This window comes from Microchirus variegatus (genome assembly GCF_963457635.1).
Source record: "Microchirus variegatus genome assembly, chromosome: 7".
NCBI classification, from domain to species: domain Eukaryota; kingdom Metazoa; phylum Chordata; class Actinopteri; order Pleuronectiformes; family Soleidae; genus Microchirus; species Microchirus variegatus.
The window spans coordinates 7852044-7957081 of NC_139808.1; the positions used below are offsets into that span (position 1 = coordinate 7852044).

The 105038-nt window shown below is 39.4% G+C and overlaps 12 protein-coding genes across 12 annotated transcripts; 4 read left to right on the forward strand and 8 right to left on the reverse strand.

Annotated features, from left to right (window-relative positions):
- Window positions 1-500: 500 nt before the first annotated feature.
- lmod1b (leiomodin 1b (smooth muscle)) lies at window positions 501-4085 on the reverse strand (the record flags this gene model as incomplete). The annotated part of the gene is made up of 3 exons (XM_083892421.1): window positions 501-763; window positions 846-2522; window positions 3810-4085. 3 exons carry the CDS (start codon window positions 4083-4085, stop codon window positions 737-739), a joined length of 1980 nt encoding a protein of 659 aa, XP_083748547.1. The 3' UTR covers window positions 501-736.
- Window positions 4086-5745: 1660 nt separating this feature from the next.
- On the reverse strand, window positions 5746-14742 carry shisa4 (shisa family member 4). Its single transcript, XM_083892838.1, has 5 exons — window positions 14518-14742; window positions 12989-13166; window positions 10961-11097; window positions 9202-9408; window positions 5746-8587 (listed from the first exon to the last, which is right to left on the reverse strand). The coding sequence occupies exons 1-5, from the start codon at window positions 14600-14602 to the stop codon at window positions 8547-8549; spliced, it is 648 nt and encodes a 215-aa protein (XP_083748964.1). The 5' UTR covers window positions 14603-14742; the 3' UTR covers window positions 5746-8546.
- A 2177-nt stretch (window positions 14743-16919) lies between these two features.
- LOC310930036 (transcription factor HES-5-like) lies at window positions 16920-17604 on the reverse strand (the record flags this gene model as incomplete). The annotated part of the gene is made up of 2 exons (XM_083892926.1): window positions 17442-17604; window positions 16920-17324 (listed from the first exon to the last, which is right to left on the reverse strand). The coding sequence occupies exons 1-2, from the start codon at window positions 17562-17564 to the stop codon at window positions 16920-16922; spliced, it is 528 nt and encodes a 175-aa protein (XP_083749052.1). The 5' UTR covers window positions 17565-17604.
- A 4019-nt stretch (window positions 17605-21623) lies between these two features.
- LOC310929145 (transcription factor HES-5-like) lies at window positions 21624-22291 on the forward strand (the record flags this gene model as incomplete). The annotated part of the gene is made up of 2 exons (XM_083891861.1): window positions 21624-21746; window positions 21866-22291. 2 exons carry the CDS (start codon window positions 21624-21626, stop codon window positions 22289-22291), a joined length of 549 nt encoding a protein of 182 aa, XP_083747987.1.
- A 7193-nt stretch (window positions 22292-29484) lies between these two features.
- On the reverse strand, window positions 29485-30060 carry LOC310930066 (uncharacterized protein; the record flags this gene model as incomplete). The annotated part of the gene is made up of 2 exons (XM_083892961.1): window positions 29485-29820; window positions 29938-30060. 2 exons carry the CDS (start codon window positions 30058-30060, stop codon window positions 29485-29487), a joined length of 459 nt encoding a protein of 152 aa, XP_083749087.1.
- A 4151-nt stretch (window positions 30061-34211) lies between these two features.
- Window positions 34212-39517, reverse strand: LOC310929858 (transcription factor HES-7.1-A-like; the record flags this gene model as incomplete). Its single annotated transcript, XM_083892718.1, has 3 exons — window positions 34212-34478; window positions 39083-39277; window positions 39395-39517. 3 exons carry the CDS (start codon window positions 39515-39517, stop codon window positions 34212-34214), a joined length of 585 nt encoding a protein of 194 aa, XP_083748844.1.
- Window positions 39518-42690: 3173 nt separating this feature from the next.
- LOC310929967 (transcription factor HES-5-like) lies at window positions 42691-43344 on the forward strand (the record flags this gene model as incomplete). The annotated part of the gene is made up of 2 exons (XM_083892845.1): window positions 42691-42813; window positions 42931-43344. 2 exons carry the CDS (start codon window positions 42691-42693, stop codon window positions 43342-43344), a joined length of 537 nt encoding a protein of 178 aa, XP_083748971.1.
- A 4202-nt stretch (window positions 43345-47546) lies between these two features.
- LOC310929453 (transcription factor HES-5-like) lies at window positions 47547-54313 on the forward strand (the record flags this gene model as incomplete). Its single annotated transcript, XM_083892218.1, has 3 exons — window positions 47547-47669; window positions 47787-47987; window positions 54065-54313. 3 exons carry the CDS (start codon window positions 47547-47549, stop codon window positions 54311-54313), a joined length of 573 nt encoding a protein of 190 aa, XP_083748344.1.
- Window positions 54314-60429: 6116 nt separating this feature from the next.
- On the reverse strand, window positions 60430-61005 carry LOC310929195 (uncharacterized protein; the record flags this gene model as incomplete). Its single annotated transcript, XM_083891916.1, has 2 exons — window positions 60430-60765; window positions 60883-61005. The coding sequence occupies 2 exons, from the start codon at window positions 61003-61005 to the stop codon at window positions 60430-60432; spliced, it is 459 nt and encodes a 152-aa protein (XP_083748042.1).
- Window positions 61006-65211: 4206 nt separating this feature from the next.
- Window positions 65212-65787, reverse strand: LOC310929873 (uncharacterized protein; the record flags this gene model as incomplete). The annotated part of the gene is made up of 2 exons (XM_083892733.1): window positions 65212-65547; window positions 65665-65787. The coding sequence occupies 2 exons, from the start codon at window positions 65785-65787 to the stop codon at window positions 65212-65214; spliced, it is 459 nt and encodes a 152-aa protein (XP_083748859.1).
- An 18057-nt stretch (window positions 65788-83844) lies between these two features.
- Window positions 83845-91564, forward strand: atrip (ATR interacting protein; the record flags this gene model as incomplete). The annotated part of the gene is made up of 17 exons (XM_083892622.1): window positions 83845-84178; window positions 84306-84379; window positions 84700-84870; window positions 84955-85067; window positions 85183-85349; window positions 85441-85524; window positions 85719-85824; window positions 86182-86346; window positions 86885-87107; window positions 87302-87346; window positions 88128-88318; window positions 89540-89676; window positions 90207-90298; window positions 90384-90470; window positions 90554-90623; window positions 90712-90933; window positions 91455-91564. 17 exons carry the CDS (start codon window positions 83845-83847, stop codon window positions 91526-91528), a joined length of 2355 nt encoding a protein of 784 aa, XP_083748748.1. The 3' UTR covers window positions 91529-91564.
- Window positions 91565-94155: 2591 nt separating this feature from the next.
- trib3 (tribbles pseudokinase 3) lies at window positions 94156-99800 on the reverse strand. Its single transcript, XM_083892956.1, has 4 exons — window positions 99246-99800; window positions 96681-96947; window positions 96292-96584; window positions 94156-95737 (listed from the first exon to the last, which is right to left on the reverse strand). The coding sequence occupies exons 2-4, from the start codon at window positions 96945-96947 to the stop codon at window positions 95248-95250; spliced, it is 1050 nt and encodes a 349-aa protein (XP_083749082.1). The 5' UTR covers window positions 99246-99800; the 3' UTR covers window positions 94156-95247.
- Window positions 99801-105038: the final 5238 nt, after the last annotated feature.

Consider the following 105038-nt stretch of genomic DNA (forward strand, 5'->3'; position numbering starts at 1 on the left):
CCTGATGAAACTGCATTATGTAATTATTATTCCCGTCTTTTTTAACTCTTTCGTCATGCAACAGGACTCCACCGGGGCTGCTCTCCGATCTGATAAAACCCTGCCTGAGATATCTTGAGATTGGCAATGAGACACACAATTCAAAGACTACCTTGACCTTACCCAGGCTTTCTTAGGTCAGGCCGCCATGTTTGTCAATTCCCTGATATTTTCACCGTCTCAGAATTCGGCAGTTGAACAGATAAACCCTAAATAAATACATGTCAAATGAATGTTGACTAAATAATTGATAAATGTTTGTATATTATAAAAACGTATAGAGTTACTTGAATCTCTTATTAATAGGCTCACCACACACTCCCACCACACTCACATTCAGATGCACACGCGAGCCAACACGTCACATGATTAACTCATATTAATCATATTAACTATAGTGCAAATAACACAGCAAAGCATCCGTATCGACTACAGAGAAACGACCGCAGACTCATGGCGCTCTCTCTCGTCGGGCAAACAGAGAGGCCCCCCGCATCACTCATTCTCCACAGACGTCCTTTTGGTCCAGTGTGTGAGGGGAGAACTCATAGTGAGGCCTTTTTCATCCAACCAATCAAACATCTTGTGTCACTTTCTCCGTCCATTCCCGTTTCACTGTAGCTCGGGGTCACGTGGAGGTCGTCTTCGTCAGTTCTCCCTCTCGTCGCTTTCCACTTGTTAAATCCAGCAGGAAACATTACTGCAGCCACTTTGGCACCGGCACCTGTGGGAAAAATCAAATAGGAAGTATTCAGCGGTAGAAAATAGATGGATGGATGGATGTGCTGTGGCTCACATTTACGTACCTTCTTGAGTTGTTTAGCGTCACTTCCTCTGATCGAGGCAAGCAATTGGTCCCGTGAGTTTTTACTACGACCTGGACTGAGAGTGTTCTTCAGGGCGTCGCCATCCATCATCGGAGGAGGAGGAGGTGGAGGACCACCGCCAGGAGGAGGCGGAGGTGGCGGTGGAGCCGGACCTCCTGTTCTTCTCCTGGGTGTCAGCTTTGGTGAAGGCACGGGAGAGGGTATTGGAGATGGTTTGGGGGAAGCTTTTGGCGAATTTCTCAGGGATCCTCCACCTCCGATCTTGGGCACATCCAGTGATCCCTTCTTCTCTCCGTTAGCCTGGGCCTGCTTCTGCTCCTGTAGGCGCTTCTGTCTCTGCCGGTCCATGTTGCGACTGAGTATGTTTGTCGTGGTCATTCTTGGCCCTGCGAGCTCAAAGTGATAGCCCAGTTTGAGTAAGGTGGTGTTGTCTTTCAGGATTTTGGTCATCTCCATCTCCGTCTTGCCGCCGCAGACGTGCCGCTGGTTTTGAAACCGAAGCTCAGTCAGTGTGGAGTTGCGTTGCAGAGCCTGGATGAGGGACAGGATGCCCTTGCCAGTGAGATGATTGGAGTCGATGTTGATGCTGGTGATCGTCTTGTTGCTGCGTATTGTGCCGGCGACCGCGTAAGCCACGTGATCGTCCGCGCGACAGTTGGCCAAAGAAAATGTTTTGACGTGGCTGTTGTTGTGCAAAGCTTCGGCAAACTCCATTAAGGTTTTGGTCTTGATGACCTCGGAGTTGTTGACATTGAGCTCAGTGAGGGAGGGGTCGTCGCTTCGTACCTGCTCCATTAGCTCGTCGAACATGCTCGACTCCTCGTCCTCTGCCTCGTCCTCCTTCGCCTTGCTCTTTGGCGTGTTTTTGGTAACACAGTTGCCCACTTTCTCAGTTTCTGCTGCTTTTTTAACATCCTCTCGTTCCTTTTTCTCCTCCGCTTTCCTCTCCGTGTTAACCTTCTCCTTCTCTTTCACATGGTTGCTGTGGTTCACCAACTCCTCTCTATCTGTTCTTTTTTCTGCCTTGCCGTGTTTGACCTCACCCTTCTCAGACAGCTGCCGCTCAGGTTTGACATCAGTTTTATCTTCTTCTTTCTTCTCCTCTGCTTTTGGCTTCTTCTCCTCAGATTTGCTCTCCTGGCTTTCTTGTGCCTTGTTCTGCTTCTCCAGCATTTTGGAGACACGTCCCGACGTCCTGACGCTCTCTGATTTCCTTTCCTTCTCCTTGGCCGCGTCCTTCTCACTTTTTTCCCGTAGCCTCGAGATAATGTCTTTAGTTTTACTTTCATCTCTTCTCCTGCCGTCTTCTCTCCTGTCCTTCTCTCTGCCGTCCTCCTTCTTCTCCTGTAACTTGGAGATCATGTCCTTAGTTTTGCTACCTGTGCTCTCCCTGTTGTTTTCACATTTGTCTTTGTCGTGGATCTCTTTCACGTCGTTGTCTTTGCCCTCCTGCTTCCGGTACCTGCTTGAAAACCGGCGTTGCTCGTCCTTTGGATTTTCAGGACCTTTACCGTTTCTTTCGTCCGCCTTAGCATCTCTTTCACTCAAGACACTAGCTTGTCTTCTTAATCCTACATCGACGTCATCGTTCCCCTCCTGGCTCAGGCCCATCTTTCTCAGGTATTCTTGCTTCCGGCTCTCCTTCTTCGCCTCGCCCTGCAGAAGGGACCACAGTGTAAATAATTTGGATTAGTCGAAATGCATTAGGGCAGGGGTGTCAAAATCATTTTCACTGAGGGCCACGTCAGCATAATGTTTACCCTCAAAGGGCCAGATGTGGTCATACAGAATAAATGTAACCAAAGATAAGGTAACTACTCCGTAACATTGCTAAAAAACTTCCTGTATTTATTACTTATTCAAGTTCGCATATACAATGATACACTGCGATCTAGTGGTGGGACGCACGCCTTAAAGCAGCATGGACCTATTTTAACACAGATTTTGAAGACCAATTAATCACTCGTGGGCCACATAAAATGACGTGGCGGGGCCACATCTGGCCCCCGGGCCTTGAGTTTGACACACGTGCATTAGGGGATGTAGTAGCCTGAACCACAATAAATCGCATCAAATACAAAGCTGGTGTGTTTCAAGCCCTATAATGTATTCAATGTACCTTTCTAGATATACAGTATATACTGCATGATTTAAGTTTGAATTATGCAAATACCCGTGTGCAATCACTGGATTCCTGTGCTGTTAAACAGCGTTTCAACCATCTGCTCGGTGTGTATACACACACGCTCTCACCGACGCACAGTACGTATGGCATGTGTGTGTTTATATTTCGGCGAAAAAAGGACCCAATGTTTTTATTGAGCAGGGACGCATTTGCAGCGAGTAGCTTGCTAAGTGTTTGATTTGTGAGTCTCCATCTGTTTTGCTTGTGATGAGGCCGCGGCCGTGGCAGATGCATCCTTAAAAGGCAGTGAGCGTGGGAGCAATCAACCACGGAATTCCATTAGGCTGGGATTAAGGAGTTCTGCGGGGGCCGCCTCTCCTTTAGACTGGCAGAAATTGTTAGAAATATGGCTTTGTGGCCATATCGGCCAATGGGGAAATATATATATATAGGTTAAACAATTGTTTACAACATGTAATACACATGGGCTCTTGTACCTCAGAGGCTGAGTCAATAAACAATATTTTTCCTGGCACAGACAGAGGCCAACTCTGGGGACCACTGTTTATGTGCTGCGAGAGCATGAGGTCCAGTTGGCAGTTTGAAAAATAGCACATGAAAGCTATCATTAGAATATCTGGGGACACTCTATGTCCAACATATTATTGTTTGATTGTGAAAAACAAAACCTCTAAATGTTTCTCCTCCAAAACGTGGAAAAGGACTAATGTTACTTCAAACCACTCATGCACAACTGTTTTATTTAAAACCTAAAATAAGCTGCTATTACAGCACATAAGCATAATAACGTTCATTACCTCAAACGACTGTTCCCTCTGACTGAGCCGTCCTTTTGCGTCGCTCTCCCGTCTGCTGTCCAGTTTAGCATCCGAGACATTGCTGCCCCTTGGCCGAGTCTCCCCTTGGACGGTGACCTTCCCATCGTCTGGTTTGATGTCAGGCACCTTCATCATGTCCTGCTGCAGCTCCTCCACCTCCTCAGGGGAGAGGGTGGACAGCAAGGTGTCCAAGTCTGGGTCCTCGCTAACCTGGCGGCCTGTACGGGTCAGGCCTCTGACCTTTGCCCTGGACATGGTTGCGTTAAAAAAAAAATCTGCGGTTAATGGCTCTGTAAAAGTTGAGAAAAACAGAACTTGGTTTCTTTAGAGGTGCTGGTGTACAGTAAATCCAAATTATTCAAATTAAAATGTTCTCTCTTTGGGCGAGAAGTCTTCCCGTAAAGGCCAACGCTGATGTCCCACCGTCCCGTCACGTCCTCCTCATCAAAAAGCCACCAGAGGCGTCAGTCCTGGTGGAAGGAGGCTGGGCTCGCAGTGCTGCAGCGAGAGAGGGGAACCAGTGACGAACTGCAACAGGCTCACATAATCAAAACGGACTGAAAGGCTGGGACATTCTTTGAAATCCTGTGAAAGTGCATGTCCATATTTAGTTCAGGGTACACACTCCTTTAAAGGTAATGGGAAGGGCTGAAGTTTACAAAGATGCCAGAGTAGAGAAACTCTCTCATACCATCCGTGTTTAGAACGGGCTAAAAGTTCCTGCGTTATTTGAGTAATTTTATTATTGTTTTGGTTCTGAAACCCTGACAAGTTAAAGAAAAATGGGTTTTGCAGGAACAACGGGGAACAAAGTTACATAGAGTCACAGTTGAATATGTAGAGAGAAGAAAACTGATTTTTTTAAATCAAAAGTCAATGAAATTCAGTGACAGAGCTGCACAGTAAAGAGTCAACATTGATTACCACCAAAAAAGTATCTAAAATTACAGTAAAAAAAACTGATAAAGGGATAAACAGGAAGCTTTTTGGCTTGCTTAAAATAATAGTTGAATGAACAATAGTTAATGAGATCAGAATAACATTTTAACTTGAGTGGTAGCCAATTTGTTTCTGCAAATAGAAAAGATTTTTTGAACATTTTGCATTAAAGCAAGTTAACTAAACATATGTATACAAAAGTAGAATGTCATGACTTTTGCTCAGATTCTTGACCAGTACACAGACACTCCTTATGGTCTGGTCAATAAAAGAGCACACCAAAATGTGGACTTTTGTCACTTGTCAATATGCCACAGATGTCACAAATCATGAGGGAGCCTGCCACTGGCATGCTGAGTGCTGGGCTGAGCGTTACAGCTGTGGCAACACAACTGAATGTGCATCATTCCACGATCGACAACCTGGTGATGTCCATGCGTCGCCGGTGTAGCGCTCTGCGTGAGGCTTATGGTGGACACACGTTATTGAAGTTGGATCATCGACCCCCATTGTGTTCTTCCTGCCATTACTCCAGGACTTTTGTTTTGAAATCGATTCCTAATGCTCGCAAATTAAAGCCACTTTATTGATAAAAGTTGGACTGTTATTTTTGGATAGTTACTCTGTTTTGTCACATGACAATAACTACAAGTGTTTCTTTGTGCGTTAATATTTTTGTTGAGTGTATGATTAAAACAAAAACAAGGGGAAAATATTCCTTATTTTAAACACAACAGACAGAGGAATAACATTGTGTATGCATCAGGACAAATATGCAACTCAAATAAATAAATAATAATAAATGAACATCTCTTCTGGAAAAGATGTTGCTTGTTGGTTACATAAATACATTTAACATTCACAGGAGGGAAATATGGACATCTAGTGGTCAAACATACATTTACTCATCTTCCTAAATGATGTTTATTCATCGTCTATAAAGAAAGGACACGACACACACTGTTGTATTTTACATTCCAAAGTTAGATTTTATGTTAATAGGAATAAAAACTTTTCACTCCATCACTTTATATTACAATGTCATAGCATCCATATGATGACAGAAAACAAAGAAAGCATTAACAAAGTTATTTTACCAACTGATGTCAGTCTCACTTAATACACTATTTAGAGTTGGTTCGGGGATACAAATTGACAGCGAATGTTAGAATGTCAAACTAAATCCAGTGTTCTCTTTGTGCTTTAAAAAAGGCTAAAACAGAGCTGTACATATGGACAGTACCACGTGTGAAGGAATTATTTACGCCATACTACAACTACGCTGTTGCCCGATTCATCACATGGTTCAGAGGTGAGACAGAGACGCAGAATTAGTCTCGACGGAATCTCAAGGATCAGTAGAACTTGATATTTAACATGTGCCTCATTTGACTTGGCTGAGAGACATGAGACCAAAAATAAAATAAAAGAAAACAAAAAAATAATCCAGGCATCACATACAGTATTAGTAGTCAAACACATGGAAACACATGCTGGAGACGTCGTCTCTTACAGTTCATATAACTTACAAAGGGAACAGGCCTGGTTTTATCTGTACAGAATTAGAAATTCACAGCTGGATTAATTACAGTTCACACAGCAGTTTAACCAAATCTGTTGTTATAAAGAATGGTTTGTTATTTTGGGAAATGCACAAATCTGTTTTTCGCCCGCCTGCAAAACAAAATACTATACAATTTAACTTTTAATTCGGTATCAAATGAGACTGAAGCGCCATCATTCACAATAAAAGAGATAATTATAATTTATGTGGTGAATGCACTCAAAATGGGTTATTTCTTATATTAAGATTTTACAAACATGAGGCTATTGCTCACAAATAAATGCACTCAACTTTGTTATAAAATTAAATACGTATTAATTGTTTGTGTAGTAGACTTTAATCGTGGAGTTAAATAAAAGATCTGTGCACATCTTCCATCAGTACCTATGAGAATGTTATTATTAGTATTCTCATTTAACTCTCGGCATGAAAACAAATGCATACATTTCCCAGAAATGTCAAACCGTTACAGTGGAGGTGTTGAACAAAATCAATTTTTACAACAGTAGTGTGTGTGTGTTTTCTTTTGGCTTTTTAGCTTAGTCCAGAAAGTGAGAACTGATTCACAGTCAAAGTTTTCCCTCAATGAAAATAAATAGCAAATGGAAAGATGCCAAAAACAGCATATCTTATGTTACAATAACAATACAATGTTTGAACACAACTTGTTTCATTATTAATAAAATATTCAGCAGAAGAAACAAATTTACAACATATGTATTTTAATGGTTAATGACTAAATTTTTAAAAAATTATTGTAAGGCCGGACATCTTTTTTTTTGATCAAGTAGCGCGACCTGCTGCTTCCCCTGATCTGATATGTTACGAGAAAAAACAAAAACCAATATGTACCATAAATTATTCAGGAGTGGATCATAGATCACACTGAAATACATACATTGAACTGAGTAGCATGCTGATGTTAGGAAGTCACATTAGAACAGGGCAGCTCATGTAGTTCCATGAAGTAATGTGTCGTCATAGGACTATAGGATTCTAACACAGAATTGGGGCGTACCATTAAATCGGAATCATAAACGCAAACATGTCCCCTTTTTATTAGCCTGGACACTGTATTACAAAAGAAATGTCAAATATCTGCAGAATCGGTGAGCGAGACAACCTGAAATGTCATCTTAAAGGTCCCATATTATGAAAAATCTACTTTTTAATAATTTAAATCCTTATATTTGGGACTCTTGAGGCCCTACCAAAGTGCGAAATAAGATGACTCACTCATGTTTCTGTGGTCCTCCTCAGTCTAAGTACAGGAGATAAAACACGCGTTGTTGACTTCCGCACTCACTGGGACATCACAAAGCCATAAATTCCTGGAATTGTTGTCTCGCGGAACTCCGATTTGTCCGTAAAACACGCGAGAGTGCTGGCGAAGGCAACTGTATCCGAAAACCCGAAATCCGGGATAAGTCCTATTCTTGGCTCCACAGTGCAGCACAGAGTCCTACACAAACTTCCAGCCTCAGAGGATTTATCTGTCCAGTGGATACATGTTATATATGACGGCAATGTGCCTGTTTTCCCAATGCTAACAATGCTGTGGTGCTTCATTCTTATGGTATTTGGACCAAAGCATGTTCATTTGGACACCAGGGAACTAGTTTAACTTGGAGAAATAGGATATAATATGGGACCTTTAAGCAGATGTTAATCAATTCACATCGAGTACGAATGAAGACGTTTTTCTCCCGTTAATTAATACAAACGGAGTGCACTGTCATTGTTGCAAACCCCTCTTTTTTTGTTGTTTATGTAACACCCTGTTATTGAGGTGAGGTGTCGCTGAGTAGAGTTGGCAGAACAGAGCAAGTCAGATACCTCCTATATTTGGGGGATGGCGTGAAGCCCTCTGTGTGAGAGATCCACTCAGGTGTCAGGTTGCAGTACAAAACGGGGAATGGAGTTCAAAACTGTATTTGATTTACGCCACAAAAGTAGCACATCAGTGAAAACAAACAAGGAAATAAAACAAAAAAGAAAACTCTTAAAGTGCCTCAATCTTTTTTTTCTTCTCCGTCACAGGCAAACCACTGCGAGTCAAGCTGTAGTGTTTGTGTAAATGTGTTTGTGTGTTGGGTGTTTTTGCGTGCAAGAGAGCGAGAGAGAGAGAGAGTGTGCGCGTGTGTGTGTGTGTGTGTGTGTGTGTGTGTGTGTGTGTGTGTGTGTGTGTGTGTGTGTGTGTGTGGACAAGCCCATCAATGACCAGGATACTGTGGTGGAGAGTAAGGTGGAGGAGCTGAAACACAAGTAGACAAAAAAACACAAACAACAGACAGAGTCAGAGTTTCATAGGACAAACTGCAAATCCTAGTTTTTTTTTTTTAAAGTTAAGAGCTACATTTTTGCACAGTTTTTCCCATCTTTAAAAGGGACACATTTTTTTTAATGTACTGGTGTCAATAGTCTAGAGCTCATCAGAATATTGGTTTAGAAATTACGGTATATAATTTGACCGGATGAAAATTCAAAGGTTGTCCAAAGTGCACTTTGGAATTAACATGAGAAATTACATAACCATTTACATTTATATAGCAACTCGCAAAAGGCAACTAAAATATGATTTGACAATTATAATTTAACTTGAACTCCTTTTGAATGAAAAATATCTGCTCTTCAAAAATGCAACAATGAAGTAAAATGTACAAGTTTTTCATTAACATTATATTGCTGCTCACTACATTGATAATATTGATCAGGAATGATCAACTGCCACACCAAAAGTATCTTGCTTAATTTGATTTATTTGCAAAGGACTATTTTTGAAGTCCTGTTTTAAAAAGGTGTGGACATTTTTAACAGCCTCTTCTGCAAGAAGTTCTCTTTCTTTGAAAACAGTTAGAGTAATCTTACCCTGGCTGTATGCCGGATCCATTGGATGAGGTGGATATGGTCCAGGATGCATCACTGGATACTGTGGGGGCATGCCAGGATACTGGGAGTGCATGGGATAACCTGGGTGTGGATAATCCGGGTGTGGATAATCCGAGGGTCCTAGTGGTTTTCCGTAAGCGTCGTACATAGGCTCCGATGGGTAGCTGGCCATGGGGATCTGCTGGGCTGTGGGGTCCAAAAACATACAAACCGTGGTGAAGGAACAGTTTTATACTTGGTTTAGAGATACAAAAGCTGCTTGAACTATAATTAAGTATAATTTATAATTTTCTCAAACAATGGCAGCCTATCACACTTTGCTACTACCTACTGGTAGCCTGAGAAATTGGTGAGCAATGAGAAACTATTTACATTACATTTAAAAACTTTAAAAAGCTTTGCATTTCTGTCTTTCAATAATCCAGATAGTAAGGCATGTTTTGTATGCAAGTGTGGTTGTATGAGGTATTTCACACCATACTGCATGGGCTGCCCTTTCTGTGAAGTCAGTGTTGGTGTACTTGTTATGCAACCACTCCTTTGAAATGCCTGGAAAGCAAATGCAGCATTTCCCCTCTGAATGTAAACATGTAAAACAGTGTTTTTCTGCCTCAGTTCCTTGTTGTGGATTCTGAAGTCTGTAGACAAATAGCTGGTCGTTGTGTGTTATTTTCTTTTGTAGATATATACACAGTATATAAAAACACTATTATAGCATTTCTGTTTTACATAATTATTGAGTTCCCTTGTTCTAGTTGTTATGTATAATTAACTGGGCCTGGAATGAGCTTCCCCTGTTTTAACCCATTTAGGCCGGGAAAGCATTGCCGCATTTCTACCATTAAAGCCGGGGGCCGTTGTTGCGTAATTCTACCATTGATGCCGGGAAAGCGAATACGTCAATTTTCATCTTGTTTTGAAATTTCTTAGCGCAAATATGGAGGACTTTGACAGCGAAGAGATTTCTGAAGGCAGTGATTTTGAGGAGTCTTGGCTTTGATGACATTATTGCTGATGACTTTGAACACGCTGAACCAATCGAGCGGGATTGATGGTTAAGATATATGCTTGAAGTCGACGAGGTCGACGATAACGAAGGTTTTGAACGTGACTGGAAGACAGAGAATTACCACCGTAATTGATGGAGTGTTTTCAACCGCATACCAGGGGTGAAAGTCAATTTACCTGCAGATGCCACACCGCTGTAAGCACTCTCACCGTCACATGTGAAGCAGACTGTTACAGTCATTACATGCTGTGCTTATTCTTCCCAGTCCATCAGGGTAAAATCAAGGCACTGACACAAGTTCTTATTACTTTATTTTCTTATTACTCTTCTTATTACTCTTCAGGCCCTTTCTTATTATTTTCATATTACTCTATTTCTTACAGGAAAACCACAGGTGTAAGCTCTCAAATACTTTTTGAATGTTGTTCCTATCTGCTACAGAGGCTGAGAAATCAATCATTTAGTAGGCATTTATTGACACAATTGCTGAATTTGAACCTCAACCTTTTAGAGATCCTTTCTGAAATCACCCATAGGTTTTACAGGCATTTTTTCCAGGCGTTTCAGTCCTAAATGGGTTAAAGACCAGCAACGGACATGACTTCACCACATACTTAAGTCATGTCACCATTGCAATAGTCACCATTATCACATATTTTCCAAAAAGTGCCCTTAGATGACATGACTTTGGCACGAAGAGTAGAGAACAGGGTAGAGAACAGGTCTTACCATCATAAGGTGTTCTTCCCCTCTGCTGCCGTCTCTGGTAGAGGTAGCAGCACGAGCACATGAAGCAGCAGACCATGGTGGCAATGATTGCCACAAACAGAAGGACAGAGGAGGCAATGCCTGCTAAAGTGGTCGGGCTGAGAGGAGAAGAAGAAGACTCCAATTACAAAATATTCCCCTTTATTAATCTGATCGACTAACCCCAATGATGGTTTCCATAATGATACGGTGGCCAATGGGCATGTAGCATGACGGCTTACCGGTGCAAAAACAAGGAACAACAACATTGAATGCGACACAATGGACAACAATGGAGGACATCCAGCAGCTCTTTTCTTTCCTGCTCAGTTTGTGGCTGTTTGTCTCAACAAGACGTAAAAACTTTGTATGAGAATAGACTGCGGGCGTTTGGCTCTATTTTGGGTGGGATATTATTTACACTGATTGCAAAGGGAGTTACGTTTTTGTGTCGCCCAATCAGCTGACTGTCATGGAGAAGGGTACCAGTGAATGGAACATTTGGGGCCGGTTATTTTGGTACTATCCCTAATGGAAAGTCAAAATCTAACCATTCCACTAGGAAACACAGTGGAAATTTTCCTTCACTTCACATTCTCAGCCTGTTGGGATCTCCCTAAATGTACCATATCTTTATGGCCTTGGTTGTTATGGTAACCACTATTTGGCGCTGGTCCACCTTGACCCGATGAAGGTCTTCACAGCTATCCTTGAAACAGATAACAAGCTGTTGCTTTCAGCTTGTACTTCTACGTCAGCCGCGGAAAACACTGCCCAACGTGACCTTGGAACCTGAAGGAGGAAAGATTCCTTTACCCCATCCATTTCATTTTAGCCTCCACTCGCCCGCTAATGTGATCTCCCACAGGGATCAATAACGAGCAGATCGTCTGTTTGGTTCTGGAGAGTGATGGATGGTTTACAATGCAGAACTCCAGCACCACTTAACACACGGATAGCTGATGCACCAGAACAACTAATGGGAAAACATTGCACTCTGGGGACTTTTGTCAAATGCTACAAATAGGGGATAAGGAACAGACAACTGGTTTCTTTTATAATTAGAATCTATGTGTGATACAGTATATGTCCTATATTCTCTTGGTGATTTCTTTCTCTCTGAGTGCATGTGTCTGGCATTCCATCAGTCAACCTACACATCTGTATCACATCTTATGCTCTGCAGTATTTAAACTTTGGCTAATCCTTCTGTTCTGACCACATCATTCAGTCATCATTCTGAGTTTAGAGCTCATCTCTGTGATCCGTGTGTCTCTGTAAGACTCTGTGCTTGCCTGTACCTCAGGATCATTGATCATCTGCCCACTCCAGTTACCCGACACGTCCCCCACTTTTGTCCTTGTTGCCAGCTCCCAACTTGAATCACTGTCTCTGCCGCAAGCTCAGCAGCCTGCCCAAGCTTGTGTTTAAGAATTAATTAAATTAATTTAAAAATGGCTGTTTTGCCCACATGAAGCTGCGCCAAGTAACCAATAATGGATAAGTGAGGAAAAAAAGTAAATTTATAATTCATAATTTACAAAAGCATTCAGGCCGTTTGTGTCGTTTCATCTGTTTGCGGAGTGGGAATTACGGTATTTTTCGAACTATATGTAAATAGTACGAATAGTAAATAGCAGTAAGTTTCATAATTGATCTAGTAGATCACTGCAGGCAAATAATGTAAGCGAGGGGGTAGGTTTGGTTACAAGACTGGTTCCCCTTTAAATCATCTTTGAAATGTGTCTCCAACTTGTAGTCTACCTAACTGTGAAAGTACACAGATAATGTATTCAACTACAAAACTGTGTGTATTAATCATTATTTTTTCTACAGGCAAGATGTAACATACTGATATATGTCTGAATATGGCCAGTGGCCAAAATAAATATAAAAGCAAAGTATCTTTGTAGAAGTAGAATTATGAACAGTACAAGTACAGACTGTTGGGTGTCAAGTAAATGTATCTAATAGTCAGTGAGAGTGAAACACAGCAGCTGCTGCTCTCACCTGAACTGGAAGAGCATGCAGCGCTTCTGCTCCCTCTCTGTGATCATCTTGAAAGCGTCCAGGCAGCAGTAACGCCGGTGACAGTTCCCACAGCAGAATGTGATGAGAGGGCAGTCGAAGCCGTTGTGCCAGGTGCCATTTTTGTCCACGTACCACAGACAGTCCTCATTCCCACTTACTGCAGAGAGAGGGGAAGGAAGGCAAATGCAGTACGTCATGATTCCGGTTCATCACTGAAACTTTCACCCCTAATGCACAACATGTAATGTTCTTAACTATAGTAACATGCTGTTGTTGTCAAACTCTTGTTCACTTACAACGATTTGTTCTGCTGTCAAGTAAAAAAATTGATATTTATTTCAAACAGTTACTGACTCATCTTCTTTCACATTCCAGGCCAAACACTGCCAGTTCAGTGCATCGCTGAGCGCGAAAGCTGATCGGAAATTCATGTTTATTTTTTTGTCAACAATGTCTGTTTATTATATACATTTTTTAATTTAGGACTTTTTATCAAACAAAACTAAAAGAAAAGAGGATGAATAATACTCAAAACTATCAACTCTGTGGTCCGTAGATTTGGAGACTTACACAAGAATATAAACTTTCTGTAATTGAATTTCAAAGTGTTTGATTATGTATTCCACCATGTATAATTACGGGGGACATAAAATTATAGCCTCATAACTCATCATAAAAACAGCTGCGTGACTGTAGGCTGCTATAAGATACACAAACAACATGTTCTAAAGCATGACATATACACTAATAAATATCTAGGAACATACATCGGACGAGCTTATGCTTCAAAAATGTGAAGTTCATGCTCTGGCTGCTATATTGATTATTATATGGCGATGAATAGCAAATAGATTACATACTCATACATGTGTATGATCTCATAATTTATAACACACTCACTGAAAATCAATTATCAAAATCCATTACTGAATCCATAATCACACAAATTGTCATTATTATAGATAGATATAGATTATTATTATTAAGAGTTGGGACTGTTTCAACGCAACAATGAATGGTAGTTTACGTGAATGGTAAGTAAAATTCAACTAAAAGCCCCAAAACACAAAAGATACTAACTGTGTCATCATTTGAAGATAGAATTTAAAATCTGATTAAGTACAGAGAGCAAATATTTGGCATTTGTGGTTGAAAACATAATGTTCTGGGTGTGTTAGTACGGCAGAAAGTCCAATAACCTTAATTTAGCTGAACAAACAGAGAGAAAACAGAGAGACTGGACCAGACAGTTGATGCTAGCTGAGGTCAGACACTGATCAGGTTCAGATCACCAGGCCTAAAATAAACATGGAGGTAAACAAGCACAACTGTATTAGTTGATGTTGGAATAGCAAGGGCGGTACAAGGAGCGACAGGGTCCGTCTGTTTACGGGGTGACAGAGACAAAGGACGCACAAAGCAGGAGAAAACCCGCTGGCGGGGGATTTAACAGTAAACCGTTAAGTGTGAGCTAACGGCGCGGCCTGGATAAAGACCCATAACCTTACCGGGAGAGGAGCAGAGCACGAAGGCGAGCAGCGACAAAGTCACCGCGGCGAGGGACGCGTTTGCCGCTGGCAAGACCATCCCCATTGTGAGTGTATGTGTTTCCAAGCGACGGCGAATGACTTGAGAATTGGCTCAATGACTCTCAGCCTGACGGTCGCTCTCCGACATTATCTCCTTAACGCTCTCGGGCGGAGTGAGTGTTGACGACGGTGCCGCTGCTGTCCGAGTCCTACGAGATGTCAGAGCGCTTCGCTGCTGTGACGCCGTTCACCCGGGACCAGCACGGTGTTGCCTTCACGGACCGCGTGAAATGTCGGAGAAGAAGACGCGAGCTGTGCATTACACTTGTTTTAATACAGCATTATATTTTAAATGTGGAGTGTCCCTTGTAGTCGTTCTGGTTATGGGAACAAAGTGAACACACAAACAACTATCCTTGTTATGGCATAACTATTCATCATGACTAACCCCAACCGTAAACCAGGGGTCTGCATTTGCTGGCTTCACGTGACTCTTCAGGCCCTCTGCAGCGGCTCCCCGTAGCTTCGTTAGAGATAAAGGCGATTTTTCAAAGTGTTTAAATGTTTCGTCAACTCAAAATATGAGTCACATACCGTGTCCACGTCAAATGCGATATTTTAAAACCTCTCCAGACTTAACAGACCTGTGTTAATGAAGTCACGTGTACATGACGAAGTACACGTTCGAGTTCACATACTTATGCTAGCAGGTTTCCTCAAGCACGAGCTACATACAATAACAAACACTTTAATTTATTTGTTTAAAAGTGGGTCACTTTTTTATTTTATCAATGTTCCACAAATAATGGAAAGACACAAATAGGTCAGTGTAGTTCTGTTTTATTTCAAAATAGGCCTACACGTGCCAACAGTGTTTTCCTTTGTCAACAGCTAAGCTAGTACTTAACTTTAAAGGTGCATTATGTAGTAAATCTAAAGCAACTGGCCATAGAATGTCACAGAGACTCAGAAATAATGTTCATATAACAAACTGAACTCACCAACAACCAACAGTACAGACAAAACATTTGCATTAAAAAAATTTTTTTTTGCAGACTGCAAATCATGTTTATGTTTTGAAATCATGTTTTGGCATGTGGCGCCACCTACCGCAATCTACCAATCATTGCAGTCAGTAGAGTCTCAGCTGCCGAGCAACTACGGGTTACCAGTTGCGTCAAAAAACAAAACCTAAAAGATTACAAAATACCGAATACCGAGATTTCAAAAATTCAAAATACCCAGGGTATTTGGATGTAGTAACAGTTTTTGGCCACATTCTTACATATGGCACCTATATTTATATATACAACTTTATACATGATGTTACTTTAATTTTATGGGTCAATTAGGTTTAAGGTTACACTGCTCAAATGAATGGAAGTCAATGCAGAGACATGGTATTCACTGACTAGCAGCGAACATAAGAGGAGAAAATAGTATTATACAAGATTAATTTGCTGCTATGAAGAAATAGTAGTAATGTATGTTTGCAAATATGTGAGGACCATGTTAGACAGTGTAAATGATTACAACCTTAACTATAAAAAGGACACAAACGAGAGAGATGTAGAAGTTAGAAGTAAGAGAGACTGTAATGGGGGTACATGCATTTCAAATTGAAGTAAAGCAAATTAAAATAACCACTAGAGGGCAGTGCACTGTCATAATAGAGACATGAGATACCCTCCTCTGACAGATGACATGTTAAATATTATTACTATTTTTCAAAGTGCTGGTTTGTTTCAGTGGGAATAAATAAATGCCACAACATAAAGAATGTGATTGATAGATGTACGTTTTATTGCAAGAGAATACATGCATTAAATCATGCCTGTAACTCCAGAGAAGCACCATTGGTGATGATACATCACATTTTCTTTCGTTTCGAAGAAACACATGGGATCATTTAGTCCAAACAAAGTGGACTAACTCATATACCAAAAGACACAAACTTTCATACTCGCATGTCTGCTGCTTACAAATTTCAAACAATTTGATAATAGCAGTGAAGACCCAACATGGGTCAATTTTCTTTTACGCAGTAAAAAAAAAAAACACTAGTACATCAGAAATTATGTTTACTGCTAAACATCTGAGAGAAGCTTCAACTTGTCAGAACCTGCACTGTTCCGATCTGAACACAGGAGAACACAGGACTGCAAGACCGATATAACAATACAGGTCAATGTGGCCAATTTTGTCAACATATTGATAAATCAATAAACATAATATTATTCTTAGAATACATCACTGTATTTCAGTCCAAGGGAACTTTAAGAAAACACTTCAAACACATTTCAGAATTATATTTCTGATCATTACTTTTGACCACTGTGGTCATCTCAGTTTGTCTGGAACAATCTCCAATATGTAGGTGTCTACCACGGCCTCCAGGGGGCGCTGTTGACTGGACTCTTGTCTGTGGAGCTCAGAGGAGAGAAGTCAGCCTCTGTCAGGTTCTTATCAGAGGAAGACTGCAGCTTGTTGAAGTTCTCCATCATCAGTCTTCTCTTGGACTGTGTCATCACCTCCTCACGGGACAGGAAGTGCGCCACCTCCTGGGCGCACCTGGAGTAGCCCCGATTGACAGCAGCCGAGTCCACGGCTCGGTTCCGCTGCTGCAGCCGCCTCAGGACGCAAACTGTCATCTCCAGGATGTCTGCTTTCTCCAGCTTGGAGTCTGGCTGCTGTTTGAGGAACTCTGGACCCAGGAGAGACTTGAGCTGCTCAATGCTGCTGTTGATTCTCTCTCTGCGTAACTTCTCCACCTGAGGCTTTCTGAGCTGCAGAGAAAAGAGCAAAGTCATTAATGGACGGATTCTGGAGTAAAGTGTGAGCATGAACAAAGACAATCTGTCATGACAGAAGATGAAAATGTTCTTCAATGTTCTTCAATTTACCTTGTGAGTGAGAGTCAGATGTTCCTGAGAGTTGGTCAGAGCTGCAGTGATTGTAGGTGCCATGTCTGGATCTCTGTGCTGTAGAGGTCTCTGTAGAGAGAATCTGATCTCTGCTGGCTTCATCCCTCCTATTTATAGTCCCACATCTCCATATGAATGTGTGGGTCTTGGTCTGACTGCACTTTCTCACACTCTGGGCCAATCAGAGAGCTGGAGGAGACAATAGCACATGTGGAGCAGTAACATAAATTGCTGTTAAAGCCTCAGGGACAATAGTTAAATCTCAAGGGAACAGGTGGACGACTGGGGAGGGGGGGGGGGAGCGGTTGATGGAGGGAGATTCAGAACTCTGTGTGAATCTGGGAATTTGGTGACCCTGTAAAGAGAGAGAAGATCTGCTGCCTGATGCTGATCAATGACTTTGACCGAGCACACGCTGATCATCCCATCACACGTGTGTGACAGCAAGCCCTTCAAACCTCATCATCCTTTATTTATACATTTTTGAGTACAGGAATTTAACCTTCCTGAATATTAATTTGTTGATCCCAAGTGTTCCTTTATCTTATATTTTCTTTGGTAGCACAAATTACTTTTGCATTGAGACTTGCTTTGATTATGACAGGGCATATTTGAGAGCAAGTCCTAAAGTTGCCCTGCAATATATACACGTTGCATATAAAAAAAACAGAAAAGGCACAAACTGGGCTGCTGAAACATTTTCCCCAGATTTGAGAAATAATTTTGAATAAAACCAAATCACACTAACACAAACGTCTGCTTAAACGCTGACATTTTACCAGCCATTTTACCTTTATAAATTGGTAAATTGGTAATAGCAAACGCAGCATCTTGTCCTGCCAAAAGTTTGTGTTACATGAGCTTAACTCAGGGTTTCCCAAACTGAGTCCTGTGACCCGGGATCAGCGCTTTAGCAGATTATTGAAGGCTTTATAAATGACTGTCGGTTCTGTGCTGTGAATAATCCGACGGCAGTAATCATGTGACAGAAAAGACAGACGGGATTTCACGTTTTAAAGGGTTTGACACTCACTAAAAAGGCCTTTCCACAATATTTAGACCAGGGGTGTTAAACTCATTTTCACTGAGGGCCACATCAGCATAACGGTTACCCTCAAAGGGCCAGATGTAACTGTCATACAGAATAAATGCAACTAAATGTAACCAAATATAATGTAAAATGAAAGTAACTACTCCGTAACATATTGCTAAATAACTTTCTGTATTTATTACTTATTCAATTTCACTCGTAGCATGATGCATACACAATGATACACTGCGATCTAGTGGCGGTGCCGTCACTTTGCGGGTAACACAATCACCATGCATTGTGGGAAATGTAGTTTATGGTCAATGCACGCCTTAAAGCAGCATAGACTTATTTTAACACAGATTTTTAAGACTAATTGATCACTCGCGGTGCCACATAAAATGATGTGGCGGGCCACATCTGGCCCCCGGGCCTTGAGTTTGACACATGTGATTTAGACAGTTTTCTAATGACCGATTAGTGAAATGTGTTTGAACTAGAGCTGCAACTAACGATTATTTTCATAATCGATTAATTATTTTCTCGATTAACCAATGAATCGTTTGGTCCATAAAATGTTAAAAAACGTTATGTCAAACCTGGAAATGATGCTGTTCTCAAATGTCTTGTTTGGTCCACAAACCAAAATGATTCAGTTTTTAATGATTTCTTTGTCATATGCAGCAAAAAAAAGAAAGAAAATATTGGCATTTAATAAGCTAAAACAATCAGAAATCTTGTTTTAATAATGAAAAAAGCTTCAAACCGATTATCATTGATCGTTAATTGATTAATAGTGACCATGTTTAACAGTGTTGATTCCATTCTTTTGCCAACATTTACATCTTGATGATGTGTAAGGCTTCCAGATTCTTATGCCATTAAAATAAAGGAATATGTGTGCCAAAACACTCGGTCAAACAAAAAGTCTGTGTTACTCATGTTGTTCGGGCCACGCCGCCCTGACAGTTGGCAACCACCAAAGGAATAAACAAGAAAGACTCGGGAGTGAAATGATGACCCGTTAAATGGACGGGGGGGGGGGGAATTAAAGCTGGCAAAAGTTAGTGAAGTTGGCACCAGGGAGAGCCAGACAGAGACAGAAAGTAGAAGTAACAGGGAAAAGTGTGCCAACTCCCTTTGGAGAGTATAATCAGGTGCTGGTGGGGCTGAGGATGCTAATCACACTCAACTGTGACTCCTCTCGCTCAGCTTTCCCACACTCTGCTCCGCTCAACAATAGACATGTGCCTTGTTAAATGCTAATTCCTGCCTCCACACGCTGCTCCCAGCAGCAGCAGCTCTCCCCCGAGGCGACAGTCTGTTGGTGGACACTCTCAATTAGGAGAAGAGAGCCATCAGATAAACACAAATATTTTGACTGGCCGTGTAAAACAACAGCCAGTTAACGCAGTGTTTGTGGATGCAAATTCCCGTAATTATATATTCAAACGACGAAGAATTTATTCAAAGCGGCCACAAACTGTGTCGCAATCATGTTTTTTTTAGGGTTTGTTGAAGGAAAAGTTTAAAAATGTAACATATCATCATGTATTAATGCAGACAGAAATATTCATTGTTAGTTATATGGATAGGGTTAAGGGTTTATGTGTTTGTGTTTATAACTCACTATAACAAAAGTAAAATAAAATGCTTAATTGAAAGCCTTAACTTATATTTTAAAATGTATATGTGGTATATTGATATTAAATGTTTTCTCACTTGCACATTTATGAATTATGCAAATCAGGTTTATTATGAACAGACGTCTCAACCGTTTGGTAGAGGCCTGTATCTGTAATACTGTAGGGTCTAATTAAATTGTTTTATATATATATATATTGATTGTCATTATTGTTGTCATAAGTTAAAAAATAAAAAATAAAAATGCAAAGAAATAATGTTACTTTGTTTTTTCTTGGTGCATACCTTAAAGGGTTAATCAAATAGACTTGTATTTTACGACAAACTACGTACAACAGTAACATTTCTTAACGTAAGATCACGCCACATATCTGTTTTTTAAAATGTATTTCATTTTGTGAAAATGTCTATAAATAGATATCTAAATAGATATAAATAAACTGGCAGCTCAAGTGAATAAATATGTAAACATTAAAGCTCCAGGAGTAAAGAATTCCTGCTCCTCCCGCTCACAGACGTCTTTGTCCGGTCAGCCTTTATTGTCCCTGGAGGCCTCTGTGAGTGAGTTTTCTCTCGGTTTCCCACACTCTGCCCATTCACCGCTTTCAAGAACAAAAGAAGTGTGTCTGGTTGCACATCACATTAATTATGGAGTCAGTTTACGAGTTTTAGTCTCGCTGCCTCTCAATGGAAATTCCTGTCATCGGGACTCGTCATCTCCAGGCCTTAAAAAAAAAAAAAAAAAAAAAAATGCATATAAGGAATGCAGTCATGCTAAGGATTAATGAACATTCAAAAGCTCCCGTTCTTTATATTATTCATGTCGCTCTGCATTCCAGACAGTTTATTTTTGATGGGGTCGGATAAAAAAGGGGAGCCCATTTCTGAATGTGTGTGAAGCTGGTTATAGAAGAGTGAGATAATACTAATGTGTGGTTAGTAGAAGGCCCATGCTGTTATAGATGAGATGAAATGGGGTTTAATGTCACTTTATATCAGCAACATTATTGAAGTAAAAACCAACCAAGCCGTGTGGATAATCCTCATTTCTGACTATAAACTTTACACCATCCATGTGAAGGTTTTATATTTCGAGAGCAGACGAAATGCTGTAGACCAGTGCTCAGATTTCAGGAAAAAAAAGGTGAATTTTAATGTTTTCATTATCTCTCCCACGCTTGTGTAATGGGATGATCAGCGTGTGCTCAGTCAGAGTCATTGATCTGCTCTCTCCTCGCAGGGTCACCACTTTCCCAGATTCACACAGAGAGCTCGCTGCGTCTCCCCCCACCCTCACCCCCCCCGCCCTTTAGTCCTCCACCTGTTCCCCTGAGATCTAACCATTATCCCTGAGGCAATAACACCATTCACTGTCTAGCATCTCTCATTGTCTCCTCCAGCTCTCTGATTGGCCCAGAGTGTGAGAAAGTGCAGTCAGACCAAGACCCACACATTCATATGGAGATGTGGGACTATAAATAGGAGGGATGAAGCCAGCAGAGATCAGATTCTCTCTACAGAGACCTCTACAGCACAGAGATCCAGACATGGCACCTACAATCACTGCAGCTCTGACCAACTCTCAGGAACATCTGACTCTCACTCACAAGGTAAATTGAAGAACATTGAAGAACATTTTCATCTTCTGTCATGACAGATTGTCTTTGTTCATGCTCACACTTTACTCCAGAATCAGTCCATTAATGACTTTGCTCTCTTTTCTCTGCAGCTCAGAAAGCCTCAGGTGGAGAAGTTACGCAGAGAGAGAATCAACAGCAGCATTGAGCAGCTCAAGTCTCTCCTGGGTCCAGAGTTCCTCAAACAGCAGCCAGACTCCAAGCTGGAGAAAGCAGACATCCTGGAGATGACAGTTTGCGTCATGAGGCGGCTGCAGCAGCAGAACCGAGCCGTGGACGCGGCTGCTGTCAATCGGGGATACTCCAGGTGCGCCCAGGAGGTGGCGCACTTCCTGTCCCGTGAGGAGGCGGTGACACAGTCCAAGAGAAGACTGATGATGGAGAACTTCAACAAGCTGCAGTCTTCCTCTGATAAGAACCTGACAGAGGCTGACTTCTCTCCTCTGAGCTCCGCGGTCCAGACCAGCATCACCAAAGACAAGAGTCCAGTCAACAGCGCCCCCTGGAGGCCGTGGTAAATGAAGGACTATTAGGACTTGCATGAAAATGAAGTTCCAGAGCAAATATGTTGAACATTGTACAATCTTCTTCATTGCATTTGCTTCTGCAGTTTTGTTGTTTTATTAGCTTTTGTTAAAGCTGAATTCTGAGTTCCTGTGATATTTGCAGGTTAACAGGTTTACTACTCTTTTGCAGTAGAAGACGAGTCACACGTTTGTGATTCAGGTGTGACTCTGTGAAGTACACATCATTAATTCTATATGATTCTCACTGAGAATGCCACTGTATTGTTAGTAACACTGACAGTGACGTATACGTACACCTGTTCATGTTGAACATGTCTAATGTCGTCTGTGATATTCACACGTTCCATTGATTGCGATGTAAATCCTTCATATGTGTATATGAATGTATGAATTGTCTGCATTTTAGCAGATGAAGTTTGTGAAGACAAAAGTGCTGCTTTTATCGCTCTGTGAGTGACAGCACACATACCTTCAATGAAGGGCTTGTCCTGTGGAAAAATGAATGTATCTCTTGAAGCCAAGTGATGTGCATTAAAACAATCACAAAAAACAAAAACAAAGAAAGCTTTTCTCCTCTCTTTTTTTTATATTTATCTTTATATCCTTACATTAACCTTTCTCAATTGTATTTACAAATATATGAGTGGAATGTCTCTTCTCATCAGAGTTGCACAGGGACAACACAACGTGTCCATAAACTGAACAGTTGACACAAATGTATGATGGATAATAAGCCAGAGAGCATTTGTGGCTGGGGTCACATCTAACAGTGGTGTGCGTAGACATTTCAAGGGTCAGGGGATCAAGTGAATAAAGGGACTCCCCTCATAATTATTTACTTAAAAAAAAAAAAACACTACAGTGGCAAATCTAAACTTACTTATTTCAGAAACCATTCACTCATGCAGTTGTATAACAGACCTACTCCACACGTTTGTACAGAACAACAACTCCAATTCAATTTCACAACAGTCCTGTATAAAGTACCTTAAAGGGATACTTGAGTAAAAGTATATTACCAGAAAATGACTTTGGTGCAAGTCACTTGTTATAATATTAATAACCCTAACCCTGCCCCTTAAGTACAAGTAAATGACATTTATGATATAAAACGTGCTTTAGTTTTAGAAGTAGCATCAGTGGTAGGGCATGTAGTCTTTCAACTGGAAGGTTGTGGGTTCAATTCCTGGCTCCGCTAGTCTGTATGTGTCCTTAACATTATGTTATCTCCAATAACGTATGACACTTAACTTGTTAAATAGTGTTAATAACATAAATCCAGACCATTGGCAACTCTTCTTCTTCTTCTTCTGATTTTATTTGGTAGTAACGAGTTACAGAGATCGTTAGAGGAAATGTCGTGGGGTAAAACCTACATAGAAATACAAATAACAAAGTAAAAGTACAGTTTGGTGAATTTTATACTTAATTACAGTAACAAAGTATTGGCACTTTGTTACATTACAACACTGACACTGGTCCAGGGTGTCCAGCTGGGATTGGCACCAGCACCCTGTGTGAATCTCATGTGGAGGATGAAGCGGTAGAAGATGAATGAATGAATGAATGAATGAATAATATGGGTCAGAAAAATCGAACATTTAAAATAAAATTTAAAAAACTGAGTAAAAAATATTGTCAAAATGGGCCCATATGCACATTCATATATAATAGATAGATCTAGACATCTGCTGATCTTCTTTTTCTTCTCTGCTTTGTTTCTTTAACTGCCAGTTCCCTTTTTTCCTGGGTTAACAGTGGGCGTGTCGTGGAGCACACTGCTGTGCTGCTGTGCAACACTTCCACTTAAAAACTTCACTGACAAACCTCTTATATTCTTGTATAAAGTATATCATCTTCACGTTGTCATTCCCTCACACACATTTAAAAGAGTCACATATGATTTTTGCATCTTTTGCATTCTTTTATTCTTTAAAAACTGCAAAGAACAACCACACAGAATTAAAATCCACTTTGGATGAATAGAAATAAAACATTGTGAATTCAACAAAATATGCATACATGGCATACACGAAATAATAACAAATCCCTTTTCAGAAGAAAGGCGGGGGGTGTTTCGACCTTGAAACAAGGCAATAACCAAACTCTTATCACACAACGTCCACTTCCTTTTCACAGGAAGAACAGGCGAACGTTGCTGTTTGGCTTTAAGTGTTATCGTAAACTTAACATTTAACACTTTTCAATGCGAGATAAAAAAATAAACGTCTGTAAATATTTAAACATCTTCTGTGTAAGTGGGGGGGGAAAAAAAGCTCACAATCCCACAAAAATAGCAGCACAACACTTTCCGAAGAGTGTCCTGAATCCACACCACAAAGGTGGAATTTAAAATGTCAAATGGTGCATTTCTCTGCAAAAACCCTTGGCATTTGAACACGCCCGAGTTTTCTTCTCTAGTCCATTTTACAGCTCCTGGTTGTTAAAAGCAGAGAGGAGCCAAGTCTTCCTCCATGTCAGGGAACAGACGGAGAATGTCTCTGGAGTATTTGGAGTAGCCGCTGTGTGACAGCAGCGCTTTCTTCAGCGTGAGGAAGGACTTTGTCTTCTCCAGGAGCTCTGACAGGGGGAGTCCACTCTGCAGGTGTTCACCTATCAGGGCCTTTAGTTTCTCCACTCCAGTGCAGCATTTCCTCTCCAGCGTGTTCAGCTTACACCTGTGACCAACAAATGAGGAGATTTTATTAATACATATATATAGAATATGTCAATAGAAACAATGGAATGAGACTGTTTGAGACGGTGTGATGAGATGGAGCTTTGGTCTTACCTGAAGAGCTGTTCCTTCACGCTGTCCTGAAGAGCGAGGTCTGCATACAGAGCCATGTCAGAGTCGGGTGCTGGGTGACTTGTTCTTGAGTCGCTTGCAAAGGGTCGAGTGAAGCGAGTGAAGGTCTGAGCTGACTTGTCCCCCCTCTCTGCCGCTCTGCATTTATGCTGCTCAGAGTCCGCCGTCTCGGGGGCTGCTGCAGCCAATCAGGGGCCTCCGCCGGGCGGGACAATAGCATGAATTGAGGGGCTGTCACACAGAACAGGTGGGACGCTTTGTGTTGAAACGTCCCACGTCGGCGGGGTCAGTGGGAAAAACATTTTTTTTTCTTTCCCCGAGGTGGACATGGGAAAGAAAAAAAAAAGTGATGTTTCGACCTGGATGACTTCACAACACCAGTATCAGACAAAAATGTGACACAATAAAGTCTCAAATGTATCTTTTTTTTATACAGCTTTATCATCATCTTTATATAGAAATTCAAAAATATAGATACTTTTATGGTATATAAAAAAAACAAATCCTTAATATATTATTCAAAATTATGTTTTAAAATGAAATTTCCTCGTGTCCTTTTTTCTCAGCAGTGAGTTACAGCCAAAGCAGATGGTTTATCTGTGGAGTGGCCTTCTGTCCTTCCCCTGCCTGAGAACGGCTCCCAGCCTTTATGCGAGCAGACACACTTCTTTTGTTTGCGCGGCTGAGCACGGCTGCATACAGAAGTGTGGGAAGCCGCGTGTCACAGTGGCTCCCAGCACCACGAGCGAGGGGAGGGCGTGTGACCAGGGCACACTCAGCCCGCCCTGTGGGGAAGGGGGAGGTGGGGAGGTGGGGGAGGTGGGGGGGTGATGATGGGAGAGGAGAGGTGGGAAACCTGAGCCTCCCTCCACACAGACAGCAGATACAGACACTGAGGCAGATGGAGAGGAGATAAGCAGGGAAGTAATCCCACATGAATCTGGTTGCACATCAGGTTCCAGTTGTCTCGCCCCTGTGTGGCTCGTGGATAATAATTATGAACAAAAAAAGTCCAAGAAAATGCAGGATTCACATCATCACGCTCATATGCATCAGAGAGATTAAGTAACGGTTAAAAGAGCAAAAACATCATGAATAATAATCTTTTTTTTTTTTTTATGAAAACATCCTCACGTGTTATTCTGTTGTATGTCCTGTCTTTATTTGCTTTACTCTCAATTCTCTTTATTATACAACTTTTGTCATTAGTTTAAATTAATAAAGATTTATTTTTTTTTATCATAGGAAAAAAAAAACAACAACAACAAAAAACAACAACAATCACATACAATGACCCACAACAGTAAACCTCTTACTTACAATAAAGCAACAGAATGAATAATCATCTCCTATAAAACCTAATACTGCAATATTCTTCTACTTTAACTTTTGGACATTTAATTTTCATTGGAGATTTTATTAACTTGTTTGTCTAGAGCTTTTTGTAATGCATTTATGTCTTATATTGTAGTTTTTCTCCCATGTGTGTTTTTATTATTTTACATGTGTGCCTGGTCTGGTCTTGTTTCTGTGCATACCATTTCTTAATTGTTGATTACCTTCATGTGTGTTAAATCAGTTACACCTGCTTCTTGTTTTCTCTGTTCACTTTATATTCTGCACTCTCCTGTCACTGCAGGCCACATTGTCTGGTTTGTTTCTTGTGCTCGATCCTCAGTCATTTAAGATTTGAGGTTTTTAGAGGGTTAGCTGTTCCTTGGTTGACACATATTTCTGTCTGTAGATTGTTTTGTGTGACTTTAACCTGTTTCTTTAAAGTTGAGTCTCTGGTGATTTTCTCCTTCACTTGGGTCCATTGTTGTAATGTTACATTTGGCTTCTATTGCACTTCTCTGTGAGTATGTGTTCGAATGCAGGACTTTTAATTGTAACATGACATTTCTTCATTCATACAATTTAAAAAAATCATGTTTTATAGGTCATTAAAATAATAAGGCTGTGTCTGTATATTTGTTTTTTGTAGAATTAGGTTTCTTTTATTTATGACTGTTACGCCAGTGCAGATTTTTGTGTGTAAATGTAGTGTTTTATAGCACCAGATAATACAAATCTGACTCCAGGTGCAGACATAACTTGTCATTTTATTGTATAGATTATTTGTGATAAAGTGTGAATTATGGCTGAGCAACTGATTGTTTATAAATCAAGATTGATAGATTTTGACCTATTTGTCCTGTGTTCTATGCACATTTAATGTCAAAAACAATTATTTTACTATATTTAGGTTCTCAACCTATTACGCTTACCAGCCATTTTATTAGGTACACCTGTACAACTGCTTGTTAACACAAATGTTTTACCTGCCAATCACACAGCCACTATTACATGTATTCATGCATGTAGACATGGTAAAGGTGAACCTGCTGAAGGTCATAGCATTAGAATGATAGTTGTTTGATTACTGTTCTTTCTATTATTTCATACCAGTCTGGTTCATTCTCCTTTGGCATCAACAAGGCATTTGTTTTGCCCAGAGAACTATCACTCATTGGATAGTTGGACTTTTTCAGGCCATTTCCTGTAAAAACTAGCAATACAGTAGTTGTGTGTGAAAACCCAAGTAGTTCAAAAGTTTCTGAAATGTTCACAACATCCCACGTGGCACCAACCACCATGTCACAGTTAAATCACCTTATTCTGATGCTTCATATGAACTTCACTTGCCTTCATGCATTGAGTTGCTACCATGTGATTGACTATAGATGGTTGCATTAACACACACTTGGACAATTATAGCTAATAAAGTGGCTGGTGTGTGTAAATGAGGTCAGCCTGAATGAAGAGTGGAGCTCAGAGGAGAAAAGTCAAGGCTCTGACAGGTGGTTCTTTTCACTGCCATTGGATAATAAATGAAACTTTCACCCAACATTTTTTTTTTTTTATCTTTTGAACAATTACCAAGTTACGGAGCCCCCGAAGTGACATGAGAAAAAAAAAAAAAAATGACACATTTTTTTTTTTTGAAATCTCGAGTTTCAAAGTCTTCCCAAAAGTTTCCCAAAAAAAAAATTCAATTATTTTTTTTTTTTTTCAGATTTTTTTGGGAAACTCGAGATCTCGACTTTGAAACTCGAGATTTCAATTTTTTCGTAATTTTTTTTTTTCTCATGTCACTTCGGGGGCTCTGTACTAAGTGGCATAAGTGAAGAAAATAAAATGAAAATCAGAGAAAAAAAAAAAAATGATGACATTTTTTTGGGGGGAAATCTCGAGTTTCAAAGTCTTCCCAAAAGTTTCCCAAAAACAAAATTCAATTATTTTTTTTTTTTTCAGATTTTTTTGGGAAACTCGAGATCTCGACTTTGAAACTCGAGATTTCCATTTTTTCGTAATTTTTTTTTTTCTCATGTCACTTCGGGGGCTCCGTACTAAGTGGCATAAGTGAAGAAAATAAAATGAAAATCAGAGAAAAAAAAAAAAATGATGACATTTTTTTGGGGGGGAAATCTCGAGTTTCAAAGTCTTCCCAAAAGTTTCACAAAAAAATGAAAAAAAAAAAATTAAATTATTTATTTTTTTTTTCAGATTTTTTTGGGAAACTCGAGATCTTGACTTTGAAACTCGAGATTTCTATTTTTTTTTTTTTTTTTTCTCATGTCACTTCGGGGGCTCCGTAATAAGTGGCATAAGTGAAGAAAATAAAATGAAATTAACCAAGTAAATTAACAAGATCGGTGCATAGAAAATGAGAGCAAAGTTTGTTTATTATCAAATCGATGATGATGCATCACACAAACAATTTGCAAGTTTCCGCAAAAGAGACTCTGTACTCACTGAGAGCAAAGGGACAACAGTCTCCACAGGAGACAATGATCAGAGAAACACACACTTCTCACTAACTTTGAAAGAAAACATGGTCTTCAAACCAATATGAAGCCAAAACATGAAAACAAAACTGACCTTAGAACAGATCGGACTGTTTTTTCTTATCACACTGTGATAGTGTTTACACAGAATGGTCACAATAAATCAGTGACAAAGTCACAAACGACAACAACACTTGAAAAACAAGCATTCACAAGTTGATCTCACAACAGATCGGGTTTGACAAATTTAAAATCATTGTTCTCAATGACAAAATGTCCCAAAAAGGACAATTACAGAATAATTGATCAACATGATCAACATTATTCAACAGGTAACACATGTCACAAAAAAAATTGTGATATAAAGTAAAGACATTTTTAGTGAAAATACATTTTGATCTTAAAACAGATACAGTCCGAAAAAAGGACATTTGAATAGTTCTGTAACATTTCCCCAGACATAAACTTCTGTTCATACAGAAGAACAAAACTGAATTGACTTTCAGGAATCTTGAACCACTGTGGTCGTCTCAGCAGTCTTTAGGTGTCTACCACGGCCTCCAGGGGGCGCTGTTGACTGGACTCTTGTCTTTGGTGATGCTGGTGTGGTCCGTGGAGCTCAGAGGAGAGAAGTCAGCCTCTGTCAGGTTCTTATCAGAGGAAGACTGCAGCTTGTTGAAGTTCTTCATCATCAGTCTTCTCTGCTGTTGATTCTGCTGCTGCAGCTGTGTCAGGACACAAACTGTCATCTCCAGGATGTCTGCTTTCTCCAGCTTGGAGTCTGGCTGCTGTTTGAGGAACTCTGGACCCAGGAGAGACTTGAGCTGCTCAATGCTGCTGTTGATTCTCTCTCTGCGTAACTTCTCCACCTGAGGCTTTCTGAGCTGCAGAGAAAAGAGCAAAGTCATTAATGGACTGATTCTGGAGTAAAGTGTGAGCATGAACAAAGACAATCTGTCATGACAGAAGATGAAAATGTTCTTCAATGTTCTTCAATTTACCTTGTGAGTGAGAGTCAGATGTTCCTGAGAGTTGGTCAGAGCTGCAGTGATTGTAGGTGCCATGTCTGGATCTCTGTGCTGTAGAGGTCTCTGTAGAGAGAATCTGATCTCTGCTGGCTTCATCCCTCCTATTTATAGTCCCACATCTCCATATGAATGTGTGGGTCTTGGTCTGACTGCACTTTCTCACACTCTGGGCCAATCAGAGAGCTGGAGGAGACAATGAGCGATGCTAGGCACTGAATGGTGTTAATGCCTAAGGGGATAATGGTTAGATCTCAGGAGAGCAGGTGGACCACTAAATGGTGGAGGGCGGGGGGGGTTCGGGCACACGAGCGCTGTGTGAATCTGGGAAAGTGTGTGACTCTATAGAGAGAGAAGATCTGCAGCCTGATGCTGATCAATGACTTTGATCGAGCACTCGCTGATCATCACATATCCAAATGAAAACCATACAAAGTTGTTTTTAAATCTTTCATTTTTACTGAGCCACATCCTGAAATGAGAAAAAAAAAATTCTGTTAGTTTCATATTTAATTTGATAGATAGATAGATAGATAGATAGATAGATAGATAGATAGATAGATAGATAGATAGATAGATAGATAGATAGATAGATAGATAGATAGATAGATAGATAGATAGATAGATAGATAGATAGATAGATAGATAGATAGATAGAATAGTGTAAAAATTAATAATATATTATAATAATAAAATAATAGACAGTGTGATGCTCATTCACTCCAGGTGAAATAAAGTCAGGACAGTTTTGCTGCTGCTGTCCAGATGTAGCAGAGTCTTTTGACACGTGCCTTGTTGTCTGTGTGTGAGGAACAAGCTGAGTTTCAGTTTCCCACACTCACTCCCCGAGCTGTGGTCAGTCAACAACAAAGAGACGGACGTGTGTGTGTGTGTGACAGATGCTGCTGGCTGTGTGTCGTCATAGAAACACAGCCTGGACCGTCTGGAGGGAAAGGATCCCATTGGCTGCCACTGACACTTTGTACAATTTGACATCACACTGAGAAAATCCTGTCATCAAAGTTTCAGACAGAGTGACTCAATGTCTCACATCAGCGTCAAACACACTTCCAGTGATCATCACTGTCTCATTGCACTGTGTTGTGTGTGTGTGAAGGAGGGTTTCCTGGAGGAGGCACCTGTTTCATAAAGTGTGCCAAATCCCTCTGGAGGATTATTCCGCTGCTGCTGGACATGACGTCACTCACACTCAGTGTCAACCTCCACTACTTTCCCACTCTCTGTCCATCAATAGAATCTTTTAAGTGGACTTTTTGAGGACACTGTGCACAGACAGTGTGTGGACAGTGGAAAACCAAGATGTATTATAATAATAATGTGTTAAGACATATTTAATTTATTTAACCTGTATGCAGGGTGTCCCTTGAGATTTTGTGACAATATTAAGTCCAGCTTTGGAAAAACAACTACACTTTTTGCAGGTTAATGATTAAATCTAGTGTTGTTAGTTTGCTCATGTTGTAATCAAAGAGACAGGAAGTGGACACTAAATAAAAGCCTTGACTCAAGCTAAAGTTTACACCTGTGATGATGGAGCTGTCAGCGCTGCACTGAGAACACATTAGAGATGAGAGAGGGGAATCACATGAAGAAGTTTGAGTGGAATTTAAAGTTGAACTTAGATTGAAGCAGCAATGATGATTAAATCCTAACAGCTGATGTTGGTCAGGTCCAACCTGTGAGCTCAGCTCCTTCATCTCTCAAACACTGGTTCTGTTCTCACTGTTCTGACGTCTCTACATTCATCCCTGATTTTTGACTGGAAAAAAACAAACGTAAATATGAATAAACTGCACATTTATACAAAAAAGTTTCTTCATTTCAGAGCCAGTGTCTCAGGTCAAAGGTCAGGATCTATTGTCCCACAGGACTCTGTGAGTGAGTTTCCTCTGGTTTCCCACACTCTGTCCTTTCACTGCACAACAATAGAAGTGTGTCCTGTTATAGGTCACATTAGACACAGTGTGTGACCTCTTTAAAGGTCACATTAAAAAATAATAATTATATATATATATATATATATATATATTTGCACATAAAGAAATAGAACTTTTTTAAATACTAGAATGGTCTAAGTGTGAGGTTCACTCAATCCTCTGGCTCTGTGAGAGTTGGTGGGAGAATCAATTCACTGCAGTCAGGTGTGTGTGTGTGTGTGTGTGTGTGTGTGTGTGTGTGTGTGTGTGTGTGTGTGTGTGTGTGTGTGTGTGTGTGTGTGTGTGTGTGGCACTGATTGGCGTTGATTCAGCCCAGGTGTGTGGAGTGTTCATATACCCTGAGTCTCCCGTGCTCTGTGCTGACTCACTGTCTCACCTTCAGAGGCAGTGAGAGCTTCTCCCTGTGGCTTCTTAAGTTGTCAGTGTGTGTTTAAACGCCATCTTAGAACTTTGTGTGTGTTTGATGCCAATTGCCAGTTTCCCAGTCTATAACTTGTGTTGCTGGAGAGTTTGTTGTGACTTCAGCCTTTTGGGTAATCAAAGGTCTCCCAGGCAGTCTTTGCCTTTTGTTTTGTGTTTTCTGGGTCTCCTGGACAATTGTGGTTTCGAGTCAGCTGCTTGGCAGCTGTGGTTTAGTTAATAATTTTAGTGCTTTATTTCATTAAGGAAGCCTGTAGTGAGTCTATACAGTTGTGTTGTTTTTTTCCCCCTTTCCAATTTATCGATATTGTAGTTTTGTGGTTATCCCTCTGGTATAACTTTAAGACACCCCTGGGTCCCATAGTTTCTTATCTTCATCTTCATATAGAGGAGGAATGTAAACAAAGAGCAAGAAAACAATATTTCCATCAGACAGTGTTTGTTTATTCAATAAACAACAAGTGTAAACAGTTCAACTCCAGGTGATGATGCATCACAACAACAACTTGTAGATTTCTACAAGACACACTGTACTCTGAGAGAGTCAAGGAACAACAGTCTTTATAAAAGACAGGTCAAAGTATCTGAGGACACAGTTCTCACTGTACTTTCACTGTTTTTGAACACATGGATTAAAGGTTTGCTCTTAATAAATAAAAACAAAAGCACTTTACATAAGACAACATTATTCTCAGTGATCAGAAACTTCAGCTGATCCTGAAAATAATAAAGTCATATTGTCACAATAAAACTGTGACATTAGAGTGAAACTTTCACAATAAAAGTTCAAACATATTGATCTGCAACAGATCAGGTTTCAATAATCACATCAAATGATCTGCAGTAAACAATGACAACATGTCCCCAAAAAAGGACAATAAGTCAACAATTGATCAACATGATCAAAACTATTCAAGAGGTAACAAACATCACAGGAAACATGAAGATATGAAGCAACACTTTTAGAAAAAGTGATCTTGATCTTACAACAGATCAGTTTGATGTCCATAAAAAGGACATTTAAATGTTTCTCATGTCAATAATCAATATGATCCATGTCCAAAAAAGGACAAATAATGAACAACTGATTAACATGGACACAATTATTCAAACATCACAACATAAATTGTGATTTGAAGCAAAACTATGAGGGAAAAATATTTATGATCTTAAAACAGATCAGTTTAATGTCCATAAAAAGGACATTTAAATGTTTCCCATGTCAAAGATATATGAAGTTTTTCTATACTTTTAGAAAAAGTGAACTTGATCCTACAACAGATCAATGTTATGTCCATAAAAAGGACAATAAGTCAACAATTGATCAACATGATCAAAACTATTCAAGAGGTAACAAACATCACAGTTAACACAGTTAACATATGAAGCGAAACTTTTAGAGAAAGTGATCTTGATCAGTTTTATGTCCATTAAAAGGACATTTAAATGTTTCTCATGGAAATTATCAATACGATCCATGTCCAAAAAAGGACAAATTATTAACAACTGAATAACATGGATAACAGATCAGTTTAATGTCCATAAAAAGGACATTTAAATATTTCCCATGTCAAAGATCAAAATGATCAAAGATAACAAATGTTATCATAACATTATATAATACCAGTACATGAAGTAGACTGAGGTATAATCATAAGAATTGCTGCTGCAATCAGATTGGATTCATGCAACATGCATGACAAGATGTTCTCTTTCTGAACTTGAAAGATATTGTTTGTGTCATTTCCTCAGGAAATGTCAAACACACAGATACAGACTTCTGTTCATACAGAAGAACAAGTCCTTCAATTTCACTGAATTCACTTCCAGTCGTCTTTGACCACTGTGCTCGTCTCAGCAGTCTGTAGGTGTCTACCACGGCCTCCAGGGGGCGCTGTTGACTGGACTCTTGTCTTTGGTGATGCTGGTGTGGTCCGTGGAGCTCAGAGGAGAGAAGTCAGCCTCTGTCAGGTTCTTATCAGAGGAAGACTGCAGCTTGTTGAAGTTCTTCATCATCAGTCTTTTCTTGGACTGTGTCATCACCTCCTCACTGGACAGGAAGTGCGCCACCTCCTGGGCGCACCTGGAGTAGCCCCGATTGACAGCAGCTGAGTCCACAGCTCGGTTCCGCTGCTGCAGCTGTGTCAGGACACAAACTGTCATCTCCAGGATGTCTGCTTTCTCCAGCTTGGAGTCTGGCTGCTGTTTGAGGAACTCTGGACCCAGGAGAGACTTGAGCTGCTCAATGCTGCTGTTGATTCTCTCTCTGCGTAACTTCTCCACCTGAGGCTTTCTGAGCTGCAGAGAAAAGAGCAAAGTCATTAATGGACTGATTCTGGAGTAAAGTGTGAGCATGAACAAAGACAATCTGTCATGACAGAAGATGAAAATGTTCTTCAATGTTCTTCAATTTACCTTGTGAGTGAGAGTCAGATGTTCCTGAGAGTTGGTCAGAGCTGCAGTGATTGTAGGTGCCATGTCTGGATCTCTGTGCTGTAGAGGTCTCTGTAGAGAGAATCTGATCTCTGCTGGCTTCATCCCTCCTATTTATAGTCCCACATCTCCATATGAATGTGTGGGTCTTGGTCTGACTGCACTTTCTCACACTCTGGGCCAATCAGAGAGCTGGAGGAGACAATAGGACATGTGGAGCAGTAACATACTGAATTGCTGTCAAAGCCTCAGGGACAATAGTTAGATCTCAGGGGAACAGGTGGACGACTGGGGGCTGATGGAGAGAGACTCACAGAATCTGGGAAAGTGGTGACCCTGTAGAGAGAGAAGATCTGATGCTGATCACTGACTTTGACCGAGCACACGCTGATCATCACGTCACACACGTGGGACAATTACACTTAATGGTTAAAATAATCAGAGACTTTTGTGGATCTTTCTGTTGAGTCACAGTCTTACATTTACTGACTGCAGCACATCACGTTTTTATTCGATGTTAGTTAATTTTTTGATGTTTTTACATATGTTTTTATTATTTTATTATAGTAAATAAACATTCTACATAAGAACAATGACAATGATGCTGTCCAGACGTGGCTCAGTCTTCAGTTGATCATTATAAACAAATAATCAATGTATTTACATCTACATTCCACATAAGAACAGTGACCATGCTAGTGTCCAGATGTGACTTGTGTCCTGTGGTCAGTGTGAGTAGAAAGTTGCTCTCAGGTTCCCACACTGACTCCCTGTTCTGTGGTCAATGAAGCACAAAGAGACTCTGAATGGAGCTTTTGTGTTTGATCCTGGACGTGTGTTGTAGTAAAAACAGAGCCTGACGTCACCAACCATCTGGAGGGAAAGAGCCTCATTGGCTGTTTCTGACTGTCTGTAAACATTTAAATGTATATGATGACAGTTTATACGGCAGATTATTGAGTCATCTTTCACTTATGATCACATTATTTTGACTTGTCAATCATAACTGTGTCCTTGTGTCAGACACATAACTTCACATCATACATGAGGGTGAGAGGGTGAAGCAGCTGTTTCCTGAAGTGTGCCAAATCCCTGTGGAGAAAAGTCGACTGCTGCTGGAGTCAAGGATGATAACTGATCTGACCTCTTCTTCTTCTTCTTCTCTCCAGAGCTTTCCCACACTCTGTGCTTTAAACCAAATAATACTGATGAATGACTTTGATCAGACACATGTTCATCAAACCATCACACACCTAAACATACACATTTTTTTAAAATTATTTTGATCTACTGAGCCAAATCTAAAATATATCACCAAAATTCACCTCTATTTAAAATGAAACATTAAAAACATCATAATAAAGTTTCAGATGTGACAGTGTGATGCTCATTCACTCCAGGTGAAATAAAGTCAGGACAGTTTTGCTGCTGCTGTCCAGATGTAGCAGAGTCTTTTGACACGTGCCTTGTTGTCTGTGTGTGAGGAACAAGCTGAGCTCAGTTTCCCACACTCACTCCCCGAGCTGTGGTCAGTCAACAACAAAGAGACGGACGTGTGTGTGTGTGACAGATGCTGTTGGCTGTGTGTCGTCATAGAAACACAGCCTGGACCGTCTGGAGGGAAAGGATCCCATTGGCTGCCACTGACACTTTGTACAATTTGACATCACACTGAGAAAATCCTGTCATCAAGTTTCAGACAGAGTGACTCGGTGTCTCACATCAGCGTCAAACACACTTCCAGTGATCATCACTGTCTCATTGCTGACCATCAGCTGGACTGAAGTCTCTGCTCCATACGTCTGTCTGTAGGGGGTTTCCTGGAGGAGGCACCTGTTTCATAAAGTGTGCCAAATCCCTCTGGAGGATTATTCTGCTGTGAGTTTTTGCTCTGATGATTAAATCCTAACAGCTGATGTTGGTCAGGTCCAACCTGTGAGTTCAGCTCCTTCATCTCTCATCCTTCTATCTGTACATTCATCCCTGATTTTTGACTGAAAAAAAAACAAACGTAAATATGAATAAACTGCACATTTATACAAAAAAGTTTCTTCATTTCAGAGCCAGTGTCTCAGGTCAAAGGTCAGGATCTATTGTCCCACAGGACTCTGTGAGTGAGTTTTCTCTGGTTTCCCACACTCTGTCCTTTCACTGCACAACAATAGAAGTGTGTCCTATTATAGGTCACATTAGACACAGTGTGTGACCTCTTTAAAGGTCACATTAAAAAAACAACTTTACATTAAGACAAGAGGATGTTGCAGTGAGACATTTGTTGGTTAAATGTACAGTTTCTCCTTCAGGTTGATGATGTCACTTCCTGCAGATAAAGAGAGAGACTGAACTTCACCAAACATATTTAAACATAAACTAATAAGACTTTTGAACTACTAGAATGGTCTTAGATATGATTTTGATAATTAATACAGTATTTATGTATTATTTTGATTATCAATATATAAAAAAATAAGATAATGTAATGTTCTCTTAGGAAATGAGCATATGTAAATTTAAATTTTGATCAAATTGGTTGAATTTGAAATATGTAATTTGATTGACAGACAATTAATGAATAATGTATGATTTTCTCTGTAGAAGAAAATACACATATTTTTCCTTAAATCATTCAACTATTTAGAAAAATTGACATCTAGAAAACTTATATAACTCAGATGTTTTTGTATATAGATGCAGATAAATAACTTACATTATTCCAAATTGTTGGAATAAAATCTCTTCATATTTATAAAAGTCAAAGTCCCATAGTTACTTAGATTTATTTCTAAATACTGAGTTTTTCTTTAAAAGACATTTAAAGCAGATGTTTATAGTTTCTTATCTTCATCTTCATATAGAGGAGGAATGTAAACAAAGAGCAAGAAAACAATATTTTCATCAGACAGTTTTGTTTATTCAATAAACAACAAGTGTAAACAGTTCAACTCCAGGTGATGATGCATCACAACAACAACTTGTAGATTTCTACAAGACACACTGTACTCTGAGAGAGTCAAGGAACAACAGTCTTTATAAAAGACAAACAGGTCAAAGTATCTGAGGACACAGTTCTCACTGTACTTTCACTGTTTTTGAACACATGGATTAAAGGTTTGCTCTTAATAAATAAAAACAAAAGCACTTTACATAAGACAACATTATTCTCAGTGATCAGAAACTTCAGCTGATCCTGAAAATAATAAAATCATATTGTCACAATAAAACTGTGACATTAGAGTGAAACTTTCACAATAAAAGTTCAAACATATTGATCTGCAACAGATCAGGTTTCAATAATCACATCAAATGATCTGCAGTAAACAATGACAACATGTCCCCACTATCAATATGATCCATGTCCAAAAAAGGACAAATAATGAACAACTGATTAACATGGACACAATTATTCAAACATCACAACATAAATTGTGATTTGAAGCAAAACTATGAGGGAAAAATATTTATAATCTTACAACAGATCAGTTTTATGTCCATAAAAAGGACATTTAAATGTTTCCCATGTCAAAGATATATGAAGTTTTTCTATACTTTTAGAAAAAGTGATCTTGATCCTACAACAGATCAATGTTATGTCCATAAAAAGGAGAATAGGTCAACAATTGATCAACATGATCAAAACTATTCAAGATGTAACAAACATCACAGTTAACACAGTTAACATATGAAGCGAAACTTTTAGAGAAAGTGATCTTGATCAGTTTAATGTCCATTAAAAGGACATTTAAATGTTTCTCATGGAAATTATCAATACGATCCATGTCCAAAAAAGGACAAATTATTAACAACTGAATAACATGGATAACAGATCAGTTTAATGTCCATAAAAAGGACATTTAAATATTTCCCATGTCAAAGATCAAAATGATCAAAGATAACAAATGTTATCATAACATTATATAATACCAGTACATGAAGTAGACTGAGGTATAATCATAAGAATTGCTGCTGCAATCAGATTGGATTCATGCAACATGCATGACAAGATGTTCTCTTTCTGAACTTGAAAGATATTGTTTGTGTCATTTCCTCAGGAAATGTCAAACACACAGATACAGACTTCTGTTCATACAGAAGAACAAGTCCTTCAATTTCACTGAATTCACTTCCAGTCGTCTTTGACCACTGTGCTCGTCTCAGCAGTCTGTAGGTGTCTACCACGGCCTCCAGGGGGCGCTGTTGACTGGACTCTTGTCTTTGGTGATGCTGGTGTGGTCCGTGGAGCTCAGAGGAGAGAAGTCAGCCTCTGTCAGGTTCTTATCAGAGGAAGACTGCAGCTTGTTGAAGTTCTTCATCATCAGTCTTCTCTGCTGTTGATTCTGCTGCTGCAGCTGTGTCAGGACACAAACTGTCATCTCCAGGATGTCTGCTTTCTCCAGCTTGGAGTCTGGCTGCTGTTTGAGGAACTCTGGACCCAGGAGAGACTTGAGCTGCTCAATGCTGCTGTTGATTCTCTCTCTGCGTAACTTCTCCACCTGAGGCTTTCTGAGCTGCAGAGAAAAGAGCAAAGTCATTAATGGACTGATTCTGGAGTAAAGTGTGAGCATGAACAAAGACAATCTGTCATGACAGAAGATGAAAATGTTCTTCAATGTTCTTCAATTTACCTTGTGAGTGAGAGTCAGATGTTCCTGAGAGTTGGTCAGAGCTGCAGTGATTGTAGGTGCCATGTCTGGATCTCTGTGCTGTAGAGGTCTCTGTAGAGAGAATCTGATCTCTGCTGGCTTCATCCCTCCTATTTATAGTCCCACATCTCCATATGAATGTGTGGGTCTTGGTCTGACTGCACTTTCTCACACTCTGGGCCAATCAGAGAGCTGGAGGAGACAATAGGACATGTGGAGCAGTAACATACTGAATTGCTGTCAAAGCCTCAGGGACAATAGTTAGATCTCAGGGGAACAGGTGGACGACTGGGGGCTGATGGAGAGAGACTCACAGAATCTGGGAAAGTGGTGACTCTGTAGAGAGAGAAGATCTGATGCTGATCACTGACTTTGACCGAGCACACGCTGATCATCACGTCACACACGTGTGACAATTACACTTAATGGTTAAAATAATCAGAGATTTTTCTGGATCTTTCTGTTGAGTCACAGTCTTACATTTACTGACTGCAGCACATCACGTTTTTATTCAAATGTAGTTGATGTTAAGTTCATTTTTGTTGTTGTTTTTATTATTTTATTATAGTATTAAGGCACTAGTGTCCAGATGTGACTTGTGTCCTGTGGTCAGTGTGAGTAGAAAGTTGCTCTCAGGTTCCCACACTGACTCCCTGTTCTGTGGTCAATGAAGCACAAAGAGACTCTGAATGGAGCTTTTGTGTTTGATCCTGGACGTGTGTTGTAGTAAAAACAGAGCCTGACGTCACCAACCATCTGGAGGGAAAGAGCCTCATTGGCTGTTTCTGACTGTCTGTAAACATTTAAATGTATATGATGACAGTTTATACGGCAGATTATTGAGTCATCTTTCACTTATGATCACATTATTTTGACTTGTCAATCATAACTGTGTCCTTGTGTCAGACACATAACTTCACATCATACATGAGGGTGAGAGGGTGAAGCAGCTGTTTCCTGAAGTGTGCCAAATCCCTGTGGAGAAAAGTCGACTGCTGCTGGAGTCAAGGATGATAACTGATCTGACCTCTTCTTCTTCTTCTCTCCAGAGCTTTCCCACACTTTTTAAAAACTAAATGATGGCTTTGCCTGAATCAAAGGGGAACTTTTGAGGTTTCACTTTTAACAAGTTGCACTTTGTTCATTAAAACATAGTCTTATAAGATTTTTCTAATTTAATTCCTTCAATTAAATAGATCAAACAATTAAATTATATTTATTGTACAATTTTAAATGCTCGCACTGTTGCCTTGAAGCAAAACGACCTGGGATCATAACCAGATCTGTTGTGTGTTCTCTCCTTATGTGAGTAGGTTTTCTCTGTACTTTAGTTTCCTCATACAAAAACATACAGATGTTAATTGGATAGTAGAAATATGCTAAATAAATACAATATATATACAGGTTTCCAATCAGCTCAGAATGAAAAATGTACATTTTATAATCACAAAAAAAACATTTTTAATTTGATATGTCATGAAATTCCTATTTTGGGAGTTGATCCCTTTGAAAGTGTGTGTGTGTGGGGCAGAGGTCTGACAGAGATTATGTGTGGGATTAAAGGACACACGTCTATTGTTGTGCCATGGGACGAAGTGAAAGGACAGAGTGTGGGAAAGCAGAGGAAACTCACTCACAGAGTCCTGTGGGACAAAAGATCCAGACCTTTGTCCTCAGGACACATTCAGAGAGACACACTTTCAAAACCTCTTGAGCATCTCAATTAGAAAACAAACTATTTATATTCTGTTAAAGCACACTTCACTACTTCAATGGATTTTTCCCGCCATTTTCTGAAGAACTGCAAAATTATTGAATTTAAGTGACATAACATTTCACCAGTGAGAACAAATCACAAAAAAAAATAATTCCAAATGATACAAATATTAAACATAGATAATAATATATTAAAAGTTATTTAAAATGTACAAAACATACAAAAATACAAGTGGACATTCCATAAATTCACATATGATTTTATTAGTTCTGATTAGGACCATGATTTAGCTCTTTGTCTTTGACTTTGACTACTTTTGGATTTGGGCAAAAGCAGCATTTGGTTTAAAATGTACAGCACATACAGTAACAAAGAACAACAAGGCTGATCAGTGTTGGAGTGAAGCTACATGACTTTACCTCACAGAAACCTCACAACAAGTCCACATCATTTCGTTTTTAAAAAGTGTGGGAAAGCTCTGGAGAGAAGAAGAAGAAGAAGAAGAGGTCAGATCAGTTATCATCCTTGACTCCAGCAGTAATCAACTTTTTCTCCACAGGGATTTGGCACACTTCAGGAAACAGCTGCTTCACCCTCTCACCCTCATGTATGATCTGATATAAGGACACAGTTATGATATTGGTCAGGATGTGTGATCATAAGTGAAAGATGACTAAATAATCAGCCATATTAGTTGAACTGACTCTTTAAGATAAACTGTCATCATATACATTTAAATGTTTACAGACAGTCAGAAACAGCCAATGAGGCTCTTTCCCTCCAGATGGTTGGTGACGTCAGGCTCTGTTTTTACTACAACACACGTCCAGGATCAAACACAAAAGCTCCATTCAGAGTCTCTTTGTGCTTCATTGACCACAGAACAGGGAGTCAGTGTGGGAACCTGAGAGCAACTTATACTCACACTGACCACAGGACACTAGTCACATCTGGACACTAGCATGGTCACTGTTCTTATATGGAATGTAGATGTGAATACATTGATTATTTGTTTATAATGATCAACTGAAGACTGAGCCATGTCTGGACAGCATCATTGTCATGGTTCTTATGTAGAATGATTATTTACAATAATAAAATAATAAAAACATATGTAAAAACATCAAAAAATGAACTAACATCAACTACATTTGATTAAAAACGTGATGTGCTGCAGTCAGTAAATGTAAGACTGTGACTCAACAGAAAGATCCACAAAAATCTCTGATTATTTTAACCATTAAGTGTAATTGTCACACGTGTGTGACGTGATGATCAGCGTGTGCTCGGTCAAAGTCAGTGATCAGCATCAGATCTTCTCTCTCTACAGAGTCACCACTTTCCCAGATTCTGTGAGTCTCTCTCCATCAGCCCCCAGTCGTCCACCTGTTCCCCTGAGATCTAACTATTGTCCCTGAGGCTTTGACAGCAATTCAGTATGTTACTGCTCCACATGTCCTATTGTCTCCTCCAGCTCTCTGATTGGCCCAGAGTGTGAGAAAGTGCAGTCAGACCAAGACCCACACATTCATATGGAGATGTGGGACTATAAATAGGAGGGATGAAGCCAGCAGAGATCAGATTCTCTCTACAGAGACCTCTACAGCACAGAGATCCAGACATGGCACCTACAATCACTGCAGCTCTGACCAACTCTCAGGAACATCTGACTCTCACTCACAAGGTAAATTGAAGAACATTGAAGAACATTTTCATCTTCTGTCATGACAGATTGTCTTTGTTCATGCTCACACTTTACTCCAGAATCAGTCCATTAATGACTTTGCTCTTTTCTCTGCAGCTCAGAAAGCCTCAGGTGGAGAAGTTACGCAGAGAGAGAATCAACAGCAGCATTGAGCAGCTCAAGTCTCTCCTGGGTCCAGAGTTCCTCAAACAGCAGCCAGACTCCAAGCTGGAGAAAGCAGACATCCTGGAGATGACAGTTTGCGTCATGAGGCGGCTGCAGCAGCAGAACCGAGCTGTGGACTCAGCTGCTGTCAATCAGGGCTACTCCAGGTGCGCCCAGGAGGTGGCGCACTTCCTGTCCAGTGAGGAGGTGATGACACAGTCCAAGAAAAGACTGATGATGGAGAACTTCAACAAGCTGCAGTCTTCCTCTGATAAGAACCTGACAGAGGCTGACTTCTCTCCTCTGAACTCCAGCATCACCAAAGACAAGAGTCCTGTCAACAGCGCCCCCTGGAGGCCGTGGTAGACACCTACAGACTGCTGAGACGAGCACAGTGGTCAAAGACGACAGGAAGTGAATTCAGTGAAATTGAAGGACTTGTTCTTCTGTATGAACAGAAGTCTGTATCTGTGTGTTTGACATTTCCTGAGGAAATGACACAAACAATATCTTTCAAGTTCAGAAAGAGAACATCTTGTCATGCATGTTGCATGAATCCAATCTGATTGCAGCAGCAATTCTTATGATTATACCTCAGTCTACTTCATGTACTGGTATTATATAATGTTATGATAACATTTGTTATCTTTGATCATTTTGATCTTTGACATGGGAAATATTTAAATGTCCTTTTTATGGACATTAAACTGATCTGTTATCCATGTTATTCAGTTGTTAACAATTTGTCCTTTTTTGGACATGGATCGTATTGATAATTTCCATGAGAAACATTTAAATGTCCTTTTAATGGACATAAAACTGATCAAGATCACTTTCTCTAAAAGTTTCGCTTCATATGTTAACTGTGTTAACTGTGATGTTTGTTACCTCTTGAATAGTTTTGATCATGTTGATCAATTGTTGACTTATTGTCCTTTTTATGGACATAACATTGATCTGTTGTAGGATCAACTTCACTTTTTCTAAAAGTATAGAAAAACTTCATATATCTTTGACATGGGAAACATTTAAATGTCCTTTTTATGGACATAAAACTGATCTGCTTTAAGATTATAAATAGTTTTCCCTCATAGTTTTGCTTCAAATCACAATTTATGTTGTGATGTTTGAATAATTGTGTCCATGTTAATCAGTTGTTCATTATTTGTCCTTTTTTGGACATGGATCATATTGATTATTGACATGAGAAACATTTAAATGTCCTTTTTATGGACATCAAACTGATCTGTTGTAAGATCAAGATCACTTTTTCTAAAAGTGTTGCTTCATATCTTCATGTTTCCTGTGATGTTTGTTACCTCTTGAATAGTTTTGATCATGTTGATCAATTGTTGACTTATTGTCCTTTTTTGGGGACATGTTGTCATTGTTTACTGCAGATCATTTGATGTGATTATTGAAACCTGATCTGTTGCAGATCAATATGTTTGAACTTTTATTGTGAAAGTTTCACTCTAATGTCACAGTTTTATTGTGACAATATGACTTTATTATTTTCAGGATCAGCTGAAGTTTCTGATCACTGAGAATAATGTTGTCTTATGTAAAGTGCTTTTGTTTTTATTTATTAAGAGCAAACCTTTAATCCATGTGTTCAAAAACAGTGAAAGTACAGTGAGAACTGTGTCCTCAGATACTTTGACCTGTTTGTCTTTTATAAAGACTGTTGTTCCTTGACTCTCTCAGAGTACAGTGTGTCTTGTAGAAATCTACAAGTTGTTGTTGTGATGCATCATCACCTGGAGTTGAACTGTTTACACTTGTTGTTTATTGAATAAACAAAACTGTCTGATGAACATATTGTTTACTTGCTCTTTGTTTACATTCCTCCTCTATATGAAGATGAAGATAAGAAACTATAAACATCTGCTTTAAATGTCTTTCAAAGAAAAACTCAGTATTTAGAAATAAATCTAAAGTAACTATTGGATTTTGACATTTTATAAATATGTAAAGATTTTAATCTGACATTTTGGAATAACATAAGTTATTTATCTGCATATATATGCAAAAACATCTGAGTTATATAAGTTTTCTACATGTACATTTTTGTAAATAATTGAATGATTTAAAGAACAATACATGTATTTTCTTCTACAGAGAAAATCATACATTATTCATTAATTGTCTGTCAATCAAATTAAATATTTGCTGATTAATTCAACCAATTTGATCAAAATTGAAATTTACATATGCTAATTTCTTATTTTTTAATATATTTATAATCAAAATAATACATAAATACTGTATTAATTATTAAAATGATATCCAAGACCATTCTAGTATTTCAAAGGTCTTATTAGTTTATGTGTAATTATGTTTGGTGAAGTTCAGTCTCTCTCTTTATCTGCAGGAAGTGACATCATCAACCTGAAGGAGAAACTGTACATTAACAAACAAATGTCTCACTGCAACATCCTCTTGTCTTAATGTAAAGTTGTTGTTTTTTAATGTGACCTTTAAAGAGGTCACACACTGTGTCTAATGTGACCTATAACAGGACACACTTCTATTGTTGTGCAGTGAAAGGACAGAGTGTGGGAAACCAGAGGAAACTCACTCACAGAGTCCTGTGGGACAATAGATCCTGACCTTTGACCTGAGACACTGGCTCTGAAATGAAGAAACTTTTTGTATAAATGTGCAGTTTATTCATATTTATGTTTGTTTTTTTCAGTCAAAAATCAGGGATGAATGTACAGATAGAAGGATGAGAGATGAAGGAGCTGAACTCACAGGTTGGACCTGACCAACATCAGCTGTTAGGATTTAATCATCAGAGCAAAAACTCACAGCAGAATAATCCTCCAGAGGGATTTGGCACACTTTATGAAACAGGTGCCTCCTCCAGGAAACCCCCTACAGACAGACGTATGGAGCAGAGACTTCAGTCCAGCTGATGGTCAGCAATGAGACAGTGATGATCACTGGAAGTGTGTTTGACGCTGATGTGAGACACCGAGTCACTCTGTCTGAAACTTGATGACAGGATTTTCTCAGTGTGATGTCAAATTGTACAAAGTGTCAGTGGCAGCCAATGGGATCCTTTCCCTCCAGACGGTCCAGGCTGTGTTTCTATGACGACACACAGCCAGCAGCATCTGTCACACACACACACACGTCCGTCTCTTTGTTGTTGACTGACCACAGCTCGGGGAGTGAGTGTGGGAAACTGAGCTCAGCTTGTTCCTCACACACAGACAACAAGGCACGTGTCAAAAGACTCTGCTACAACTGGACAGCAGCAGCAAAACTGTCCTGACTTTATTTCACCTGGAGTGAATGAGCATCACACTGTCACATCTGAAACTTTATTATGATGTTTTTAATGTTTCATTTTAAATAGAGGTGATTTTTGGTGATAGATTTTGGCTCAGTAGATCAAAATAATTTAGAAAAATGTGTGTTTAGGTGTGTGGATCAAAGTCATTCATCAGTATTATTTGGTTTAAAGCACAGAGTGTGGGAAAGCTCTGGAGAGAAGAAGAAGAAGAAGAGGTCAGATCAGTTATCATCCTTGACTCCAGCAGCAGTCGACTTTTCTCCACAGGGATTTGGCACACTTCAGGAAACAGCTGCTTCACCCTCTCACCCTCATGTATGATGTGAAGTTATGTGTCTGACACAAGGACACAGTTATGATTGACAAGTCAAAATAACGTGATCATAAGTGAAAGATGACTCAATAATCTGCCGTATAAACTGTCATCATATACATTCAAATGTTTACAGACAGTCAGAAACAGCCAATGAGGCTCTTTCCCTCCAGATGGTTGGTGACGTCAGGCTCTGTTTTTACTACAACACACGTCCAGGATCAAACACAAAAGCTCCATTCAGAGTCTCTTTGTGCTTCATTGACCACAGAACAGGGAGTCAGTGTGGGAACCTGAGAGCAACTTTCTACTCACACTGACCACAGGACACAAGTCACATCTGGACACTAGCAAGGTCACTGTTCTTATGTGGAATGTAGATGTGAATACATTGATTATTTGTTTATAATGATCAACTGAAGACTGAGCCACGTCTGGACAGCATCATTGTCATGGTTCTTATGTAGAATGATTATTTACAATAATAAAATAATAAAAACATATGTAAAAACATCAAAAAATGAACTAACATTAATTACATTTGAATAAAAACGTGATGTGCTGCAGTCAGTAAATGTAAGACTGTGACTCAACAGAAAGATCCACAAAAATCTCTGATTATTTTAACCATTAAGTGTAATTGTCACACGTGTGTGACGTGATGATCAGCGTGTGCTCGGTCAAAGTCAGTGATCAGCATCAGATCTTCTCTCTCTACAGAGTCACCACTTTCCCAGATTCTGTGAGTCTCTCTCCATCAGCCCCCAGTCGTCCACCTGTTCCCCTGAGATCTAACTATTGTCCCTGAGGCTTTGACAGCAATTCAGTATGTTACTGCTCCACATGTCCTATTGTCTCCTCCAGCTCTCTGATTGGCCCAGAGTGTGAGAAAGTGCAGTCAGACCAAGACCCACACATTCATATGGAGATGTGGGACTATAAATAGGAGGGATGAAGCCAGCAGAGATCAGATTCTCTCTACAGAGACCTCTACAGCACAGAGATCCAGACATGGCACCTACAATCACTGCAGCTCTGACCAACTCTCAGGAACATCTGACTCTCACTCACAAGGTAAATTGAAGAACATTGAAGAACATTTTCATCTTCTGTCATGACAGATTGTCTTTGTTCATGCTCACACTTTACTCCAGAATCAGTCCATTAATGACTTTGCTCTTTTCTCTGCAGCTCAGAAAGCCTCAGGTGGAGAAGTTACGCAGAGAGAGAATCAACAGCAGCATTGAGCAGCTCAAGTCTCTCCTGGGTCCAGAGTTCCTCAAACAGCAGCCAGACTCCAAGCTGGAGAAAGCAGACATCCTGGAGATGACAGTTTGTGTCCTGACACAGCTGCAGCAGCAGAATCAACAGCAGAGAAGACTGATGATGAAGAACTTCAACAAGCTGCAGTCTTCCTCTGATAAGAACCTGACAGAGGCTGACTTCTCTCCTCTGAGCTCCACGGACCACACCAGCATCACCAAAGACAAGAGTCCAGTCAACAGCGCCCCCTGGAGGCCGTGGTAGACACCTACAGACTGCTGAGACGAGCACAGTGGTCAAAGACGACTGGAAGTGAATTCAGTGAAATTGAAGGACTTGTTCTTCTGTATGAACAGAAGTCTGTATCTGTGTGTTTGACATTTCCTGAGGAAATGACACAAACAATATCTTTCAAGTTCAGAAAGAGAACATCTTGTCATGCATGTTGCATGAATCCAATCTGATTGCAGCAGCAATTCTTATGATTATACCTCAGTCTACTTCATGTACTGGTATTATATAATGTTATGATAACATTTGTTATCTTTGATCATTTTGATCTTTGACATGGGAAATATTTAAATGTCCTTTTTATGGACATTAAACTGATCTGTTGTAAGATTATAAATATTTTTCCCTGATAGTTTTGCTTCATATCACAATTTATGTTGTGATGGTTGAAAAATTGTGTCCATGTTAATCAGTTGTTCATTATTTGTCCTTTTTTGGACATGGATCATATTGATTATTGACATGAGAAACATTTAAATGTCCTTTTAATGGACATAAAACTGATCAAGATCACTTTTTCTAAAAGTTTCGCTTCATATGTTAACTGTGTTAACTGTGATGTTTGTTACCTCTTGAATAGTTTTGATCATGTTGATCAATTGTTGAGTTATTGTCCTTTTTATGGACATAAAATTGATCTGTTGTTGGATCAAGATCACTTTTTCTAAAAGTTTCGCTTCATATATCTTTGACATGGGAAACATTTAAATGTCCTTTTTATGGACATAAAACTGATCTGCTTTAAGATTATAAATATTTTTCCCTCATAGTTTTGCTTCAAATCACAATTTATCTTGTGATGTTTGAATAATTGTGTCCATGTTAATCAGTTGTTCATTATTTGTCCTTTTTTGGACATGGATCATATTGATTATTGACATGAGAAACATTTAAATGTCCTTTTTATGGACATAAAACTGATCTGTTGTAAGATCAAGATCACTTTTTCTAAAAGTGTTGCTTCATATCTTCATGTTTCCTGTGATGTTTGTTACCTCTTGAATAGTTTTGATCATGTTGATCAATTGTTGACTTATTGTCCTTTTTTGGGGACATGTTGTCATTGTTTACTGCAGATCATTTGATGTGATTATTGAAACCTGATCTGTTGCAGATCAATATGTTTGAACTTTTATTGTGAAAGTTTCACTTTAATGTCACAGTTTTATTGTGACAATATGACAAGTGTGTTTTTTGACTTTTTTGTACTGTGTACTTCACTTTTGTTACAAAGTGAATGTTTATTTTAAAAGTCAGACTAATCTTGTGATTGTTTTAACTCGATCCGTTATAGGTTCAGTGTTTTTACAAATGAATGTTCATTGATCGATTGAAATTCATAATGTTTCTGTCTTTTGCAAAGACCGATGTTCCCCCGCTCACTCTGAGTGCAGTGTTTCTTGGAGAAACTGTATTTTTACCAAGTTGTTGTTGTAATGTATCATCACATCTATTTGCCAGCATTCTTTCTAAATAAATCAAATATAATCCAACATTTGCATATTGCATTCCTGTGTCACTTCTTAAATGGATATTACAATGATGATGATGGGTCATTTTATTATTCAGTCCTGTTTCTCATTCTGTTGTCACACAAAAAAGCCCTAAATCATCTGGAGTATGTTTCTGTCAAGTGTGGCAGTTTACTTCAAACTGTTTTACAATATAATCCAAGTCTATTTTCATTAGTGTAGATTGATCAAATGGGATTATTGTCAACTACATGTCTCTTGAGTTAAGTGCAGTGAGTCATCATAAGTCACAAAATTGTTCAGTTTGGCTTTACATTTCTGTTTTAGCGGGAAAACGTTTTATTTCACTTAAAGCAATGAATGGAAAGAATGTGCGGAACCAAAAAAAACCAAGCTCACTCACAGAGCCTTCAATTGGATAATACAACTAAAGACCTTTGTGTGCAGGAATGTGAAAGTATTAAACCTAAAAGACCTGCTTATTATGTCAATTCATGCTCATTAACTTCAGTTCTCAACAGTTCTCAAAATACCTCAAGAGAATCAGGTGAAAAAATGCAATTAGTTCTTGAATTATTCTGACAAATTCATAGTGATGAGGCAAATCAAATCTGGGGATTGTTTATTGTAAATGTCAAACAGATCAATGTTAATAGTCTGCGACATAATCAATATACTTGTTAATCTCAGTTTTATTGCAAATTCATAATACCCGGTTCTTTAACTCCACTCAAGGGGGAAAACGTTAACAATAACATTCCTCACTCTCCTGTTAACTTTGTGGATACTGCTGGAATTTCTAAATTTCTTTTGATGATAAATTATCTATCTATCTATCTATCTATCTATCTATCTATCTATCTATCTATCTATCTATCTATCTATCTATCTATCTATCTATCTATCTATCTATCTATCTATCTATCTATCTATCTATCTATCTATCTATCTATCTATCTATCTATCTTGTTAGTGTTCTAGTAAGCTTGTGAGCTACCATGTTAGAATCTATCTTTCTTGCTAGTGAGCTTGAGAGCTACTAATCTATCTATCTTTTCGATGAGATAAGGTTTGCTGAATCAGTGTCTTATTTTAAATCACTTCTTAACACGTATTTTTATAGACTGGCCTTTATGTGATGTCGTCTTTTTATTGTCTTTTTATTTTTATCTTTTCATCTCTTTTTATCTTAATTTTTTACTTAGATTTTTTAACCTTTTATCTCATTTCTTTCTTTGTATGCACCATTAATCAGTTAAAATGTATTTATGTGTACAGATTATGTTTACATGCGTGTATGTATTTTTATGTAAAAAAAGCACTTTGTAAAAAAAAATTTTTTTAAAGGTGCTATACAAATAAAGGTTTTATTATTATTATTATTATTATTATCCTGCTAGTTAGTGCGCTAGTTAGCTTGCAATCTATCTATCTATCTATCTATCTATCTATCTATCTATCTATCTATCTATCTATCTATCTATCTATCTATCTATCTATCTATCTATCTATCTATCTATCTATCTATCTATCTATCTATCTATCTATCTATCTATCTATCTATCTATCTATCTATCTATCTATCTGGTTAGTGTTCTAGTTAGCTATCTATCTATCTATCTATCTATCTATCTATCTATCTATCTATCTATCTATCTATCTATCTATCTATCTATCTATCTATCTATCTATCTATCTATCTATCTATCTATCTATCTATCTATCTATCTATCTATCTATCTAAGGTATGATCACATTTAATTAAAGTGCAGTAATTGTAAATGAAAACTCAATCTTCTGCTCGTGTCTTAAACAATCCCACGTTAACGTGAGCGGTCGTGTTACAGAATGTGAGAAAGCTCTGCAGAAGTATGTCTCAGTTCAGGCCTGATTAGCCTCCTTAACAACACCAGCACTCGTCCATTGTCCAGAGGGATTTGGCACACTTCAGGAAGCAGCTGGCTCTCACACACCCCCTCTGATCCCCCCCCACCAAAAAAAAAAAAAAAAAAAAACCCAGCTAAAATCCTGATCAATGCAAAAGCTTCACTTTAATTCAATTTAATTTGAATCCAGGTGGAGCAGCAGTTGCAACACGACCGCTCAAAAGAGTCTACATAGATTTTAAGTCCTACAACAATAACTACACAACGTCGGCGGCAAAACTGGTGAGGTCCTTTTTCCCTCCAGATGGTCGGTGACGTCAGACCGTGCCTCTGCCCCGCAGCACATGTCCACCATCCGCCCCACAAAAGCTCCTTTCACCGTCCTTTTGTGGCGGACTGACCACACCATTCATGACACAGTGTGGGAAAGTGAGGGAAACTTTATACTCACACCACGGATCGTACAAAACCGACCAAACACCTGCTACGTCTGGTCAGCAGCACGAGTCCATACATGCTCACGTGAATAAATACAAACATGGATATGATAGTTAAAAAAAATTATAATTAAAATATTAAGTTTTTGATTTTCCAAATAACACAATGGTACATATGCATACACCTTGACTGATCATTATCAACTTTATTTAACCATTAAAGTTTCATTGAGATTAACTCCTTTGTTAAATTAATGTCATTTATTTTATTTTAAAACATGTACATAAAATATAAATGACAAAAAAAAACCATTAGATTAATTAATGTATATTATTTCATTGTATGTATATTTTATACATCATTTAGACAAATTAAAATGATCAATATTACTAATAATCCTGATCATAGTAATAATAAAAATAATAAAATAGAAAAGCATCACTATATTTACACAGTAACATACAGCTTATATTAGTGTTTCCTTTCCTTTTGAATTTGGTGACCCACTTTTAAAAGTATACAATATAAGTAAATCATGTTGTGACATTAGGTCGGCGCTCTAGCTGCAGGTGTGTCAACTCTCTAATCTAAATAAAGTTTTCACCTATCCTGAGAAACTGTGTATTTGAAGCTTTGTTTGCTCCACTTTTAATAATGGTTCTCCTTGTGTCCTGGACCACGTGTGTCCTCCCCCGTTCTTCAGCTTCAAACAAGTCAGGACGCGTCTCTGCTGCTTCTCCAGCCTCGTGTGAACACTTCGGTCTGTGTTACTAAAACCACACTTTGTGGGTTTAAATCTGACTCTGAATCTGTGTCTGCTTCCCGGAGAAGAAACATGTTCAACACAACCGTTCAAAAGTTTGGGGTTTTCCATGAATATAACATTAAATGAATCAGAAATACGCTCTATACATTTTTAATGTGGTAAACAACTATTCTAGCTGCAAACGTCTGGATTTTAATGGAATATGTACATAGGTGTATAGAGGCCCATTTCCAGTGTTCTAATGGTACATTGTGTTTGCTAATCGTGTTAGAAGGCTATTGGATGATTAGAAAACCCTTGAAAACCCTTGTGCAATGATGTTAGCACAGCTGAAAACACTTTTGCTGGTTCTTTGACGAAAGAGTAAAATTATTATTTTTGAATAAAAATCATTATTTCTAATCTTGTCAATGTCTTGACTATATTTTCTATTCATATTGCAACTCTTTTGATGAATAAAAGTGTGACTTTTAATGGAAAATACATTGTACAGGTGACGCAAACTTTTGAACAGTATAGTTTTTATAAAAATCTTATTTAAAGAGCTGGAAAACATTTAGCAAATTTATTTGGCTACCCCTCAAAACCCATCTGTGAGTCCTGACACATGCAGTCTGTGGGAATGCCGGTGGTCTCACATATTTGATGTTTGAGAACATGTCCAGACAAAGTCACTGATCAGCATCAGGCAGCAGATCTTCTCTGTCTACAGGGTCACCACTTTCCCAGATTCACACAGAATTCCGTCAGTCTCTCCATCACTGCCCAGTTCTCCACCTACTCCCCTGAGATCTAACTATTGTCACCCATTATGACAATTGAGCATGTGGCCACACTGCAGTCTCTTTTCTTCTCTTAGGGCTCTCTGATTGGCCCAGAGTGTGAGAAAGTGCAGTCAGACCAAGACCCACACATTCATATGGAGATGTGGGACTATAAATAGGAGGGATGAAGCCAGCAGAGATCAGATTCTCTCTACAGAGACCTCTACAGCACAGAGATCCAGACATGGCACCTACAATCACTGCAGCTCTGACCAACTCTCAGGAACATCTGACTCTCACTCACAAGGTAAATTGAAGAACATTGAAGAACACTTTCATCTTCTGTCATGACAGATTGTCTTTGTTCATGCTCACACTTTACTCCAGAATCAGTCCATTAATGACTTTGCTCTTTTCTCTGCAGCTCAGAAAGCCTCAGGTGGAGAAGTTACGCAGAGAGAGAATCAACAGCAGCATTGAGCAGCTCAAGTCTCTCCTGGGTCCAGAGTTCCTCAAACAGCAGCCAGACTCCAAGCTGGAGAAAGCAGACATCCTGGAGATGACAGTTTGTGTCCTGAGGCGGCTGCAGCAGCGGAACCGAGCCGTGGACTCGGCTGCTGTCAATCGGGGCTACTCCAGGTGCGCCCAGGAGGTGGCGCACTTCCTGTCCAGTGAGGAGGTGATGACACAGTCCAAGAAAAGACTGATGATGGAGAACTTCAACAAGCTGCAGTCTTACTCTGATAAGAACCTGACAGAGGCTGACTTCTCTCCTCTGAGCTCCAGCATCACCAAAGACAAGAGTCCAGTCAACAGCGCCCCCTGGAGGCCGTGGTAGACACCTACAGACTGCTGAGACGAGCACAGTGGTCAAAGACGACTGGAAGTGAATTCAGTGAAATTGAAGGACTTGTTCTTCTGTATGAACAGAAGTCTGTATCTGTGTGTTTGACATTTCCTGAGGAAATGACACAAACAATATCTTTCAAGTTCAGAAAGAGAACATCTTGTCATGCATGTTGCATGAATCCAATCTGATTGCAGCAGCAATTCTTATGATTATACCTCAGTCTACTTCATGTACTGGTATTATATAATGTTATGATAACATTTGTTATCTTTGATCATTTTGATCTTTGACATGGGAAATATTTAAATGTCCTTTTTATGGACATTAAACTGATCTGTTGTAAGATTATAAATATTTTTTCCCTGATAGTTTTGCTTCATATCACAATTTATGTTGTGATGTTGGAATATTTTTTATCCAATTATTTGTCCTTTTTTGGACATGGATCATATTGTTTATTTCCATGAGAAATATTTAAATGTCCTTTTTATGGACATCAAACTGATCTGTTGTAAGATCAAGATCACTTTTTCTAAAAGTGTTGCTTCATATCTTCATGTTTCCTGTGATGTTTGTTACCTCTTGAATAGTTTTGATCATGTTGATCAATTGTTGACTTATTGTCCTTTTTTTGGGGACATTAATTGTTTACTTTCATTCACTTCATGTGATTATAGACTCTTTCAAGTTCAGAAAGAGAACATCTTGTCGTGCATGTTGCATGAATCCTCCCTGATTGCGTCAGCAATTATCATAATGGCTCATAATGGGTGTTCTGTTATTGTCTTTAATCTGCATCAGTCACTGCTGTAAGAATAATGTAAAAGTCCTCTGATCTGGTTTAAGATCAATTATTTTAATGTTATCACTCACTTTTTTCAGGTGATACGTTTTTGTGTCATGTGTTAAAATGATATTTGTGTAACCCCCTTTTTTTCATAACTATGTTATGGGTTTTGATTGAAACGTAGCTCTGTGGAGCTGTGTTCATCTGATTTGTTCCAGAATCTGTGTTTTTACAGTCGTAGATGTGTTCATTATTATGTTTTGATCGAAAACTGATTTCATGTTGTTTTGTCTTTTGTAAAGACGATGATTTCCTCCGCTCACTTTGAGTGCAGATTCCCTGTGTCTACTTTCCTCCAGTCGAGGCTTTTATCAAGTGAATCATTGAAATTCAATAAAACATTTACTTGATCAAAAAGATATTTTCTGTTCTTGTCATCTCATCTTTAGCCTTATTGTGTTACGAAGGATATCTTTGTCGTCTCGCCCATTATCATTTTTCATATCTCATACTGCAGAATCATTCTTTAATATAGTACACTCTTAGAAATAAAACTGCCAAGTAGAACCATACAAGGTTCTTCGGCTTGTCCTCATAGGAGAACCATTTTATAAAGTTTCCAGTGTTATTAAGAACCCTTTTAAAACCCTTTATTCAGGAACATTTTAAAGGGTTCTCTGGATCAAAATGGTTCTTACTGGAACCATTAGTGTTACCAAGAACCCTTGAAAAAAAAGGATTGAACCCTCGAAGAGAGGGTTTTTCAGAAGCAAATGGTTCCAGGTAGAACCTCAGCCCTTGTAGAAGAACCCTTTTGGAACCCTTATTTCTAAGAGTGTATTTAATCATTCAGACACACAAACATGGTCGTTGTATATCTTCAATCTCATCATGTGACATTAAGTGTGTTGAAGATGACGTGATTGCTGAGTCAAAGTTTTGGTGCAGGCCTCGCTTCCTTGGCTATTGGAATTTCTTTTTTAAAAAGCTTCAAAGACAACTTTTGTCTCCTATAACGTGATGAGTAATGAGACTCACATCCATTGTTCCTCCAGTGAAAAGACAGCGTGTGGGAAACCGGAGCAAAATCTCTCACAAAACCATTTGGGACAATAGACTGAAAACCTCTGTCCTGAAGAGGTTCAGAGGTGATGTGGACTCATTCAACCACTGAGGCATCAAAGCAAGAACAAAAATGCACATTTATTAGATGGAGAAATGTTTAAAAGGTGCCAATGAACATATGACAATTTTATATAAGATTTTTTTGGTAAAATAACCAACTGAATTCACCTTTTTATACACACATTATGGACTTCATTCAACATTCAATCACTAAAATGCATCTTTCTGTTCAGGAATGCAAGTAAATAACGATAGTTTGACGTAATAGAAATCAAAAGCAATGTATAAAGAGAACATTTGCAGCCTTCAGTTAGCATTAAAATAAAAAAAAAGGTGTTTAGGTTGTCCATTGTGGGCTACTGTACTGTATTTAACCCTAGAACACTAACGCTCAAATTCAAAACACCATCACTAACGCCGGGTGATTTTTACCCGAGATAATAAATACACCCAATAAAAAGTACTTATATATCAAAACATGACAAAACATGACAAATTTAAGTAGTGTTCTTTTATTTTAAACTGTGTCATGTCTAACAAAATTATAGAAAAGCATCACGAGGGGACCATATAAAAATGCTCCAAAATTACTGGAAAATTAGGAATTTGAGAACAAAAAAATTCAAAAAATAAATAAATAATGAATATGAAAACTTAGTTTTCATGAAAATCACATAAATGTATTTGCTTGGGTGAAAACCACCCAGCAATGGCAAATGTCACACACTGTACCTTTAATAATAAAACATGAGATTATGTTAAAGCAATGTCGTCCATTAACGCTGTACATCTGTCTTTATTTTTAAGAACATGACCCGCACTAAACACTTACATACACGTTTGAGTGTTTTGTTAAAAACAAGGACTAAAAGTGAAATAAACACATCGATCTCAAAGTTAGGAAATGAAAGGAAACGATGTGTCAGCGGACAGAGTGTGGGAAATCTCTGGACAAATGAATCGCAGAGCAGTGAGATTAGCATCCTTAAACACACCAGCGGTCGTCTATTGTCCCAGATTTGGCGCAAGTCAGGCCCAGCTGCTGCTCATGTAGACCTCCAAACATAAATTAACTGTTATATATGTAGAAATACGTTTATATTGAATTAGATCTTAATAACCACACGCCAAAAAAAATGAATTTTGTATTTATATGTAGTATTTTGATCTCTTTCAGTTGTTATAAATGACATTTTTTGGAGCTAACCAATGAGGTGGTTTCCCTCCAGATGGTTGGTGATGTCAGCCTGTGTGTCTCCATTACAGCTCACGTTCCAACAAAAGGTTGTCTCTTAAAAAGCCCTTTTGTGGTTTTTGATCGTCTCTGACCACTTCATTCAAACAGCCAGTGTGAGAAAGTCAGGGAAACTTTCTTTCTCACACCAAACAAACAGCTGCTACATCTGGACACCACCAACCAACACGTGTTGTCCTTAAATAAAGAGAAAGGAATAGATACTGCAAACTCATGGCCCTGTGTTAATGTTATATATTGATCATAATTTTCTATATTTGTATATATATATATATATGATATATAATAAATATTCTTTGTTGTAGACATGGTGGTAATAAGATACATAACAATAATCTTGACTGATAACTTAATTGTCTATAATCACATGTTGCTTGGGTACAAAAGCAGCAGTGATAATTGTTACCTTTAAATAGCGTCGATCACTATCATTAGCTGTTTATATTGTGTTCTTCATTGATATTTTGTCATAGTGAAACTGAGCTGAGTCACTATTTGTTTACTCTTGTTGTGTAAAATGTCTCAGTGACAGTGTTGTAAAGACGGATAATTTAAGACTTTAAAGACTCTTTAAAGATGTAAAGAAGATGTTTTTGTGTGGTGAATAAAACTATTCCTGTTTGCATTCAGACATTCTTTGAACTAAGAGACGGAAATGATTCTTTTTACGAGGATTATGTGTTTGACAAACATTAAAATATAGATGTGTGTCAGTTTTGGAGGTAAAATTATGGAACAGTTGTATGTATTTTCTCTACATTTCAGATTTTCTCGGTTCAGCCGTTTCCGTCGATTCCTTTTTTCGTTTATAGGCATAATTGGATTAAACGATCTTGCTTCATGTTTACTTTTCCTATATGTAACCAAAATAAATATATCCATTCATTCATTTAAAGTTAAACATTTCCTTCATCAAAGAGGCCGTACAGTCGGTTTCCTCTGGTTTCCCACACTAAACAGTGTGTCCTATCATACGTCACATCAGACGAATTGAGCGACCTCTTTAAAGTCAAATAGAAATGTTTTACGTTAAAACACGTGACTGTAAAGTCATCCATGTTTTCTAAAGTCCTTCACCCCTGTTTGTCAGCTGCTAATAGTTGTTGTCATATGTGTCATATGTTCAATATGTGTTTGTAAATGTTTATTATGTTTATTATTGTTATTATTATTATTTATTATTACTTTTGATATTCTATCCCATTGTGAATAATGAATTACTTGCCTGGTATAATGAAGGTTAATTTAACTTTCTGCAGATAAAGAATGTGTAACGTCATCAAACTTAAAGGACTTATAAAACCTATTTAAAAAAAATGACATTTTACTTTGAAAGTCTGCATCATCTGGCAGGTTATGATACTGCATGTGATCTTGACCTTTGACCTTCACATTCCATACTGAAGTGAAAGCAGATTAGTTTATATTATAGTTTCTTATCTTCACCATCATATAGAAGAGGAATGTAAACAACAAGTAAGCAATATTTCAATCAGGTAGTGTTTGTTTATTCAATAAACAAGTGTAAACAGTTCAACTCCAGGTGATGATGCATCACAACAACAACTTGTAGATTTCTACAAGACACACTGTACTCTGAGAGAGTCAAGGAACAACAGTCTTTATAAAAGACAAACAGGTCAAAGTATCTGAGGACACAGTTCTCACTGTACTTTCACTGTTTTTGAACACATGGATTAAAGGTTTGCTCTTAATAAATAAAAACAAAAGCACTTTACATAAGACAACATTATTCTCAGTGATCAGAAACTTCAGCTGATCCTGAAAATAATAAAGTCATATTGTCACAATAAAACTGTGACATTAGAGTGAAACTTTCACAATAAAAGTTCAAGCATATTGATCTGCAACAGATCAGGTTTCAATAATCACATCAAATGATCTGCAGTAAACAATGACAACATGTCCCCAAAAAAGGACAATAAGTCAACAATTGATCAACATGATCAAAACTATTCAAGAGGTAACAAACATCACAGGAAACATGAAGATATGAAGCAACACTTTTAGAAAAAGTGATCTTGATCTTACAACAGATCAGTTTGATGTCCATAAAAAGGACATTTAAATCTTTCTCATGTCAATAATCAATATGATCCATGTCCAAAAAAGGACAAATAATGAACAACTGATTAACATGGACACAATTATTCAAACATCACAACATAAATTGTGATTTGAAGCAAAACTATCAGGGAAAACTATTTATAATCTTAAAGCAGATCAGTTTAATGTCCATAAAAAGGACATTTAAATGTTTCCCATGTCAAAGATATATGAAGTTTTTCTGTACTTTTAGAAAAAGTGATCTTGATCCTACAACAGATCAATTTTATGTCTATAAAAAGGACAATAAGTCAACAATTGATCAACATGATCAAAACTATTCAAGAGGTAACAAACATCACAGTTAACACAGTTAACATATGAAGCGAAACTTTTAGAGAAAGTGATCTTGATCAGTTTTATGTCCATTAAAAGGACATTTAAATGTTTCTCATGGAAATTATCAATACGATCCATGTCCAAAAAAGGACAAATTATTAACAACTGAATAACATGGATAACAGATCAGTTTAATGTCCATAAAAAGGACATTTAAATATTTCCCATGTCAAAGATCAAAATGATCAAAGATAACAAATGTTATCATAACATTATATAATACCAGTACATGAAGTAGACTGAGGTATAATCATAAGAATTGCTGCTGCAATCAGATTGGATTCATGCAACATGCATGACAAGATGTTCTCTTTCTGAACTTGAAAGATATTGTTTGTGTCATTTCCTCAGGAAATGTCAAACACACAGATACAGACTTCTGTTCATACAGAAGAACAAGTCCTTCAATTTCACTGAATTCACTTCCAGTTGTCTTTGACCACTGTGCTCGTGACTCCAGTCTGTAGGTGTCTACCACGGCCTCCAGGGGGCGCTGTTGACTGGACTCTTGTCTTTGGTGATGCTGGTGTGGTCCGTGGAGCTCAGAGGAGAGAAGTCAGCCTCTGTCAGGTTCTTATCAGAGGAAGACTGCAGCTTGTTGAAGTTCTTCATCATCAGTCTTCTCTGCTGTTGATTCTGCTGCTGCAGCTGTGTCAGGACACAAACTGTCATCTCCAGGATGTCTGCTTTCTCCAGCTTGGAGTCTGGCTGCTGTTTGAGGAACTCTGGACCCAGGAGAGACTTGAGCTGCTCAATGCTGCTGTTGATTCTCTCTCTGCGTAACTTCTCCACCTGAGGCTTTCTGAGCTGCAGAGAAAAGAGCAAAGTCATTAATGGACTGATTCTGGAGTAAAGTGTGAGCATGAACAAAGACAATCTGTCATGACAGAAGATGAAAATGTTCTTCAATGTTCTTCAATTTACCTTGTGAGTGAGAGTCAGATGTTCCTGAGAGTTGGTCAGAGCTGCAGTGATTGTAGGTGCCATGTCTGGATCTCTGTGCTGTAGAGGTCTCTGTAGAGAGAATCTGATCTCTGCTGGCTTCATCCCTCCTATTTATAGTCCCACATCTCCATATGAATGTGTGGGTCTTGGTCTGACTGCACTTTCTCACACTCTGGGCCAATCAGAGAGCCCTAAGAGAAGAAAAGGGGACTGCAGAGCTGCCACATGCTCAATGGTCACATTAGCAGAGGTCAGATCTCAGTCCCCTGAGATCTAACTATTGAATGACTGGGTGGGGGGGGGGGGGTGATGGAGAGACTCTGGGAAAGTGGTGACTGTAAAGAGAGATCAGATGCCGATCAATGACTTAAATGACGGAGCACACGCTGATAATCACGTCACAGATGTGTGAAACCAAACACTCTTCAGAGTCTGTGTATAAGTGAATTTAAACTAATGCCTTTAAAAATGTATTTCTACCCCAAGAGGTCTAGGTTTTTACATAAAATATTTAGTATTTAACTCGAACATTTTTACCATAATATACAATAAAGAAAGAAGATAAGAGGTATTGTAAAAGTACAAAGTACTTGTAGAAGTATCATTTTGGAACCCTCATTTCTAACAGTGTACTGCTCACAAACAGAGAAACTGTGATGTTTATGAGAAAGTATTTTTTTTTCCTCATCAGATATGATGATATTCTGACTTATTTCTTTTTAAATGGGGACAAAGTCTTGCTGCTGTGGTCCAGATGCAACAGGTGCGCTTCTCTGTGCTCAGTGTGAGTAGAAGGTTGCTCTCGGTTTCCCACGTGCACAACAAAAGACGCTTGTGTAATCGATGCCGGACACGAGCTGTAACAGAGACACGGCCTGACGTCACCGGCCATCTGGAGAGGAGGGGGGGGAAAAAACACATTCATGATTTCAATGTATCATCCAAATCTAAACAGTGCAGCGCAAACACACTTCACATGGAAGCAGTTGTCCTAAACTTTTATTTCATAAAATAAACTATACATGAAGTTTTTATTCAAGTAAATGGATGAATATTTATCATGTTCAACGTTCACCCATGAGGAACGTGAGGTCGATGATGATGATGAGGGACAGCTGCTTCCTGAAGTGTGTCTGTTCCCTCTGGACAATGTCAGGCTCATTGTCTGCGTTAAGAAAGCTAATCAACTTGAACTGTGACTCCTCTTTAGAGCTTTCCCACACTTCTCTCGTCTCCAATTAAAAAAAAAAAAAAAAATTCAAAATTTCCATTGGAAATGTGGGTATTTTAAAATATTATTAACACTATACACTGTAAAAAAAAAAATTAAAAAAAAGTTGAGAAAACTCAAAATTTCAAGGCAACTTAATGCAATCTCTTTTTTTGCGTTTACAGCCCAACAAAAGATTGTGATTTTTTTTAAAAAGATCCATCAATTAACATTATTTTGTTTAAGAAACTTTAAAGTTAGAGTTGTGTCATCTCAAAATTCTCTTTTCAAAAAGTTCGGGTAACTAATCTTGTTCAGATAATGTAACACATTTATTTAAAAAAATATATTTTGAACAAGTTCCCTTGAAATTTATCAGATCAGATTCTCTCTACTCAAAATTCAATTTTTTTTTTTTTTAATACATTATTTACATTATCTGAAAAAGATTAGTTAGCCAAACTGTTTGAAAATAGAACTTTGAGTTGGCACAACTATATCTTACAAATGTGTCTAACAAAATAATATTAGTTGATGGAACTTTTTTTAAAAACTCACAATCTTTTGTTGGGCTGTAAACTCAAAAATTGATTGCATTAAGTTGCCTTGAAATGTTGAGATTTATTTTTTACAGTGTAGAAACGAGAAGGACAGTAATCATCCACATTCTTTGAAATAGTACACATTGTATCACTAATATTAAGACTACATCAAATAAATATGTATTTAAGATTACTGTAAAAAAAAAAAAGTACATTCCAACACTAGAATATTGTATGTGTAATAGTTTATTATATGTTATGTGTCAATCATCTTATTTTTTTTAAGGATAAACTCAAACAAAGTAAAAAACCTTTCTCTTTCGATTTGAATTCTTGTGACAAATGTTAAGGATGAATTGCAGAATAGCAGAAGGACGACTTTTGAGAGATATTTCATATCCTGTTAACGTGGTGATTTAAGAGCCCTGAACATCTGTCAGTGTGGGCCGGACGTCCAGATCTATTGTCACGCTGCGGCTCTGTGAGTGGGCTTTCTTTGGTTTCCCACAGTGTGTCGTTTCACTGGAAGAACAGCCAGCGTGTGTCTCACTGTGCATCGTGTTACCTTTTATGTGCGGCCTCATTTTAGTACAAACGCCACATTTTTGTGTTTTTTTACATGCTGTCCCCTTTAAATTGACTAGAACTTGTTGACTTGTCTTTGAGCTCCTGTGTTTGAAAAGAGGAATATGATGGTTATACAATGAAAAAAGATTAACATCAAGTGCAAACTATTGACTTGATGTTTTATTTTATTCAAACAAATAAAGTGACACATGGAGGCAAAAAGGCGTGACAAAACACAAGGATAAGGTTTAATGTATCATGTCAGATAACGTGTTATTTAAAAAAAAAAAAAAACAGAATCAGAGAAATTGTTTTGGTGATTGACAGTGACGGAATGTAGTCTCATGAAGAGAGACTGGGGAAGAAGACACGCCTCCATTTCCATTTTTTTTTACGCAAAGCAAAGACCAAATATTCACAATTCGGACGATTACCGATATAAATGGTTTTCATTTCGTCTCTTCTGTCGTTAACATGATAAATAACGTATATATAACACCGTGCATCCCTAGTTGTGCTTAAGTAACACAACGTAAAGATTCTCTCGGTGTGAACGTGCAACTACAACAGCAGTGGACATCCCATATTTTCACTAATATGCTGCCCCCTACTGGTTCATTTGGCTTTTTTGGGTTCATTTTTTGTCCCGTATTTTTTTTTTCTCATAAAAGAACATTTCATAGAAAACTCTTTTTTGTCATTTTTTTGTCATAATAAAATTATTTTTATTTATTTTCGTTTTGAAAAATGTTCTCGGGGAAAAAAATTTTTTGGAAAAAAATTATTCGGAAAATATATTTTTTTGAAAAAAAATATTTTGCAAAATATATTTTTTTGAAAAAAAATATTTTGGAAAATATATTTTTTTGAAATATTTTCTTGGAAAATAATTTTTTTTGAAACATTTTCTCTGAAAATAATTCTTTTTGAAACATTTTCTCGGAAAAAAAATTTTTGAAACATTTTCTCGGAAATAATTTTTTTGAAACATTTTCTCGGAAATAATTTTTTTGAAACATTTTCTCGGAAAATAATTTTTTTGAAACATTTTCTCGGAAAATATATGAGGGAGCGTAAAGAACAAATGAGGGAGCGTAAAGAACAAGTGATGGAATGTAACCAAAAACCTTCCAGTTGAACAACTCACTGAGCCACTGCTCAGTCCTAACTCTTCACTTGTGTACTCTTGATACTTGTGTACAGTAAATGTTGTATACTTTAAGACTTTTGCTTAAGTAATACTATAAAAAGTAACAGCATTAGCATCTACTAAAGTCATTTTCTGGTAACATACGTGTACATTTACTCAAGTGTCCCTTTAAGGTACTTCATACAAGACTGCTCTATAGTGATATAGAGTAAAGATGGATCCACCTGTCTACAACAAATACTTGCTGCTGTTGTTTCTGAGCGAAAATACTTTATTATAATAGGCTAAAGAAGAAAAGATAGCATCATGAAATATTTTCATATTTTTTATTGACATTCAATATTTACTTCTATAAAAGCTTCAGTTGGACGTATGGATGATACATCACAAGCTTAGTGTGCAGTCAGTTAAAGTCGTCTTGATACAAGATAAACAGTATGAGAGTCAACATCAATTACTCCAGATTTCGATGTCGATTTACAATGATCACAAAGTGATTGAAGCAGGTTCATATCAAGGAGAAACAACATACGTTTTCATGAACAGTACAAGTTTACAAGCAAACCTTTTTTTAAAAAAAAAAGGATAAAATAATATACATATCAATGTACGTTATATTATTGTATATGATGTATAAAACATCTACAGAAAGGACAATCACAGCTCAAGGATTAGAGCTCTTTATATATTTAAAATTCCATAGGAAATGTATTTTTTTTTCTCAAAGAGAAAGGTAAAATAAACAACACATAAATGTATTCAAACAGATTTCTGTTCATACAGAAGAACAAGTTCATATTGGACCACTTTGTCTGAGTTTGTCCGCAGTCTGTAGGTGTCTACCACGGCCTCCAGGGGGCGCTGTTGACTGGACTCTTGTCTTTGGTGATGCTGGTGTGGTCCGTGGAGCTCAGAGGAGAGAAGTCAGCCTCTGTCAGGTTCTTATCAGAGGAAGACTGCAGCTTGTTGAAGTTCTTCCTCATCAGTCTTCTCTGCTGTTGATTCTGCTGCTGCAGCTGTGTCAGGACACAAACTGTCATCTCCAGGATGTCTGCTTTCTCCAGCTTGGAGTCTGGCTGCTGTTTGAGGAACTCTGGACCCAGGAGAGACTTGAGCTGCTCAATGCTGCTGTTGATTCTCTCTCTGCGTAACTTCTCCACCTGAGGCTTTCTGAGCTGCAGAGAAAAGAGCAAAGTCATTAATGGACTGATTCTGGAGTAAAGTGTGAGCATGAACAAAGACAATCTGTCATGACAGAAGATGAAAATGTTCTTCAATGTTCTTCAATTTACCTTGTGAGTGAGAGTCAGATGTTCCTGAGAGTTGGTCAGAGCTGCAGTGATTGTAGGTGCCATGTCTGGATCTCTGTGCTGTAGAGGTCTCTGTAGAGAGAATCTGATCTCTGCTGGCTTCATCCCTCCTATTTATAGTCCCACATCTCCATATGAATGTGTGGGTCTTGGTCTGACTGCACTTTCTCACACTCTGGGCCAATCAGAGAGCTGGAGGAGACAATGAGAGATGCTACACGTTGAGTTACGGTGTGGACAATGGTTGGACGTGATTGAAACAGGTGGCAGACAGTGTCAAAGTCACATGCACATCACACATATGCATCGGAGAATAGACTCAGCAAACAGCCAGTGTGTGTGTGTGTGTGTGTGTGTGTGTCACTTTCATGTACAGTATATCCTGTAGTGTAGAGTTTAAATTACAGAATGACTTTATTATGTTGTCAATGATCACCACACCCATTATTTTTATGACAGTGCAAGTGAGGCTCTGCATCAACATATGTTTAAGGAGTCATATTATATCCTATTTCTCCAAGTTAACCTGGTTCCCTGGTGTCCTAATGAACATGTCTGTGACATGCTTTGGTCAAAATACCATAAGTATGAAGCACCACAGCAGTTCAATCACCCTGCCAAAACAGCCCTGTTCACAACGCTCTGTATAGTAGTATCTCTTAAAAAAAAAAAAAGAAGAAGAAACTTAAGGGACAGGAAATGACATCAGCCACAGAGGCTGCTGGGAGCTAACAGCAGTTAGCATTTGGAAAAGTGATCATTTGCAGGCTCCAGCAGGCACATTGCCGTCATATATAACATGTATCCACTGGACAGATAAATCCTCTGAGGCTGGAAGTTTGTGTAGAACTCTGTGCTGCACTGTGGAGCCAAGAATAGAACTTTTCACGGACTTTGCAGAGTCAACGTCGCTTGTTTCATCTCCTGTACTAAGACTGAGGCGGACCACAACAACATGAGTGAGTCATCTTTTTTCACACTTTGCCGACTGATAGGACCTCCAGAGTCCCAAATATAAGGATTTAAAAGAGATTTAGATTTAAAGTAAATAATAAACAATTAAAACAATAATACACAGCAGAGCATAATCATTCTATTCTATTATTACACTTATTATGCTATAGCTATAACATGCACACCTATAAACATGAAAATATACCCAAATTATATCTTCATTTTGCAAAACATGTTCCCATTTTGGTGAATATTATTTAATTCTGAATAATCTATGAGACACTTATCTGTGGTTTCACACACTGTGTCTTTAACTCTTTGATTGACCAATACTATTGTGTGTATCACAATAGCTGCAAAGATGATCAAATTTCATTCATCCAATCAAATTTCTTTTAAGATTTTATGGAATTTATATATGCTGTAAAATTATCAATATTATTATTATTTCATCCATCTTAGAAATAAGGGTTCCAAAAGGGTCCTTCTACAAGGACTGAGGTTCTACCTGGAACCATTTGCTTCTGAAAAACCCTATCCCGAAGAAAAGGGTTTTTCAAAGGTTCTTGGTAACACTAATGGTTAGAACCATTTTGATCCAGAGAACCCATTTCCTTAATAAAGGATTTTAAAAAGGGTTCCAGGCGGAACCTTAGGTTCTACCTGGGGCCAAAAAGGGTTCTCCTATGAGGACAAGCTGAAAAACCTTATATGGTTCTACTTAGAACTTGTATTTCTAAGAGTGTAGTAAACTTATCAAAGGATTCCCACACAGTATACTTACACATTTCCAGATTTGCCAACTTAATTTTATCATTTTCATCATCTTGAAGTTTATTTTGTTATAATGTGATATAATGGTATTATGATAAACTTCATTATTTTTTTCTTTTCTTTAAGATGTTTTGGGGGTTTTTCTTATGCTCAATGCCATATTCTGCCCTCATAACATGATCAAATAATATAAAACATGTATTTTTGTAGGTTGAAATTTAGATTAACATGACATCTCTTTATATTTACAATGATATTTTCAGATGTGGGTGATCAAACACAATAAAAAAACATCTATTATAATATTTATTTTGATGGTTTGAGTATGTAAGTGGTGTTTTATTTAATGAATTCACATGGTTCCTGGCTAATTGAAGACATAATATCAATTCAATGACCCCGTGTGTGTGTGCGTGGGTTTTCTCCGGATTCTCCCACATTCCCAAAAACATGCAATATGTGGATTAGGTAAATTTGACACAATCTCTAAACCCAAAGCTTGCTGTTCATATTTGACCGTAAATGTATTTGTTGTAAATACATCAGTGAAAGCACACACACACACACACACACAAAAAAAACACTTTTGTCATAGCTAATTAAAATATCTTTATTACAATCACATGTACATCGTTGTAGTCCAAAAAGCTCGCTCTCTTGAGAAAGAACCCTTGCACGGACAGATGGAGGTGGCGTCGTGGCGCTGGATGGAGGAGAATGTCAGATGGAGTTAGACGAGTGTGGAGCTCTCCAGCAGTAAGCGTCACCGCTCCAGTGTGCTTAATTCACATCACATGAGGACAGCAGTGCTATTTTCAGCTCTCTGTCTTGTAACGGCAGCACAGAGAGTGAAGGGGAGGATGGTGGTGGTGGTGGTGGTGGTGGGGGGGGTTTAGATGAAATATTCTTTCTTCATCATCCATTATTCAGATTGTTTGAGTCACAGCCAAGAGAGAGGAGGAAGGAGGAAGTAGAAGCAAAAACCTGGGGGAGGTTTGGTTTCACGGCATCTCCCAGAATCAGTGTTTGAGGAAAAAGAAAAAAAAAAAAAAAAAACCCTGACTAAAATAACTGTGAATCTTCATCATCATCATCATCATCATCATCATCATCATCATCATCATCATCATCATCATCATCCATCTTCTATAACGTGAGATGAAAAGACAGATATGACTTTGATCTTTTTCCGGTACAGTGACGGGTCCAGGATGTGCTTAGCTTAGCAGAATTGGAAGCAAAGGGAAAGAACAAGCGCGGTTAAATTGAGAAAAGGGAAAAAAAAAAATCCACCTTTCAGAAATATGACAGTTATATAAAGCCGCTGCTTATGTCAGTCTGCGTTCAACCAGAAGAACTAATTTTCAGGGTCATTTAAAGGGACAATATGTAGTATTTATGGGTTTATATTACCCAAAATCCATTTTTGTATACATATTATGTGCTCCTGCATTGTCTAGTCGCTGTATAATATTCTTTGTTTTATTTTCGTAGTGTTTCAAAAAGTTATTTAAAATAACATGGTCGCGGCCCGCGGCCGCATAGCCACTGTTAGCAGCGAGACGCCATGTTTCTACCGGAGCCTGTAAGGACAAACGCGAGAGAACAAATCAAGCGTCTCTTTACTTGTAGCCCTCTCCCTCGCCTCACGCACTTCATCTGCTGACACGGAGAAAGACGACGAGGACAACAATTGACCAGCTGCGGATACCGTAGCGCTCAGGGAAGGGAGGGGGTGAGCAGAGCAGCCGGTCTTTGTTGTAAATTTCAGCCTCTCCTCTAGATGGCACTATAAACTACTTACTTCCCCTTTAAGAAAAATTAAGCCCCAAAATCAACTTTACTTGGTTACAAAATCAACTCTATTGTCACCTATGGTTCTTCAGTTCAGTCCCATTTGTTTGCTGAATTATGCATAATTATACCCTTTAACTTATGGAGTAGATCTAATTCAGAGGCTGGAGACATGAATTTTCAATTTTTTCACATTTTGGTGCAGATTTAAACATAAACGTACAGATACGTGCTCACAGAGCACCTCTGGATTCATTCGTTAGCATCATTACAAATGTCACAATGGCAGCTTGAGTTTAGATTTTTCTTTCCGACGTTAGTATCAAGTTAAATTCCACTCGTTTCTTATTTTAATTATTTATTCTTGTGCTTACTTTCACGTAGCAAAATATAATTTAAAAAATCTGCTTTATTAACCCTTTAAGGTTCTACTCAACCATTTGGTCGACCACACTTTAAGTCACTATATCTCATTGCAAAATGCATCAAGGTGAACTCACTAACACTTGTTAACACTCACTAATGTGACTTGTTCTGAATGTTGTACTTTATGAATTAAGCAAACAAGGTTTATTATGAACAGACGTCTCAACCGTTTGGTAGAGGCCTGTATCTGAAATATTGTAGGGTCTAATGAGAAAATAATTAAATTATAAACTAAATTAAATATATGATTTTCGTTATTGTTATCATAAGAAAATAAAATAAAAGAATAAAAAATGCAAATAAATAATTTTTCAATTGCTTTTTTCTTGGTGTGTACCTTAATGGGTTAAAAAGTGAAATAAAACTAAATCCAGTTCATCTTGATCTAATTATACTCAATACCGGTAAATTCATCAGTAGCCTCCACGTGCAGGAACACTAAGATGGGACTATAAGAAACATTTGGGGCCAATGCTAATGTTTAGTTTTTGACCTCTTTGTGCCACCGCTAAGCTAAACACATCCCATAAAATCACAGCTTCTATTTATGCCCAATAAACAATATCAAACGATTTGATCAAAACAGCTTTGGCGAGACTGGACGTCTCTGAGAACGATCTCTGTACTGGACACACACACGGACCTGAAACTATTATCAAACACAGCCGACTCTGGAAAAACACAGGAAATAAAGAGACTGACCTTAAATGCCACAGTGTTCTTTTCAGATTTAGAGCGTCAGTGAACCGACTCGTAACTTATGGATGCATCATGGAGCATTCGGAACAAACTATAAACCACTTTTCCGTGAATTTTGACAACATTGTGTGTGTGTGTGTGTGTGTTACATGTACTAATACTGCAGTTCTAATGTTTGTGCCGTCTATACAGCCTCCGTCACACGACAGTAAACCTAGAATCACATGATAAAAACCACTTTAGACATATGACGGCATCAGTGTGTCCCGTCACTGATGTCGTACCTCATCATTCGCACCGTTTGACAAAATCAATATGTACATGTCATAATGACACAAAACAACAGTAACTTCAATTTATCCATTTAAAGAGACAATAATATGCACAACTTGTGTCCACACTTTGAGAGAAAAAATGGCTAAGCAAGGTTTCACCAACTAATGAATAAAGTAAATTTTAAAGATCATTAAAAACTGTTGTTAATGTGTTTTTTTTTTTTTGTATAACATCACAAGAAAAATATTGAAATATGTCCCAACACAATGACGATAAAGTTTCTTCATAAATCACGATGATATAAGAAAACAGCAATAACACACGTCTTTCTATCTACAGTCTTTCCACTGGCCTCGGTCCCTGGTACAGAAAGTTAGGGTAAACTTTAGGTATAAAAAATTATGTGCAAAAGTGTTTTTTTTTTTTCTTAGGTCCCTCTCATGGAAAACAATGTAGAGAAATAATGTTATTATCTACATCACCTTTGCTCTTGCACGTTTATATAGAAGGATTTTCTCTGCACCTGTAGTGATTTCTTACATCTGTGCGTCCTCACTTAAAATCACCGCATTCAATGGAAACCTGACAAGGTAGCGCACACATCGTCATCATTGTCATATTAAAACTAGCTTGAGGTAATATTGCACATTTTCCTCTACAGCAGACCTGGAATCAGTCCAGTAGATTGATTCCAGGTTCGCTCACGTCGTACTATTTCTTCGTATCGTGGAATGTCAACAAGTGACTTGAGCTTCGTCTGTAGTATTGACTTTAACGTTTTGCTGTAACGTGATCGTCTCGAAATAACCGTTTCAGAAAAAGGTCGATGTAAACATCCTGCCAACAGTTAAGATACCAACAGGTTTCAGAGAGTTACGAAAGATCCAAACAGTTTATGCTGCATTCACGCCGCGTCAGTGGAAAAGAGCAGGTTTGACTAATTAAAGGTGCACTATGTAATAAATCTAAAGCAACTTGGGCGTAAAATCCTCCTAATATGTCACAGAGACTCAGGAATAATGTTCATATAACAAACTGAACTCACCAACAACAACAGTACAGCCGAAATATTGGCATTAAAAAAGAGAAATATTAGAGCTTAATTCTTACACAATGGACTTTTTTTAAAGATTTCAGTCAATATCACAGATAACAATGGACGTAAGCTTACACATCACACTGCTAAATATAGAAGCAGTGGATATACAAGCTATTATTGGCTCATTCTTCCTGATCTCCATCAAGTGTATCAGTCGGGGGTAATGGAGCACAAGGGGACTTAAGTGACATCTTGGGTGAAAAATGTTTTTATACTAATGATTATTTTGATAATCGATTAATCTGTCGATTATTTTCTCCATTAATCGACGAATGGCTTGGTCCATAAAATGTCAGAAAATGTAAAAAAAACAAAAAACTTTGATCAGTGTTTGTCAAACCTGGAAATGACAATGTTCTTGAATGTCTTGTTTTGCGCACAAACCAAAATGATTCAGTTGTATTGATTTCTTTGTTATGTGGCACGAAGAAACAAAGACAATCTTCACATTTAAGAAGCTAAAACAATCAGGAATCTTGTTTTAATCATGAAAAATTGATTAATCGATTAATCGTTTCAGCTCTAAACTCATTATATTAATTGTTTGGCCACATGCAATTTATTTGGAGGCCGCACGTGGCCCCCGGGCCGCCAGTTTGAGACCCCTGTTTTAAAGTTCTTGATGAGCTCTATCAAATGGTACAAAAATAAGGTCCCAATAATAGTTACTTTTTAAAATAAAGGCTGAAATCAAAAAGGTGCAAGTGCTGTTTTGGCTAAAAAGTAGTATTTTTGTAGTTTGTGCTCCAAACCCTTGCAGTGTAGATAAAGTGTCAGTTGGGGATTTTTCGTGGCTAATTTTCTCCTCTTCTTTATATTTGACTTTCCTTTCGCTTGCTTTCTCCCAACTTATCTGCATGTGAATGAAGTCTGACATTGTTATAAGACGTGAATGCAACATCAACTCCCGCAGCAGCTCATGTAACAGATTAAAGATGAGATCGAAGTCCTTTGCAAAACTCTGGCCATCACATTTAACTCGCAGGTCAACCACGTGGTTGTTCTTTATCATCGCGTTACAAAAGCTCTCGCTGATTTGTATGTTCTAAGTGTAAACAGATTTTTTTTCTATTAAAAAACATTCAGGATTTGATATCAAATCTTATTTGTCGTTGTCTGCATTGCTACAGGCTGCTGATGTGTTTTGTGGCCCTGATGTATAAGTAGTAGAAGTATATAATCTGATGTTAGTGCACAGCCAGTTACAGCACGCAGAACAACATATTGCTCCCCAAACTCTCACCGTCTATTTGAGGGAATTGAGTCCAAAAAACGTAGCGTGTGTGTAATTTTAGTCAAAGATCCTGTGAAATATCATGAAACATGACGCCGTCACACTCGTCTGACCTCGCTCAGTCGTTCGTCGTAACACAAACGTCATGCACTGACACATTTTTCGTCAGGAGTGCTGTACAATAGTGACACACTCTCACAAAACAGTTGAGGTGATGAGGAGCGATGACAGTGAAGTTCGCACGCACACACACACACACACACATTCATTAAAGGAACAGTCAGACATTTCCATGAAACCTCCTGTTCCCTGTCTTCCACAGAGTCACATGAGAAGATAAGTATCAGCTTTATCTTTGATAGACGTTATATCTCAACAACAGATTTCTGATGATATTATATATATATATATATATGATTTGCAAATTCACCAAATTAACTTTTGAAATGTCACAGACTCAGGAATAATGTTCATATAACAAAATGAACTCACCAACAACAACAGTACAGCCAAAATATTTGCATTAAAAAAAATATTTTGCAGACTGCAAATCATGTTTATGTTTTTGAAATCATGTTTTGGCATGTGGCGCCACCTACCGCCGTCTACCAATCATTGCAGTTAGTAGAGTCTCAGCTGCAGAGCAACCACGGGTTGCCAGTTACGACAGAAAACGAAACGTGAAAGACCTCGGTATTTTGAATTTGAATGTAGCTACCGTTTTTGGCCACATTCTTACATATGGCACCAGCTGTGCCGATGTCTTCAGCTGGATATCTTCCTGGATGAATTAAGCTTTTCATCAAGAACACAGTCCAGCCATGATTTGCTTAACGAAGCACAGCCACTGGAAGAGGACGGGGACCTGCAAGCCTACCTCCATGAAAAGAGGAAACCCCCTCATTATCTCTAAAGCTGACTGATATATACATTTTGAGATGCATTTACTGAACAAATGAGATGAAGAGACAATCCGAGATAAGTTGCATTTTGGTTTGGTTAGCCTCCCAGGTTGCTGGAGAGGGAGCGAGCGGTTGGTATATGTCACACAGCTTTGGGTTTGTTGGAAGACAAGAAGATATTTTAGATGGAGTCAGTTTTGCAGTGTCCCCTCTTTGCTGCCAATGGTCATGCTAAGCTATGCCAAATGTGTCCTAGAGATGAAATTGATACCCATCTTCTCTCCTTACTCCGAAAAAGACAGAACATTTAGATTTTATGAAAAAATGCCTTTTTGTTACCTTAACATCACACACACTCACACAGTTAGATGTGGCGTCCATGCAGTTAGACAGTGGTGACTGTCAGGAGAGAGCTCGGACACATGGTGTCCTCCTGGCTGTCCATCCTGTTCCCATGACTCAGCAGCTCTTCGACTGTCGTCCAGTCGTCCAACAGCTTCCTGTTTCTCAGACGACTCAGTTTCTTCTGACTCAGCTCCAGCACTGTATTGCAACGTCCTTCTGCGAAAGCTCCAACTCCTCCGTGGTCCAGCAGACCTCCGTCTCCAAGAGTGGCTCCTCCTCCTATTGTGATGGCTCCTCCTCTGCTGACAGCATCTCGTATTACGCCTCCTCTGGCCTGCAGCTGCTGCTGCTGCCTCTGCTCACGCGCCAACAGAAAGTGTTCCCTCCTCTCTGTTCTGCTCCAGTACCGACCCATCAGCATGTCAGTATTCGTCTCCTCGTCAGTGCTCATCCCACTGCGCTCATCTGCCAGCTGAGACGCCCGGTCTCTGAGGAGCTGGTTTCTAGAGATCCGTGAGGTTGGAATGGGCTTGGCGCTTGGAAAAAGTTTTGGCTGCAGACCACAACTGGGATTCGGGCTTGAACTCGCATAAAGGTGTCCTTTCTTTGCATCCCATCCAACCGCAGCAGTAGTACCAAGAAATGAACCTGTGTGGCCTTCCAGCGTGCTGTATAGTCCTCTGGCTCCCCCGCCACCCTGGGACTGCCGACTAGCTGGTTTTGGCCACGTGTCATTGACATCTCCAGCCTGAGAAGCGTGAACCACATTCTGGAAGTGCTGCTGCTGCTCTCTGACTCGGCTCCTCTCCAGCTCCTGTTGCCTCTCTCGGTCCATCTCCTCCTTAATCTGTGCTTCCATCTCCATCTTCAGTTCTTTCTCCATTTGCATTTGCCTTTGTTGTTCCAGTTCCCTCTCCATCTCTCTGTCCCTTTCTGTCACCATTGGCTCGGGCATCAAGAGTCTCTCTTGTGAGTGCCACCAGTCACGGTGAGTAATTTGACTGTTATTGTTGTTGTCGTAGCATCGCTCATGAGTGTCAGCTGGCCTCATGTGCCCCAGGTTGATGGAATGTTGCTGGGGAGAGAGGGCCAGTGCTACTGGGTGGGAGGACATCACACCAGTCACAAGCTCACCTTCTTCTGGCAGACCTGGTTGCATGACATTATGTGGCGTGACAGCTACGCAGTGGTGCAGGGTGGCTGCACAGTAGGAGGGGGATGCTGGGTGACTGGCCCTGCGGCGGTATTCCTGTGGAGGAGGTCGATGGTGCAGTGTTCTGCTCCTCCTCAGCATCCCCACTGAGCTGGAACCTTGGTGGTGAGGCTGCATGGGCACCAGTGGTCTCCTGTGGCTGGAGGGGGTGCTGCACGTGGAGAGGACCGGAGCAGTCATCCGTGAGATTCCAGCATGTGCATGAGACGGATTGAAGAGTGCCCCGCTGCTGGAGCTGTGCCGATTAAGGCAAGGTCGGTCAGTTTTATGGAACTGGACTGACGAGACCCTGGGAACACAAAGAATAAAATCAACTAACAGAAGTGTGGTAACATATTTCAAGACATATTGTTCAGAAGTAGGTCTTTTTCAACGTAGGGTGCCCTAGGTCCCCTAATTTGGGTCCCCCAAACTTGTGCAAATGTGCACAAAGAATTAAATAAAAATGACAACAATTAGGCAAGAATGCATCAATGAAATAGAACTGAATCAGGTGCAGTTATTGTTAGGCTTCTACCTGAAAAGTCCACGAGATGGAAGGTCCATGACTGGCCCGAAACCCTCCTCCATCCCAAGGTGGAGGTGCTGACTCTGTGGCTGCATGGTCAGCGCCTCAGGGATTGCCTCCAGCAGCTCTCTGTGGCTCTTGGGGCAACTGTCACGCCGCTCTCGCCTGTCACAGGCTTCCCCCTGGTGTTGCAGCCTGGCGTTGTACAGCCGCATTCGTTTCTCCAGGAGCCTCTGGAAGTGCCTGAACTCTCCAGTGCTGACACTGTAGAACCCAGAGTCGCTGAGCTCAGAGGAAATAAAAGACTCAGATGAAGGAGAGCCGCCACCTCCGTAGGCCCCGCAACCCCCTGGGACAAGAGGCCCGTGTGGATGACAGTCCTCCAAGCCTCCCTCCTCGGTCTCCAGCCCTGATAAGTCCCCCTGATGGAGTGAGCCGTCAGTCCAGCCCAGACCACTGTCCAGCTCATGGTGGAGAGGCAGGAAGCCTAGGGGCTTCTCAAGCATGAAATCCTCATCATCAGTCTGCAACAACAGGTAACATTATACCAAACACATCTAATACATATAAAACATGACATGTAATTACATATGTTTATCTCTGTGCAGTATAGCAAAGACAAACTGTCTCATAATGTCAGGTTGTTGGTCTGTTGACTATTTTTATTCTGTCTGCGCTGTCATGCTACGATTTGGCAAAAAGTTTTGTTGTTGTTTTTTTGGTCGTTTTTTCTTTTTTTTACTACTTCAGTATTTAAATCGAAAATGCATTGTGTTGGCATAGTTATTGGAACATTATTATATGCATGGTTGATGATACCTGACTGTGGCAGCCATTTGGTTCTTCGACATTGCTATTGCAGCATCCCATCAGGCAATTCTGTTCTTTTGGTCGACGACCAGTCAGTTCTGGATCCTGAGGGAATAGAAAAAATGAGAAACAGCACACATTTTTCCATAGGTTTAGGGTTTTGCCTCCAGGGCCATACGTTAGGAAAGGGACACAATCATTGAGTTACTCTATACTTTAGAAACACAAATGAAGTGTGGTTCTGAACATTATATGGGGGTTCTAAGGAAGTGGAAATTAGAGTGACACCAACACCTCTTCAATTATTGTCACATGGATAAAACAACAAGCCACATTCAGAGCATCTGAAATCACAGTGATATCTTGTTTTGTTTTTTTTGTCACCTGATGACCAATGTCCACTGTGTCCCCCGGGGAGCTGGACAGGTAGCCGTACCGTCCTCTATCACAGTGGTCTTGTGGCAGAGACAGGTGGTTGTAATAATGTCTGCGGCGATATCAACAACAGAATAAAAGATTGGGATACACAGTCCAAAACAAATGTTACACAACATCAAGTATATTTAGTATATTCTGCACTTGCAGTGGGTGTGCAACACAGTGTTGATGTTGTCACTGGTTGTTGGATGGTGTTAAATAGGATTGAGCAGGATCTCCAGAGTCTGGTGATTTCTAGGCTATTTAAATGAATATTTGTTTTATTACCTGTCCTGGTAGGAGGGACTAGAGGCATTATGCCCTCCTCCAATCACTGGGAGGGGCAGGTTGAGGTGCTGCAGATTGAGGGGGAGGGGCTCCCAGGTTCCCCTGTCTGCCTCAGCACCACATGCCCTCTGACCCTTGATTTGCATGGTGATTGGATGGTGGCTGGCTGCCAGGATTCGCAGAGCGTCCCGCTGGCTCAGGTGTGACAGATTTCGCCCAGTCATCTGGGATAAGCACACACACAGGTACCAATATTACTGTGATGTCAGCAACCACTGGTGAGTTCTCAGCAGACACAAAGCAGAACGACCATTCCGTCCGTCAGGTTCGTGTGCACCTGAAAAATGCAAATGCAATACTGTAACTGTTCGTTCAACTCGGCTTTCGTCAAAACCACCAACTGAAACATCTGTCTTTCATTCAGACGATTGATAGATTAGTAGCTTAGTAGCTCGCAAGCTAACTAGCGAGAAAGATAGATTCTCGCATGGTAGCTAGAACACTAACAAGATAGATAGATAGATAGATAGATAGATAGATAGATAGATAGATAGATAGATAGATAGATAGATAGATAGATAGATAGATAGATAGATAGATAGATAGATAGATAGATAGATAGCACACTAACTAGCAAGATAGATCGATAAATATTAGCTTAGTAGCTCGCAAGCGAACTAGCAAGAAAGATAGATTCTGGCTTAGTAGCTCGCAAGCTAACTAAACTAGCAAGAAAGATAGATTCTTGCATGGTAGCTAGAACACTAACAAGATAGATAGATAGATAGATAGATAGATAGATAGATAGATAGATAGATAGATAGATAGATAGATAGATAGATAGATAGATAGATAGATAGATAGATAGATAGATAGATAGATAGATAGATAGATAGATAGATAGCACACTAACTAGCAAGAAAGATAGATTCTAGTTTAGTAGCTCGCAAGCTAACTAGCAAGAAAGATAGATTCTCGCATGGTAGCTAGAACATTAAAAAGATAGATAGATAGATAGATAGATAGATAGATAGATAGATAGATAGATAGATAGATAGATAGATAGATAGATAGATAGATAGATAGATAGATAGATAGATAGATAGATAGATAGATAGATAGATAGATAGATAGATTCTGTGTTGCACGATGGAAAAGTTTGACTAATACTTGAAACTAGATCTTATCTCATTATATCTCACCCTATGCTATTTTCTATTATTCACACGTTTCTATCCAGCCATGTATTGTGGAAAAAACCAGCATCCATCTATTTGATAATACAATCTCAATCTTCATGCTGCCATTTTGACTGCACTTCTTCGTTACACTTTGAATGCACTATGGACTCAGACCTCTATATTTATCGACGTTATGCAACTGGGTCACAAGGTGCAGCTCTACCTGCAGACAGTTAGTGGGTTTATTCCAGTGAGACGAGTGAACCTCAGAATCTTTGTGATTGTTATTGCATATAATGAATGTGGACATGGTGTCCGTACACGCTGTGAAGGGTTAACGCCCCCAGGCTAGCACAAACCCCATTCTGCTTCACACGCTCATGCAGCTCAACAGCAAATCAAATTAGATGCAGGAACAGTATTGTTAACTCCAGCACATCACAACCATGAGTCACTCTCTGCTACATTCTGCCAGAAATACACACACAATACACACACACACGTACACTCACAAAGACACACACACACAGCATGAGCTGAGGAGCACAAAATGGCACCTGTGTGTGGAGACAGTGGAGAGCAGCAGCACAACTGTGAGCATTCGACAAATGGCACATTCTCACAACAGTGAAAATTAAGATTACTCACATAATGACTTAAGAACACACAAATCCAAAAGTTATTATTTACACAAACACAAAAATCCTTCAGAAATCCTTAAACGTTGATGCCATTTCGCATCTGCACGCACTCACACACACACACATGCACACACCCACATGCACACACACATACAGAGAGCTGCTTTCCATCTTCATCAAATGAGACATGATTAATTACACATTTCTTCATTTATAACCCTGAGGCAGATCTTTGGTTCCTCACCGTTTGGTCGCCCATCCATGGTCCAGAGAGCCAGCAGCCCATCGTCACGGCAACAGAGGACAGCTGCCAGTGAGCATCAACAATGCTGCTGCTCCCTACAGCAGATCGTCTCCCCCTCCTCTTCCTCCTCGCTCACTTTGTTGATTTCTGCTCAATATGTTTTTCACTATCCCTCTATCTTTAACATCTGACCATTTGTAACTAATCCCCTACACACCTCCCTCTTCTGATATATCCTCTTGTCTTTATGCTGTCAGGAATTTCCTCAGCATCTCTTTCGTTGCCCCTCCCTCTCCTCCACAGCTCCAGATTTCAGCATCCTGCACGCACAGACACACTCGTGCATGCATGCAGCACTGCAAACATAAAAATATGCGCAAGCTGACACAGAGTGTTCCGAGACGAGGGGGAAACACACATAGTCACACAGCGAGGGTGCTGTCTGATAGGTAGCCTTTAAAGGGTCATCGGCAAATCAGAAGCAGCGGTCTCCCTCTGGATTGCTTCCTCTCCGAGAGAAACTCCTCACTGAAGCCTCGATGTGTGCACGAGGCAGCCTGTGCTGCAGTGATACACACAGTAACAGAGGAAACACACCATCCAGCCATCCATGTACGAGCTATTCATCCAGAAACTCCCAGTCCCAACAGAGATGCTGCTCAAGGAATGATGGGTGATTTAGTTCCCCTGCACTGTGTCTGTCAGAGATGTTTCTGTTTCTGGTGATTGGGCTCCAAAATGTGAGATAATCTACCTGCAATCCATGTGAATAAACTGATATAATATATACACACACACACACACACACACACACACAAGGGGTTGATGTTCATTGTATTTATTTTGCATAATTAGTCTTATTTCCATGCAGCTGTCAACAAAAGTGTTTATTCATTTCTGGCAGATCCCATTTGGCTTTTGTTGACTTAAATGTCAGCTGTCATGGGCAGATTTTGTCAGCTCTAGTTAGTTATTGTCAATCACTTGGAAAAGATTATTTGACTGGCAGGTCTACTGTTTCTAGCTGCTTCTGTGTAAAAGGGGAACTCCATGAAAACAAGGCTGTTGATAGAGTGCCATGCTAAAGTCTCATGTCTGTAGCTCATACAGAAACTAAGAGAAACATTTCCACAAGCTTTTGTAGCATCGTACACTGTGGATAATCTTGTTTTGGTCATTTCTGAGAAACTGGTTAAAGATTTGAATTGTGGTTAGTTTAAGCTTGGGGTTAAACGTGCAACACAAAGAGTGCATCTGTGAGGTTTTATAGACGGCAATACATTTGGATTTCTGTTTGAAGGTGCATATGTTCAGGAATCAGAGGCATAATGGCGGAATAAAGGTGTAATCTGTGTCAGCGTGACTCAATCTGGCTCCGTCCAGAGCAGGCACTGCAAGAGAGGACAATATCGTGTGCTTTTGAGTCCAGAGCATCAGAAAGCAGTCATCTGCACAATTACAGCATCTGTTCTGCAGTTGGGGGAGAAAAAAAATCAGGTACATTTATGTAGGCTTCATTTCATCTGATTCATTCAGTGACCCCGCTTTGACTGTTTGGTTGTTATGGTAACTAGCTCAACTGCCAGTTATGTGTTGCGATCAAGTCAAAGAATTTATCATCAAATGCAGAGTTACGACAAGTTTCTCTCTTCGTTCGTGTTCATCTCCTAACGATGTTGAAGCAAAATGGTCAATAATTATAATACATGAAATCAATTTCATCGTTTTTTTGTATTACGGTGGCATTGCTACTGTGGTGAAGATTGAGTGCATGTCTGATGACGATGATGATGACAGATGCATCTGGATGCCTGAGCACTGCACATTTTTTTCTGATGGAGAAAGGCAGCATGTGTCAGAGATGCACACACACACACACACACACTGCAGAGCTTCACATGTGACACATAGACCTGTCTCTGTCTAAAAATGGAAAGCGCTCTTACTGTTGCTGAGAAGCTGCAAGAAGCCTCTATAAGGGGAGAGTTTATACATGCACCAACCTCTGACAAATAAACAGATGCTGTTAATATCTGTGTCCGATAATGACTTGCCAACATGATGGAAGTCACCAGAGGCAACATTTAATTAATGAATTTAAATTTGCCTCATTACATCCATGGTGGTTCCTGATTTGTTATCACCCCCCCCCCCCCCTTTTACAGTTTGGAACTAACACAGCAAGTAACAAGGACATAACATATCAATGTAACCAAATGGTCAGTGGACTAGACCTATTTATTGAATTAATCACTCTTTTATAACCATCACCCACCCACCCACACACACACACACACACACAAATGAATAAAAATGACTATTTCAGCCTACACACCTTATCATTGTTGTGTAATTAACAGTGTCCTAGCAATTTCACTCATGAATAATTACATGTAAATCATGGGCTTTATTGTTAGTGTTGTAAATTTCCTTTTTTGAAATCTTTCCTAACAGTGCCATCTGACAGTCCATCTGCCAAAATCCACATGAGAGAGGAGACGAGCTGAGCGACGTCAAAACACAAATTATATTAATTGTTAAAAATAATTAATTTAAATTTAAATTTACACGGAGTTGATGTTGAATATCTGAAATTATCATAAAAAAACAGTTTATTACACGAATTATAACATTCATTTAAGTTTCGCGTTTCGTACGGTTTGTCTTAAACAGGGACCCGTACAGCAACAGTTCACAGCATGGACTTCTATGATTGGTTGAAGCGGCAGAGCAGTGTTGTGATTGGTCAGATTCAGCAGCACTGAGGCGGGTTGTTGAATGGTTCCAGCAGCGCTGTGCTAAATGAAATGTGTGCTAGTGTAGACCTTGTGTTGCCCGAATACTTTACCGTATAACAGGTCATTTCGCGGTATAAATGAATACTGAGGCAAAGAGTTAGTGCGTGTTCACCTGGAAATAAAATAGCGCCGTGACGGAGTTCGCCGTGTTAGCCTAGCAGGCTAACTTTCCATCACAGCTTGTTATCGGTGAGCTAACGGCTAACCAGAATCACAGCAGCAGCAGCAGCAGCGCCGGGAGACAAGACAACTCTGAAGGTATGGCAAAACTAGAAACGAAAACGTAATTTTAATCGTGTCTGTCACCGCTGAAACACCACTCACTCTCTTACAGGTTTTTTACATGTTGCTTGAAACTTGCATCCTTTTCTCGAAACTGTACACGCCAAACCCTGTGTTCAAAGTACACCCACTAAACATGCTAGTCTTCTGATACGAGCAAACAATCACATAACAATTTCTAACATTTAAAATGAACCACTCTTTGCAAGTTATCCAAACAGCAGTCAAAACAACAGTAATGACCATGCATTACATGTCACACAAAACCAACAAAAGTCTCACCAGAACAAAGTATACAACGTTTTTGTTTGATACATTGTTATGTTATTTCCTTGTAACTTGGCGTGTTACAGTTTCATTTTATTGGCATCTGATTTGCATAACATAATTATACAAATGAACAATCTTATATTGTGGAGGAAATCAAACCAAAACTGTAAAAGTGGGATAGCAAGTCAGAAATCACCACGGATGTAATAAGAAAAAATTAAATTTCAGTAATTAAATTTTTCTTCTGTGACTTCCATCATGTTGGCAAGTAATTATATGTCACAGATAATAACTACATCTCTTCATGTCAGAGTGCATGTAGGCTTCTTGCAGCTTCTCAGCAACAGTCATGTATCCAGTATTGTTATTGGCCCAATACTAGTTAGCATCAAGAGACTGGATGTCTGAAAAGGGAAAAACCTAAAATCCAGTACTATCCATTAACTGTTTAGTCTGTGGTCTGTACAAGTTTGAGCAATGGTCCTTAAGTGTGACCAATTAGTCCATATTATCTTAGCGGTGATGATGCAGAGCTGCTCTGTAAAATGCTGAAGTCTTATTGTTTGCATTATGATTCTTGTTGTTTTTTAATGATGCATAGATGTATTGACAGGTTTTTTATGTTCGCACAATATGGATTTCATCCCTTTTCTATAGTAGCATTACTCTACCCTTGGCTTAAGTACAGGTCTCTTCCTCTGACCAACAAACTGTAAATACTCTTTTTTCTTTTCTAGTCGTGATGACAATGACTGCTTCACACGCTGTTTTGCTGTCATCCATTCAGACACACAATCATACAGTGCATCTATGCAAAGCATTTTCTAGCCGTCAGAAGCAATCGTGGAGTCATATTGTGGGATGTAGACTAGCAGAACTAGGACTCATACCCACAAACTTCCAGCTGAAAGACGAGTCCCTCACAACAAGCAGTTGTATGCAGGTCATGGCTCATAACTCTCTGTTACTGAATCTACGTCTCCCTCCTTTTTGTCTTTCCTCACAGCATGAACTGTCCTCCCACCAAGCGCCTTCGAGGACTGAACCACGAAGTTGTGACTGCAGTTGCCTTTGATGATCCATTTGGAGATGACGATGGCTTCACTCAAGACGACTTGGATGAGATCGACGTCATCGCCTCGCAGGCCATCACCTCGGCCAGTGCAGGACCAGGACCTGGGTCTAAACCAGAATCAAAACAAACAGACTCTGCCTGGCTGTCGTCCACAGTACAGAGCAAACCTCTGAGCAGAGCCACAACGAAGCAGAGCAGAGAGAACACGTTTGGATTCAGCAGTAGCAACAGAGGGAATGCTGGGATACCAACCAGAGAACCTCTTGGTGAGTTTAGAGCAGAACTGATTATTGCAGCATCCTGTATTCAGCAGAATACGGCTAACAGACATTTAACTGAATGGCCTTTTTTGAAATGAATATATTGACATGATATGATGTTTTATGTGTAAAGGTAACAGGCAGCAGCAGGTTGGGTTTGGCGGAGAGGACAGTCTGGAGGCCCAGCATGCCGAACTGAAGAGAAAGGTGAAACTCGCTTTATAAAACTTTACAGAAAGCTCCTGATATGCATATAAACAGGCTTATCTCGGCTAATGAAAAATAGCAGTTCATACAATCAGATGGTTGTTCAATGACAATAAATGTATTACATTTTTTACTCAAAATATACAACACTTCTGAATAGTTTTTGATATGCAGACTTAGTAGAGGGATGAAATGATAAACAGTAAAGGATCAATGTGTGCTTTTCAAAATAGAGGAAACGTGTGATCAGTTTGGTGGCATTTAAAATGTATGATAGGCTTGCATAAGAAAAAAATGTCTGTGTGGATGCATGTTATTAGCTGAAGGAGGTGGAGGAGGAGATTGTTTTGAAGAGCGGGGAGATTCGTGTCCTCAGGGATTCTCTGAAAGCAGCTCAGCAGGAGAAAGAGGCTCAGAGACAGAACCATATCCTGCTGGAGACTCAGAGACAGAGAGAGCAGAGTGACAAGGAGAAGGAGCTTAACAAGAAGGTGAGGAGCTAAAAAAAAAAAAAACACTCACAGTGCATACATTTCCTCAGAATAATATGATAAAGACATGTTATTCACATGCAGGTTCAGTCTCTGCAGTCTGAGCTGCAGTTTAAAGAAGCGGAGATGAATGAGATGAAATCCAAACTGCACACTTCAGATAGAAGCAAGACAGCCTCGCCGATGTCAAGAAAAAGGTCAGCCGTCGTCGGCATTAATGACAAATAATGTTCACAATGAATGTAATATTATAGTTCATAACAGTGTGCTGTTAAACATTGTCACACATCACAATCTGTATTCCACTCTCAGTCCTAAGGTGCTGAGCAGTCTCGCCCAGTTGCATCACGGCAGCGGCAGCAGCTCGCCCTCTCCAACGGGAAATGGTTTCATCACCAAGGAGACATTTGGAGCCCATGTCCCCTCCAGAACGACACCAGTGAAGACGCCGATGAAGACTCGTAGAGACGGTGGGGAACGTGATGATAATGATAGTTTTAGAGGTGTAACAGATGTGTTTATATGGACGTACAGAATCAATGCATTTTAATTAACATGTGTGTGTTTCAGCAGACCGGGTGTCCAACAGCAGACAGGAAACGTCTCGCCCAGACCCTTTCATGTCTGTCAGACCAGCACACCTGCAGCATCGAGGTCAGTTGTTGCTGTGCCTCTTTAAAAGAGTTAATGTAAATAAATAACCCATCAGTGCAGAGTTTTGAATATTGTTCATTTAAGTGAATTATTCATTAATTAAAGTACAATTATTGCATGTGATGACATTGATGAGCAAAGAAAACATATCCTCCCCCACATCAACTGTGTATCCATCTACGTCTCTCCTGCAGGTGGCGTCCTACTGGGGTTGTTACTGCAGCCACCTCTTTCTCCCAGCAGCCTCAGTCTCTCTCATTTACTGTCCATGAGACTGACGGACATCGACCAGACATCCAGGTGAACACGCTGCCACTCTTCTCTAGACATGTTATGGCAACTGAAGAGAGAGCCCCCTAGTGACAGAAATGATACACAAAATGTTTTATAAAATACTAAAATGGCACATGGTGGTGCCAAATCCACCAAAACAGAAATATTTTGTTAAAACTCCTCAATATTAACCATCTTCTTGTTATGATATAATCTGTATTTTAATTTTTAACCTTTTGTCAGACACTATTTTGTCCTTTAAAGACTTAATGATGGTAGGGTTAATGATGCAATAAGAGTGGAAGCAGTGGTTGCTCTCAAACACAGTGTGAGTTGAACTGTTGTAAATGACTGATTCATCTTTTGTTGTCTTTTTGTGTTCAGTGGCCTGGCCGCAGGTTTTCTGCCCCATTCCGTCGCAAAATCAAGTGTCCAGGGTGACAGTGGTCCCACAGCAGCTCTGAATCCCCTCCAGAATCTGGCTGTAACTGGACTGAACACGCTCAGTCAAAGCCAATCAGCAGCTGCAGCAAGCAGCAGAAACAAAAGGTAAACTCATTGTCTGAGGAAAGTACAGTTGCTCGGCTGGAACTTCAATTTAATGTATATATTATTATTATTATTATTATTATTATATAATGACTGTGCTCACTGAAGAATCAAGAACAACACAACACAGTTTAAGCTCATCTATTTGGTGATCAACAGAGCCCTCTTTTGGCCAAATGGTGTAGCAGCATGGTGATGCCCAAATGACAAATCATTTGGTCTTGTGTTATTGTACATACTTACTAAAGTTGCAGCTAATGATTATTTTCATATACTTTTAATCTGTCGATTATTTTCTCGTTTAATAAAGTACTTGTTGGGTCCATAAACTGTCAGAAAATGATCAGTGTTTCCCAAACCTGGAAATGATGATTTCTCTTTTATATGGAGCAAAGAAACAAGAAAAACTCAAAATACTTGATGATTAATTGAGCAATTTTGTATTTTTATTAAGTTTGCAAACCTTTTACATTTAGTTTGAATTATTACCTGATCACCTGAGCTCAAAATTAAGAAACAAAAATGTCACTGTGTATAGATCATGTCCTGGAGCAGTTCTTTTCCTTCCACTCCTGGACTTTCACCTGTCTCGCCTCTGCCGGGCTCTGGACTCGCTCCATTCCAGCTCAGCGGGCGCTGGATCGGACTCTACATCAGCCGGCTCACTCCCTGCAGGCTGTGCTGCTCCTGGTTTCAATGTGGAGGACACCGGCCTGGCTTCTCTGCGACTTCTCTACCTGCTGTTGGCCCACAGTGATGAGGTGAGGTTTTAACAGTTTGTTAGAATCGTGGTTGATTTAAAACTCCCATCGTATGGTTATTGTCAGTATTAAACAATCTGCCTGTTAAAGTTCTTTTAAGGTAAAAACCTTTTTACCTTAAAAGAACCTTTAGTTTACAGAGCTAATGATCATATATACCTGTCACACATTTGACCTTTGTGCTGCTCCCTCAGGTGGTGGAAACTGTGTTGTTGAAGGAGAATCAGAGCACATTCAAGGTACAGACTGCACCACGCTTCTGTAGCACTCACACATGCATGCTCAAGTTCAAATGTATTGTACCGTATTTAGCTTAACCAATAGTATCTCCTCGCCTTTGTTATTGTGCCAATATTCAAATATCTATTTAAAAATTAAAGTCTAAATAACATGTGGCATGTAAAATGTGTCATTTTCCGATGTACCTTTCTGTACTGAGATTGTTGACTTGAATTTCTCTTTTAACTTGTAGAAAATTAAAAAATCAGACCATAACAAAAAAAGTAAAAGCTACCATTCCTAGTTTAGTCAGTCACAAACAAAATTTAATATAGTATAATATAAGTCCATTAAGTTACATATTGTATGAGTCCAGGAAGAGAAAGGCTCACTCTGAGTAGTTTTGTAGCCATGTCACGGCTCGTGGAGCGCTCTCTCTCTCTATATATATATATATATATATATATATATATATATATATATATATATACATCAGTATTACTCGTACTATTATCTCTCTCCTTATCTGAAGCCTTTTTTGGCCGAAGAACAAGCATTCTTTGTTGTTGTGTAAAAGTTGAATTTATTAACTCTTAATCGCAACAAACGTGTTGTATTAAGGACATCCTAAACTTGGAGCTTTCTTAAAATGTAAGCGTTAACAGGTCGTGACTAGGACATTACTCTAGTCTTCTACTCAATATTTACGTGGTTACTATTTGTTTCCTGAGATTTCTTGATGCAGAATTATGGACCTTTGAAAGAAAAATATTGGTGTAAAATTCTCCTTCTGTTTATTAGACTGAGCCATCAGCTGCAGGTGTGGGTCTGTGCTCCCAGAATGCCTTGCTTCAGTCAGTGCTACGGCTGTGTGAAGCAGGAGCTGGTGGTGGTGGTGGCAGCAGGAGCTCACAGAAGGAGGCACTCGTCCTCTGTGCCGTGAAGACGCTGCGTGTCCTCATCGAGAACACACCACAAACACACACTGACAGGTACAAACACAGTCGTACTAACAGGATTGTGCAGCTATTTTTCTTAGCTCACTGCAGGGACAACAGTGAAGTGTTATTCCTAACCTTGACCCAGTTCCCTAGAAATGAGATTCTGCCTCAGTAGGGCCAGGATTTGGTCTTCATTAAGAATACTGGTCCTGACAAGGTCACTGTTTATGTCAGAAATGATCTTAAAGAGGTAACAAATACAAGAACACACAGGTCTGACTGCACATTTGCTAAAAACTAGCAGTCAAGAAATATGACGGTTCACAGTTAAGGGATAATTTTGATCATTACAAAAACTAATTCAGTGTGTTGATCATGACTTTTGTTTTATTCTTGAATACTTGCAACCACAAGCATTAAGATTGAACATTCAAATCTGTTTTAATTCTTCCAAGATTTGCCACATACACAGGGGTGACGCATGCTTACATCTGATTCAACACTTAGCTGGGTGGAGCATCCCTGGAGGTGTAGGAGTGGCTGACCAGGGTGTGTGTGTGTGTGTGTCCACGAACTGTCAGTGGTTATGTAATGACCCGTGACTGTAAATCACCTGCAGGTATTTACAGTCAGTGGGTGGGGGGGAGTGACACAAGTGAGTAGAAATAGCTGATGACAGACCTGCAGCAGGTTACCACTCACAGAGGTTCATGGAAATCATCTGCTGAAAAAAACTCTTATATGACATTGTTTTCAGTGCATTACATTTACAGATTGTTGAGCTGTGACTCATTCAAATCAGTCAACTGCAGATATTTCATTGTCTTACTAAATCAAACTTGTTCATACTAAAACAACAAGCTAGCAGCTTTTCTAAACTTCTCCATCTTAAGTGTCGTCGAGTGAATGGCAGATGTAAATTTAGCAGAAGCTTTGCATTTTAAAACTAAAACATAGCAGGTGTGGATTTGTCTGTAGTCTTTTTCACTGACCTCAGTTCAGTTTAGCCATGGAACTTGCTGGAACATCGTTAGGCTATGAGTATTAATGTGGCCAAGGAATGTGTCTCCAAACCACCTCTTAATGTGGGTTTTGTGATAAGAGCTGAACACACATCTAGGACACACTCTCACCTGTACTTACTGTCACTCAAGACTAGGTCTGAACAGGATCTGATTTGCTGACTCACCACTTCTCCATAGTTCTATTTTTTTGAAAATAAGAGTAAATTCATACTTGGACACATCTAACCTCTCCCTCCCTGTCTCTCAGGTTGCAGTGTGTGTTGCAGGTGGTGTGTGTGTGTCTGTCTGCAGAGAGCAGGTTGCAGATGATCTCCGAGTGCGTGTCCGTCCTCATGTTGCTGTCCGACCACCAGACGCTGGCTCAACAGCTCTGCTCTCAGCACGGTAAGGCTTTTTCTAACCCCTGCTACGGCGCATCACTGTTATATCATGACCATACTGTGAGGTTTTAGGTTTCCACCAATGAGCTTGTGTTTTAGATGTTTGTGGTGATCCAAATTAACAGGGTGTCCACAGGGTCTTACAAAGTAATAAAAGTTGAAAAGTCAATTTTGGGAAAATGAAGGCCCTTAAAAAGTATGCGACGTGACGTTACGCATCTTGTGACAGCGAACGCACTCCTTCTGGCGCGAACAAACGACCAAAATTATGCTTTATAGATTTAATTGCAAATTAAATATTTTCTCAAAGTTAAATATGTTGCTTACAGCTTGAAGTGGCAATAAGGTCTTAAAATATTTTGAGAAGGTCTTGGAAAAAGTCTTAAAAAGGTATTGAAATTAACTTCAGGATTCCTGCATATACCCTGATATAATATTGACTCAGATTTCATCTTCATGTGATTTGAATAAAATGAACCACAGCTGAATTTTAACTTCGAACCATTTGTTTTGTTTTCTTTGTTTTTCCTTTAGACCCGTGTGTTTTCTTGAAATTATTGCAGTATATCAGAATCCAACCAGACAACCAGGCAACACAAACAGACTGGACTCTGCTGGACCTGAAGGTAACACACACACACACACACACACACACTCGGCTCAGTCTTCCTGTGATTACTGTAGCCACAGCTAATATTTATTGTTTTTCAGGTTGTTCGTTTGTTGAGCCGACTTTTGACTCAGAGAGCAGAAAGCTGGACAACAAACCTGAACAGCAGCTGTCAGTGTTATACTGAGGTAAAACTCTCTGCTCTGTCTCGTTCATATTGACCCTTAACTTCATTTGGCACTGTTTTACACAAGTCTCTGTCTCTTATCAGCTGGTTCAGACCGTGGTGATCGTTTTCCATCGTCAGTGGTTGGATCTCCGTGGCTCTCAGGAGCCGACAGGTCAATTAAATGTTCGGTTTAAACTAAATGACATGAGAAAATTGCAGTTTTTGACCCTCGGTGAAATTTGAAATCCCTGTCCGCTCAGGCTCGCTCTCACCCCGACAACAAAGCTCATCCGAGTCATTGGCGTGGTGCCGCGGCCCGGCGGCGTCTCTGCTCAGGGAGTGTTTGCTGCTGCTGCACTGGCTGCTGCTGCATCACAGCAGCTTCTCCGAGAGCTGCAGGCCGCTGCTGCATATGTACGACCAGGTGATCCCCGCTGTGCGAGACACGCTGAGGAAGATTCCTGAGCTGAGCGAGAGCGAAGGTACACACAGAGTCGCACTACCGTCACCTATGCAATTTGTTTGCATAGGTGACGTTTAGACGTTTAGATTTGTTTAGAAATAATGATCTTTATTAAAAATAATAATTTTACCCTTTTGTCAAAGAACCAGCAAAACCTGTTTTCAACTGTGCTAACATCATTGCACAAGGCTTTTCAAGGGTTTTCTAATCATCCAATAGCCTTCTACTGCGATTAGCAAACATAATGTACCATTAGAACACTGGAGAGATGGTTGCTGGAAATGAGCCTCTATACACCTATGTACATATTACATTAAAAACCAGAAGTTTGCAGCTAGAATAGTCGTTTATCACATTAACAATGTATAGAGTGTATTTCTGATTCATATAGTGTTATATTCATTGAAAAAAGTGCTTTTCCTTCAAATGTGACCCCAAACTTTTGAACGGTAGTGTACTTGGAATGTTTTTGTTGTTTTATTTTGCGTGACATCACCGTGGAAAGTTAACACTCAGGTTTCCCTGTTTCCTGTTTTTCAGAGCTGGCACTTGAGGAAATCTGCCGCTCAGAGGGCGACGACACAGACGACATGGAAACTGATAATGGTTCCTGACCAACTGCATAGGTGACCAATGAACATACACGAGACACGTTTATTGACTGCTTTTTTTTGGACTAACATTAGAACAGAGAATCTGTTCTTTGAAGACAAATGAAGGATTAGAGAGAAACCAATGCTCTTAACACGACTGGCAGTTGCAGAATTGAATCTGCCGTCGAGTGGTTTTTAACACAAATCGGTCACACACAAAAAAAACCTGCCACACTCTGTGTTCATGTCCAACAGCTGCTTCACTCCCTGTCTACTCCTGTATTACAGGCAGGTTGACGTTTTTCAGTTATTTTAATGTCTGTACGTGCAAAAATACTTGAATCATTTCCTTAAAAAAATATGGTTTTGTAAAATGAAGTAAAATGAAAATTGCAACATAAAATTAAAAAAAATAACAAAACAGAACTGCTATGAAGCAATTACTTCTTTATGTGTGTTTTCTAGGATTTTATGAGCACTTTCTGATACTGTTTATCGTTTTGTTTTAATTACTCCGGAAGAGAAACAAACATCGAGAAAATGAATGAAAGATTTAACTAAATTTGCTCTTTGAGCAAAGAACTGTGGGACTAAATTCAGATGTTCTAACAAAGTGGCGTGTTTCTGGGGTGGAGTTTGCATGGCTGAGCGTTGCAGACCTCGTGGCAACTCCAATCCCACGTACTGCAGAGCCAATATTAGAACGAGTGGTGAACATTTCATGTTAAAAATAAAAGGAGGCTTTGTACATGGCCTTCAGACAAGTTTTAAATAACGGCAAGATAAAGAGGGAGAGAGAGAGAGAATACTAATGAGGAAGGGAGTGTGAAGCAAGTGAAGAAAAACCAGAACTGTGTTTACTCATAGTTATTAGTAATATTAAACATTCAGCAGATGGTTCACTTTAGAAACCAGATATGTATCTAGACACTTACAGTAACTGTTGTTTCTGTGGGTTATTTATAGCAAATATATTTTTTGGAGTGTGGCTTAGTTTCAAGATGAATTTACATTTACATAATACACTTTAGATCAGGGAACACATAATATGTGATAATGTGATAATTATTAATGGTGAATATTATTCACCATTAATAGGTGCTTACTAACATGCATATAAGTGGCATACGAGCCCTTTATTAGTAAGCATGTATTAAGACCTTGTGTAGGAAAAATCATTAATTAATTCATGTCGTAATAGAGGTAGAATACGGTTATGTAGAATAAGGTTAATATATGCTTAATGATTACTAATAAAGGGCTAGTATGCGACTTTAGTAAGCACCTAGTTAATGGTGAATAGAAGAGACATGGAAACAAAAAGTGAAGTTTGTACCATCCAGTATAAGAGTTTAAGGCAGTTCACCGGCTGCTGTTGGTCTGTTGTGTAGTCACACACAAAAAAACATTCCACAATAATTCAACACATCATCTGCTTTTATATTAGATCATGTATCTAGTCATCTTACTGTCAGCTTGACATTTCAGAAAATAGTTTTGATGATCCACCAACTACTCCACTACTTTAGTCATGAATGTAGTCATGATTGCTCAGGCTCTAAGATCTGGAGGTGTTCCTGAAATAAGTCTGACTGTGACATGTTTTTAGACTCTTCTGCTTCCACAGAGAGTGGACCAGGACCATCAAAAGAGAACTGGACCCTTTGATGTTTTTATTTTTTTATTTTTTTATGTCAATCATCATGGATCTTTACTTTGAAGCCGTGTCATTTCTGTTCTATAGTATTTGTTCTCACTTCCTGGTGTTTTCACTCCTCCTTGTGATCTAAGGGAGTTACTAGTGAGGGTAAATACTCCGGCAGAGAGAAGTAAGATGCGCTTTTGTACAGGTGTATAAACAGGTGTCCCGCGGTCAGGTGGCCTTCATCGACTTGTCATTCATTCTGAAAAACAGCCGCGTAACCAGGTGTGTTGAAACACTGTAGCCACTGATGATGAGTCATGACACCACAGTTGCTCTTGTCATCGACCTATTTCTCCATGACAGCGTCTCACACAGGTTGTGACATCTGAGTACACACACACACACACACACACAAGGTTTTCATAAATTCAGGGGACATTGCATTGACTTACATTCATTTCCTGGAGACTTACGCTAAACTTAACCATAATTACTATAGATCTGACCCTAACCCTACCCTCAACCTAACCCATAACATTTCTTCACCTTAAAATATAGTCATTTACATTGTTGGGACTTAAGCAGACAAGTACCCACAATGTGACTGTGTGTACAGTTTTAGGTCCCCACAACATTAGTAATACATGGGCACACACACACACACAGCGAGAGAGTGTCCTGTTGCAGTTCATTCATACTTAAAGAGAAGTCGTGTTATGCAATCTATGCATTTGGACCAACCTTGAACCTTCTCAAAACTGACTTATTTAGGGGTTTTGATTTAATTATTTCAACTGTTCCAAAGCCTTTCTTCTTCAAGGCCTTATGACCTGTAAACATGGCCAAAATGTTCTAAAAGACACCATTAGTTTTGTTGTTTTAGGAAACGTGCATGCAGCTTCTACAGGTTAAAGTGTCAAGTATTTAGTGTGAACTACCTTTGAACTTAATGTAAATGTCGGACAAATATCTGCCGTGAAAAAAGGGTTCTGTTACACCAGGTTTATTCGAGACAAGCTTGAGCATTACATGCACATGTTGCATGAGTTAATCTCACTTGACAGTTTGCTCATACGCGAGAACCGACTTTCAGTGACATCATTCCAGTCCAAACGCCAATGACGACAGAATTTGACAGACATAAAAACAACAAAAAGCTGTTGTTGATGCCGAGACTTTAGCACAGAGGAAGAAATCAGCTTACCAGACAAAGTCAAATATCAACCTTTTTTTTTTTATTCCTGATTGTCAACAAAACCCATGTCAAGAGCAAGATCAACATTGTGTGTTAGTATTATTTAGTGATTTATCCGTCCTGTCTGTGGTCCACCTTGTTCTGGTTCCCTTTGAAGATGTCGAAGGTCAAACAATGTATGGCTTTACAGCTGGGTACGGAGTCGTCTCAGTGGACAACATTAGTGTTGAGGCCAAGAGTCAGAAATCAACCACAGCACAATGACATGACTACTTTTTATTGTGTTTTCTGTATTTAGTGATTTACTGTTGACTTTGTTTCTTTGCGGGATTTGTTAACATTTAAAAAGGGGGTCAAATGTAGCTGGTTAGATGGATATGCAACACTGACAGGAAGCTTTCTGTAATGCTATCAAGCTGTGGAAATAAAATCCAGTCAGGAGAGACGCACACATTCCTGGTTTAACATTTGGACGAATCACTTTTTTTTTCTTTTCTTTTTTTTACGACAAGCACCTGGACGCGCCGTCGGTTCTGTGACTGATAACTTAGTTATGAATCCTGTGTTGTTCAATGATTTATGGAAGAGACGGAGTTATGTTCAGGTCACTTTCTGAGGAGATGGACCTGGAGTTGAGAGAGGAAGGCACAAAGTGGGTCAAGTAATCCAGGATCAGATTGTCTCTGTGTTAATACAATGCTTATCTTTGTGTTTTTGAAGTTAAGATTGAGGAGATTTTATTGATTTCTTTCCTGTTCACACTGTGTTCAGCTGCAGAATTTAGGCTTTGGGTTGCTCGCACTTCTGTAGTTTGCTATATTTGGTCCTAAGTGACGTAATGTCAATATATGTGTTTTTTTGGGGTTAAGCTACACATGTGAGTGAATATGTGCAGGAGTGTCAGTGTTTTGGAATCCATTTTGGCACAACTTGGTCATCGTCCTCTTGTTTATTTGGCGGCGTCGTGTGTGAGCCGTGGTCAGTCTTGTGCGCGTTGTAATGTGGCGTGCAGGGATTGGTCAGCCACGGGTGCATCAGCAGCTCGGACGCCTCCAGTCTCTCGTCGGGCGACTTCCTCAACATGCAGCCGATCAGACACTTGGCCCGCGGCGACAGCCAATCGGGGAGGCTGTAGGTGCCGCGGCGGATTTTGGCGAATAGAGCGGCGGGCTGCGTGTCCTGAAACGGATATCGTCCAATCAGCATGGTGTACAGAGATACGCCCAGGCTCCAGATGTCCGCTGCGCGACCAGAGTAAGAGCCCTTCCCGTTGTTGAGCAGCTCAGGGCCGACGTAGGCCGGGCAGCCGTGTCTGTCCGTCAGAGAATCGTCGTTATGGTTACCGTGCAGGAGAACGCAGTCGTCGAGTCCGATGAGGGCGAGTCGTGTCCTGCAGGAGAAAAAAACACACAAATCAGGTTAATTCTGACTTACACTTATATGTCACAGTGTTCTATTATTATTTAGACATAAGACATATCAAGGTGCTACTTTAACTGTGCTAAACGGGCAGTTCAGTTTTTCTTAATGGAATTTAGGGTGATTTAAAAGTTCTTCCTGTTAAAGGCACCATATGTAAGAATGTGGCCAAAAACGGTTACTACATTCAAATTCAAAATACCAAGGTCTTTTGGCTTCATTTTCTGATGTAACTGGCAACCCGTGGTTGCTCGGCAGCTGAGACTCTACTGACTGCAATGATTGGTAGACGGCAGTAGGTGGCGCCACATGCCAAAACATGATTTCAATACATAAACATGATTTGCAGTCTGCAAAAGATTTTTTAATGCAAATATTTTGGCTGTACTTTTGTTGTTGGTGAGTTCAGTTTGTTATATGAACATTATTCCTGAGTCTCTGTGACATATTAGGAGGATTTTACGGCCAGTTGCTTTAGATTTATTACATAATGCACCTTTAACTAATTTGTGTGCACCACCTCACCTGTATCTGTCGGTGAACACGAACCTACGGAGCTTCAGGTCTCTCAGGATGACCCCGTGGCGATGGCAGTGCCTCACGGCGCTCAGCATCTGAGCGAAGAGAAGCCCCGCCTCCTCTTCGCCCAGCCGCTTCCTGCTCCGCACGTACGCGTGCATGTCGCCGTGGTGACCGGGCAGGAAGACGAACGCGCTGTCCTGGCCGACGACCACGTCCAGCAAGCCGCAGACGTTGTCGTGGCGACCGATCTGGGCGTAGGCGGCCAACTGCTCCTGGTAACCGCGCAGAGGGAGCACCTGTAACCATAGCGACCGTACAGTCATGAGTTACTGTGTATTTATTTATGTGTGTGTGTGAGAGAGAGCGAGTATGTGTGTGTGTGCATGCACTACCTGGCACGTGTACTGCTGTTGTGTGTGTACATGCACCGCCCTGTACGTCTCCTCGCCGTCACATCGCTCGTACAGTAAATACGGTCCCACTCTTGATGGTGATTTCTTTTGAGTTGATTTGGAGGCGGGACTTATGGGTTGCAGGCAGGGTGAAAGGCCGATTGCGAGAGGAGGCGGAGCCAGGCGGGCTCTTTTACATTTCACTAAATGATCCTGGGGTTCGTCCAACAGCCTCTTCAGTTGGGATCTGGCTGAGGTGACGCTCATCTGTCATTGGAGGAGACAAATGGAGACATCGGGTTAATTATTACACCACTAACATTTTTTCACTGTGTTTCCAGTATTGGAAAAAACTGCTGTTCAGCGACGCGCTGTAAAAGTAAGAGTGGTTGATATATGTCGAGGATGTTTCCAGTAGAGACTTGCTGGCCTGTCAGCAGGTGAGTTGTGTGTCGGAGCCGACGACGGACGCACAAACTCGCAAAAAAAATTACATAAATAGACGTTGTGTTAGTCTCGCGTCCCGCCGTGTTCCGTGCTCTGCTGCTCGTGTTACAGTTAATGTGTCTATAGGCTTCATGATGCAACTTCCTGTAAGCTGACAGACACTACAGCTTTCAGATTGTTGCATCACAGGACAACAGTTTATACTTTAAACAGGCTTTAAATACAGTCAACATGGCCCACCCCAACACACACACACACAGGGACTTATATTGAGTTTTTCACAGCCTGCAGCTGTTGTGGTAATACTGTGTGAAAACCTGGTGTTGGGCAACCCTGCTTTCTCTCTGTGGTGAAACAATGTGAGTCACACAGTGGTCACCGTGGCAACGTGGTTTTTCCATCACACACAGACGGCCATAGTGAAACTAAAGTTATGTGATGTCTCATCTCTTCGGCTCTGCTGATTTCTCGTGACGTTACAGTCAAGTATATTTAGTGATGTCCAGCATTCCTTTCACAGGTTTGATTTTCCACACCTTTTTGGACAAGTTGAATCAGATGAATGCTACAGCTTCCATTTAAAAAGAGATGTGTGTCACTGTAACTAGGTTTAAACCACTTTTTTTATTTTTTATTTCCTCATCCTTCTTTCAAAGAATTGTGTTGTTTATATCATAGTTTGCCAAATCCCTGTTTAAGTCTAAAAATATCCACCATCTTTAGTCCCTTGTCCTGCTCTTTTTACACACCAATAACATGTTAAAATCTGGTTATTCAGTCCAGCTATTAACAGAAAGTGGTTTAAAAGTTTTTTCAGACCATTCTTTGTACATGTAGAGATGATTGTGCATGAAAAACCCAGCTGATCAGCAGGTTCAAATACCCAGAAGTCGGAACGTCTGACACCAACAACCACGCCAATGTTAAAAGTCACGTAAATCACCTATTCCCCCCGTTCTGATGCTAAGTTTGAACTCCACTAGGTACTTGCAGCTGAAAAGATGTACCTGCACGTTTTTAATCAGAATGATAAAAAGAAAACCAATATATCGAGACTGGTCAGAAATATAGCAGTGATATTGGTCACCTGGTCTGATCAACAGCCTCAATCCCCACCTGTCTTCCCCTGTGTCAACAGTCCAACTTGGTGAGTAAATACTGATGTTAATTAAACATGTTCACTTCCCTGTTGACATTAGTTTAGTGTGTGATGCCTCAGCATAGACTGTCATTAATATGTGTTTGTCCTTCATCATGTGATCCAGCATAATATATTAGTATTATTTTTAATTATACTGAACTTCCTTGTGCTGCAGTGAAACAAGTTTGAAAATCTACATAACGATAACAACGAGGTGCCACTGGTTAATGCTTTAGCCTGCAACTCTTTCAAATACAGTAGTGGTGCTCAAGGGTCCACTTCCTTGTTTGTTTGTTTGTTTACTAAAAACTTTCAGGCAAAACAGTCCTCCTCAGTTGTAACAGTTGTCTTTTTCTGTGTTTACTTCAATGTTTACCATCAAGTATTTATAGACTAAATAAGTCCAGTTAAATATCATGTTTGTTTAAACAACACATGGGCTAAGGATGCATATGTGTCTATACATATGTGTGTGTGTGTGTGTGTATATATACAGTATATATATGTATGTGTGTGTGTGTATATATATATACATATATATATATGTGTGTGTGTGTGTGTGTATATACATATATATATACATGTATATATGCCCACACACATATATGTATATATACATATATATTACAGCTTTTGCCTAAAAACTATGTAAATGTTTTAAATATAATGTGTTAATGTCTGATTTACCTTGTTATCACAACAATGTAATGGCAGTTTAAAAACAGTTAGGACTCTTACGCCATTCACAAATGTGTTGTCAAATACAGAGTTTGAAAAACATTGTTCTTAAAAAAAGAGGAAAACATTTGTTTCTATTACTTTGAAGATAAAATGTGACATTAAAAGTATTATTTGTTTGCAAGTGCAGCATCTGATATCGTGACTCTGTGAATTCACATAAACATGCATTTTCATCATAACAAAACTCATCTACAGTGCAGTTCATGAACAGGCTGTGAGAACAGTTTCACTTGTACCTTGTTGTTGCGCAGTAATAAACCTGTAGATACAGCAGCAGCAGCAGCAGCAGAAGTCTGTGAATCACTGGCTGATGAAACTTTCCTCCTAAGTTTGACTCCGGGTGGAAACAGCGGCTCTGATACTTTCAGTCTTTGTCTTGTGAATATTATTGTGTCGGTTGCGCAACCTGTCGTCAGTCAACTGTTACAGTGCAGTTTGTTCCTCGGGACGGACGAACAGTGAAGGTTAAGCAAAAACAAACCGGAAAATGTTGGGTTTTTTTGTTTAAAAAAAAAAAGAAAAAAGGTAAAAGTAGTTTTGACTGCGTACACGCGTGTGTGTGTGTGTGTGTGTGTGTGTGTGTGTGTGTCGTTTCTCTTCTATGAGGAGCTGAACAAAGCGGAGTCAGACCGAGTCCCCGGGTCTTTCTGTCCGTCTGTGAGAGCTGCGAGAAACCAAAGTTCCTGTCTCGGTCCAGTCCAGTCCAGTCCTAGTCTGGTCCTCCGTAGTCCGGCTTCCTCTGTCCCTGCTCACTTCCAAGACTTTAAAGCGGGACTGGCGCCGGGACTCGACTCACACACACAGACAGGACTGGACCTGGACTCTGTTTGGGTTACGTTGTTTCCTCCTGCGATGTCGTCATCCGGAGGGGGCGGAGCCTCGATGGTGCAATCTTTGAGCGATCCGTCGTCAGAAAACACACGAGACTGTGGAGTGAGTGAGTGTGTGTGTGTGTGTGTGTGTGTGTGTGTGTACAGTCAGGGGCCACTTTGTTAGGAACACCCGAGTGGTGCTCAAACTGCGGTGCTGCAGCAAACTGTGACCGGCTCTTTTTAACATGTAATAGTCAGGATATGTTGCATGTGTCGTTGCAGATGTTCATAATCCAGATTATTCCTCGTAGAAATTAACTTTCCACCACTTCGTTCTTCCCAGGACGAATTACATCACTGTTTCCATTCATGTGTATAAAAGTTTGTCATGAGAGAAATTGATATCTACAATGTGAAATGTGAATATTTACAACTAAATTCTGACTTAATAATGATCGTTTGAGACATTTTCAATCTAATTCTGACGACTTTTTCTTTCTTTCTGTCTTTACAGATATATCTACAATTTCTACCCTATCATAAATAATATATAAACTGTAGTTGCTGCTTTTCTCCAACATGAGGTCTGTACAATCCACAGAGAAAATTGACTATTTTATTTTTCACAATTGAAAGTGTTGTTGTTTTTTTTTGACTCTGTTGTTTGAACTCCTTTGTTCAGAACACTACGATCCTCTCTGTGGACTTTGGTGCAGGAGAGTGAGCGGTTTACGGACGTCGGTATTCAGTTTGGAAAAGGCTGAGGAGCAAAACCAGCAAACATTCTCAAGAAGATCAAGGCAGGTAGATTAATTAATTAATTAATTTATTTATTTATAAGATTAACTTTTTTTTTTTTTTTTTTTTTAAACATAAAACCACACTAGTTTAATGGAAATGCAGCAGCTTCATCTGTTTACAACACAAATGATACATTTTTACAGATGTATCTTCACAGCACACACACATTTATTTCTAAAAGGCTTCCTTTATTATGAAGTAAATCCATGTCACCGCTTAACATCACTCAGTGACTCAGCCCGACACCAACAGATGTGAATCATCTGACTCTTCTGTTGACTGTTTTTCTAGTGCCGTCTTCACCACAAACTTATGCGGACAAAAATAGATTTCAACTGGGTCGTATGGGCTCATTTAAGATCGAAGACCGGATTGTTTTTTTTGATTTTTCCCTCCCATAAAAGTAGAGGAAAATTAGGACACGCAGGGGTCACTTACAAGTGTCGGGAAGATAAACACAATGGTTGCAACACTTCCTGGTTAAATAATGGGTTAAATTAAACACTTTTTTCAGTCAATATGGACTAAGATAACGACATATTTCAAAGTTCAGAGAGATCTGTGTGTCACTTTTATTTCGTGCTTTTACGTCTGTGTCACTATTTACAACGTAGCCTTGTACGGAGAGAATGTTGCACGGGCCAGAGGGAATGATTACTTCAATGTATGTGCGTGGACATGTGATTAATCTGTGCAGGAAGCACCTGCTGCTCCACAGGAAATCTTCATTATGTAGATTTCCTGTGTGTGTGTGTGTGTGAGAGAGAGAGAGAGAGAGAGAGAGAGAGAGAGAGAGAGAGAGAGAGAGAGAGAGAGCATAACCAGCTCTGCTCTGACTGAACAGATTCCAAGCAACAGGTGAAGAGCCTGACTGACCTGGTTACACTCTCTCACACACACACGCATGCACACATGCACACATGCACACATGCACACATTCACATACCCGCAGCAGGTTATCTTCACTGGTTGGCGTGTTTTTACGCCACATGATGAAATATTGAAGAAACAGAGGAGCAGGAACCCTGTTTCCTCTCCTCTCTTTCGCTCGCCCTCTCTCTCTCCCTCTCTTTGTGTGTGTGTGTGTGTGTGTGTGTGTGTGTGTGAGGAGAAACTTTACTGTCTCTTTCATAACCAACGTGATGAAATCAGAGGCCAAGTGTCTGACTCAATTATGGCCTGCCACAAGAACACACACAGACCGAGAACAACACTCAAAACACACACACACACACATGTGCGCGCAGATGCAAAAAAAAAATATGTGCACATTTACTCTCTCTCTCCTCTAAACTCACTCCTGTCCTCATTCTCTGGATTACCACCTGTCAAACACCTGTGCTACTGTGAGCTCCAAGCTGCACCTTTTAAATCCACTTCCTGTGGACAGACCTTCTTTCTCGTCTCAGAGCCGTATATCCTGTGCTCTCTCTTTCCCTCTCTCTCGGTCTCTCCTGATCCGTGGAGCCTCGGGGGTTATATCACGCTGAGTTTCAAATTTGACTAGGAACAGTTAAAGTCCTGTGGTGCTTAGCACAAGACAAAAATATCCTCGAGCGCTTTCCTTCGCCGGGGCCTTTGCACACGGTGGTCTTTGCTAAGTGCAGTTTAAAATGTTCAGCTTGTTGTAACAGAAAAGGTAAAACAGTAAAACAGTCCCTTTTTCCAAGCAGCAAGAAGTGAATTTAGTCCCAAATGAAATCACGTTGCACATGATTACAAACTCTTACATTTCCGCTAAACATCATTAACACTGAATTTTTCACTTCTGCTGTTCCCTGTTTGGCCCCAACAATGAAACTCTGTGTCATCATAGATGAGTGGACTGAGATCCTGCTGCTGCCCTCCAGAATTTCCATCTGCAATAGATATTTTTTCACATCACCTCACATTTACACTGAAAACAACGAGAATTTCACCATCCATCCATCCATCTTCTACCGCTTTATCCTCCACATGAGTGTCACAGGGGGCGCTGTGCCAATCTCAGCTGACATAGAGCGAAAAGGCTCAGGGTCACAGCCTGGACAGATCGCCAGTCCATCACAGGGACACATGTAGAGACAAACAAACATTCACTCTTACACCTAATCTGCATGTTTTTGGACTGTGGGAGTTTTCCTGAATGTAAAACTTTTACTTGTCAGTGAGAATGCAGTTGCAGTTCTTCTGTGATGCAGTCTGCACAAACATGAGTACATCAGTATGTCAACAGGTGTCAGTGCCAGTTTTGATTATGAAATGCACCTGTAAAGACCTCCGAAAATTGACCCTGCCTATGTTTGACTGTCATTTAAATAATATAAAGTGGAAACTTCATCCATTTCTGTGTTGCACCCTTTAATGCCAACTTCATTCAAACACAATTTCTTTATTTTTAATTTAAGGCCAATACGACCTAATTTACATGAACCTTTACCTTGTCTATGAGTAAAAATAAATAAAATTGTCAATTATTCTGATTATCGTTAACAATCAGAGTCACGTGTGTTGATTGATCATCACGATCATCAAGTTGAGTAAAGAGGGACCGTTTTTTAAACCACTGACATTTTTTAAAGGCAGAAAATAATCCGACCTGTTTTCCTCCCCGGTCAAAAATAATAAGAAACATTATCACCCACCTTCGCGTTTCATCTTTTTAGTCCAACTTTATTCCAACTCATTACCTGACACGATAATAAAACATGTCAACATTCAGTTCCAAAACATTTAACCCTCCTGTCATCCTACGAAAACTGTTGACACTTGGGTTCAATTTAGACCCTAGCATTTAAACCTCAAGAAAATTAGCATCATTTTAATTATTTCCCAGTGTTGTTGATATAGTCCTTTTTTAATGAAATATTTATTCACATACATCCAGAGTACATGCTACACAATAGGGAAAAATCACCGTACAATCTCACTGATTGACCTAAAATTGGAAAGATATGTCTTTTTAGTGGTTAACCCTTAGAACACAGAGCATTTTGGCTGCTTTTTTTCATTACTATGTCCATACAGTATGTACAGAGGCTATAAGAATGTGCAGTATAGAGAGTCTTATATCCTTTTTTTCAGCACAACCTTGGCAATCTGATGACATTTTTTGTTTAATTTTCACCAACTATATAAACACATGTGAGCAATAAGTACTTAAAATGTTTAAAATCGGATTGAATTTGTCAAATTTGGAAACACGCCACAGTTCAAAGTTCACTTGGCTTGTTTTTATGAACAAAGAGAAAATTGTGTGACTTCTGCACAATTATTGCTACTTTATATCACTACAAAAATGCAATACAAAATTAATCATTAAAAATGCATTATTTAAAGCCTGAATATGAGATCTATAAACACACACACACACACACACACACACACACACACACACCCCTAGGATGTCCATATAAGGAGTTATTCCCATGGCACTTCACCAAGGGTGCACCTGCGGCACAGATCTGTGTCACGTGAGGACTAAGGGTTAATGACTTATTATTACTACATATTAGTTCCAAGTACTGTACATATTTCATTAAAAAATTTGAAATAATATTAATTGTGGTGGGAAACTTGTTTTATTTTATTTACAAACCCAAAAGTACATTGATTTGTAACAACGGGGAAATAAGTGACAGGTTTTAATTCAATCAATTTGTCTGATGATTGACAAATAACTTTACCAATAACATAACAGAGATTTGCAGCCTTACTAAAAGGCAATAATATTATTATTATTATTATTATTATTGCTCATTATAGTCATCATCATAGTTACCACAAACCAGACCTTGTCGCAGCCTCTTTAATTCCTGCTCCTCTGTAATTTCTCGCCACACACACACACACAAAGGTCACCAGGGATGATGCAAAACTGAGACAAGAAGACACTTAAATACTGCATGTGCATGTGTGTGTGTGTGTGTGTGTGTGTGATGGGGGGGGGGGGTATATCTCTATGTACACACACATTGAGGCCAGCATGGAATTGTCTCTGTGATGAAACCAGCAGTAACGTCTGCTGTCGGCATGATGACTCCATCTTTTGTGACATGACTTGATGTGTGTGCGTGTGTGCGAGTGAAGATGGAATCTAAACTTTGACCTCTTCGCTTTAATTGGAATTGGTGGTAAAAAAAAAACAAAAAAACCTACATGTGAACATAACCGTCTGCGATGACGGTGATCGGTAATGTCATTTTCCAGCTCTGAGCTGTGAAACCGTGACGCTCCGCAGCGTCGCTGAAACACATGACGGATATTTAAAACCTGGTGATTAGTGTGACAACACATCACATGGGTTTATGTGTCCTGGGGTCTGTGGTTTGATTCCCAGCTGCTGTATGTCATTAATTTTCTGTCTCTCCCTTCCAGTTTTAAAGGCACAAAACAAAACCGTGACCTATTTATTTCCTTTAATTTGATATTAAAATA

Excerpts from the sequence above, each read along its gene's own strand:
- trib3 (XM_083892956.1), bottom strand. The coding sequence starts at position 96,947 with ATGAGCGTCACCTCAGCCAGATCCCAACTGAAGAGGCTGTTGGACGAA. Across the intron at positions 96,585-96,680 it reads AACAGCAGTACACGTGCCAG|GTGCTCCCTCTGCGCGGTTA; the intron begins GTAGTGCATGCA and ends CTATGGTTACAG. Across the intron at positions 95,738-96,291 it reads GTGTTCACCGACAGATACAG|GACACGACTCGCCCTCATCG; the intron begins GTGAGGTGGTGC and ends TTTCTCCTGCAG.
- shisa4 (XM_083892838.1), bottom strand. The coding sequence starts at position 14,602 with ATGGGGATGGTCTTGCCAGCGGCAAACGCGTCCCTCGCCGCGGTGACT. Across the intron at positions 11,098-12,988 it reads TGCATGCTCTTCCAGTTCAG|CCCGACCACTTTAGCAGGCA; the intron begins GTGAGAGCAGCA and ends TTCTCCTCTCAG. Across the intron at positions 8,588-9,201 it reads GGATCCGGCATACAGCCAGG|CTCCTCCACCTTACTCTCCA; the intron begins GTAAGATTACTC and ends CTTGTGTTTCAG.